We start from the raw sequence: 107,767 nt of genomic DNA on the forward strand, positions 1-107,767 counted from the left end.
AGATCCTGTGGTGATCCATATTTTACATGCATTAGTTTTTATGATTCCCAATTTATATGAACAAAATGATAACTGTCATGGTATGATCTAAACCAGTGGTTCTCAAACTTTTTTGGCTGAAGTACCCCTTTTTATGATTTTTTCAAGCCAAGTACCCCTTAACCAGTCAACAACATTTGATTTTGAGATACAGCGAAATGAGAGTGAGACAGTTATTATATCTGATGCCCCAGAGCAGGTTTATTGCTTATTAGTATTCATCACGAAACTGGTGGTATTTTTGAGGCTCTGGTTTGTTTTTTCTTTTTAGCATCCTCTTTTAAGAAGCCACCTCTCATAACTTTTATTATTTCGCGCAGACCCTGCTCCTGATTTTGGATTCAGGTCTCAATAAGTACTGTTAATAATCTCAGTACCGAACATATATCAGGGGTCTCCAACCTTTTTTTATTGGAGAGCTACTTTCTAAAAAATAAAAGTGGTCGAGAGCTACTTGTGTCACCTTATACCTAAATTAGTGAGTTCATAGACACCTGTCTATTAACTCACTGTGATTTGAACTCTTTCCCCGCCAGCATTTAAAAAAAAAGTTGCCAGCCAGTGCCAGCATTTTTTTTATTTTTCACAAAATTGTAATACCTTCCAGAAAATGCTTTTCTTTAAACATAAACATACAATACATCAAATGAAAGAACAGATCCTTTTAAACAACAAAAAAACTTTCATGTTGTCTTTATTTATACTTTTTTATCACCTCTTATATGGGTAGGATTCGTCCAAAAACACCACATTTTGAATAAAAAAACATAAATTATTAAAGATCAGATTTAGAAAGATGATCCAAACATTGAGTATTTACTGCTTTTGGATTCATAATAGGGATGTGCATGTATGTCACGTATGGCTCTCTGGTATCTCTTGACATTTGATGTTTAAATATGAGATGATATTGAACTTGTGACGACGACTTTATTTTCATTTTATCAAAAATGAATCCGAAAATGACGGCATCCATTTTAACCATAGTGCCTCGACTCGAGATGTGCGAGGATCGTCCGGTTGCCGCGGCCCGGGCTTCACAGCGTTGCGCGGATCGTCCGGTTGCCGCGCCGCGGGCTTCACAGCGTTGCGCTGATCGTCCGGTTGCCGCGCCGCGGGCTTCACAGCGTTGCGCGGATCGTCCGGTTGCCGCGCCGCGGTAATTAAATTACTGATGTCATATGATACACCGGTCTACACAGCTCAACGCGACGTCAAACACGTACCCAGTCTTTCCCACAGGCGCTTAACCAGACATCCAAATGCGCCATAACCACAGAAAATAAACCTACGAGCGAGGTACCTGTAGGAATTTGTGTGTAATACAGCCGTTTCTCAATATGCGTTCTTGTCTGTACTTGTGTTCTTGTGGACTTGTGAAACGTCATCAGTCGCGGCCCAAGTAGCTACTGTTCCAATTCAAAGTTCGCATCAAGCCCAAGTTCACATAAAATCCCCGGATGTGTTCTTGATCCGCCCATTTTATCGAGGATGCATCAGAGGAGACTTGTGTGGACTTATGAGAGCGAAGTTTCCCAGAATGCATTTCGCGTCACGAGTTCGTTCTTCCGAGTCTGAACTTGCAAGTTCGAACTACGAAGGACACAAGTCCGAGTTCGGCGTACTTGGTTTTGAGAAACGGCTCTGCTTTCCCAAGGTTATTATGGAAGATTTAATGAGGTACATTTAAATAAAACTCCAACATATTTACAACACTGACAGATGTCACTTACTTATATATATACGCACAGCAACACCACAAAAGAAAGTAAACTTTAAGTATGAAATGATAACAGGAGCAGACTCCGTGTATCTCCGTTGCTGAAGCTGCTGAACTGAAACCTTGTGCATGCGCCAGACAAGGTCAACAGGTTGAACTCGCACATGCATTTTGTACAATGTGCTTTAAATTTATGATTTTTTTAATGCATCTTTGTGTAGTCCTAATGTCATATAAAATACTATCATCATGAATTACTGATTTTATTAATTTATTCCTAAATGTCAGTTTCCACTTTCTCTCACGTACCCCCTGCAGTACCCCAAAGTACCCCTAGGGGTACGCGTACCCCCATTTGAGAACCACTGATCTAAACCATTCTGATGCCTGTTCCTGAATACCAGGAATTGTTCCTGAATGCAGGAACTGTTTCTGAATGCAGCACTAAGATCTAGTAGGACTAGGATTGAGATACATGACCTTGGTCCGATGCTAGAAGTAAGTCATTTGTTATTTTAATCAGAGCAAAGAGAATAAATCTGACTGTCATCTCTGTAAAAATTATACAAAATGTTATGTTTCCTAAGGATAGAACAAAAAAACAGAATGGGACCCAACACGTCCCCTTGAGGTACCCCACATATTATCGATGCAGAGGGAGAAGAGGATTTTCTTGTGGTGACTCTTACTATCCGGTCTGCAAGGTATGATGAAAAAAAGTCGAAGTAGTGCCCTTAATGCCAACCTTGTCCCTTTAAGAAATGTAAGAGAATAGTGTTGTCAACTAAATCAAAAGCAGCACTGATATCAAGCAACATTAAAACTGAGAGTTTCCAGGAATCCAATGTTAGTAATATATCATTCGATACCTTGAGTAACACAATCTCAGTGCTGTGGAGCAATCTTAATCCGAACTGAAATTTGTTCTTAAACTTCATAGACAGTTTTAGTTGTTTTATTACAGAATAATATGATGGTAAACCGTTGATGTACCCAATGACTTTCAAAGTAGGAAGGTACCTTTATCTTTATCTATCAATAATTATAAAACTGTGTTAAACAGAATTAAAAAACTCATACAGGTTTAAAACAACATGAGGGCTAGTAAATGATGACAGAATTTTCATTCTTGGGTGAATTATACTAAACACACATTTTTTTCATGTTTGGCAGAGTTATGTTTTTGAAGCAGGACTTTCCTTATTTCATGAATGTGTCTACTGCAATGAGATCAGTGCAGGCATAGCTATGACTGAAGCAGGCTAAAGTTTCAGTTTTAGTTTCTAGTCTGCACTTTTTATAGTTACTCAAGCACAGACTTTATTTGATTTTCTTAACTCTGTCATATATGTTATTTGAAATTTGAAATCATGTTTTTTGTACCAAAGTAGTGACACATAATTTTTTCATTTCTTAAATTTATTTCGAGCTTAAAATAGCAAGCGCCTTTATACTTTGACATGCCTAACTGCAACTGCTATGCATGTATCTAAAATACGGATTCATCCCTGCACTTCGTTTATTTAGAGAGTTAGTTTTCATTCATTTAGGTTTAGTTTCCTGTAGTAAGAATAACATGTTTATGTTTATAACCAATTGAGGGGGGGCTGGGGTGGTACTGGACCTCCTATAAGCATTGAGGGACCCCCTATAAAGCACAAAAATAATAAATTGGGAGGGTCCCCTGGTGTTTATTCAAATTAAAATACTACATAAATTCAACATTCTCGTGCTGCTCTGCCACAAAGCGATACCTATACAGCAAAAAAAAAATATATATATATTTTTAATTTTTTTTTAAAATAGCAAAAAAATATATTTGCTGAAATATATTTTGGAATATGTTTACAAAAATATATTTTTCACCGATATATTTTTTGGCCATTTTTTGTATATTTTGAAATACATTTTTTGAAAATAAATTAATTTTAAAGCATTAAAAAAAGTATACAGTAGTGCCCCTCCATATATTTTAATCCAAGGAAATATATTCCCGTCGCATTGGAAGAAAAACTTTGTTTATGTTACGGACCTGTAAACATTACAGTTTTAAAAATTTTCAAATTAAATATATTTTCAACTTCAAAAATATACTTTATTAAATTAACTTATATTAAGCATATATTTAAAATAAAACAAAAAAAACAATTTGCCATATGGGATGTAAAATTAGAAATGTATTGGCTTGCCCTTGAAATACATTCTGAAATATATGTTGATATATGAAGGTTAAAACTAATTGGCTATATTTCCAAATTCCAAGAATATATTCAATTGGGCATTACATTCTACAAAATGTTTGCGCATATATAATTTTGGCCAGAGAAATTATTTTATATTTTTTTGCCGTATGGGTACTTGTCCCAATTTCACAATAAACTAATCCAAAAGATTTCTGTCTAAAATAAATGTAAACTCTCAAGTGTGAGAGTAAAACGTTGATCCAGGATTACATTTGTAAAATCACAATCACCCTATAATGACGGGGGGGGGGGACTTAGAGGACCACCCAAAATCTTTGACATAATTCGAACACTGTTTATAACATGTACCTGAAAGTGGAAATGAAGCAGTGAGACAAGTTTTTATAGGAAATTGACTTTGTCCATGGGTTTTGTTATAGTTTTTAATGCATGGGTGCCCCATTTTGCAATACCAGAGCATACCTGTGAAGTCACATGATGGGTTGTCCTGAATGAGCTTGATATAGATGGTAAAGAGATGGATAAAAACAGACAGTAGGAGGATAGATAATAAAAGATGAAACTAAAAGCAACAGGGTGCCAGTACATATGAAGTGTAAATCCCTCACAAACCAAAACAAAGAAAATATGAACTGGAACGGTTCAAGATGTGTCATGCTTTGAGTAGGACGAATAACAAGGTTTGTCTGAACAGAATATCCTTCAATTCTGAATGTAATACAGTCACACCCACGTCACTCAAGTGCCTATAACCATAACTCCAGTTTAAAGGTGCATTGTGTAACTTTTAGGGGTGTATAACAAACTTACAAAATGAATTGTATTGTTTTAATCACCTTAGAATGAGCCATTTTTTCTACATACACCACAGGTCCCCTTTCATGGAAGTCGCCATTTTGCACCACTATATTCCTACAGTAGGCTAGTCTCTATAGAGTGCGTTTTGCATGTTGTGCTTGTCCTGTGGCGGCTACCGTAGCTTCACTGTCATTTTAAAAGGGAGGGGTGAGCTGTGGACTGAGCCCTTGGTTACAATTCGCAATCTCACCACTAAATGCTGCTAAAAAATCTATACAATGGACATTTAACAGGAATCAAACATCAATAAGCAGTGTCCCCATAAAACTGTGCATAGATATACAAAACATCAAGTAATGTGGGACTGAACTCTTAACAACATCAATAACATAATGACACTGTTGAAAAAAGAAATTTCCTGACCTCCATTATTGACCTCAATCAATAACGACTGTATGATTTCGAATCAACCCTCATTGAGGATAAATCTGACTGCCTCTGGACACATTTCCAAAAGAAAGTAAGACCTAACCGTTTGCAATGTTAAAGCTTCCTGAATAAGCCAGTTGAGCATGCCGAAGGTAGCATGTTAAGACAAACTCAAAGCCATGAACAGTCCTCTCCAAACCAACGTTTGTTCTCACATATTTAGCGTCATAGCTGCTTTGGTCTTCAAAGTTTAATTCAAGTGGTTCAAGTTTGTAAACATGTTTAAACAGAGTAAAGGTTGAATGGGGTTTGTCCTAAGAGAAACTCTCCAACACCAATGAAGTAAACCACTTGAGCAATTCCGAAGAGCGGAGCGATGATCAGCGCCCTACAGCCGGCCCCCTTCAGGAACGCTGTTGGCCCCTCCTTCCGCATTATCTTTCTGTGTGAAGAAAAAAGTCAGTGTTAAACTGTAACTTTTGTCTCTCTACTGCTGCCATCTCTGTTTGAAACATAAAATTGCAAGTGACATACAGATTCATTTTCTCTACATGTGGGTTGAAGTCAAATGAAGTCATACTGACATTACCCATAAAAAATGTTTACGTACTTGTTCAATGACTAATTTTTTATTATTTGCAATCAGCCTTTTAAAAGGAAAACCCCACCGTTTTTTTATATTTTACTATTTTCTTACCTCAACTTTGATTTAATTACATCCCTATCTTTTTTCAATGCGTGCACTTAATTTTTGTACATCGCGTCGTGAATGTGTTAGCATTTAGCCTAGACCCATTCATTCATTAGGATCCAAACAGGGATGAATTTGCAATAAGATGACCAGATTTTTTAAATGAAAATCGGGGACATTTCCTAAATGGTCAAAATATCATTCAAATCTCCTTTTTTGTTATCTATGAATTAAAAAATAGGGACAAACGTTTTTTTGAAAGTTTTCTTCTTTTTATTGTTGTGGGGTTCACTGCAAAAAAAATTGACTTTTACTAATGTACTAATATCTAAAAATTCTTAAATCAAAATGCATTTTCTTGATATCCTCTAAGAAAAATCTAGCTTTAAGACAAAAAAATTTAATTGAAGTGAATTTGTGCTTAAACATGCAAAAATTATTTTTTCTTGAATTTTTTTCTTGAATTAAGTGTTGGGTTTTTTGCTTGTTTTAAGTACAAATTTGATATTTTGGTCTAGAAACTAGACTTATTTTTTTAGGTCATTTTGCCCATCAAGAAAATGCAACTTGATTTAAGATTTTTTGATATTTGTACTGAAAACAAGAGAAAAATACTAAAAAGAAAGTCATTTTTTGCAGTGTTTCAATTAATTGAACGATTTATGTAGCCTAAATCTAATTTTTTTACACAAGAGAAACATCTCATCAAAAATGACTTCTAAGGTACTATTTCAGCTGATTTCATAGCATTGTAAACATGAAGAACAGAAGGAATAATGCAAAATGTAAACATATTTAGCCTACACTGCAAAAAATAATTTTCAAGAAAAAAAATTCTTAGTATTTTTGTCTTGTTTTCAGTAAAACAAATCTAAAAATTCTTAAATTAAGATGCTTTTTCTTGATGAGGAAAATGACCCAAGAAAACAAGTCTAGTTTTTAGAACAAAAATATAAAATTTAAGTGATTTTGTGAATAAAACAAGCAAAAAAATCTGCCCGTTGGGTAAGCAAAAAATTATTGAGCATTTTTCTTAAACACTAAATTCAAGAACAATTTGCTTACCCCATTGGCAGATTTTTTTGCTTGTTTTATGCACAAAATCACTTAAATTTGATATTTTTGGTCTAGAAACTAGACTTATTTTCTTGGGTAGTTTTGTGCATCAAGAAAAAGCATCTTAATTTAAGAAATTTTTTGATATTTATACTGAAAACAAGACCAAAATACTAAGAATTTTTTTTCTTGAAAATCCTTTTTTCCAGTCTACACAAAACAAATGCTCAGTACCACACTGTGATCAGTTCACTTCATTGGTTTATTACTTTAATTTAAGATGAGCAGTTAGTACCTTAACCCCCGATAACTTTCACTGTTTTCATATCTTATGATAACTTGATTGATGATAATCTCTCGTAGGAATTTCTTCAACGCTAAATCAGTGGCATGCGCAAGTAATTAGTAGCTCGCGGCCCCCTCTGCTGGTGAAAATAATCATTACATGATTGCTCCCGTCTGGTACTACAAACGCTATGTTGATCGGGTTTTTCAGTGTATTTGCTGGTTGTTTTGGACATGTTGTATAACGGGGACATTTCCGGGGACAGCTCCAGTCGGGGACAGAACACACAAAAAAAGGAACTGTGCCCGGAAAACGTGGACGTCTGGTCATCTTAATTTAGAAGCCACCAAACACTTCCATGTTTTCCCTATTTAAAGACTGTTACATGAGTAGTTACGCGAGTAAGTGTGGTGGCACAAAATTAAACGTGCCGATTTTTTTAAGCGGAAAAAAATGAGAACTATATTGTATGGCGGAAGGGCACTTAGTTTGCAGCACTTCAACCTCGGCGTGCAGTAACATCATCACTCCTGACTCCTCCCCCTTTCGCTCAAACTTCCATCAATATTACTGCTCGCCGAGGTCGAAGTGCCGAAACTAAGTGCTCTTCCGCCATCACCACGTTTTATTTTGTGGCACCATACTTACTCGTGTAACTACTCATGTAACAGTCTTTAAAAAGGGAAAACATGGAAGTGTTTGGTAGCTTCTAAATTCATCCCTGTTTGGATCCTAAGGAATGAATGGGGCTAGGCTAAATGCTAACAAATTCACAACGTGCTGTACAAAGATTAAGTGCACGCATTGAACAAAGATAGGGATGTATTAATCATCTAAGTTGAGGTAAGAACATAGTAAAATATTGAAAAACTGTGGTGTTTTCCTCTAAGTTATGGACAGTGGCTTTAATATTACAGGGGAGGGATTAAAAGTAAAGAACTTCTGTTTTCCAGGTTACGACTGTATACTGTACCTGATACAGTCTGTCACACCATTGTAAGAGTCTTCATTTGCACTTTTATTGAGCGACTGCAGTCTTGTTTTCACCACTGGGTAGAAACAGGATAAGCTTTAGTCATTGTTCATATCTGCTTGTACACAAAACAGTTTGGTTTCGACACTCACCATCACAAGGGTTGACTGCCACAGCTGCTGTACATCCAGCTATGCAGCCGGAAATAAAGGACCAATAAAATGGCGCATTCTCATCCTCCGATGTTTTGCCCAGCTGGTTAACATGGGCAAACAGTGGAAAGTAAACCATAGAGAAAGGGATGTCCCTGTAGGAAGACCCATAAGGACATTGTTAGTATTAGGTGAGCTTAATTTGAGCTTAAAGTAAGACAAGTCCTAACCCAGCCCTAAGTCAAAGGGAAAGGTTAGCAAGAACCCTTAGCCCAGCCCACCCTAGCCCTAAACATAACATTCAAATCTGAGATTGACAGCAGTATTGTTTCAGAAGCAGCCCAAGAGCATGTCATGCTTCGACATGTTACGTAAATACAATTTCCAAGAATTTAAAGTCCTCCTGTTTTATTGTTGTTATATGTCTATGTTTTTTATGCTTTCTGACAAACCATGTGCAAAACACCATTGCTGAGTATTCTGTTTCTTGTTATTGGACTGCATCAAAACCACAATTATGAAATCGTATTTTTGCATCACAAATATAACCAATCACATCATCACAGTTGAACGACTGGATCAGTAGTTTGATCCATAGATATTATTTGTTGATGCCGCAAAGACTCAACGCTGACATGATCGCAGCACAGCTGCTTCGGTTCTGTTTCTGTGATGTTCACGGATCTAGTGTGAATGCTAATATCACTGCTAAAAAAAATGGTGCTCTATTGTGCATTGTGTGAAACTGGACTTAGCAGATTATGTGTCTGAAACCGCCAAATCGGCATTTATCGACTACAGGGGTTTTACTAGTTTATGCCTACAGAATTATACTCATATTCAGGCCACCTCCCCTCAAGTATTTGTGTTTGTAAGAGTTTTGTTTGCACCAAGTGACCACTGCAGTTTGGTATAAGAAAACTACACTAAGTTGGAAAGGAATAACCATGCATGCCACAGTGTTCACATTTGCATCCCAAGATGAAATCCTACCTCATGAGGGTTGCTCCCAGACCTTTGTAAAGTCCCTGAATGCCCTTCGTGCGAAGCAGCTCTTGGGTAATCTGAACTGCAGACACTTTCCTGATCGAAGACACAGGACCCATGTTGTACGAGCAGTTTAATACTGGACCAGCCGCTCCCAACTTTACAGTGTGAAGCATAGCCAGCTGCCTTTGCTGGGCCACTAAGACAAAATTAGACAACCTACTGTAAGAAAACCGCGCGAACCAAGGCTTTCAGGATAGAAAACTACTTAAAGGAGTAAACAAAAGAAAGGAAGAGTAAACTGCGCTTCTGTAATCCAAGACAATGCGGTGCGACCAGAGAAGGACGGAACAATATAGACAAAAAAGGGATCGCCGGTGCAGCACAGATGTCTGTATAAAAATATTTTAATAAAGGTGCACAACAGTGACTAACGTTTCGATGCACAATTACATCTTCATCAGAGTCCTGCTGTAATTGTGCATCGAAACGTTAGTCACTGTTGTGCACCTTTATTAAAATATTTCTATACAGCCATCTGTGCTGCACCGGCGATCCCTTTTTTGTCTACTTAAAGGAGTATTTGCTCACCCACATGCTAGGGATGCACCGTTACCACTTTTTTGGAATACGAGTACGAGTACTTGCATTTCAGTACTTGCCGATACCGAGTACTTAATAAAAAACATGATTTAAATTTACAGGTAACAGCTTTAGTCATATAATTTAACAAAAAAACAAGGGACTAGTTTTCCAGTTTGTTGTAAACTCTGCCTCTTTGGACAACACAAGAGGCATTAACCCCTTACACGCCACTAAAACATAGACATTTCTCAGACCGTGGTATCGATCCCTGGTATCGGGGGACTTTTAACGAGTACGAGTACTTTAGAAAATGTGGTATCGAGGCCGATACCCGATACCAGTATCGGTATCGGTGCATCCCTACCACATGCCATCCGAGATGGTTATGTCTTTCTTTTTTCAGAGTTACAGTGAAGGGGACTTTTCACAAAACCTTTTTTAAGATGTCAAATATTTTGTGTCCACAGAGTACATATGTGAAGTTTTAGCTCAGGTAATTTATTATAGCATGTTAAAACTGCCACTTTGTACGTGTGAGCAAAAAATTGCCGTTTTGGGGTGTGTCCTTTAAAATGCAAATCAGCTGATCTCTGCACTAAATGGCAGTGTCGTGGTTGGATAGTGCAGATTAAGGGGCTGTATTATCCCCTTCTGACATCACAGAGGGAGACAAATATCAATGAGCTATTTTTTTCACATGCTTGCACAGAATGGTTTACCAAAACTAAGTTACTGGGTTGATCTTTTTACATTTTCTATGTTGATAGAAGCAGTGGGAACCCAATTATAGCACTTAAACATGAAAATATTTATGATATGTCTGCTTTAACTTAGAGAATCAATGCAATTTCATATGCTGCCATATTTGAATCTAGAGTTGTTATTGTCTGTTTACATTACATATGCATATTGCTTAAAGCTCAAAATATGAATCGTTTTTTTTTCTCCACAAACCTTTAGTTTTGCTTCAGAAGACGTTTATTAACCCACTGGTTATATATATGGATTACTTTAATAATAGATGCACTTCTGGAGCTTTGAAATGATCCCCATTTACAATGCCATTATAAGGCAAGGATATCCTCCTGAGACCCAGTCTGTTATTTTTACCCACTGTAGTGGATGTTACATTTTCTCTTATATATCTCGTGTTATGCATGTCATTCTGTTAAATCCTGTTGTTCCTGAAAGTGGACACTTGGCATTCCAGGTGACAAAGAAATACACTTCCATAATGTACTTAAAGTGCTCTATTTTAACACACTATTTTTGTACTTAATATACTTACATTTTAAGACAACATAAATATCATCTCAAATGTGCTTTTACCATACTTTCTTTGTAATAAAAAATGTATTAAGCTAACACTTGTAGTAAACTTGGTAAAAAGTGGTTGCTAGATACATTTGTAAAATACATTTCAGCACATTTTAATTTATATCCATGATGTCTAAAATAGCACAAATAAGTACACTAGTAGTTTTAAAAGGGAAAGTTATCCCAAAAATGAAAATCATTAATTTCTTTGTTCTGATGAATACAAAGAATAATATTTTGAAGAATGTTTGTAACCAAACTGATCATGAGCCCCATTCACTTCCTTAGTAGGAAAAATAATACTATGTAAGTGAACGGGGCTTATAAACGGTTTGGTTTCAAACAGTATTCAAAATATCTTTCTTCTTGTTGATGAGAAAAAATTAATTTATACAGGTTTGTAACAAAATGAGGGAATTTTCATTTTTTGGGGGGGGTGAACTATCCCTTTAAGATTATCTTAAAAAAAATAATAAGAATAATTTTTAGTGTGCGAAAATAGAGCACTTTAAAGGTGGGGTGCCTGATTTTTGAAAAACACTTTGGAAAAAGGAGTCGGGCCGAGTATCAAAACACACTTGTAGCCAATCAGCAAAAAGGGGCGTGTCTACTAACCAACATTGTTGCCTGGGTTGTGTATGTGTAGGTGGGGCGGGTCTATCCATAGGTGTCATTTACACTGGGGACGCTGGGGACATGTCCCCACCACTTTTTGAAATGGCTGATTTTGTCCCCACCACTTTTTGAAAGCATTTGGTTAAAATTTTCGGAAAAAAACAAGCAATACATGTGCGACTTACACTGCAAAAAGACTTTCTTATTTAGTATTTTTGTCTTGTTTTCAGTAGAAATATCAAAAAACGTCTAGATCAAGATGCTTTTTCTTGATGGGCAAAATGACCTAAGCAAATAAGTCCAGTTTTTAGACAAAAATATACAATTTAAGTACATTTGTGATTAAAACAAGCAAAAATATCTGCCAATGGGGTGAGAAAAAAATCTAAAAATAAAATTTCTTTTTTCTTAAACACTTAGTTTAAGCAAAATTTTCTCACTTCATTGGCAGATTTTTTTTTTTTTTGCTTGTTTTAGGCACAAATTCACTTAGATTGTATAGTTTTTGTATAAAAACTAGACATATTTTCTTACGTCATTTTGCTCATCAAGAAGATACATCTTGATTTAAGAATTTTTAGACATTTCTACTGAAAACAACACAAAAATACTAAGTAAGCAAAAAAACTTGAAAATTTCTCTTAAACACTAAATTCAAGAAAAATTTGCTTACCCCATTGACAGATTTTCTTGCTTGTTTTATGCACAAAATCACTTAAATTTGATATTTTTGGTCTAAAAACTCGATTTTTGCTAATAAAGAAAAAGCATTTTAAGAATTTTTAGACATTTTTACTGAAAACGAGACAAAAATACTAAGAATTTTTTTCTTGAAAATCTGACTTTCTTACTTAGTATTTTTGTGTTGTTTTCAGTAGAAATGTCAAAAAATTCTTAAATCAAAATGTATCTTCTTGATGAGCAAAATGACGTTAGACAAAAACTATACAATCTAAGTGAATTTGTGCTTAAAACAAGCAAAAAAAATTCTGCCAATGGAGTGAGAAAATTTTGCTTAAACTGAGTGTTTAAAAAAAAGAAATGTTAATTTAAGAAGTTTTAGATATTTTTACTGAAAACAAAACAAAAATACTAAGAATTTTTTTTCTTGAAAAATAATTTTTTGCAGTGTACGACTGGTTTTGTGGTCCAGGGTCACATATGTTGCGTTGTATGATTATGGTGTGTTTTCTTTTACATATGTAATGAAATTCATTGTAATCATTGACTAAACGCGCTGCTGTTTTTTTACAGTATGGTGCTTTGGCACTGTTCGGTTGAGCTGGTGTTGCAGGGACTGTTACATGTGTGCAGTCAACATTGTTGAGGGTTTTATTTCGTATAATTATTTAAATATTGAGTATTTTTGTGTTGTTGACCGGCCTACACTATGCCCATTTTTGATGCGCCGTTATTCAATATTTTTCCCATCCTGCTGTAATGTTTTTCATCTGATCTTTTGTCCCCACCACTTTTCAACACAAACTGACGCCCCTGGGTCTATCAAAAGAAGATCCAGATTCTATTGAGGTTTGTTTCAAGTGTCAACATTGGCTTTCAGACATCATGCACCCTGCATTTAAGTACTGTTCATTATGGACTTATATTTTCTTTATTTTCACCTGGGATCACATATGAGGGGATGTGACCTTGCCAACTTACTTATTTTGCCTTTTAAAAATTATTGCCATTTCAACGAGCACATTTAATCAAAGAAAGTAGATGTAAGAGTGAAATTTATAAGTAAAAATTACTGTTTTCCACTAGTGTACAAATTTAAATAAGTAGTTTTTTTTATTCTCTGCAATGTGTTTGTTACAACCCCAAAACTTGATTTTTAAAAGAAAAACTAAATTCTAAAACTTTTTTCATGGATCTCAGGAATATGGATATAATTTAATATAACTCTGATTGTGTTCGGCTAAAGAAAAAAAGACATAAACATATTGGATGACATGGGGTGAGTAAATAATCAGTACATTTTCATTTAGGGGTTGAATCACTCCTTTAAGATTGATTAAATCTTGGTTCATTATTTAAAGAGCTAATACTGTATGACAGCATAATTGGAAAATTCAAAACTCTTCATCCCTTACCAAGTCGACCTGCATCCTGAAGCTGGATTTTGAGCATTTCCATAGGGGTTGTGATGATAACCTGACACATCCCTGCCCCACATCCAGCCATCATCTCCTGAAACACGGTTAACTTCAGCCTGAAACACATATGTGTGTGTTATTAACCTTCTTTTAACCTTCTCAGGGTTATAATGATAATGATTTTTGGTAACAAAGGGGTTAAGGGAACGTACTGTCCCCTGCTTAGCTGCTGACGGAAGAAATCATTGGCGGCCAGTTTGATGGCTTTCTCAGGGGTCACCAGTGTCAGGTTGACTGCTGCACCTTTTATGAAACATGGGAACGAGGGTTCGTTTAAAAAAGATTATAACTCTTAGCTGTTAGATATTCCGTTTTTGCCAACAGTTTTGGGGGGACTTTGTGCTTTTGGCCCTCATTGCTTTTGATTACTACACTGTTAGAAAAAATGTGTCAAAATATGTACCCTTTAAAGCAGGGGTCTCCAACCTTTTTGTGAGCAAGGGCTACCAAAATGGATAAAACAATCCAGAGGGCTTCTTTCTGATATAGCCTACTCAAAACATATTTATTTTGCTTGTTGATATGTTTTTTTTAACATACATAAAATAAGCTAAGCCAATATAAAGATACTTAATGAATAAATATTACAATTGAAAAAAAATATATATATATTAAAATTAAGGTTTTTAATAGAATGTGCTTTGGTGGGCAACTCACAGACTCTGTGCATGTAACCTGGTGCCCACGGGCCACATGTTAAAGACCACTGCTTTAAAGAAAAGGTCCTAAAATGTACACTGCTAGCATAAAGGTACACTCTTAACCCAGAAATTGTCTTTACTTAAACAATCCAATAAATATCACTTAATATTTTCTGTTTTAAAGCTTAAAAAGTTTAGTTGATTTAACTTTTAAGCTTACAAAATCCATTAAACTAAAACATTCAAGTAAAATGAACTTAAAATTATTAGTTCATGTTTTGAGGAATACCCATAATCCTTTGTGCTTGAATATTTTGATTATTTTCTGCTTTTTCACAGAATAAAAACTGATAAGAACTTTCTCTATTCAAATATTTGTTAATAAAATGTGATATAGGTTCAAGCTCTTATATTATTTATGTTGTTTTGTTGTAAATTATAATTTTGTAAAGTCACCGTTCAGGTGATCAGTGTTTCCATACATGAACCCTGTTCAGGGCTGCATTCTCCGAAACTACCTTAGAGCTACGTCGTTCTTAAGTTGTACCTTAAGCTGTACCTTATGGCTAATACGTGTTTGCCGAAACGTTCTTAGTTACGTATACCTTCTGTAAGTTATACGTTCGTAAGGTTGGTCTGGAGCACTCTTAGCTATACCTTATCCCACATGACTCCACTAGGGTCCATCACTTTCATAAAAGCTTACATTGCAGTCTATGTAATACGACTAAATATGTGTAAAAAAAAGTTGCAATACACTTCGTGTTTAATTAGGCAAATATTTTTATATTTAAAGAATAAAACATTTAAATAATTAGACATCATTACATTGGTGGTTGTTAGATTTTTCATTATGTTTTCCAAAGGGACGTCATCAGCTGCGAACTATTAAATGCTACAGGATTAAGAAACTATTTAAAAAAATATATTTTGGGTGATGGAGTTGGTGATACTGGCAGCTATACAGCGAATCCTACTATTTCATTTGTGCATTTCATATCCTTTAAATCTTAGTCTACCGGCTAGTATTTTAGCTGCATAAATAAATCGGGAAAAATTACAAAAAAACTAATTATGATTATTAATGTTAATTCGACTTTGCATCGAAGTTTTTTAATGTTTTATAACTTTGAGGCAACTGCATGCCATATTCTTTATAAACATTCAAAATAAACTGCTCCACTTGATTACTGCTTGTATAGTCTCCTAAGGTCAACAAAATTTCCACATTAAAACTAATCAAAGCTAAAATCTACAGCAATCATACTATATATTTATATAGGCTATTATATAATATTTGATATGTTATATTTAGACAGACAGGCTCCAGAAATGCGTCCATTAAGCTTTATCCGCGTTGTAACCACGCTGCTTGCGCATCCAGTGTCCAAGCACAATAAACGCGTGAACTAATGAACAACAGCAGTTTGTACTTTATATTTTAAGTGTAATGCAGAGCCAAGTACCTGCACGACCCACTTTATTCCCCTGTGCAACGCACTGGGAACCCCTAAAATAAATGATCCTTTCAAGGCATAGCGGATGAATTGGAGCAGTTTAAACATGATACGTTTGGAAATAAAGTTGCGGGTTTTGCACGGGTTTGATATAAAATTTAGAAGGTTGAATTTATAGTTGTTTGCAATTTGAAATATTTTTTACCAGATATTCCTAATAAATGTAACTTGAACTATTTCTAAAATGTTTCTTTAATAAATAACACAGCTATCTCACAACGCAGCAAAACCTATTACATGAAGTGAATAATTGATGGTCGAGCGATCGATATCAACCTATTCAGCACCTCCACCATCGACAGCACCCGCTAAGGTCGAACTTAAGAAGGTTTACCTTAAGCAACATCCTAAGGTATAGTTCGGAGAACACACGTAGGAAAGGTATACCTGTAGTTAAGGTTTACCTTAAGAGTCTTCGTAGCCCGCTAAGAGACAACGTTATCGGAGAACGCAGCCCTGAACATTTTAGTGTATTTCCATCCACAGTACTGACAATGTATGTCAAAAACACAGTTTTGTGTGTGTTTCTCTGGAGAATCACGTTTATTCAATGATTGACTTAAAGTCAGTCATTATTTTTGTGTTATAATACCATTAACATCAAAAGTAATATAAAGTGATAAAAACTGAAGTTATATGCAACGGGGTTCCTCACAAATTTCTAGTAATGTCAACTAATCTGGGTTAAGAGTGCAGGAATATTGGAAGAAATTAAAACATTAAGTCTATTCAACTTAAAATTGTTGTTAGAACAACTTATATGTCTAAGTAAACTTCACTTAAAGTTTTTAAGTAATCATAACTTAATTTTTTAAGGCAACAAGATACCTTCATTTTTTTAAGTAAACTCAACTTATCCGGGCTTACAGTGTACAAAACTGTACCTTTTCTGTCAGTGGGGCTGTGCCCTCATAGGTTCATCTAAATATATACCTTAAAAATATTAAAGGAAAAATATTAAGGACCTATTGTATACCTTAAGGAAAAATCTTGTACAGTTAAATTTTAGGGGTAGAAAACAGTTAACTGTATCCTTAAAAGGTGCACACTACACTCTCCGAAATAAAGGTACAAAAGCTGTCATTTGGACTGTACCCTTTGAAAAGGACCATTTAGGTACAGATATGTATACATTTGATACAAAATGTACCTTTAAGGTACTAATAAACTTCTTTTAGGAACATAGTTGTAGTTTTTGAAAGGGTACAGCACCAGTGACAGCTTTTGGACTTTTATTTCTGAGGGTGTACCATAAGGTAGATGTGATATGTGCCTTTCAGATTAACTAATATGTTTATAAGGGAAAAGTAAAGGCATGGTCCCAAAACCTGCACCCATGACTCAGGTTACCTTGGATAAATTTAATTTGTGTAAATGATGTTGTCCTCAGGGACTATACATGTCAGATGGATAAGAGTAAAGTTTTTTTATTGTATCTACTTAAAATGCTTACCTCTGTACATTCCAAAGTATCCCTCAGAACGAACAGTCTTTATCAAACAGTCCATCCTAAACAAAATGACAAGGATAAATCCCTCATGGACTGAAATGACCTTTTATTCTAAGAAAGATTAGCTTTCTGGCATCAGTCCGTGACAGGTAATTACCTGACTTTAAGAGCTGTCTATCAAACCCGCTTTGTCATATTTGTTAAACGTTTTTTGACAGCTTGAGTAGGTGAGGGTTCAAGGTAGGATTTACTTACATATTTTTGTAGACCCGTTGGTTTGCTCTTTGGTTTTGGAGCCTTGTCTTGGCCAGATCTATGGGAAACACACAGGTAACGCCCACCAGTCCAGCAACTCCGCCATTGATTAACTTTGCAGGGAGGCTAATAGAAAAAGAAGAGATCAACTAAATCAATACCCCTTTATAAAGCCTAATGTCTTTGATTATGTCCAACAATTTCGCAAAACACTGAAGCAGGGCCGGCCCCGGCCAATTTGCTGCCCTAGGCAAGATTTCACCTGCTGCCCTTTAGAATCACAGAATCACAATTGTGTTCCAATCATTTTGCTCATAAACTTATACAGAAACACAAACTGCACAGCTTTGTCTTTTTTCTTTATTTTGAAAATATTTTGGAAACAAACACAAACAAACACGCACGCACGCATACTGTGGCTATACTGCACTGAAGCGGCAGTTTAAAATACAAACCTTATGCACAGATATTGCATAATCTATTGGAAAGCGGACGAGTCATTAGTTGGGTTAGTAAAATAATGAAACTATAGATTTGAAATATAAGAAAAAAATTTTTTGGTAAAGAGATATTTTTTTTTTAAGTTTAAAAATGCACAACTCTTTTCAAGTGGAAGAAAGCTATACTTTTCCCCTTACGTGCAACCTATCGGAAAGCGCAGATGAGTTCGTTGGGTTAGTAACGAAATTATAGATTTAAGTACAAAATAGAATTTATATAAAGAGAAATGTTGAAATAAAAAGTGCAGAACTCTTCTTAAGTGAAAGTAATAAAGTTAAATAACGAATAATAATTATATAATAACGAATAATAGTTTCCAATGGCTTGCACGTAAATATCTGTGCATGTGCCACCAGTACTCCGTCCCAGCGCGTCTTCAGCACCGCGGCCAGCACTTATTAATACCAAACAAAGTGAACAAGTTGGTATTTCTGTCCAGAAACATTGAAATTTAAACATGGTCTGTGTAACATTATGTAAATTCTGCATCTCGGTCTGATTGTTGTTTCCGTTTTCTTTGTCTTGACGTTCGCTGAATTCTGGGTTTATATTTTAAACTGCCGCTTCAGTCCAGTATAGAGCTATTTAACAAGCACGATCTTCCGAGATACTATGCTACTAATAATTCATTAATAACTGCTGTTTTCTTGTGCAGAATTAAATATTTATAGTAAAATGTTTATATACATATATTTAAAAAAAAAAAAATTTGGGCGCACGGACGCCCCAAGGGGTCGGCGGCGCCCTTAGCATTTGCCTATTCCGCCTATGCCCAGGGCCGGCCCTGCACTGAAGTACACACATTGTAAAAAAAATTCTTGTTGTTTAATTATTTACTAGAGATGACTTGTTATATAACTTTTATAAGTTGTGGAACCACATCTCTTGTCAAAATAAATATTAGTAAGTTGAAATTAGGTATGGAGTTGAATTGTAAATCTGAGTTGATTAAACAAAAAAATTAAGGCAGCAAATATTTTTTACAGTGCAATTTTAAATGTAATTTGCAAATGTAAATGTATTTTTTTAATTTAGCACACAGTGAAAAAGACACAGTATGAACATTGTAAAAATCAACTTGGTTTTGCAAATCAATTCAACCTACTATTTTAAATTTTGACCTAAAAAATTAAGATGACTTATAATAACAAGTTGACTGAATTTATTAAGTTAAAGTAACATAAAAAAAATGCTGCATTTTATTACAGTGAAGTGAGAATAAATAATGCATTAAAACCATAAAATATTAGTGCTCCATTTTAATATCAGTACTATTCAATATTAATCGACTACTTTGAATGTGATGTTTTAAAAAGATATGAAAAATATGAAAACATTTATGCCAAAACATGCAAAAATTGCTGATGTAAATACATGAAGCGTCAGCCTGATTTTTTTTTATTGCAACCGTTCCCCAATTTAATAAACTCCCACCATGTATAAAACTTCATATAATATGAAAACATTTAAACAAAGAGTTAATTAATGTTTAATTTGCTATATAACTTTATTTATTTAGATTTATTTAACTTAAATATAACTTTTATAAGTTGTAGCACCTCATCTTTTGTCAAGATAAATATTAGTAAGTTGAAATGAGATATGGAGTTGAATTGGAGTTGAATTGTAAACCTGAGTTGATTAAACAAAAAAAATTAAGGCAGAAAATATTTTTTACAGTGCAATTTTAAATGTAATTTGCAAATGTAAATGTATATTTTTAATTTAGCACACAGAAAAAAGACAAAATATGAACATTGTAAAAAGTTTTAAACAACTTGGTTTTGCAAATCAATTCAGCCTACTATTTTAAATTTTGACCTAAAAAAGTTGACATAACTTATAAATACAAGTTGACTAAATTTGTTAAGTTAAAGTAACATTAAATTTTTTTTTTATTTAACAATGCTGCATTTTATTACAGTGAAGTGAGAATAAATAATGCATTAAAACCATAAAATATTAGTGCTCCATTACTATTCAATATTAATCGACTACTTTGAATGTGATATTTTAAAAATATATGAAAAAATATGAAAAAATTTATGCCAAAACATGCAAAAATTGCTGATGTAAATACATGAAGCGTCAGCCTGATACATTTTTTACTGCAACCGTTCCCCAATTTAATAAACTCCCAGCATGTATAAAACTTAGCATAATATGAAAACATTTAAACTCTTTATTACGAAGAGGTTTTAGTGAATACATTCCACAACATTGGTGTTAGTTTCATACCTGATTGGTTGTTGAGTCATGGTGAGAGGTTTCTAGGTCTACAGGACTAAAGAAGACAGAGGTGCAGTCACTGAGCAAAGAAATGGAGAGGGTTTATATACACGTACCCCTCCCTGAAGCTTCGGGCAACACGGTCTTTCAATCTGTTAGTGTGTGCAGAGAGTGACTGCACAGCCAATCAGAAGTGAAGGATCTTCTTACAGCAAGCATGCACACAGAGACATACACTTCTCCACATTTCTACTGTACATGCAGAGTTTGGACGCCAGTCAAAGAGATTTTAGTAAAAAATATTTTTTTGTGTGTCGTTGCAAAATTTTTCCCAATAATTTGCTATTTAAATTCTCTGTAAATAATTTGGTTAATATGCAGTTTTGTAAAATATTTCCATTAATCTGAGAGGGTGTAAATCACAGATGAGCAGGCACGTGCACAGATAGGGCTCAACCTGTGCAGAACACATGCCTTTTTGTCCTTACACTCCGAAGTGCCCTTTTTTGGAGGTGTTTTATTATTTTTTTAAATATATAAATTAATGCTATTGTTAAACATTTACGTCTGTCTGTGTGTTTTACAAATATATTTATCAAATAAAATTATTAAAAAACTAAATATTTTTGGATCCGCTCAAACTGTCTGTCAAACCTCTTAACTCCGCCCCCTGAGTGCAGCGAGCTGAAGTTCCACAGCAGTCAGAGGCAGCTGAACGTCTTGCAACGGTAAATAAGTATCTTGTTGTTTGAGTACAATGCTGTGTCATTACGAAAGAAACACTAGTATGTATATAACGGCGCATGTTTTATAAATTTGAGCAGAGCCGAATTATCCATAGACGGGATTGGTCGAGTGGGCAATCAGGGGGCACTAAGGGCTCCAAACTGCAGCAAGGGCTGGCACAAAATGCGACCAAATTGAGTTTTTGACAAAGCGCGAGCAGTTTTTAAACAAGTGTTCACCCATGTGAAGGGCACCCGTGACAACAATACGGAATGCACGGTCGGGTTTTTACCGGTTTTTTTGCATGACGCGTATTAATCGTTTAACTAAAGTCAACACATCTCACGCGAGAAGACGCGCCCGCGCAGGTAAATGTTTAGCCTACATTAACACCAAAAACATATCAGATTAGAAAGGTCTTAGACATCAGATGCCCAGTTGGGAAAACTGGATAGAGACGAAAAACGTGTAAAGGATACAAGTATGTACATTATATTGCCCTGTCACTCATTATAGTATGCAATCTGGATATAATTTATTGTATATGCATGTATCTTATGCCTTGAATTAGTCAAGGGAGTTGTATGATTATTTGGTTCATAACTTTTTATTCTGAAATTAACTGCATAGAGTTAAGTCTATTTAGTATTTAGTATATTTTTTTAGTAATGCAGTTATTTGCACCTTCAAAAGACCAAGGTTCCTGGTCCTCAGCACCAGGTAGGCAGATACATGTTGAATATGCTTATGGTATGGCTATAGTATAGTATAATCTCCTATTTTGATCTTTAATATCCTATTTCCCCCTCTTCTCAATCACATGCATAAACATGTTAACCAAATAATACAAATTAGCTTATAAAACCAAACAGAATACCTTTTTTTCTTCAAACATATTTTTATGTAACTTTATGTATGTAAGCAGAGGAAAAAATTTTAATTAATATATTCTACAATTAAATAAGAGCGAGCACTTCACAAACACATGACTACAAATAGGCCTAATACAGACAAACACCCAGGATGTAAATTGTTAAAGCCAACTTACAAGGGCAGATATCCTTTGCACTGTATAATGCCAAGCTATCATAAAATGTCATTTTTCATTCATTAATAGTGATTTTTTTCAATCATTAATAGTGAATAAATATAAAGCTATTAAGATGATTATTAAGTGATATTTATTTGGAGGGGGTGCCCTTTTTCAGTTTCAGCACATGCCCCTCAAAAGGTCTGTGCACGGCCCTGCAGATGAGTACCTTTTTGTACAATTACTGTAAACCTTTTTGGGTGCAAATTCTGTAGAGATTCATTACATTATAAAAAGCGATAACTTGCAAAATCCAAAAGCTATCTCAACCTGAAATAACCAATAACTTTCACTATTCAGTGATGATAAATAATCAGGGGCGTCAGTTTGTTTTGAAAAGTGGTGGGGACAAAAGATCAGATGAAAAAACATTACAGCAGGATGGGAAAAATATTGAATAACGGCCCATCAAAAATGGGCATAGCGTAGTAGGCCAGTCAACAACACAAAAATACTCAGCATAAAACCCTCAACAATGTTGACTGTACATGTAACAGTTCCCTACAACACCAGCTCAACCAAACAGTGCCAAAGCACCATACTGTAGAAAACAGCAGCGCGTAAAGTCACTGATTACAATGAATTTCATTATTATGTAAAAGAAAACACACTATACAACACAACATATGTGACCCTGGACCACAAAACCAATCGTACACTGCAAAAAAATTATTTATGAAAAATAATTCTTAGTATTTTTGTCTTGTTTTCAGTAAAAATATCTTAAAACTCTTAAATTAAGATGCATTTTCTTGATGAGCAAAATGACCTAAGAAAATAAGTCTAGTTTTTAGACCAAAAATACTAAATGTAAGTGATTCTGTGCATAAACAAGCAAAAAAATCTGCCAATGGGGTAAGCAAAACATCGTGAACATTTTTCTTAAACACTAAATTCAAGAAAAATTCAAGAAAAAATTGCTTACCCCATTGGCAGATATTTTTGCTTGTTTTATGCACAAAATCACTTAAATTTGATATTTTTGGTCTAAAAACTTGATTTTTTTGCTCATCAAGAAAAAGCATCTAAAATGTAAGAATTTTTAGATATTTTTACTGAAAACAAGGCAAAAATACTAAGATTTTTTTCTTGAAAATCTGACTTTCTTACTTAGTATTTTTGTCTTGATTTCAGTAGAAATATCTTAAAATTCTTAAATCAAGATGTATTTTCTTGATGAGCAAAATGACGTAATTAGATAAAAACTATACAATTTAAGTGAATTTGTGCTTAAAACAAGCAAAAATATCTGCCAATGGGGTGAGAAAATTTTGCTTAAATTAAGTGTTTAAGAAAAAAATAAATCTTATTTTTAGATTTTTTTTCTCACCCTATTGACAGATATTTTTGCTTGTTTTAATCACAAATTCACTCAAATTGTTTATTTTTGTCTAAAAACTAGACTTATTTTCTTTGGTCATTTTGCTTATCAAGAAAATACATCTTGATTTAAGAATTTTTTGATATTTCTACTGAAAACAAGACAAAAATACTAAGTAAGAAAGTCATTTTTGCAGTGTAAGTCGCACAGGTATTGTTTTATTTTTCAGAACATTTTTACCAAATGCTTTCAAAAAGTGGTGGGGACAAAATCAGCCATTTCAAAAAGTGGTGGGGACATGTCCCCAGCGTCCCCAGTGTAAATGACACCTATGTAAATAATATATTGCCTCAAATAAGATTGTTTATTTAATTGTTTCCAGCAGATTCTGTGCAGTCGATGTGGGCTTATAGCAGATCAAGTATTAATGGTTTGGCAAGCTTAAAGATACAGTCTTTGATAGCATAACGTCTCTAGAATGTGTAATTAATTTGGTTTTCTAGCTTCATTGGTAACACTTTACAATAAGGTTCATTAGTTAACATTAGTTAATGTATTAACTAACATGAAAAAACCATGAGCAATACATTTGTTATTTATTATTTTTTGTTGATGTTAGTTAAAAGAAATACAATTTTAGAAAAAAAAAATTTTCATGTTAGTTCACAGTGCATTAACTAACGTTAACAATATTTTAAGTATAAGTAATTGTTGAAAGTAACATTAACAAAGATTAATAAATGCCGTATAAGTGCAGTTCATTATTAGTTCATGTTAACGAATGTAGTTAACTAATGAACCTTATTGTAAAGTGTTACCACTTTATTTATCAATTCAATCTGTGTTTTAAAAAGTCTCTGGGGCAGTTCCCCATACAGGGTTTAGATTAATCCCATGCAGGCCTTATTATATCAGGACATTTAAATAGTTTTTTCAAACATACTATACAAAAGAAATCACTGGCGTGCATCTTGAGACAAAACAATGGCACAGATATATGTTAAGATATGCAAGATGTTTTTAAATTAAGGCAGATCAAACATGCATTGTCTGGGACTATAAATCTCTATTACATTTATGAGCTTTATACTGTATATGTACCTGTTAAAAATATATTTTTAAATAAGTTAATATGAATGTAATTGTTTAATGTTTGTCCAAAAAAAAATTGTTGAAAAACGTAAAATTTTTCTAATCTTTTGATTTTAGTCTTATCAGTGTTTACAGAAATACTGTTACCGGCATGAGAAATCATTCATCTTTATATAAATTTGAAACTTATGTTACAACCTGTGCTTTATTTGTTGTTTCTTTTGATTCGTTATAATGTAAAGATATTAAATATATTACAGCCCTGAACATAAACATAACTCGTATTAAGTATGCATTATTAATGTTTTGATTATAATCTTAATATCCTTAATACAATAAGTCAAAATGTTAAAGATATTTAAATATTTTTAATATTTAAACAATTGTGACACTGTGTTAACACATATTAGTATTATTAAATACTTTTTTAAATTTTTACTAGTACTAATTATTAAAAATTTTAGCTTATTTATTATTATTTTATTAGGAATAACAAGTATATAATAAAGCAACAGTATGCTTTTTTAATTATATCATGAAAGTGGATCATTAGTATTTTGTTTTGTTTTTCTTAATCAGCTCAATAAAAATACATGAAATCTTTATATTATATTTTAAGGATTTACAACTTCTATCTTATAACTAGTTTTAGAATTGCCCTCAAACTAAAAATATAAAATATCTTGTACAATTGTACAAAAGCATTTTTATGCATATTCATTATTGTGGAAAGAAATACAATGTGTTCAACAGGGTCCATGCTTACCATTGCAAACACTGATCACCAGATCATTTACAAAAAACAACATCAGTAAAATTAGCCTTAATTTATAGCCTAAACCTCTTTCTGCCTCTTATTGACAACTACTGTATTTAAATGCCCTATCAGTCCTATTTGTTTGAATAAACACAAACAATCAAAATATTCCGTGCATATAGGCTTATGGGTATTCTTTACAACATTTTTACTGCTAAATTTAAGTTCATTACACTTAAAATGTATGTAACATTTACTGTAACAACTTATATTTTTCCATTCACTTTATTCATACTCTTGAATTTACCTTGTCATTTCTTTTGCATGAACAATGCATTTTAAGTATTGTTCAAATTAATGTTTTTTAAGTAGTAGCTACTTATGTACTTATACGTCATGGTTGTTAAGAAAATTTTCATTGTGTGAAAACATCAAAACAAGCATAATTTAACAAAACAGGCATGTCATTTAACTACACACTAAGGAAATAGTGACCAATAACATAACAGGAATAGTAAACATTTATAATGATTTAAATTGAATTATAATATAAACCATTTATTGAAATAAACAAAATTACTGAAACATTTTATGAAAAAAATATAAATATGCCTTATATGTTCCTTTTAAATGTGCAAAAAGAAATAAAACATTTAAACCAATGAGACAATTGATACAATGTAGTTTGGAGCTGTAAAATTAAAAAAGGAAAAATTGGTAAGTGGGTAATAATTTGGGTAAATTTGATGAGAAACGTTCATATTGAAATCTTCAATCATATAAATATCGTGTCATAAAAGTTTGTGTCATTGTTGAGATCTCTTCTGAAACTCTGAGGAGACATTTGTGAGTTTTCTATGGCTTTTTATATGTTTTACATTTTCTTTTGACAATGCATTTTTTGTTTGTTTACCTTGGTTTGATCAGTTCTGGTTTTGATCAACTTTATTTATGTAGCACTTTATCCAATACAGATTATTTCAAAGCAGCTTGACATTAAAGTTCATTTGAAATCAGTTCAAGCTTTGGTTAACAGTATGTACTGTAAGCTGATGAATTAATACATTCTTAGATGTGGTATTGTTCAAAATGAATTAAATAACACAAATCACAAATTTACATGTCAAATATGCAGTTATTCAACAACTGATTTTTTTTTCAACTTGTTTTTATCACTGAATATTTTCTAGCATTGTATCAGCACAGTGTTTTAAGACTGAACGTTTTCATGTGAAGGGTTCGATATGTCCACAAAGATTTTTTTTCATTTGTAAGCAAACTAAAGCCCTTAACATACAACATCTAAAATTAACAACAATTTACAACAAGATATTTTTTATCTTTAAGATCTAAAGGTGCTTTAAAGTTTTTTGCAAGTGATGCCATAGATAAACTATTTTTGGTTCCCCAAAGAACCTTCAGGTTGATTATTTTTAAAAGAGTTTGTATCTTAAAAATTGATATACTCTATAAACCTTTTTCACAAATATGCTTTTGTGCAACAGAAAGGTTTGTGAATGTGAAATCTTTTTTGTGGAACCATATAGCCTAACAACAAACCTTTTAGGACCCTTTATTTAAAAAAAAAAGTGTAATTGTAGTTCAGAACTTAACTAACAATAATCTTCAAAATTATGATTTATATCAACTAAAAATGCTGAGATAAAATGTCAATAAAGTTTTGAAAACAAGAGATACATTTTCCAAACTATAATAATGACCTTATTGCAAACTTTTTTACCTTTACATTTTTATTAGAAAACTCTCTAAAGGATAGCTGAAGTTGATTTCTGTGATGCTTTATAATAATATTATGACAATAAATCTAGTTTGATCTTTTTTCTTTTTGTTTAAGGTAAAGGCTGCATAAAACACAATTTTAAAGTAGTTTTAAAAAAAATCACACAGTTTCAAAAATTGTGTTCAATTTGCATAAAATAAACGTCAGAACAATTTTATTTTTCATTTTAAATAACACAGCAGGTACAGCCAGAAGACCTAGAAACAATCAAAACAAACACATTCCTAGCACAACTAGGACACTTTCTCCTGAAGGTAACTTTTATGTAAATAATTAAAGTTATATCATCATATCTTTATATATATAGCATTTTATAAAACCATCCAGTCCTACTTTTCTTGCTTTTAAACAGAGAAACAAAGTTAGCAAAAAAGTTTATCAAAACTAAATCTTAATGAGAGAAGAGAAATCTTTCATCCTTTAGATTTAAACTGCACGCAGGGGCTTGGAGCATTTGTTGTGCATCCTCTTGGGCTTATGCTCACACTCATTTTTGGCCGTGTTGCATTTCATGCAGCGACATCGACGGGCCACGGGATAGAAGAAGACTGGGTCGATGTGAAGAGGACAGCCGGGCATCTTAGCAGCATGATACACCAAAGAACGGTGCATACATCCCTTCTGAATCAGGAAACGCTTGCCCACAAATCCTGCCACATTTGTGTCCTGCCACATATAATAAGACAGCATAGTGCACTGACAGGACAATCATTTGACTCCTTTTGATATTGTGCGTGCGTGCGTGCGTGTGTGTTTACTTGGATACAAATATACACGCTCATGCACGCACACAACAAGAAAAAGTGTAGCCTAATATCTTATTTAAAAATTATAAATGTTTTAAATGCTTTCGACTTTATTATATTTTGAGGTTAAGAGTAATCACAGCTTCATTTTCAAAAAATGTCTCCAAATGTAACACAGAAAATGTTATATCAAAAGCATATTGGCAGCTAAATAAAATATGCTTATTTTTTTCCAGTCTCATCATCTAATAATGAGATAAGAAGCAGAAAAGATAGATTTTACTCAGTGATTTTATACAGATTTCAATCTTTGACATGGCCTTATTTAATAATAAAGATATTATTAAGACTATATTTTCACATAATGTTCTTTATGTAGGATGATTTTAAATAGAAAATCCCAAAGCATATCATGGGAAAGATAAATTCCCACAATATTACATGTCAGAAAACAGCATTCATATTTTTAGTGATAAACTTTTAATTTTACTAACATGATGAAAGCATAATAAGAAAATAGGAGTTTTGACATCCTTACTTTGGGTTCCCTCATTCTTAACTTTGGCACAATATAGAGATTCACACACACACAATTGAACAAAAATAACAGCTAACCATCATACGAGAGAGCGATTGTCAGGTCTTACCTGTGTGAAACACATTCCGCTGCATATGGTTGTGTTGATGGCCATGCAGTGACCGCACTCGTGCCGATTCACGTACAGTGTGTAGTTTTCCAGGGAACAGGCCATGAGGGCATCTGCACTCAACACAATGAGCAGGCTCCAAAACAGCATCCCCATTTTCAGCCAGCACCTATCCAAACTCCAAAAGCAACACAAAATGTTACTATATTGCTGACGTAAGCATTGCGTTAGTGTGTTCTGAATATATATCATACAAATGTACAAAATTCTCTTTTTACCCAATTCTGAGTAGGTTCCTGATTGCTTTTGGACTCACACTAATAGCAAATGATCCTCGTTCCTCTTATCTTGCTTGGAAGGGAGGGAGGGTCTTCAGGCTGATCCTCCACAATAGAAATCAACAGTGTCACTAACAACGTGACACCACGACAAATGGCCACATGCAGCCTCGTTCCAACATCTCTTTATGTAACACAAAGTGTACAGTGGAATTGAAAATTATGCATCGCTATTTATAATTTTAAGCAAAGATTTGTTCATCAAAATCAAGCAAAATCCTCCAGCATTTATTTTGGGGTATTTTTTAGGTACAAGCTATTTGTTTACACGTAATTATAGCATTCACTTTAAAAGATTGAGGTGCTACACCATGCCATAGAAGAACCATTTATATAAGATACACTTACGTCTGCAGAACCTTTAGTTCACGTAAAATTATTTTGAAAAGATAAGATTGAAATGGTTTGTTGACTGAAAGGTTCTTTGGAGAACCAAAAATGGTTCGTCTGTGGGATCGCTGCATGTGAGAAACCTTTTGTAGCCATGTTAGTGTGAATCTTACACGAGATTTGAATGAATTACACCAAATTCTTCATCACTATCCTGCTGTACACTGTCAAAAAATAAAGGTACAAAACTGTACCTTTTCTGTCACTGTACCCTAAGTTTTCATTTGATACCTTTACAGGAATACAAAACAGAATACAAGTGTTTGGTAGATTACCGTACCTTAAGGACCTACATTGTTAGAAAAAAGTCAAAATATCTACCTTAGTTGTGAGTGGGGCAGCACCCTTTAAAAAGGTAATTGTATGGACCATTAGGTACAGATATGTAAATATTTAGTACTAATATGTACCTTTGAAATACTAATATGTATTTTTGGTCCCAGTATTACTTCTGAGGTACTAAAATGAAATCCTTAGGTGCAAAGCTGTACTTTTTGAAAGGGTACAGCCCCAGTGACAGAAAAGGTACAGTTTTGTACCTTTATTTTGTGTTTAATAATACATCGTAGGTGTTACATTCCCAACTGGTGTAAATTTTTCATACAATATCTGTTTACACACAATTGTGTTTTTCTATCTGTGTGACTTTGTTGGAATTTTTTATAATGATTATCAGTAAATCGTAATCATCATCAGTATGCATCATCCTTTTTTTTAATCTATTTACATTTTAAGACAAAAATAAAGACAACCAATTAATTCAAAAAAAGACACAAAGAAATTTCTGTCCTTCTGGAATATGCTTCTGCAGAAAAGTTGACAGACAAATTGATAAAAAAAACTGAAATTGACAGACAATAATTCATTTTAAAAAATTGACTAAGATTTGATTTTGAATAAGACTACTGTAACTAAAGTACTTTTAAATGATTCATCTGTTGGAAATACATTTTTAAATGTCTTCTGCACATTTGCATGTGTCTGTTTTAAACCGATGGATGCTCTGCTGTTTGTAAGTAAACTTGGCTGTACAGAGACGTCAACCATGTTTCACGTGTATCGTTGTCCACCTGGACAATATTTTCTGTCTAATCCCCACTAATGCTTCCCTCTCCGCCTCTGGGACATGTGCCTGCTCCAGCATGCTTCCAAACTGCAGCTATGACAACCATCACCCCGAGTTACAGAAAAATATATTTTAATACAGTGATGATTTATTATGACTCTCGAGTTATTAACAAACATTAACCAGCATTGTTGGTTTATTTACTGTAAATACACACAAACATTTTAACTTATTAAATATACAGTAACTAAGGCACTTCAGCTTGGTATAAAATATGTTAAAGTTTAAATTATTAGTATTAAACCATTAATGTGTTTTTTTTTAAATAAACTTGGCTAAATAAATTAAAACATTTGAAAGTATAAATACAGGTTTTTACCTAAAAGACATAGATGGATATTCTCATTTTTATATGAATGTAAATGTGTTAATTTACATTTACTGTATATGTATACAACATATAGATAAAAAGAAATAAATATAACAAATAAAATAAATACTGGTCACACTTTACATTACAGTGTTAATGCTAATGAGTATTCACTTAAGAATATATATATATATATATATATATATATATATATATATATATATATATATATATATATATATATATATATATGTATATATATATATTTAAAATGTATTATGTATGTAAGTTTGTATTTATTTATTTATTTATATGTTTATTATTGTTTCTTTTTACCTTTATGGAATAGTTTGTAATTAATAGCTCAGTGGGTTTTAAAAAACTAGAATAAAAATAGACATTTAAAGTATTAAGTTACATTGTGATATTAATTTTTTAAAAGAATAAAAAATACAAAAGTTATTTTTTGCTAAATATTTATATAATTTTGCATGTGCGCAAGAGCAAATTATTCAAATATATTTCTAATTAAGACATTTAAGAAAAGACTGAAGATCACATGTATTTTGATTCATTTAGGATTACCAAATAATATCTATAAAACCCATTTATTTCATGTTACAGTTCCACATTAAGCACAATTTTTCACACAACATTTTATAGGCAACATCATCCGCCTGTTTGAACAAAAACACCCAATATTAATAATTGTACCATTTATTGTACCAAGATTTAACTAAACTGTTAATAAAAATGTATCAATCAAACCTAGTCTCATACTTCTAAAGTGGTAAATGGTCAAAATATGCTAAATAAAATGAGTTCTCAGCTCAAATGCTGATGTAGATTCAGCCACATATACATTATGATGGACAAAATTACATTTTTTTAAAGACTGGGATGAGATGTAGGTCTTATACTTGACTCCAAGTAAATGTAGCTGAATCATGTCAGTATGTCTGCTTCCCGGCCAGCTATAACCACAGGGTTTGGGTTAGAAGAGTTTATATAATAAGGATGTTACCTGAGACCTCAATAAATTCTCTGTGGCATACAGAGCATGCCATGAAGACATAATGTATGGTTGTGCAATCGGTTACATTCACTGTAACAAACCAAGTCAGCTTGGTCACGTTGAGCTGGAGACATGGAAGTTTTGCCGAAGGGCAACGTGATACATGCTGGTTACTTCAGAAAACTAGGTCATAAGGATATTTGACCCATCCCTATTTTTTATGATGAGTGTCTCCTCAAACAAACACTTACAGTAGAAGGAGATCTGAGGCCCACCAGCCAAAAAGTGCAGCGGTAATGTAAACACAAAGATGAAAAGCGTATAATACTAAGTTTAGGTTATGGGATGGGATTCATCCTAGCAACGTAATTACAGAGAACCTGCAGTTATTTTAGGTTTACATTAGTGGAATTGTTATGTTTGCAGAAAACATGTCCACTCATATACAAGGGGGACATGCTGGTTAATGTTATAAATAATGTTATTTTGGTAACGTAAGAACTAAAACATTAATATGTATTTGTATTCTGCACATGTTTGTAATTTGAAGTTCAATCCAACAAGTATGTTAATAACATGATTTATATTCAAAGTTATTGTCACACAATATATGCAACCCAAGTCATTTTGGTAAATAATAAGTTTCTGATATAAACAGTTTATATTACAGTGAATGCAACTAAGCTTTAAACAAATATACAGTGCATATCAAAACATACAAGTTCATTAAAAAATAAAGAGTTAAAGAAGGTACAAGTATTATTTGTATTTACTATTCTGCAGAGACTTGTACTTTAAAGCCTTTACCTCTAGGGGGCAGCAAGTTCCTTACAAATGCTCCCCCTTGTATGGCTTGTGCATCTTTGTGTTGACTTAATTCTTAAAGGGACAGTAAAATACTGTCATCATTTACTCACTCTCATGTTGTAACAAACCTGTATCAATTTAGGAAGATATTTTGAGAAATGTTTGTAAACCTTTTGTGAGCCCCATTCACTTCCATAGTAGGATAACATAATACTATGAAAGTGAATGGGGCTCACCAACGGTTTGATTACAAACATTCCTCCAAATAGCTTTTCATTCATGCTCATCAGAACAAAGACATTTATACAGGTGTGTAACAACATGAAAGAGAGTAAATGATGACATCATTATCATTTTTGGGTGAACTATCCCTTTAATATTAACGTTTCCACATTTCAAAACAATAAACCCCCTCCCCCAGGCCCTGCCTCATGAAACCTGTCGCTTATTCTGTTAAATAAAATATATCGCCTGACAGTGAACTTTGAGCTTTATCATTTTACAGATAATATTTATGCTATTATAGCAACATTGCACAATAACTAAAGTTTGAAAAAGGGGATCAGAAAGTACGTTATCTTTAATTTACTGGCATCACCCATCAATATTTGGTTAAGGCCATCCTGAAGACTTCTAAGTGGCGAAAATGCCCCTGTCCCAAGTAAGTGGTTCTCAAACATTTTCCCGTGCACCCCTAGTTTGAGAACCAATGCCTTAACTGATAAAGATCAATATTATGACTATGTTTACATGTATACCAATAATGCGATTATTTCAAACAATCAGAGTAAGGACTTAATCACCGTAAGACTGGAGCTATAACCTCTTCACTCCTGTTTACATGCAGTTTTTATTTTCTGATTATTCACACATAGCCCAATACAGAGCACAAATGATGACCTCACACATATACTGTTTTAATTTACTTACATTAAACGACAAACACGTTCTTAAGGACATATTTCACTGCCAGGAATGAGTTATTTAGCCTTCACTGGATGAAGTAGGGATAGGACGAAAACTGGTTTCACGGTTAACCACGATAAAATGTCCTGACGGTTAGTATTATTGTTTAAAATGTAATTATCATTACAACCGTGTTTGATTACCGTGATTTTGAAAACTCGCGGTAAATCCTGTACAGCCAGAATCAGTTTGACACAGGTGCCCACATGCAACATAGTTTTTTGCACAAGAAGGCTTTTAAGGGATAATGTATTGGATTCATTCACTGTAAACTTATTAGACAGATTTATTTCTTTTTTACCACAGAAATAATTTCAGGGATATGAAATATTAAAGGGGACAGAGAATGAAAAACCATTTTGACCTTGTCTTTGTTGAATAATGGTAGTCTACCTGCATTCACAAACATACAAAAAGTGCTAAACATGCTAAACATCTCAGTCTCATAGAAATTCCTCTTTTAGAAATGTCAGCCAGAAAACGGCCCAATCTGAAAAACTGATGCTTATGACATCACAGGCATCTAACTCCCCCTCCACTTTAAAACAATTGGCTACATTTTTTGAGTTGCAGCAAAGTCAGCCAATCAGTAATGAGATTGCAAGTTAAGCCAGTAGTAGGGGGGGCCAAATAGGTGCAAAACCACTTGTTTAAAATCCTCCACCCTATAGAGCTATCTGAGAGAGGTTTTTAGGAAGCTTCTAAGGCATTACAGACCCAAAAAAAAAAAAATTGTCTACATGTCACATCACAGAACAAGGATAAATACCCCGTTCAATCATTCTATGTCACCTTTAAATTGTGATTTTCAAAAATGAAACTTTTGAAAAAAAATTTTTTTGAACATTTCCATCTCATTTTAACAAAACCATGATAATATTGATAACCATGATAACTTGGTCACTATAATCATGAGATGAAATTTTCAGACCGTCCCATCCCTAGGATGAAGGCAGACTGAGTCATGTTGACAAAGTTAAAAAAAAAAACTTTGTGCGCACGCTTCATTTAGTGCGGTTTAAAGGCATTTAAAATGTTTAAATGGCCGCATACTGCGATTAAAAATTGCTTATGCCACCTCTTTTAATACGATTATGTTTGCTGCAATTATGAGCTTAATCCCATTACTTTTATTGAAGTATTGTGTTTACAAGAGGTAAAGCATAATGACAATATAGGCCAAATCCCATAATAATCACATTATGAGGGTGTGTGTAAACGTTGTCAATGTGACACACTTTGAAAAGCCGCAGGCATTGCCGATTTAGCTGTGGGTTTCTCGTGAAAACAGGAAGGGCGAGAGATTACAGTGAAACATGAGAGATTCCCAGGAAAAACAGGAGTGTTGACAGGTATGACTAGCATACATTTACATTTATGCATTTAGAAGAAACTTTTATCCAAAGCTACTTACTGTGCATTATAAAGCAAACCTACACATTTTTACCAGTATGTGTGTTTCCTGAGTCTGAACCCGCAACCTTTTGCTCTACCCACGATGCAAGGCTCTACCACTGAGCTATAAAGCTATTTATGGCATATCAAAAATATATAAGTTACATTGTGCTTATAAATCCGTTTTCATTCTCAAAGGTTTTGTATAAACATGTTTTTAAAAAATGATAAAAAAAGTATTCTTTGTTTGGTAGATAAAGGTTGTTGGTTTGGTTAACACATAACACAGTAACCAATGACCTGGATACCTTGAAGTAGCTTTGGATAAAGTTGACTGTCAAATGCATCAAAATGATCATACACAGAAAATGGTCACAGTTTGACTTTTCTCAGAATGGTGGACCATCAGCTGTGTCATTAAAGTATAATCTTTGCATACTTGCACACAGATTACCAAGAGATGTACATTTTGGTCCGCTATGGTGAGGCATTCATTTGTGCAATCAAAAAGATTTTTATGTTGCAGTATTTTTATCGGCTTTATAAGTTCAGTCAATCTTAAATGTCCAGACCTGAAAGTAGTTTATAATGACCCAGTTTGATTGTTCGGCTGTGACTTGGATTCGTACACACGAAACGGATGCGTTCCCAAGTTTTTCAATACCTGACATATCAAACTGTCCTTGTTTCAGAGAACCAAGTGTTTCAAACCCTGAGCATTCCCACGTAGTCTCTTTCTCCACCAGAGTTCTCCCAAGCTCCACTGAAGCAGAGGTCAGCTCATCTTTTCCATCCAGTCCAGTTTGTATCCGCACGCGAGAGATCATCATAGGTTTGTGAAAGGTCACAGTGAAGTAGCTTTCTGGGCCAATAGGGGACATGCCCCAGAAATAGTCCGAATCTTGGTTATACGCCTTGTCGGGCGTGTTGGTCGAGAAATACTCGATGTTCGTACTAATGTGTGCCGGAGGGTTATCGCCGAGCTCTTCGACAAAGTCCTCGTCCTTTAGGCGATTGAACGTGCCTTGAAAAGACGAGTAAGTGCCCACATGCTGAAACAGCGATGGGCGAAACCGAATCGTTTTATCCTGCATCAACAAAGTGCGGAAATGCGTCAGCAGGAAGTCACAGGGCATCTCCTGGTAGAAGTTATACAAAAACCGAGCCAAAGTGGGCAGGTCACTGGATTTGTACAGTTTCCCTATGTAGCCCAGTTTGGAAAATTCCAGGGTGACCCACTTTGAGGACCTCATCGAGCGAACGTGCTCACGTAATTTCGAGAGGAAGTTCTTGGCACAGGCCACGTCGTCTTCCAACATGATATAGTACTGGGAGAGGTTACTGCTGAAATGGATCAAAAAGGCGTAGTCCACGTTCTGCTTCGAACGGAAGGTCACACGGTCAGGAGCATCATTGAAGTTCCTCTTTAGGCCTGTAAGCGGAGGATAGCTCTCTTGGTTGGCATGGATGACCAGCAACCGACCCTGGGACAGCTGATTGAAGAAATTTTCCTTAATCATCTGAACGGTCTGCTGGACCCAGTTCAGGTCAAAGTCCGCAAGGAGGACAACTACAACCATTTCAGCCAGTTCTTCCTCAGAGGATTGAGAGAAGATTGACTGAAGGGTGCTTTGTAGATAATTGTCCTTTTTCCTCCTCACAGATGCAAGCCCCAGAGTTAGATACTCTGCAAATGATAAAAACCACAGGACATTACAGGAAGTGGGTTGAGATGTGTTTTTTTGTATATATTTCACACCTACACCATTCAAAAGAGGCTTCTTTACAGCGATGCCGTAGAAGAACCATTTTTGGTTCCTCAAAGGTTCCTAGAAGCATTCTTTATGTCATATATTTTATAATGTAAGGAACCTCTTTTTACTACAAATAACCTTTTGTAAAACAGAGCCGTTGTTGAAGGATCTTTAAAACCATTAAGCCAAAAATGTTTTTTCTGTGGCATTGTAAAGCACTTTTATTTGGATTGTTTCAACCCATAGTTGGGTAAAATATGGACACACTTAACCATTGGTTTAAATTAATGTTTTCCAATCCTGGTCCTCAATTACCCTGTCCTAGAAAGTTTAATAAGTCTCCTTTTTTAAGGAACAGTATGTAGAATTGTGGCCAAAACTGGTACTGAAATCACACAACTGTTGGCCAATACACAACGCTTACTTAACTTTTCCATCGTTGAGCATCACGTCTCAAATTCACGCGTGCAGTTGTTGTTTAAAGGCTTGTTCGACTTCATGCGGCAATGCAAGAACCGACAGCCGGATGACGAGAATGATCCGAAGTTTAATTTAGTCTCGCTCTTGCGGCACTTTGACTTCATCCGTCTGTCGGTTCTAACGGCGCCGCACGAAGTCGAACAAGCCTAACGTGTGTGACGTCGTTGCTGTAAAGCAAGTCGTGATTCTCGCGAGATTTGCCGGGACGCTCCTCTCAAGCTTGCATTGATGGGTTTTCTAGCGGAGTCCTCCCCGAGCTTCAACAGGAGGATAATTCGCCCTACTATGACTGTCATATTAAGGTAAAATAACTGCATAGTGTGTCTCTAATTTCAGGGCCATTTTATGATTAATTGGTATAAATTTCTTACATACTGTTCCTTTAACACACCTGATTCAACTCATCAGCTTGTTAGGGAGACATGTTAACCATTCTGGAAGGAAGCTGATGAGTTGAATCAGGTGTGTTTGATAAAGAGACATCTAAAACTTTCTGGAAGGGGGTACTTGAGGACCAGGATTGGGAAACACTGGTTTAAATGAACCAAGAAAATGTCCATTGACCCAACCATGGGTTGAAACAACCCAGAATGATTTAGAAAATATTTAAAAAGAAATTATATCACTAAATAACCAGTAAACATTTGGGTGTTGTCTATATCTGCAGTATTGTACCAAAACATTTGTAAATGTAAATTCACTGATGATTATAAATGAACTCACTCTTGGGCTGCTGAAGGTTTCCTGCCAGAACTTTAATGGAGGTGTTGAAACGCAGGTAATAGCCCTCAATCTTTTCAGGCCAAGTCTCTTTATCCCAGATCCAGGTCACTGACTGGGTCTAAATCAATCAATAAAACAATACTATTGCTCTGAAGTTCCAACAAGCTGACTGATATACAAAATGCTATTCACAGAATGGATTTCTAAATGTCTTTGCACTTAAAATATAACAAACCAAGAGGGAAGTGATGTTTTTTTTTATTGTGGGTTAATTTCATCAGCTAGCTGTTGGTGCTCAGTGTATATAGAGTACTTTGAAAAAGTCTTAGCCCACCACCTCCAGACTTGTTGTTTTAGAAGTTTTAATGTCCATCCATATTTATTTTTTCAATCTATTTTAACAGAAAATACAGGAAATATGTACAAAATAAATTAAAATTTTAACTTTTCAGGACTAAATGTCTTCTTTAGGCATTGTCAGTATTTAGTGTGACATCTCTTGGCACGAAACACATCTTAAGCGTTTTTAGGCAGAATGAAGTAAAAATTATTTAATTTAATTTAGGTTTAAGTCAAGAGATACTGCAGTTTCATGCTATTCACTCTAAAAATGGCTGGGTTATTTTTTAACTCAAAATGCTGGGTTGAGTCTGTTGGGTTGTTTTGCTGGGTTATTTTTTTACATTTTAAACACTTTTTGGGTAGTTTCAGTTTTCTAGGTGTTGGGTTAAAACTGCTGGGTTATTATGTTGGGTTGTTTGAAGAGGCTCATGTGCTTCGCGCCCTTGATGTTTGAATGTGCTCAGCAACAGTCGTCGTGAAAGGACAGGGTCACTGGAAGCAGTTGTTTCAAGGTAAGTTTATATGTTTTTGTGAATATTTCATGAATATAAACAAGATTATAACATTTTGCGAGACAGCAACGTGTTAATTTATACAGACTAAGACGACGGGTGTAATTTGGAGGAATGACGACTGTTACCTCAGATCGCCATTTACACAAATTGACTTGAATAATCGTTCTAAGATGTTTGATATGGCATATTAATAAAATCGGTGTTACAAAATCCCCATCACACGGTTGATTACGTGTTGGGTTTTCTCAACAACCCAACCTGCTGGGTTAAAATGTGTTACCCAACGTGCTGGGTTACTTTAACCCAGCATGTGTTCCGTCCAATATTTACCCAGCGCTGGGTTCCCAATTGGGTTGTTTTTAACCCAACCATTTTTAGAGTGTTGCTTAAGTGGAAGGGGAGTTTACCCTAAATACACTTCATTTTTATACAGTTTTTAATACTACATACACATTTCTTGTTTTTTCTGGTTGTATATACACTAGGATCACTTTAACACTGCAAAAACAGCTAATTCTGGCATGGTGCCCTAAGACTTTTGCACAGTACTGTATGTAAAAGTGTGGCTTTAAAGCAGGATGCGGTTTGTGAAAAAAAGGTTTCATGAAAAAAAATTCATGAATAACCACAACCATGAAGCACATTTGCTACTTCCGCAGCAATCTCCTTACCGCCGGAACAGGTATGCTTTCTATTGTTATCTAAGTGTTACTGATGTGAACAGTCTACTCAGTCTACACCTGTCCCAGCTACTCTAAAAGCAAGTGACCCGGAGGCTTACTCAGGACCTGACCTGACCCAAACTAAACCGTGGGGTACTGTGCAATGAAAAAGCGCCAGAAGAGGCACCCTTTTGTAGGGATTCCCAATTCGTCAGTCATTGATATGACATTGAAGTGACCGACTCAAAGGGGGAAGGTCTTGGTTACGAATGTAATAACCCGCATGATAGCAAAGGTGGACAATACTTAGTTAGCTTTATTAGGGGGTTTGTCTTGGGGAAAATGTTACTTCACTACATTCTAAAGCATAGAATCATACTGTGTATTGCATATTAACATTTATTTAAAGGGCACATGGCATGAAAATTTCACTTTATGAGGTTTTCTAACATTAATATGAGTTCCCCAGCCTGTTTATGTTCCCCAATTAGTTAAAAACGGTGATAGGTGTAAACTGAGCCCTATGTATTCTGCTCTGCCTTTGAAAAAAAGTCAGCTCAGATGAGCCGTTCAGGAATGTGCCTTGTTATGTCATCAGAAGGAGCGAGATTACCCCGCCTTTCACTGCTTTGCCTGCTTAGAGCATTTAGGCCCCTCCCATTAGGAGGGTAGAGCCACCATACCATAAAGGGGGTCGCACAATGGGCTCAGCGCTGTTCGGGAAAAAAACCCATTGTTTTTTTAATAGTATACGCACACCTGCGCCGACAGGTGGCGCCTGTCCGAGGCGCCCAGCTACAACTCAGGAAGTTGGGCAAATCCCTGTCGCGCCATAGAGCGCCACTCACATAGTTTAACATTAAATAACATCATATTTGTCCCAAATCATTAACGATTAACATTAGCTGCTAACGTATATTTAGTATTTTGAAGTAGACGCTATTTGACTAAGCTCATGCTATTTAATGTGCACTTCCGGTGTACAAAACCTCAAAGTTGTCCTGGACGCGACTCTACGTGGCACGGCGCTGAGCTGCGCGTCCGGTGTGCGACCCCCTTAAACATGCCATTGTTTTTGATCGAGAGACATTGAGGGAAGCATAACATTTGCTCCGTGTTTGCTGAATAAAACTCTGAGGAACAAGCTACGGGTCGACGCTGGCTTTGCAGAGAGACTACATTTAAAAGCAATGCGTTCCATCAATATTGGATTCGAGCAGAATGGTGCAGCAAACTTCTGTGAGTAAAACACTTTAGTAACTACTATCAGTGGCTGGCGGTGACTTCGCTTCCGAAAGTCCAAATATGTTTTCGGAGTGTAGTGTGTTGCTTGTGAGTCCAAAATATGTGTTTGTGTGTGTGTGTTGTACACGCATCAAAGGGTTTATGATAAAATAGATGCTCATGTTAACAAAATACTCGCAAGACACTCACTTAACAGTAAACTCTGATTACACATGAGATTGAGTATTAAAAGCTAGTTTGACTACATAAAACTGTTATCCAATCATAGCAGTGGACGTTTACTTCCAAGCAGTGCCGCTGCAAGCCATTTTGGTGCCCTAAGCATAACTCCTTTATAATGCCCCCCACCCCGACCCTGAGAAAAACAACGTTTGTTTTTGCCATTTAAATTTTTTATTGCCAAACATATAACTTAATAGCAGAAAGTAAAATCTTCACAGCTTTAGCCAACACACACTACATTTGAAAGTGCAAACTTTTATAGAATAGCAAAACAGAAAAAATTACCAAACTTAAATTATCAAAATAATCCAGACATGGTTTTCCCAAGTACAATGTCACTTTAAATAAATTACATTAAATAAACATTAATAAGTAAACAAGAATACTCAATATTCTTAAATAAAACAAAGATTCAGAGAACTAAGTGTCACAGTAATGTTTGCTTCATATCATGACGTTTTATATTTATATATATTTAAAGTGATGAATTGTAACATGTGCACTGACTGCTAACGTTAACTTTTACTGAGAAAGTATTAACCACCGTCACGTCAAAATAAACCACAAAATAAACTGCTGCTCAATATCTAAAGAAACGTAGTAAAGAAAGTAACAGCTGCGTCAGTTATTTGTAAAATGCATATGCATAGGTAATAGGGTTGTGACAATTAATCGGGCAAATGCGCATTTTCTCAATGAATGAATTTGAATGAATTACGGTGAAATGCAGGCACATCCAAAAGCCAGGGGGCGCTCTCGCTTAGAAACACCATTTGTGCCACAGAAGAAGTAGTATACCAAACACTATTCCAGGAAATGTCTAAAGGAATATTTATATCGCTGTTCTTCAGATTGTTTCAGGTATTTTCATGATAATAAAGAATATTTTAAATGATTGTGTTTGACGAGTGTTGCTTTTTTAAATGCACGTTATAAACGAGTCAAACTTGTAGTGATTTTAGATTGATAAGGACTTCCTACTGATCACGGAGCCGTAATACATGCACAAGCTGTGCATGAAACACTGAATCGGAGCCTTACGATTCAGAATCGATTTCAGACAGGTCTTTTTAATGGGAGCGCGATGCATCGATGCATGTTTTACAGTAATGTTTCTCAATTTAGCTTGCACTGAAGTTATAAATTATAACAACATAGTTTGCTAAACATTAATATCAGCACAGCAAGCTCGAGGCGCATTAAATTAGCAGCAGCTGCAGCCCATGCGCATTTCCCTGATTTAAGAGTGATTAAACATGATGGACTTACCTGCAAGTGATGCACGGGCATCATCCCGCAGTTTCTTCCTTTTCCTTTTTTCCGATCCTGACTCCTGCTGTCTTTTCGGGACCATTTCCAAAAGTTGCCTTCTGACTGGCCGTTTCTCAATCCGAAAGCTGCAGCCTGCGCGAGGTCGCATATGCAGTCTGCATACGTCATCAAGCCTGGTTTATTTCAGTTAACTGAACATTACATTAGCAAGTCATAAGCATATTACAACAATTTACGATTAACTAAGAATAATAGTTCACTTTATAATCGTTAATATTACGAAATAAGAAAGTTTTGATGACGTATGCAGCCTATAAATGCGACCTCTGGAGGCTGCAGCCTTCGGATTGAGAAACGGCCTCTGTCAAACTTCGTCAGGCGCCCGCGCGATCAACCGGCACGGACCATCAAAGGCTGGGGGCATACTTTCTAGACTAGAGCCATTAAATTATCTCGTTCCCCCTTTTTTGTAACATATACATGGATATAAAGGGCCTAATAATATTTCTATAGACTAATGAAATAATTTCAGCATTATAATTTTTTTTCATTAGGCTATTATTTTTGGTGCCCCCTCAGCACGTGATGCCCTACGCACAGCGCGTGATGCGCGTTATGGGAGCGGCGGGGCTGCTTCCAAGTCATCAATGGGGCCCACCCATCAAATCTGAGCATTTCTCAAGTCAGCCTATAAACCCGGGTACAAAATAGCCGATGACTTACGGCTTTTGATGTTTTTGGATGTAAAATCATGTGAATGTCATAAGTAGACCTAAGACAATAGTATAAAACAATAAAATATGACTGAGTCATGTGCCCGTTTAAAATTGTTTACTTTTACTTTTAAGTTAAAGTATGTTTATGTGCTAAAATATTAAAGGGGGGTTCAGTGGTATTTCAAGCATTCTGACTTATAAACACAGTTATAGAGTTGTTTCCTTATGCTAAACGTAAGTGTCAAAAAAGCAGTTGGACGTGTTACAGAGTATTTCTGTGCCGAATGCACTTCGCCAGGGTTCGTACAAGTTTCGGAAAGTTTTTTCGATTACAGGTCCAACTGACGTTTCAGGGGTTTTCTATACGTATCACTTCTTTATATGGGCACTTCCCCCAGAAAACCCCGCCCACCCGTCAATCAGCGGGAGATGCTAGAACTTACAAACATTCACATCACGCAACAGCTCTGCTTAATTTCAAAACTCAACAATGGCACGAAAGAAGAAGTGTGTTTTTGGATGCAAGGAGAAGAAATACAGCTTTATGAAAACAATGGATATAGTTTATTATCCGGGGTAGCAGCGGAGTTTTGCGTGTGTGTTTGATGCACTGGATTTTCCCAACCGGGTTACAAGTTGCATGCGGTAAGTAAGACTTCTGTCTTATGTTGGAAATATGCGCGTGCATATTATATAAATGACACAAACATGTAGTGAATCATAAGTTATAAGTGTTGTATAGTGTTGCATGACTCGTACTCCCTCCACCCGCGGTAGTAACTCCTTCTTCATTTTTTCGTACGTTATCGGAAAGATTCTGTAAAGCTAATCTTTCTTTTATAAATCTGATTAAACTAAAGACTCTTCGGAGATATAAAGGATGTCATACTACACTATAGGTACTCCAGATTAACATCAGAAATGCAGAAACAGCATGTGTTACGTGAGCTTTAAATGTAAAACAAAAACTTGTATTTATGAAATGTAATAAAGTAAAGACTAATATGCCTTGGAATATGTTTTCCAAAGAAAAACACGGATAAAATACAAATACTTGAAAAAATACTTTTAAGTAGAAAGTAAAATCATTGCTTGATACTAGTGACCCTACAACTGTGAACCCACCTGTGGTCTGTGGACGTTGGAATGAACTTCTCCTTTCAATGTTTTTTTTTTTTTTTTGCTGTCTGTAATACGATAGCTCCGCATTTTTTGTTAAATCTGTTAGTAGTTCCCAATTCGAGACGTTTCGAATAGCCAAATGAGGAAAGGAAACCTTGGTTTCTAACTCTGTACCTCTTGGGTAACTCTGTATCACAGGAAAATAGTCACGATGGATGCATCCCTCACAGGCTGTACATAATTTTATTGTCCTCATAAATTTTTTTATAACTTAACACAGTGGTTTACTTTAATTGCTATGCTAAGATAAGCTTATGGCAGCAGTCTCCCAGTAAGCAAGCCAACAGTACAGCAATGGCAAGGAACGAAAACTTTACTGTAAGCATGGAGAATAACCTTGTGTGAGAAACCAAATTTAGCCGAGAGTGCCAGATCTCCTACAGCTCCAATGGTTTTTTTTGTTGAAATATATTTATTTTTATATATATATATATTTATTTATATATTTAAAATTTATATAAATTTTGCTTATATTAAATATAATGCTTATATTTTTGGTTGAGGCTTATAACAGCAATTATTAATTCTATATTGGTTTAAAACTGCTTTTGTGTCAGATGTATGCAAAATCAAGATGCTTTTTTGGTTAAATTAATTTTGGTATTTTATATGGTCTATTGAATAAGTAGCATTATGGGGTGGGGACAGGATACATTTTCTATCACCGGGGTTAAAAATAATTTAGCAGAGGTGTTAAAATCATCGCATTTTGATTAAAAGTCACTATATTGTAAAAAGTCAGGCTATATTGTGGTTCTCTTCAATGTGTTTATTTCTATTCTGAATTATATTTAATATTCTGTATTAAAACACTTTTGAAGATAACAGATGTCACCTGGGAAATAAACTTAATGTTGATTAAAAAAACATCATCAAGCTTTTGGATATCATTTATTTTGACACTTGCAAATCAAATGATGTGTCTTCAACTTGTGGTGAGATTTTTGGGTGCAATCTTTTGAGCAGAGAAAGTTGTCATTGTTAGTCAGTGTATGCGTTACCTTTAAGTTTCCTGACTGTGTCCGTATGTAGAAGTAGATGCTGGCACAAATGAAAAGACCAGCCGCTAAGCGAATGGATGTTTTTAGATGGCATCTCATCTCCCACCTTTTTCTGTCAACAAACACATGAGGACATGAAAGCATATAATATACTTTGTAGCCACCTGTAGCTATAATCTCCCAATATGTTTGGTTATATTTAATCAGCAGCTGCATTGTTCAATTATTCACATGTCCATGTTTAAATAATTCATTGTCATTTATGAATCATTTAGGCAATACATTCAACAAAACATTCAGTGATATGATAATATGTCTATTGGTTTAACATATTTTGAATGTCATTTTTTACCTGATTTGTAGTATTATGAATCAATTTGACCTCAAAATACATTTTGATATACTGAAGTTAACTATGAAAAATGTAAACAAAAAAGTTTGCAAAGATGAACATGAAAACACAGACTACAGGTATGGCAGGGGTTTTCCAAATATGGGTGGTGACTCACTTGAGGGTCTCGCAAAGCCTCTTTGCTGTTGTGGTCAATAATGGCACACAAAAAAAAACTGTTTATTCCAGTTAATGACCAGCAATGACAATAATTTTTATATGATTTACCATAAAATGTTTTGATATTTCAAATAAATTTACCTTACCATTAATAAAGTGACAAGGAAAATAAAAACTACTCAGTTATAAAAAGGGTCAAATGTGTATTTTTCTCATATTTCCATTTAAAAATATGTTGGTGGGTCCTGAAATAGATACAGTAATACCTATTTAGGTAAAAAAATTTGAGAACCACTGCACTATGGGGTAAGTTGTCAAAAAGAGAATACATTTACATGCTTTTAGCAGATGCTTTTATCCAAAGCAACCTTCAGTGCATTCAATCCAACACTTTCTTATGACAATTCGTACATATTTTACAAAGTGACTTAATTTGTACAACCACAATTGTAAATTTTTGTACAATTTGCCTTTGCCCCGTGACGTTGGGGTTTGGTGCAGGGTTTAGGGGTGGGGTTTCCTTATTTTTTTTTAATGATAATCGTACATTTTTGCACAATTAACTTTGTATGAATCTATATGATTTCCCCAACTAGTAAATATGTAAGAATTCTTGTAGGATCAGGCTATTCAATCTTCACTTTTTTTCAGTACAGTTTATTGTATGCCCCAACTGACACTGATTTGAGGAAAATGCCCATTTTTACATAACAAATGTTATTTAAATTCACAACTTTAAAACATGTGACAACTTGTATCAATATGACATTTATGAAAAGTCCTGAGAACACAGTTTCATTTGCAGAGCCGGCCCAAGGCATGAGCGAACTAAACGGCTGGTGGGGCCCCCTTTTTTACAATTAAATAACTTAAAGCAGGGATTCCCAAAGTGTGGTACGCGCACCCCCAGGGGTACGCGAGCTGCCACCAGGGGGTGCGCGAGAGGAAAAATGTAATGGCGGTCTGTTTCTTTAAGTGGGATTTTTCCATACAATAAATAAATAAAAAAATGAACAGTAAACATTTCCTTTGTAATCGCTTTTATTTTAAATAAAAAAACTATAATTTATTAGTTTTTGATAGAAACGTAGAAGACAGCTGCTGTCTTTTTCTACGCACTGCTCTTCTGTTATGCACTGCAGCCGCTATATGCGTGCCAACTCGTTTCATTCATTCCATATATATTATAAATATGCTTAACTGACTGAAATCAGGGAAACTGTCATATGTGGGACGTCTTATGATAAAGTTGTTAGCCACGAAGGAGGAGAGGGACCGAGAGAGAGAGACTTTTATGGCAAAAATAGAAATAATGAAATGTGACGAGACATGGGCACAGGATACGCGAGCAATGTGTTTTCATGCATGGTAAAGAGACCGCCAATGAATTATATAATAAAATACATAAATACTTACTGTAGAGAACTTATTAAAAGCTTTCATTTAATTTTGTTTGAAACTTGAGCTGTTATAATGAATCTGCAAACTATTATACACCTTTTGTGCGAACAGTAAAGGCTTTCGTTAATGTGTTTGATGGGTCTGCACGTGACGCACTGGTAAACATGAGGAAACCTCTCATATGTCATCTATTAGCTGACGGCAGTAAGTGTACGTTTTTACCATAGTAAACTCGAATGGCGTCTAAATATCACAGTGGTTAAACGCATACACGGGGTGCGCATCATCTACGCTGAGCGTAGTTTCAGATGGTGCAATAGGCGTAAATATTTTTCACAATGTTGGACGTAGCTAAGCCCGACGTAGGACTATTACACCCAACTTCTTAACGTCCGGCTAGTGCAACCGGCCCTTGGTTATTTGCGCATGATTAAACATGAGTATTTATGGTGAGAAAATAAAGCTTTTTTGGATTTTTTTTAAATGGGGATTGGGGGTGCGCCAACCCGGTTGGGACATAGAAGGGGGTGCGCAGGAAAAAAAGTTTGGGAACCCCTGACTTAAAGGGAAACTTCACCCATTTGCATTAAGCTTTGTACCGTTAGAACCCCAGTCATGTTTTTGAATGGTCGTGCATCATTCCCTCAGTTTCTCCTGAGACGGGAGAAATACTGATTTCAGTGAGGCACTTCCTTCTTTCAATGATGTAAAAATCGTCATTTTGCGTCATTGAAAGAAGGAAATCCTGTATCTCTGTTCAGTGTGAAAGACTACAGACACTCATTCCTCATTTTTCCAAGGTGGGGGCTATGGGTGGGACCCACTCACGCTTCAGACCAATTGCAGATCAGTGGGTGGGACTTACGAAAATATACGAACACAGACGGAAAAAAACGATCAGCCGCCATCTTTATGCTAAGCTAAGCTAAACAGAAGTTGTGGAGCGAGGCAGAATTCATGTTACAATAACAGTGGAAGTTAATCAATATTACATGGAAGAGGGTGATTTCGCAAGCGTGATGCTCTAATCCGCTGTTCATTGCACCTTTATGAGCCACAATACTGCAAAGAGCTGAGGCAGATGTAGGAAAAGAAGCCCGAGGAGTAGCCCGGAGCCTGGGCTTCGGCTGGGTAGAGGAGCCCGTGGAAGACACCGCAACCATCGACCTCTGCTGCGTAGAGAAGCTTGGACAGACTACTGCCTGTTTTCTCGCTGTGTGCTTGCTTTATTATATTTCTGCATCAGATAAGGATATGGACGTTTGTTTGGTGAAGGTTTCTAGGCAAGTGAGGAACTTTGCGCGCGTTTGGACATGTTTATTTCACGGACATGTTTCGGTTTACGAGCAGACGCGCTGCGGAGTATATAAGCTTGGACGGACTCGCGCTATTTGCTTTCGGTTTAACATTTCTGGATCAGATAAGGATATGAACGTTTGTTTTGTGAATGTTTCTGGTCGCGTGCTTATTTCAAAGACGCGTTTCGGTTTACGAGCACAAGCTCCAAGAGCTGAGGCAGCGCGTCTGTGGAGATATTATGCAGGGGACGCGTTTGTGTGGAGGATGCAGGGATAAACGGACGTCTGACTAAAGTGAGTGTTTCTATTTTCTTTGTTAAACTAACGTGGCATTTATGTACACAATAGCATATCTGAGAGGTGTTTTATATGTCTATATTGTGAGAGCAGTGAGGCCAATAATAACACAAACGTAATTACAGTAAACAAGAGACAAAAAGAAAATTGGTAAAACTAAATAAACATTTAAAATGCATACCCTTTTTTAAATACTTGAAAAGACATTTGTACTGCGGATCTGAAACAGCACGTTACTGTTTGAATAAGACTTTGCTACACACCAGACCAGAGTTTAAAAGTAAATCATGATTGGTGTCTGTCAGACACAGTGGTGATGGCTATTTTCTTTGTTTTACTAACGTGGCATTTATGTACATAATAGCATGTCTTAGCCGTGTTCTGATTAATGGGAGTGGCTTGCAGAGCTGTGCATTGTGGTGCATAGTGGGAGTTGTAGTTTTTCATACAAATGTGCTCTAAAGTCACGTTCTGTCTTTTCTCGGTCAAATAGACACACAATTCTAAATTTATGTTACATTTTGACTACAAATATGACACACTTTCCATAAAGATTAATGCTCTTATCGGTGAAATGGCCCTTTAAACAAGTAATATAAATGAATAAATGAATAATTCAAGACAAGAACATTCTGATTTGCAGACAACTGCTGTTTGTCTGCAGTGCTAGTGTTGCGTTTGAGTCATGCGCAATTTAATGTTAAACTATGTGAGTGGCGCTCTGAGGGATTTGGGCAACTTCCTGAGTCATAGCTGGGTGCCGCAGACAGGCGCCACCTGTTGGCGCCGGTGTGCGTACACTCATAGATAACAATGTGTTTGATTTTTTTAGAAGGGCGTGGCGCTGAGCTGCGGGTCCGGTGGGCAACTGCCTTTACGCTACTGTGTGTCTAGAGCTGAAGATCTTTGGGCTTCATTTCTATAACTTTACACGGGGTTGGTCCGGGCTCGGTCCGAACTGAAGCACTGAAGCCATTTACAGTGGATTTAATAATTTTCCTCAACAAAAACATGTAGCCTAATCTTGGTGAGTAAAGGTTTTTCAATTTATAACTAAATATTGAGTCTTAAATACATAATTTAGACAGAGGATATAGACTAATGTTGGCATTAATGGAGAAAAGTGCCGAAGCAAATCCCGCGGAGCCTTTATCTTAATTTCGTTTTTCCCAAATACAATTCTTAATTCAGAATGTATTATCTTAATTTAATTCGTTAAGAAAAAAAAAATGTATTGGCATGTTGGCCTATTTATAGTCTATTGCATAGGCCTATTTAGAGTGAGATGTTACGATGTTACAGATGACTTCTTTTATTTCTTTGTTTCAACTTCCAAGTGGCATGTAGCCTAGTTAGTCATGAATAAATAATGTTAAAACCTATGTAAATTACTCATTCTTGACAAAAGCTGTGTACGTGCACACATTTAAATAATGTCGGGCTGTAAACGGGTTTAGGCTTTTAAAAAGCTGTCAATCAAAATGTACTTTCGGCTTGGGGCCGAATTCTGTCGGGCTCCGGTCATTTCGGGCCTAACTTTTAAGGCCCGATTATAGCTCTACTGTTGTCCATTAACATACATTTGAGGATTAGAGCACTGAAAAACAACATAAGGTTTTTATTCTGCGCCGTTTGTAATTCGTCCTCTGTCTATGTGTGCACGCGGGTTTAAGTGCACTCAGTAGTGCAGACATGAAAAGACGAGTTTCAGAAAGCAAGCAAACATAAAATCTTTCTGTTCTTGACAGGGCACATACAAACAAATGATTTCCACAGTACTCTTCTTCCAATAAAAACATTTGTTTATCTCTCCTCCTTGTCCATGCTCCTCTTAAAAGGACAGTAACCTCAATTAACCTACTTAAGTCTGTGTCATAAATGTTCGTCAAACAATCCAAGACAAAGAGAAAATCACTTCTGTAGCTATAAAATATGATAATTATATTTAATTCATATAATAAAGACTATAATTCATTTGATTTGATTTCTGTTCCTAATGCTAATTTTAGCCTTTACTTAATGTGAAACTTTGTTCTTTTTATAAATGTTTGTAATTTCTTTATTTAAAAAAAAAAAACATTGGTGGGTGGGGGGCCCCCAAGCAAATTCTGCTTAGGGCCCCCAGGAGGCTCGGCGTCACTGTTCATTTGTTTAGCATTTAAGTTGATTTTATAATTGGATGATTGCACCATATAACTTTCACAACCTCTTTTTTTAAGGATTTTGAACTAGGCTTCTGAAACCAGCATACAAAACAACTAAACAATGTGTGAAAGTCATGTGTGGAGCCTGATAGTAGGTAGAGGCTTTCCAAACAAATAAACAAATGAAAAGCTAGCCTTAAACAAACAAAGAGCTCCAGTTGTGTGTTCAAAAAGAATTTGTTCAGCAGTTGAAAAGGTTGATTACTATAGGTATAGCATCACTGCTGCATTTTCTAAGATGGAAAACACTTCTTTTTAAAGGGTTTTTGTGGTTTACAATAGCCTTGTTTCCATATCAGCAAAGCTGGACTTTATCCCCATGCGTTGGCCATTATGTACTATATTTACACAGGATGAAAGCACACCTAGGCACACAGACACCAAAACATCTTTCATTTGTAGGAAGTATGCAAATACCTAAAGAAACAGAGTAGCATATGCTAAACCAGGCAAACTGGTTTCAGTGAATTATATGTTTCTGTCATTCTCTTCCACTGTTTATCTAGTTATATCCCCTTTAACAACTCAAACGAGTTTAGGCAGTTGTGACTGAATCCTAAACACACTCTATATCTGCTGTATACGGGCATAAATAAAATGACAGGTGACAAGTCCTGGATTATACTATCATTATCTCTTTGGAATGTGTAAATGGTTAAAAGATAACCAAATGTCCTTGTTGTTCAGTTTTCCATCACGGATCCAGCAAAGCAAATGTTTGATTTCCAGGTACTACGAGTAGTGTTAAAACAGAATAGATTGAATTCATTGAAAGTTGGTAAGGCGTCAAAATGCGTAAATATGAGTTCAAATGTCCCCGTTTAATAAACTGGAGGTCCGGTGCGCATTTACTGATGTTTAAATTGAAGCGTTGCGGACCCGCACATGATGCCCAAATATAGCAGCTGTAAACCGCTTCTGACACATTGATATAATTAAAGAAAAAGATACGGATTTTAAACAAAGTTTCAAATCATCCAGAGAGTAAACTAAAATTGTATCCACTTACCTTTTATTATAACCTTTACGATTATAACACCTTCATAAAGCAGTTAAATTTTCAAGAGAAAACTTTACATACAGAGAGCAACTCCCACGAGTCTTTCGCACTTCCTATTGTTCTTCAGTCGTTAAACATGCTCATCTAGACGGCGACATAGCAAGGACTCTTTTGGGGAGTGATGAAACCTCAGGTATGAAATAAAACCGGTCAAAGGTTGGGAGAAATAACCTGTCAGATTAGTTTCGAGGTAAATCTCCTCTAAAAACAGAAACAGATCGCAGCGACTATAAGCGGGGAGTCAAGAATCCAAAGCAGGACCAACGAGTTCAATACTAACAGTTATTCATAAATTGTAGTCTACTAAATGTGTTAATGAATATACATAAATAAAAAATATTCACCGAAATACATTTAATTGTGTCATCCATTGAAGCTAATTTAAATGATGATATATTATGGTATAATATATAATATACTATACACACAATTGAGTACTTTAAATGTTAAAATATGTACGAGGTTGTTTTTGTAATTGCAGGTACATAACCAAAGTTTCTTTCTGCTTTTTTAAATGGTTATTTTTGTAATTATTTTAATAATTTGGTCACGTTACGGGCCATAACATTATAATCTTTTTTTCTAGAAATCATTATTTCCTGTTCTCCGAATTAGTCACTGTTGACAATGTGTCAAACTGTTACCAAGCTGGGGGCGTATTTCAGAAAGTATGTTGTGCCTTAAATGGGTACGTTTAGCAAGTGGATAACCAGCCAATGGACGTTAAGTTCCATAAACGGTGGTAAATTTCGGGTAATGTAAGTAACCATAGCAACTGAATCTCTGAAGATGTTTTAGCGGTAGTTCATTTTAGTTAATGACACCAAGCTTCGGATGATGTCTGCGCATGCGTGCACTTATGATGAGCGTGCAGCAGCTGTGGAAGCACATATTTTGCGAAAAATTGCAATTTAAATTATTTGTTTATTACATTTACGGTTTACAATTTTGATTGCTGTATATTTCTGTCTTAGAATATATATATTTTCTTTTTAAAAATAAGAATACTTTTTTAATAAAAAAATTGTTATTTGTTAATGAACTTAAATACTACACATTTAATTATGTTCATTATTAATATTTATACCACGGGTCTGTTGAATGCTGTATTCTGATTGGCTGAAAAATGTTCTGTGGGTATGAATTAATTTCTGATAACCGCACTCCTTACTTGTCAAATGTCTTTAAAATAGGCACCAGAGGAATGTTTGTGGTAACCATGGTATAAGAGGAATAATTGACTCCGGCCCTTTGAATTATTTGAAAACAATGCACACCCGCGTTGTAACGGCACTCCGCTTCAAGCCGCATTGCACCTTGGGTGTTCAGTTTTTTCTTATATTTCAATGGCCCGTTGTCAATTATTCCTTACATATCCACATATAAGTGGATGTATAAATGAAACACATGTTACAATTGCATCAGTTAGTTAATGTTACAATACAGTAAATTTCCATATCAATTGTGTCAATTCATCTTTAAACTCACTAATGCTGTGTTTATGCTGCGTTTACACCAGCCGCGGCAGAGGCGGCAAGCGTGGCTGATTTACATGTTAAGTCAATGCAAAGACCCGATTAGGCATCCCGCAGCGGTGCACGCAGTAAGCGCGGCGCAAATGGCGCCGAACGCACGGAAGGTCCGGATGCTGCGTTCCACGCAAATTGAGCATTGGCACGGGAAACACGCAAGTTGAAAAAACTGAACTTGTGAGGATTTCCGCGCCGCGATTGTTACCAATCAGGACCTTGCTGTAGTAGTGACGTGATTACAGGAAGCGAGCGGAGTCTCAGCGGAGTTGCAGAAGCCCCTCCCAAGACGCAAATTTCCGCGTAAATGTCTCGAATGACTAGAATTTCACGCACAGCTTTCACACGCGAATGAAGCGAGTAGGGGTGTTACAATTAAGCGTGCAAATGCGCGTTTTCTCAATTAATGAATTTGAATGAATTACGGTGAAATCCAGGCACATCCAACGCCAGGGGGCTCTCTTGTGCAGAAAACTCCTTTTGTGCCACAGAAGAAGTAGCATTAAAAATGCTATTCCAGGAAATGTCTACAGGAATATTTATATCACTGTTCTTCAGATTGTTTCAGGTATTTTCATGATAATAAAGAATATTTTGAATGATTTGGTTTAACGAGTGTTGCTTTTTTAAATGCAGGTTATAAACGACTCCAACTCGTTATGATTTTAGATTGATAAGGACTTCCTACTGACCAAATGCCGTAGTACTGTATACGCACAAGTGCATTAAACAAAGAATCGCAGCCTTGCAATTCAGAATCAATTTCAGACAGGCATTTTTAATGGGACACACGGTTGAATCGTTACATCCCTAGAAGCGAGTGAACTCAAATGTGCAAGCGTCCAACTACGTGCGAATAACGCGTTTTTGACGCCTCTATTGCGGCTGGTGGGAATGCACCAGTAGGCTACTAGATAACACGTTTATGATAAATGATACGCTCATATTCACAAAATACACACAAGACACTCACTTAACAGTAAACTTTGATTACGCATGAGATTATACGAGTATCTGGCAAACGTGAGCGTCTTTTTTTATCATAAACCATTGCGTCTGCAGAAGGCACTTATTTTGACAAACACGTGATGCACATAGGTTCACTCGACGCGCCGAACACATTTTTGAAATTACGAACCACACACATGACGGGCTACATACATGTTGTGACGAACTTCGCATCGTGCACCCTCGAAAAAAGAAGTCACCAGCCACCACTGCTAGATAATATGAGATGAATCTCAATTCACATAATAAATGTGTGTGTAAATACATGATCATTATTGAGCCAGAAATTTTAACATATTTTTCTTAAATGACAATGTGCAAATTCTACAGTAAATGAGTATAATAAATAAAAACACATGATGCCATTCCTGTGCTTAATTGATTTACTGGGGGACAGAAGTTACCCCTGCCTGCAGTCTTTGATAGGCCGTTAATCATCATACATTTGTCAAGCGTTGCGATAGCTTATCTGCAATTTAAGATTAGACTTGGTACAGTTTTGCAAGCTCTATGACAAAAAGCTACATGCATTTTCAATTCAATTTTCCTCAAACTTCCAGAGTAAACAAAACATTTTGATTCAACCACCCTGTATGTTTGGACTAAATATTATTGGTGAATCTGATATCATGCTAATACAGTGTGACACATTCCATATATTTTACATGTTTTTTACAAACATGTTTTATTATAACATTTTCCAGGATGGTTTGGCTAAATTTTCTATTTGATCAGTTTAGATAAAAGCTTTAGTTGTTAAATTTTAAATGACTTTAGTGATAAATATTTACAATTTATGGGCTGTCAACAGTAAGAGGCGGCAACACGCTACAGAGGATCGAAACAAATCCTCTTATAGCATGTTGGTTCGGGGGCTGCTGTTTGACAGAGACCACTAATTTTCCTTCACTCTCCGGGGTCTTTGAGTCCTCCTGCAACAGTTCAGCGAGGATCAGGGTCCCAGTCCCCCTTGTGTAAAGGTAGGCCTTCCAAGGCAGAGTTTCCCCCGGTGTAAAAGCCAAAGTCTGGATCTTCACCAGCTGTAAAGCAGCCTGTAAATCAGGCATTGTTCTGGGTCGACAGTAACCTAAAGTTTGTCTGTGGAGAACCTCCAAGTCTAGCCACATTCTCTCAAAAGTCTCATGGGATAGAGGAGGACCCAGATATAGACTCAATTCCTCTTGGTCAACATTTGGACTTGAGGGGGCCACATCTTTGCCTGCTGTCAATCAGAGAAATACTGAGATTTATTCATTTATACATAACAATAAAATATACTATTGCTTAATGCTATAACAGTATTAATAGCAAAGAGTATAGAAGAACAAATGACGAAACTCTGATGCGTTTTTGGAAATAGCCACTAGGTGGCGCTTCGGTAGCACAGCCGCCATTTTGGAATGAGAATGCCCTTTGCTGGAGTTATGTATGGTGATTGTGAGTGAGTGCAGGGGAGTAGTGTGTGACACAGAGAAGTGCAAAAAGTCACTCATCTACATGGTTAGCGAACCTCACAGCCAAATCAGAAGCGCAATAAGAAATTTCTTAAATTAAGCCATCGGTAAATTTTGTTCACTTTCTACACCTACAGTAAATGCTGTATTGTCTCGTGTTGTTGTTGTTATCAGTTGTGGAATCCAATCATTGAATAGATACACATTTGAGGTAGTTTTTTATGGTACTTTACTGCTATTATTAGTCACCAACTCCACTAGGTATGAAATATATTTTGTACATATTAATCCCCTGGATTCTGCTACAAACATGATAATCTTATAGAAAATAATGCATTGCTATGTCTGTTATTCTATAATTGCCACTTTTGGACAGTGGCAGTTTTTTTGTTTAGCTTAATCCATTTCGAGCAATTCCTATGTATATGTGTGTATATGTGTATGTATATGGAGCCTATATGTTATGTGTGGATATATGAGTTTATGTGTTGGTATGCATGAAGGTATGTACTGTATATGGGAGATGTGTTCTATGTTTTTATATTGTGTTAGTGTGGATATACAGTGAGGAAAATAAGTATTTGAACGCCCTGGTATTTTGCAAGTTTTCCCACTTCGAAATCAGACAGGGGTCTGAAATTGTCATCGCAGGTGCATGTCCACTGTGAAAGACATAATCTAAAAAAAAATCCGAAATCACAATGTATGATTTTTTAACTATTGATTTGTATGATACAGCTGCAAATAAGTATTTGAACACCTTTAAACACCTGTCTATCAGCTAAAATTCTGACCCTCAAAGACCTGTTAGTCTGCCTTTAAAATGTCCACCTCCACTCCATTTATTATCCTAAATTAGATGCACCTGTTTGAGGTGGTTAGCTGCCTAAAGACACCTGTCCACCCCATACAATCAGTAAGAATCCAACTACTAACATGGCCAAGACCAAAGAGCTGTCCAAAGACACTAGAGACAAAATTATACACCTCCACAAGGCTGGAATGGGCTACGGGGAAATTGCCAAGCAGCTTGGTGAAAAAAGGTCCACTGTTGGAGCAATCATTAGAAAATGGAAGAAGCTAAACATGACGGTCAATCTCCCTTGGACTGGGGCTCCATGCAAGATCTCACCTCGTGAGGTCTCAATGATCCTAAGAAAGGTGAGAAATCAGCCCAGAACTACACGGGAGGAGCTGGTCAATGACCTGAAAAGAGGTGGGACCACCGTTTACTGTTGGTAATACACTAAGACTTCATGGTTTGAAATCATGCATGGCACGGAAGGTTCCCCTGCTTAAACCAGCACATGTCCAGGCCCGTCTTAAGTTTGCCAATGACCATTTGGATGATCCAGAGGAGTCATGAGAGAAAGTCATGTGGTCAGATGAGACCAAAATATAACTTTTTGATCATAATTCCACTAAAAGTGTTTGGAGGAAGAAGAATGATGAGCACCATCCCAAGAACACCATCCCTACTGTGAAGCATGGAGGTGGAAGCATCATGCTTTGGGGGTGTTTTTCTGCACATGGGACAGGGCGACTGCGCTGTATTAAGGAGAGGATGACCAGGGCCATGTATTGCGAGATTTTGGGGAACAACCTCCTTCCCTCAGTTAGAGCATTGAAGATGGGTCGAGGCTTCCAACATGACAATGACCCGAAGCACACAGCCAGGATAACCAAGGAGTGGCTCTGTAAGAAGCATATTAAGGTTCTGGCGTGGCCATGCCAGTCTACAGACCTAAACCCAATAGAGAATCTTTGGAGGGAGCTCAAACTCCGTGTTTCTCAGCGACAGGCCAGAAACCTGACTGATCTAGAGAAGATCTGTGTGAAGGAGTGGGACAAAATCCCTCCTGCAGTGTGTGCAAACCTGGTGAAAAACTACAGGAAACGTTTGACCTCTATAATTGCAAACAAAGGCTACTGTACCAAATATTAACACTGATTTTCTCAGGTGTTCAAATACGTATTTGCAGCTGTATCATACAAATAAATAGTAAAAAATAGTTTTTTTTTATTATGTCTCTCACAGTGGACATGCACCTACGATGACAATTTCAGACCCCTCCATGATTCCTAAGTGGGAGAACTTTCAAATAGTGTTCAAATACTTATTTTCCTCACTGTATGTATAATAGAGATGTGTTCTATGTTTTTATATTGTGTTAGTGTGGATATATATATATATATATATGTGTATATTCTTTCTATTTATTGCTCGAAATAAACTTCAATCAAATCAAATTTCATGTTGTTGGTAATGATTCAGTGTTTGTACTGGTAATACTTAAACTTCAAAGCATTTTAAACTAAACTGAAGGTTTTGTGGGGGAAATAGTGAAAGACTTGTCTAAATATCTGAAAATAAGCTTATGTTAGAACTTAAATGTCGTTCCCCCACACCCCACATTTATATATTTTACATCTTTTCATAGAACCTTGTATATTCTTTATTCTTATCCTCGTATGATTAATGAAGCAATGATAACTTTCATTTGTCTTGCATTTACTAAGTTGAGATTGAGTTGTGACATTTCCCTTGGCTATGGACAAAAGATCGACATGGGCTGATCAGTCGAGGTCATGAAATTCAACCAGACTTCCCTCTTCCAATTTCCCCTTCCTCGTTTGCAACTGTCTTAACAAACATGATTATTTATTTATCCGTATCCAGACATTCTTGCGTACAGACCGATTATGCGATTGTTCTCCAGACATGTTTGCTCAATAGCTGCTCACGCAATTCTTCTAGACATTATCTAACGTCTGTCAGGTGCCTAATGCTTCCTTTTTATACCCTAGAAATTACAATTGATAAACTATAAATAAATAAACCAAAAGTAATTCTATAAATCAACCTAAATAAAATAAAAACATGTGGTCTGCTACCTGGCAACAGCTCCTCTTCTGCAGCGCCTGATGGGCGTTCAGAGGCTGATATAAGGGAAGTTTGAAGGCATAAATCTTGTGCAGACAGGGGGCCAAGAGTGTTGAAGTTTGAGACCCACTGACTAACTGCCTCCTGCTGATGTCCAGTGAGAACACTCATGGATGGATCGGATTTGGGTCCTGTCACAACTTTCCTTGTCTGTTCAGCTCCACGCTGAAGAAGCCTGTAGTACAGCAAAGCCCGGTCACGCACGCACACGTCACTCTCTTCCTCTGAAGTTGTCCCCGAAAGAAAGAAAAAACACTTAAAAAGCATAAAATGTGATTAAAAGCTAAATGGCATGTGGTGGTTTCTCACAATTTACTGAAAAGGAAACTGAACAGCATAGCTGTGTCTATTACCAGAGGACTAACAGACTGTCCAGGTTTCACTTAAAATAAATTATTTTAATTAAAGATAAAATGTTATATAAAGATTTTATGCCAATATGCCCACATTACACAGTAATTAGAATGGCAAATCTAAGTAATTGTCATTAAAAATTATTAATTTTATCTTATGCATTAAAGCAAGAGTTCAAAAATCAAATCAAACACCTGGGTAAGCATAAAGTTGAGTAAATTAATTTTTTTGTTTTTGGTTAAACTAGTCATTTAAATAATACATGTAATATGCTTGACTTATTAACACTATATTAAAATGCATCAGCCTGACTAGTAGCCTAATGGTTAGAGTCCGGCTTGTAACCCGAGAGTTGCCGGTTTGAGCCGGCAGGTTGCAACTAACCTAATTGGTGTGTGTGTGTGTTTACGACTTTTGTGTGTGTTCACGACCTCTAGGGCGTGTGTTCACACTCACTGGGATGGGTTAAATGCAAAAGTCACATTTCGAGTATGTGTTGCATACTTGACAAGCTTGTCACTTTCACCTTTTTTCACTTTCGCAAGACAGGAATTAACAAGATGATTTTTTTCATATTTGGTTTTAGTCAGTCAGCACAATTTTTGAATAGTTCTACACACCAACACAGTGATGTAAAAGTCGCCCCAGCATGTCCTGTGTCTCAGCGGGACGACAGAGGAACATCTTCAGTGCAGCTGTCAGTAGCTCCATTTTCACTGTTGATGAGAGTTCTGTCTTCAGCCCGTCTATGTAGCCCTCCAGCACATAGGGGGCACTACTGATCTGTTCAGCATGTTCTCCTAACAGCCATAATAAAGCCTGTTTCCCCTAAAAAAAAGTGATATGATTTCATTTGGTTTGTTTTTGATTTGAAGACTTAACATGGTCTCTGAAGACTTCATTTTTGTACATGGATCAGTTTCCTTGTTCAGTAATCAGGGAACTGATCCAGCAGTCTGCCAATGTTAAAGGCTGACACAATTGCAAAAAAATGCTAACTATGTTTCCTTATCAAAAAGCAGGGCTGCGTCTGAAATCTTTGACTTGTTGCCTCACTGCTTTATCAGTTAAGAGACTTTGCAGGCAGCACGAAGGCACCTCGGTACAAATTACCCTTTTGAAATGTCATCGAAAATTGCTGAGAATTAAAATAAAACATAAATTATCAGAATTATTGTCTGCTTTCTCGGTGGTCAGTTTAATTTTTCGATCTGAAATCTGCACGATCAATCACCCTCACCGCGGACGCACAGGATTGTGGGATATCAAAGGCAGTAAGGATCTGTTGTGCCTTTGAGTTCCATCAGATTAAGTTATCTCAGGAAATAGGGAGTGCAGCAAACATTGGATTCCGATGTGCCTTGTTACCTTCTTAAACTGTAATAAAAATCCTTGTTGCACTTAGGGCTGCATAACAATTAATCGTGACTAATCGTTTTTGTTTACATTACATATGTGTGTGTGTACTGTGTATAATAATTATGTAGATATAAACACACACACATGCATGTATTTAAGATTATTATCATGTAATATTTAAGAAATATTTACATGTGTATATACATTTTTATATTTATATATCATTTATATCATAAATACTTAAAATTATTAAAATTATGCATACATGTGTGTGTATTTATATGTACACTACACACACACACTCATACGCACACGCACGCACGCACGCACGCACGCACGCACGCACAAACACACACACACAAAGTAAACAAAAACTTTAATTCTGCAAACGATTAGTTGTGATTAATCGTTATGCAGCCAAATTTTTAAGTTTAATCAACTTGAATTTAAAATTAATTTCAATTTTTCTAAAATTTCTTGACTAGTAAGAAGTTGTTTATTTTTATTATAAAAATTAATTTGAATTAGTTAAAGTTGTTTTAAGTTAATTTTATAATTATAGCAACTCCTTAGTAAAAAACGTAAAAGTGCAACTTGGACTTTTTAACAGTAAGCATCCTCAGAGGCAGCATTTTACAGCTTTTGGAAGCAGCCCATGTCCCATTCTCTCTATAATATTGAAATCGCATCATCAACCAACATAATGAAGTGCGACAGAGCTTGTAAAAACAAACCGGAAATAATTTAATACAAGGTTATATTAGTAAACATTAGTAAATGCATTAACTAACATGAACAATATATTTTTTCAGCATGTATTAATTCTTGTTAATGTTAGTAAATAGTCAATAGATTTATTATTTTTTGTTCATGGTGCATTAAAGTTAAAAGTTACAATGCTTGATTTTATAAATGTTTTAAGAAATGCTAAAATTAACATGAAGATTTATAAATGCTTTAGAAAAATTGTTCATTGTTAGTTCATGTTAGCTAATGCATAAACTAATTGTTAACACTTATTGTAAAGTGTTACCGACAAACATATATATTAACATTAGTAAAAACACAATGCTAGACAGACAGGTAACACAATCTAGTTAGCTTAAAATGTTGATAGTAATATGTTGCATGTATATGTAACAAAAATTTAAGAATAAACAATGTCGTCTAACTAAGAGAACATAACTAAATGAAGAGTTTGGTTCCAAAACGCAATAAATCCATTTTGACTAATTTCGGTAAAAACGTGTTTTCTATACCAAGACAGTGACAAGATGAAACCACTTTTTCCTGTTACAAACTTTCACATAGCAACTTTAGGTTATAAAAACATAAAAAATTCAAATCCATAATTTGATTTTCAAAGATTTATTATAAAAACTGATTCTTTTTCCCCAAAAAGCAATAAATCGAAAAAGTTTATTTTTTCAAAATCTATTGAATCAATATATAAATGTGCATTCATTTTTGTCATGTTATATTCATTTAGTTGACTAGTGGTATACACTGATTAAAAATATAAACATTAATGGCATTAATCAAAACACTTACTTTGTCATATTAAGAACACTGTCATTGCTGCTGTCATCCTTGAACTTTATTGACAGCGATCAGCTGTAAAATGTTTTGGTTCTGCACAATTTTTGTTGACTTTGAGAAAAATAATGTAAAGTTTTTCATAAGATCCCCTGGGGTCAATGTGTTAGCATAACAGAAGCTTAATGCTGTCGTGTGAGAACAAACCACAGCCGACATTTTTCCTTCGCCCGAGTGCCTCTCACGTAAATTATTCGATTTTGATGGCTTACGTTTCTTTCCCTTCATCAAAAGTATTATTTTGTTTTGTTTGTTTGTTGATGACGAAGTACAAATTAGATGAGGAAAACTAGGATTCTGTGTGTATTCAAAGCGCCACCATTATTGTTTACAATGCATGGAATGGTGCGCTGTGATTGGTTAAGCAGATTTATTGCATTCTGCAGAGAAGGAGGACTGGCGTTTATCGCGTTTTTGAAAAAAAGAAGAAAAGATGACAGAATAACATGGCGGATATCGAATTTTTGCGTAAAATGAAGAATTTACTTTTTAATACTAACCTGATACAATACTGTTTTGGCGGTAACATTTTTTTAAAAATGGCATTAATCGCGTTTTAGAACCAAACTCTTCCAAGTCTTCGGAGACTTCTGACCTTCAAATGACCTGCATGAAGCAGCTTTATTGTAGATGGTCAAATTAAAACAGCAGGTGAATCGTCTCACCTCACTATCTAGAGGACAGTGAAGACAGGCCTCAACCGTCTGACACACAGCGGTTGTACTCTGAGGACAGAACCACGCCAAATCCCTGAACGTTTGTATTACAGCTAAACAGGGAAACAAAAAAGTGCTGGATTAAACATACAGCAGGAGAACCTGCCTGAAAAATGTTTATGCTGGTTGGGGAAGGTGTTGCTAAGAAGGTTTGTTGACAGTAAACAATATCAGCCATAATCTCACACCCATGTACTTATTAGTAGTGCCTTAGGATAAACATTGTTTGTTTTAATGTATTTTAATCTAAAGGCATTTGTGCTGAACAGATATATGCAGGTGTGGCTTAGCATTGTCTTTTACCTGATGTGATATGCTCTTGTTTCAATGCAAGGAGGCCGGTTAGGATATTCAGACATTTCTCACTGTATGTTCGCGCAATACGACCTTGAAAAGCACAGTTAAATACAAATGTTACATTTTTATACACCACTGAAAATATGAAAACTATGAAATACATGTATTTTAGACTAGATTACCTTACATTATCAAACTATTGACAGTCATACCTATAGCAGCAATGGCTGCCTGGGCCAGTTCAGGAGACACATCAGTGCAGTAACTTCTCAGCTCCTCTAAAACTAAAGCCACATTTTCATCGTTCACCAGCTCCACCAAGATCTCCATCTTGCGAAACTTAATATAACTCGGCTCCGAGTAACCGCAAAAGAAGCGTTTGTAATGCAGGCCAAAAAGGCCGGGCTGACTTCGCATGACCTGCTGTACGTGACAGAGACCCGCAAACCGAAGTTCGCGTGACGTAGAACCACACGTGGCCAGCAGGGGGGCGCTTGTGTTCAGGAGGGCGTCAGCCTGGACTGCAGGGTGAGCGGCAGCTAAATGAAGGAAGAGGCGGAGTGTGGCAACAGCAACGTGCGCATGGGCGCTATGGAGAAAACCATCCAGTAAGCTAAGGATGTCAAACAACTCGTCATCGCTGCGGGGACGGTAGCGTAGCAGGAAGGTGAGAACTTCACTCTGCGCCCAGCTATCCAAGTCCTTCATTCTGATGGCAAAAAAACAGAAACGTTACAAAAAGGAAAATCACTGGCATAACCAAACATACTTGAAAACCACATAAAAGACAGAAAATGTATTTCTAAAGGTTCACTAAACAAATTGGGATATTCAATTTTAGTTAATGTTACTTATTAAGTATTTTGAAAGAAAAGTATATACCGTTTTATTACATCATGATCTATTTATCAGGACAATAACATTTGCAAAAATACTATTCCATCTCTTTACTAAATATTTGATCATTTTTCTGTGGTTTCGTTTCTTTGTCTTTTATGTAAAGTTGCTTTGAAACACTGCAACCTAAATTGTTCTTTGATAATTACATAGAGGGTATGTAACTTAATTAGGTGCAAAAAATATCTAAAAATTTTTTTTCATGTCCATTTACAACCCTAGGATTTGTTCTATTTTTGCCCTATTTGAAAGGGTCATGAATAATAATGTTGAGCTCTGCTCTGCGGCTCATGTCAGTAGCTCACATTAGTAAACAGATCTTGTATGTAACACACAAAAATACAGATTTTAAGAAACAACTTATTGTTTGGAGATTACGTTTCTGAGTGGTAAGTTTGTATTTTTTATCAGTATGGACCTGCAAAACATAAATGTAACGTCAATAGTAGAATTTCAGCATAAATGCTAGCATATAGCATTAACTAGCATGTAGCGCTAACTTTGTAGCAGACACAACTTTGTCTTTAGCATTTTAACAACTTTGTAATTCATTTAATGTGTAACAAAAGAAGCACTTTTAAACTTCTCGTCTTGCAGCGCCAGCGCAAACTCACATAATGCGAAAGCATTACGTATGTGAAACTACCGGCCCAGTGTTTACAAGTTTGGAGAAAGAGGACCGTTCTGACATTGTTGTATGTGGAATGATACTAATTAATGTCTTTGTGTCAGTTTCCTGTTTAAAATGGTCTGCAAATATGCGTTTCACATTTGTAACTCATGACTTTTCGTTGACATTTCGCATTACGTGAGGTCGCGCTGGCGCGTCAAACGGCTAGTGCAAGATGAGAAGTTGTGGCTTTAAAGTGCATTTTTTTGTCTAAAATGACAATTTTTTTGATAGATAAGACCCTTATGCATCATTTGGGATTATTTAGAGCCCTTTAAAGCTGCGCTGAAACTGCAACTTTAAACTGCATTTAAACTGTTAGGGTCCAATAAAGTCTATTAACCACCCTGAAGCTATTTTGGGGATTTTCGCCTGGATTTGGCCTACCCAATTTCAAAAGCTTCCCATACCCACATGCAGAGGTTTACACACAAAAGTTTGGTATCATTTTACAGGAAACCCTTTGAAATTACATAAAACACTGTTGAAAGTGCTAAACATTGTGATGTGATGTCAGGCCTCTAATAAACACAAAAATAAATAGGCGCTTTTTATGTTTTTTTTCTAAAGTTTTTATTTGAAAGTATATAACTCTGGCCCTGGGTATCTCAGGTCCCTGCAGACAGTTTTGTTTGATTCCAGCTATTGTCAGCTTACAGAGGGAAAAGGAATTTTTTCTTTATCATAATATATGCAAAAGTTATTTTACTCCAACTGATGGGAGGAATAATACGCTTATGGTGTACAATTTCTGCCAAAAAACATTTGAAGTGCTACCATAACCACATACAGTGGAATAAATGCAATTTCTTTATATCATTTTAAAGAAAACCCTTTGAAGTTACATAAAAAGCTGCTGTTTGTGACAAATATTGTTATTTATGTTGTTTTTCATATGATGAAACACCAAATTTTATTTTTTATGTTGTAAACACTGTCTTTGATAGTGTATAACTCTGGTTCTGGGTGCTCTAGCAGACTGCAGACAGTTCTGGTTGTTAGCAGCAGCAGACAGTAAACACCCAAAAAAAGAATGAACTCTTTATCATGTTGCATTCAAAAGATATTCTTATTTTACTGAAGGGTGCGGAAATACATTTTTCATAAAAATATTAATTTTTTGTTTTGCACATATAATAAAAAGCTAGGGATTAATTATGCAAACAACCAAAGAAAATGCTGTGAATGGACTCATTGTTTAGAGTAGGACCTAAGATAAAAGATGGTGTATCATTTGTGGCTATATGTGCTATCTGAGGCAGTTCACACTCAAGTTTCACATATGTTTACAAAAGACCATTTTTTACCTTATTATTCATTCGATGATTGTTGGATATGTGTTGATATTAGAACAAAAATAATGTTGTAGCCTTATTCCTGAGAGTGAGAGCTTTCATTTGATATAAGACTTGCCCATGTTTGTCATTTTTGAAAAATATAAAATATGTGAATATTATATGATATCAAAAAATATTGGGGGGGTGATAGTGTAAATTAAGTGTAAATAACTTTCTTACAGTAAAAGATATGTCAAAGTGATGCATATCTGCAGAAAGTAGAGACTCCAAGCTTTCAAACAGTATCTCATATGTGTTACTGGGGTCCATGACGGAGCATTAAAGATTAAAAGAATCTTTTATATTAAGTCAAAATACGAAATACGAAAGGGTCCTCAGGGTTGAAGAGGTTTTAAATTGAGCAAAATCCTGTAATGTTTTTCTTCTCAAATGAACAAAGAAAGACATCAACATTTTGGGTGACATGGGTGTAGGGGTGTAACGGTTCAGATTACTCACGTTTCGGTGCGAATCACGGTTTTAGGCTACGGTTTTGGTATGTTTCGGTACACTTTGGTCACAACAGGCTTCTTTACAAAAATAAAAACCTAAGCTATTTTAACCTCTGCCAAAATCAACATTTTCACTTAACTCTTTCGCCGCCATTGACGAGATATCTCGTCAATCAAGAGAAAACGCTTCCCTGCCAATGACGAGATTTTCCGTCTTTCCGCGATACCGCTATTATCCACCAGGTGGCGCCCTTCCGCAACTTTTTAAACCCGGAAGTATTGCCCTATGGCAAGCGGCTGCATGTCCGTGTCTGTTTTAAAGATCGCTCTGAATGGGATCTCTATGAAAAGTCCGTCACAAAAATGGAATTATCTTTTTGCTCAAAATGTGGTGTTTTTGCAGAAACCTACCCATATTCAAAAGCTGATTACAAAAGAACTACTGAAGGTAGGATGAAACTTTTTTTGTTTGAAAGCAGAGGGTCTGTTCTTTCATTTGGTATATTGTATGTTTATATATTTAAAGAAGAACATTTTCTGAAGGGCATTAAACTTTGGTGAAAATAATGAAAAACGCTGGCGCTGGCTGGCAACTTTTTTAAAAAAACGCTGGCGGTGAAAGAGTTAAGAGTACTTGCATTATTACCACACGTACCAACATACATTGTACTTTAAAATGAAAATAAAATAGCTAAGAACACTGGGTTTTTTATATTCTATGCGACTATCTTCAAGTTTTTTCGCATGAAGATTAGTTTGTTAACATTTAAACACAGAATTGTTTAAATTGCTGTTTTTTCACCAAACTATATTAGAAATGCGTGGTTGAATCAAACACGGTGCACCGTGGTGCACGTGCGTCCCGAAACTGTGGGAGGATAATAGGACATTCGATTCTTTACCGAAAACCGTTTCACCCCTACATGGGGGTGAGTGAATTATCAGATTATCAGACAACACACCTGTTTAGAAGGTGATGAGCAATGGGTTTGTTAATAACCACCCCACCCTCATCTTTTAGGATTTCCTCCAGGGCACGTAGACAGTTCACCACAACTACAGGGTCTGGGTCTCTTAGAAGAGCGTACAGCTCATTCACTATACTGGCAGCTAGAGAACACAAATCCAACAAGAAGTCACAAAACATACCCTACAGTAAGACTCACTGACACATGCAAAACCAATCAGGGTGTTTACAATCTGCACAGAAGACTGGAAATACAGGAAATACAACTGCTTTACCTCAATCGCCATTGATTTGTTTACTAAACAAAAACAGTCAACTATGCAATCTAAGTTATGCATCTGTGGCATGCTTTAACCTGTGAGTGGGACACTTCAACATTTATTTTTATCTAATCCTGACAAACTATATATCATTGGAAAGGTCTAAGAGTCTAGAATACATATTTCAAGTCTTCAGTGTTTTATAAAATAAATTATGTAAGGATAGTAATCGATTCATTTATGAAAAGAGTGCGCCTCAAAACATTTATATTCTACTAAATGTCACTGTCCTGTCAGCGGGATGCTTACATTTACTTGTTCTTTTGAAACATTACAAACATAGTGAGAGTCATTTTCTAAAATGTCACGGGCCCACAGGTGGGCCCAAGTTGTTATTTCAAATTTGTAAAACAAATTCCCTATTCTAAACCTAAACAATTTTGACAAACTATATATATCATTGTAAAGCTCTAAGAGTGCAGTTTTCAAATTTCATGGCCATCTTATGATAGAAATTATGTAGCGACAGTCATTTTGTTACATGACCCCCCCACACACTCATAGAAACGCATATTAATTATTATATGCTCATAACACTATATCCTATTATACATTTTCACATTGTTTGTCAAAGTATATATCAATGGAAAGTTCTAAGAACGTAGTTATCATATTTCAAAACCAATAGAAAAGTGAGAGTAATTTTTCCATTTGTGACAGGAGTATGCAGCAAACTGCTGACACCTAGTGGCCTTTGTTTGTAAAACCACTAAATGTGCAACACTAACCTTTTTTTTGGATCACAGCTAATTTATAGACTTATTTCTTTAATATTTTAGCATTTTTGTCATGAAACATTTTTATTTTTATAATTTTGTGTATACACTATATACTTTATTGCATTATTTTTATTTATTAGTAAAAGACCAAAATTAAGAGGTTAACTGTAGTAGTCTGGCCTGTTTCTTTTTTTTTTTGGGGGGGGGGGGGGGTTGAAAATTCAATCTGCATTAGGTGTGTGACACATATCATTTTGCCAATACTGATTTCAAGTTTATCTGACGGGTTTTCATATTAACGGGGCATTTAATCCAAATATGAAAATGTCTGTAAAGGTCTTAACTTGCTTTAGATTCCACCACAACAGATTTTTTTTAAACACTATGCAGTACCTATCCCAATGTCGGGTTGAAGACTGTGCAGTTTAGCACAGCCAAGCACAGCCACCCTTCTTACGTAACTGGCCTTATCACGCAGACCAGCAACAATGGGCTGGTCAATGTACTCTGTTATACCCGGCATTCTGAAAAACAAAACAAAAAACAGTGAATTAATTTGGGCATCTGAGAAGCATAGTATGTGTTCATGTTTTCAATTACAGTAGGAATAGTTGACCAGAAAATAACAACTCTGTTACTTCTTATGCCATCCTAGATGTATATGGCTTCCTTTCTTCAGATGAACTCAGTTATATTAAATACTGGCTCCAAAAAGCTCTTATATCCATCATAAATGTAATTTATGACTCCAGTGGGTTAATAGATGCCTCATGAAGTGAAACAAAACAATTCATCAAAAGAAATTGAGCTTATTGTTACATTGTGTATGTAAACACAAAGATCAGTGAAGTCTCATTGGTTCTAAATTGACTTCACTGTTTTATTTGTTTACATTAATGCCCAATGTATTAAATATTGCTAATACTAATTGTTTTATCTCACAAACATGAGAAGGACCTATTTCACATGCCAGTGTATCTTCTGTTAGTAATGTTTTAGCATCTAGTGTTTCATAAAAATGTACTTCCGATGAAACATAGCAAAATGAAAGTTTTTTTACAATAACTTTATAATGCAGAAAATCCGCATTATTCACACATGAAGAAATGATGCCTGATACACAAACCTGAAGTTGCACATGTTCCTCAGGGCCAATCCTCGTACCATGGGATTAGGATCAGCACAATCCTTGCGTAGAGTGTTGATGGCCAGTAGCGCAAGGTCAGGCTTATCGCTGGCATATGTGCACATGTACAAATACACCAGCTTCTTCTGAACAATATCAACTGTGGCACTGGCTTTAACCATGTCCATAAATAAAGGTGAGACATCCAAACCCTGTGTCATATACCTGCAAAGAACCAAACAGCAAGGTCTGAAAAATCACCTTTAAATTATTTTCTAACAAATAACAAAATTATATCTATTTCCAACACATTTGTGTTGAAGGAGTGTTCCAGATATATCTATGGATATTTCTCTAACTCCAAAACATTGTCTTAAGTAACATTAAAAGTATTTAGTAACGCTAAAACATTTAGTGTTTACTGTTTAGTAACATTTCAAGAGTGCCAGTTTCAGACATTACTTCAGGGTTGAGGTGGGAAATATCCTAAATCCAAGTTGTCTGGAATGCAGCATTAGTCCTAAAATGTCAAATCTGAACATTTTAAAGCTAGTGGAAGTAATGACTTGTCTTAAGTTAGCAAATAGCTTAGAAAATGTTGTACCCTAATGAAAAACAGCTAAAACCAGTAAAACTGGCGAGCTGGTTTTTGCTATTCTCCCAACTTGGTATTAGCTGGTTTTACTGGTGTAGCAAGCTAGTCTAACTGTGTTATGGTCACTTCTTAAGATGGTATAGCTGGACTTAGCTGGTCAGGCTGGAAGACCAGCTGATCCACCAGCTTTACCAAGCTGGGAGGACTAGCTCAAAATAGCTACCATCTTAAAACAGCTACCATCTTAAAATTGTCTAAGATGGATTTTTCAGTAGGGTGTACTTAATGGTTTTATATGGCATTTAAAGGGACATTTCACAAGACTCTTTTAAGATGTAAAATAAATCTTTGGTGTCCCCAGAGTACATATGTCAAGTTTTAGCTCAAAATACCATATTGATAATTTATTATAACATGTAAAAATTGACACTTTTTATGTGTGAACAAAAATTTGCTGTTTTGGGTGTGTGTGTTGTTTTAAATGCAAATGAGCTGATCTCTGCACTAAATGGCAGTGCTGTGGTTGGATAGTGCAGATTAAGGGGCGGTATTATCCCCTTCTGACATCACAAGGGGAGCCAAATTTCAATTACCTATTTTTTCACATGCTTGCAGAGAGTGGTTTACCAAAACTAAGTTACTGGGTTGTTCTCTTTCACATTTTCCGGATTAACAAAAGCATAGCAGAGCCAATTATAGCACTTTAACATGAAAAAAATCAGCTTTTCATGATATGTCCCCTTTAAGAGACCTTGTACCAAATACCTGCGAAAATAATTGAGTCAATGTCGAAATAAATTTTTTGAGTTTCTGATGAACTCTTACCCTACTGCAAAAGGAGTGTTTTTCATTACAAAAGTTGAACACATTACAAACCTGATGACTCTGGTGATGTAGCTCTTGTACCGGAGACGATCTGCTTGGACATTGGGATTGGACAGAGCTCTCTTAAGTTCCTTTACTGTTTCCTCAGAGCCAAAATACGGCATTGTGCTTTCCTTCAAGTGTCTGCCAAAAAAGTAAAGGGTAAACTTCATCTCTATTATTTAGGGATCTCACAGACATGTTGCAAACGTATGGGTAGACTTTAAAACAGTCCTATTATTATTTGTTGTGAAATAATCTGACGGTATGTTAATGTCTTCGGGGTTTAATCTGATCATAATTCATCATAAACAAGCCTGACTGTCAATCTGACAGCACAGATAAAGTGATCAGACGGATCAGACAGATGATTTGACAGCTTTCAAATCGAAATGATGTACAAATAAAGCAGACTTTCACGCGCGCAAGGGATGCACAGCCAAATAAAGGGAAAAATACCTTCCACGTTAATTCCTAATCAAAAATACAGTCAACTATGGAAAACAACACTGATGAACATGTTTATGTTATGTAGGAAGTGTGAAACCAAAAACAATGACAGAATCTGTTTGTTTCCGCTCAAATCAGTATATGTATGTCAAAATAAAAGCTTTGCAGTCGTTCACAAATGTTTACCCAGTGTTTTATATTTGTTTATCACGAACGTGTGTAACTGTTTTTCAAAAATGCACATGTATGGGGCACCTGGAAAGGACTGCATCAATGGTTTAGATTAGTTTTTACGTTTCATTCAACAGCATTTTCTTAATCTGTTATATCTGCCAAACTGCATACACACGATATATGTATATTGAATATAATACCTTCCTAAACATTTACTTTTAGTTTACTTAATGTTATTTTATTTCGGTGTTTACAATGTTAAAAAATCGCTTGTATAGTTTTCTTGCGTTCATTTTTATTATTTAAACTCCATTCAATTTAATTTAATAAATTTGTGTTATTATGCAAACCGCAGAAACCCCAGAGAAAGAGCTTTTATTTTGACAGTGAAGTGGATTGGGATATTCGTTTTTTCTGTCGCAAGGGGCGCTGCTGGAGTCGTGACAGGCCGCAGCAGCACCGGTATGTGTGTTTGTGTTCGTATGACAGCGAAAGATTTCTGGGGATGCAAGAGAGGTAGCCGTGTCTGACGGGATGGCAGGGATTATAAAAAAGCAGATTTTGAAGCATTTGTCCAGGTAAGATCATGTCTACGCGTAATGTTTTTATTCATAATTCTCTAAGCAATATATTATTGTTGACAGCAACACACCGTTGCACTACTGCTGCTAATAAATAAATCACGCACCTCCCATCCACTGTGCATGTGCTCAGTGTGTCCGGACCTGTAGTTAATGTATTTAAATGTACTACTTATGTAAATGTACATGCTAATCTCAGTCATGTTCGCTTACATGGGAATAAACTGCAGTTGCACTGCTGCTCTTGTTTTGATGAAATAATACAATTGATCTGATATACAGAAGGTTTCACACAGAGACATAATCACACGTACTGGACCTGTTTGTCGTGGATAACGTTAAACTTGTCTTTTAAGTAAGCCTTTAAAACAGGACACTGCGTAAACAATTTGCTTTAAACAAAAGGAAAATGCATCATTCTAGCTGTTTACTCCCACTTTTGCTTTTGGGCTGGAGTTAGTTCCTTCTCTAGGGGTAGATAGTTTAGAGTTTGATTTAGTATTTAGGGGTATTGTTCTACCTTGCACGTCAAGGGGATCCTGAACATCCACTTTGTTGTACTTCCCGCACAACAAGAGAATACTTTTCCAATGTTAAAGTTACTCTGTAATTGTAGTAATTTTCCAGAAACCATCACTCAACACAGCATTGTAACCTTGATCAAGACTCTTCACCTCAGGTTCCTCCATTGTGTTCGTCCCTGGTATAAGTTCAACTTATTCCTTCCCCTTTACTCCATTGTGTTGAGTCTGAATACCCAGCAGCTTTTTAGTGGGTGTTAAAGCACATGCTTATTCCTGCTGCTGTCCTTATTCATGGCCAAAACTCTCCAAGCTCTCTACAATCTCTCATTTGGCTCAGCTTCCTCTCAGTTTACCGTGTCAGCTAGTCATCTTGTTGTTGTCAGCTTCACACAACACACAAAGCTGAACCTGTTCCTTTGAGAACCAGCAGCAGACTAGGCAAGGGCATTTTCTTCAATTTTTCTGATTAAAGTTCACATAACCCACACTCTTTTTGCTAATCTCATGTTAATCTTGAGTACCAATAGAGTGGTATTGCATCCTTCATTTCTCAAAAGAGAAAAAGACGAATGCCTGGAGTTGTACCGTGGGTGGAGCGAGTCACGAACACGCAACACACACAAAACATTATCCCACAATATTTGGATGACCTATGAATGATTACATGTTTGCAGGACTGTCAGGATAACTTCTTTTCACGAGTCGGTTAAAGGTGCAGTGTGTAATTTTTAGAAGGATCTCTTGACAGAAATGCACAATAAAATACAAAATTATATTTTATCTGGGGTGTATAAAGACCTTTTTTAATGAACTGTTATGTTTTTATTACCTAAGAATGAGACGTTTTTATCTACATACACGGAGGGTCCCCTTTCGTGGAAGTCGCCATTTTGTGCCGCCATGTTTCTACAGAAACCCTTAACGGACAATATTTTTTTACTAAGTTGTAACTAACTCTGTCAATTACATGTTTTTCCAGAGGCGTGTACCATAGCTTCTTTATGCGTTTCAAAACGAGGGGTGAGCAGTGGAATGAGCCGTTGGTTGCATTTCGCAACCTCACCACTGGATGCCGCTAAAATTTACACACTGCACCTTTAATTGCCCAAAAAATAATTAAACGCCTATTAAACGTGTGCCCGAGAGAGAGCATGCACGTGCCTAATTCTTTTCTTTGCTCTGTTTACAAGTTCCTGTCAGCATGTTTACCGTGTCTTCGCGGTTCATGACTTGTGCCAGGGCTAGCATCGCTAATCAAAGCTTACATCAACTTTTACTAGCAGTGATTTTAAATGGATTTCTACAAATAGCATGACAAACTTTACCTGTCGAGTAGAAACTTTGCGTGGGAAGCCCAACCTGTGCTTTTAGCGCACGCCAGTGTGTGAAATAGTCTCCCAAAAACACTCTGGTCTTGTTTCTTTCTTTAGAGGCCTTTCTCTTCTTGTCATACAATTCGTAGACACTTTTTCTCTTGTGACCCGCAGACATTTTGAAAAAACACGGTGAGAATGCGAGCTTCAATGAATGGCTGAAACCGTAGCCCACCACACATATACACCTGAAAGTGGGCATGTGCAGAAGGTGAACCTAGGGACGAGCATGTACGACGGCCTTACGGTCAACATATCACCAGAATGATTGACAACTGGATGGTCTTGATTATCCATCTGGAAAAAGAAAATCTTCCGCTATACCTTTAACATTATATCATATTATAAATATTTAAAACATTGCATTGACACTGCATTTCACCCTGTCATTGTCGTTAAGCCTCATCATTGGTTGATTTGATATACACATTCAGACGCACTTACACCTGGAGGCGTCCCCAAAGTGTCACCGCAGTGACGCAGCACGAGTTCCTTCAAAAGTGAACTGTAACAATGTATCTTAAAAGGTAACCCGATGTAACCTTGCTCTCACTTGAAATGTGTCCCCACATTTAGTCCTTGAATTTAAGGGTATTGGACCTGGAAAGTCCTTGAAAGGTCCTTGCATTTGAAGTTAACTAAGGTGTGGGAACACTGTCTAAAATAAGAATTCCTCTCTCACCTGATACCACTCTGGCTAAAGGTTAAGATTAATTAATTATTAGAGGATCATCAAACTGTCAAAAGATGTGCAAGTCAGATCAAGTCTTATTAAGCTGCAATCTGTAACTTGAGCCCTGCCCTAACAGCAAAGAAAACCGAACCATGGCTTAAAAACCGTCATGTGAACCGAACCATGGCATTGGTGTATTATTACACCCCTTTTATACATCGACCTGACAATTAGAAGTACATCCTCCAAATCATATATCTGAGAAATGTTGAACAAATAATATATTTGTTGTGTTTGTTATATTTAAATGACAGCGTAGGCTAAATGTTTACAAATCACGTTTCTGATGTCTGACCTGTTAAAATCCATTAAACACTTGTGAGTCTGTGACCCTGCTGTATTATTATTATTATTATAGCTGTGGTGCATTAATATTAGATGTGGTTAAGTGTGGGATGATCGCAGGTTTTAAGGGCAGGGGTTAGTAACACTCCCGTGGGTTTACTGCAGGCCTCTTGTAATCTTATTAGTAACAGTTAGTCAGTGACTGAGTGCGTTTACATTCTTACGTTCATGCTAAATAATAGGGCTGGGTGATATGTTGTATGGGATTGTCATGCGCATCTCATTAGTAAAGCCGGTTCCTTCATTAAAGGGGTGGTTCAATGGTATTTCAAGCATTCTGACTTATAAACACAGTTATAGAGTTGTTTCCTCATGCTAAACATAGGCAAAGTGTCAAAAAAGCAGTTGGTCGTCTTACAAAGTATTTCTGTGCCGAATGCACTTCGCCAGGGTTCGTATACTATTTTCTTCGATTACGTGTCCAGCTGATGTTTCAGGGGTTTCTATACGTATCACTTCTTTATATGGGCACTTCCCCTGGAAAACCTCACCCACCCGCCAATCAGCAGGAGACAAACATCACATCACGCGACATGCTTAGTTTAATTTCAAAAGTCAACAATGGCACGAAAGAAGAAGTGTGTTTTTGGGTGTAAGGAGAAGAAAGCCAGCCTTATGAAAACAATGTATATAGTTTATTATCCAGGATAGCAGCTTGTGTGTTTGATGCGCTGGATTTCATTGAAAAGTCCCAACCGGGTCATGAGTTGCATGAGGTAAGTGATACGTCTGTCTTATGTTGGAAATAGATGCGTGCATATTTTATAAATGACACGAACATGTGGTGAATCATAAGTTATAAGTGTTGTATTGTTGCATGACTCATACTAGCTCCTCCTGCGGTAGTAACTCCTCCTTCTTCATTTTTTCGTACGTTATCGGAAAAAAGCAGTAAAGCTGATTTAACTAAAGACTCTTTGGATATATAAAGGATTTTATACTACTCTATAGGTACTCCAGATTAACATCAGAAATGCAGAAACAGCGTGTGTTATGTGAGCTTTAATAGTAAATCACCATCCCTTGCTTTCAGATGGATCGGCATTTACTACATAAAGCTGTAGTTCACTGACATGCTAGGCAATATCGCATTCATTATCACAAGAGGTTGGAATGGAATGAAACATTGCATGTAAAATAGGATGTGCTTACTGTTATTAAAGGGCACCTATTTCATAGCTAAAAAAAAAAAAACATTATTTTGTGTATTTGGTATAATACAATGTGTTTGCGTGGTTTATGGTTCAAAATACACATTCTTTTCCCCTTACCGTACATTTTTGTAGCTCCAGATTTCCCTCTCTTTCTGAAACACACTGATTTTGTACAAAACTCATTGATTTGAAAAGCACTCTTTCCCTGATTGGCCAGCTAATCTGTACGTTATGATTGGCCTGAATGACGTCAGCTGGAAATGTGACGCTCCTTACCATGTTTGAAAGATTTGGTCACACTGCACAGTCACAATGAATAACCCTTATGTGGCGTACACACCAAAAGTGAATTTGACGATTTGCGCAAGTAAATTACATACAAAGAAATAGACATGAACTCATACGGGCCAATGCAAATGAAGCTAATTGGGTGGTGTGATTGCCCCGAAAACACACTCTTTTTGCGTCTTTGCACAAGTTAAAAAATAGCATGACACAAAGTTACATCCCGCGAGTAATCTAAAGCGAGGAACGTGATGCTTCGCGTTTGGTGTGTAGTACGGAGCATTACGCCACAAAGTACAATTATTGGCTGGTTTTAGTTGTTAAGTCTGTATTAAAGTTCATTTGTGTTGTGCTCAAACTGAATAGCATTATACTAAGCTCACAAATTAGAAGGCATGGGTTATAAAGCTTTTACAATGATATAATTTGAAATATAGTCTAACAGCATTTGCTTTTGCTATGTTCAGGTTTACTAAGAACCTCTCCCCGGATAAGATAAACCTGAGCACGCTGAAGGGAGAGGGCCAGCTGTCCAACCTGGAACTGGATGAGGAAGTCCTTCAGAACATGCTGGATCTGCCCACCTGGCTGGCCGTCACACGCGTCTACTGCAATAAAGCTGCTATACGGGTAGGGTGGAAGGAGCCCCGGGGCCTTTTCATTGTTATGCACCAACAGAGCATTGTATTTTATTCTATTATAAAAAAAACATGATGCTTGCCATTTGGTCCCAGGCACAATGGCATAATGTTATAATGTTAGGTAAGTAGCTTAATGTGTTCGAGTCAATCTGATGATTCAATTTTGCAAAGTAAAAAGAGTTTGAAAGAAGAGGGGGCAATTTTACCAAATGTATGAACTAATTTGAATTAGTTTTGATTACATTTTTCCCCTCTGCTCGCACCTGTCCTCTGTCCTCCTTACTCGGTTGCACTCTCACTTCCCCATAGAAGGGAGAAATCACAACCCAAAACTTACTTGGTACTCTTTTTTTTTTTGCATCTTTGCATTAAGCAGCAGCTGAAAGTAACTAAATTAACTAAAGTGATAACTGGTGGTGCCCTATGGTGGCAGGGTATGTTTCCTAAATGCATATGAATAAGAATTTATGAGGATTTGAGGGTCACAGATTTAAGGAAACTGAATATATCTTTGATTTGTCTCTTTCTTTCCCCACCAGATACAGTGGACAAAATTGAAGACCAGCCCAATATGTTTGGTAAGAATCTTCCCATTAATGTCCCCTTTTTCATCATGTCCCATCAGTCTCTCTATTTCAATGAAGACATCTGCCTGCCTTCACTTCTGCAAACATACCCTTTAATTTACAACTTTTTTGTTATTGTGGTTTTCTATGGGATGAATGATTTGCAAAAAGGACTGCATTATTTTGAGCACCCTAGTTTTAAAAATGTTCCAAATAGTTTTCTCAATTTTAGTTCCAAAATATTAACCAATCCAATGCATTAAATCTTATTAAAATACAATGAACTTGAAAACTTTTTATATTCTTATCTGAAAAAACTGCTGTAATTTGTTTACTAATGCTTCAACTTACCTATTAACTAGTGATGCACCGATGTATCGGCCGCCGATATTTTAGGCTGATTTTTGATGAATTTGAAACCATCGGCATATCGGCAATAGCACGAGAAAGGCCGATACCGATTGTTTATTAATTAACTGCATAAAGAAATCCATTATATGTAAAAAAAAAAAATGAGTTAATGTTGTTAATAAAATAAATGCTGAATAGCAAAAACCACCTTTGAAGGTTGTCATGCTGTCTTATTATATTTGTTTTAGCTTAATTTGTGCCTCTCTTATTATGTTGGTCAGTTGAATGTTAATCAGATCCAATCCATGTTCAGTAAAAATAATTTGATGCAGAAATATACTAGCTAATAGACCAACTGTATAGTATTGTATACAAGTGTTTAATATCGGTATCGGCCAGAAGTTGTCTGTTTAAATTGGTATCGGCCCAAAAAAAACTATCGGTGCATCCCTACTATTAACGTGTATTAGGTGGGTAACCTGCTAATGTAATCTAACATTAATTGGCTAGCTGCAGTTAAAGGTGGGGTGCACGATTTTTGAGAAACGCTTTGGAAAAGGGAGTCGGGCCGGGTACCAAAACACACTTGTAGCCAATCATCAATAAGGGGCGTGTCTACTAACTGACATTGTTGCCGGCGTATGTGTGGGATGGGTCTTTCTAAAGAAGGTCCAGATTCGATTGGGGTAGAAGCGTGTTTGTTTAGGTGATTTCAAATGTCAACATTGGCTTTCAGAGATCGTGCACCCCACCTTTAACCTATAGAAACACCTTTTTGAACCTTGTTATAAACTGTATCTTATTTTTAAGTGATGTAACTTCTGTTTCTTTTTTTCTTTGAAGTTCCTGGACAAAGTAGAAGTTGAAATGATGACCTGTGAGGAACCCCGTCCCCCTAATGGTCCCTCCCCTATTGCTATAACTGCAGGTCAAAGGTCAGAATTATCTTCCTTTTATAAGCTGTGTCCCAATTCAAAGGCTGAATTTTAGGCTGAAAGGACGCAGTCTTTGAAGTTCATGAAGCAAACTGAAATGACGTGGTCCAGCCTACAGCAGAGACGTTTTTGACTTATTAAAATACATTTGGAACCAGGCAAAATTAAATTTTATTTCAGTAAATATTGATATAGATGAAATTAACCAACAGTGTATCAAATTAACCATTTTTAGAAACATAAAATTGGTAAAAAACTGCCACGTCACAGCCTTAATTGGGCCCTAATAACGGCCTTACTTGCATTCAGTCACGCCTTTGATTTGGGACACAGAAGTGAATTTTCTATTTAAGTGAGGAAATATAGGAGCTTGTTGAACAGAAACCTAATGTACACATAAATCATCCTCTCCTTCACGTAGTTTAACAATGCATCTTGCTTTATGTAGATGAAAAAAACATTGGCATTGCTACATTTAGTTACAACATATTGGCATATTTTTAGCACAGTCATATAACACAGTAGAGTTACAACATCCGATGCACTGCACTCTCCATTTTGGACATTAGTCACTCAAGCAACCACCCATAAACACGTAACAACCAGCCAGTGTTTTCTTACCAAACATATTGGGAAAAAACTCCAATCAACAACTCAGAAAGCCACCTGCATAGCTACACCCATCTAGATAAACCTAGCATTGGACTTTGACCTGAAAGACCGAACCATAATGTCTGGTCCTGTTGTTTATTAAAGTCTTTCTGATGGATGTTCCTGTTGTGTTTGTTATCTTTGCAGTGAGTATGGCTTTGCCGAGAAAGTCGTAGAGGGAATGTCTGTAATCATCAACTCCATTATTATTAAAGTGCAAGCCCGAGCTTTCCATGCCTCATTTGAGCTCTGGCAGCTCCAGGGCTGCAGTCTCAATCCCAAGTGGCAGAAGACTGACCTACGTAACACCCGCATCACACATCCCAAAAGAGGAGAGGTACAGAAATAGACCCATATCACAAATATTAGTACCTGGTTTCAGTTAGCTTAACTATAGATAAAGCTGGTGTAAATTGTGAGTCAAAAGAGTAATTGAAAACTCATTAGACTATAAAAAATACAAAGGTATAAAATTAACTTTATTCTCTCTTAACTTAATTTTCTCTCTTTATTAAACTCTTAAGATTATTTTCATTTTCTAAATCTACTATATAGCTGTATGCATTTAAGTAAGACTATAATTTTTGTTTCTTTCTGTTATCTACCGACAACATTTCTGCCAAATTCCTAATAAAAAAATAATGCTTTTATTTGCACTGATTTGGGGAGGGGGCGCAACAAACTATAAGTTTTACATTTACAAACTGAACATATTTTTGCCAGACGTTTAGTGTCCTTACACAAATTAGCTTAAGGGTGGCGCTGTAGGCAAAAATTATATATAGAAAGCTCTCTTATACACATCATAATGTACAACCCCAAAACAGAAAAAGTTGTGAGTAAAAAAGGAATGGAATAATTTACAAATCTCATAAACTTATATTTTATTCACAGTAGAATATAGATAACATATCAAATGTAGAAAGTAAGATATTTTGAAATGTCATGCCAAATATTGGCTCATTTTGGATTTCATGAGAGCTACACATTCCAAAAAAAAGTTGGGACAGGTAGCAATAAGAGGCCAGAAAAGTTAAATGTAGATAAAAGGAACAGCTGGAGGAGGACCAATGTTTAGGAATAGGAATGTTGTCCCATTCTTGTCTAAAACAGACTTCTAGTTGTTCAACTGTCTTAGGTCTTCTTTGTCGCATCTTCCGCTTTATGATTCACCAAATCTTTTCTTTGGGTGAAAGATCTGGACTGCAGGCTGGCCATTTCAGTACTCAGATCCTTCTTCTATGCAGTCTTGATGTTGTAATTGATGCACTATGTGGTCTGGCATTGTCATGTTGGAAAATGCAAGGTCTTCCCTGAAAGAGACGACGTCTGAATGGGATCATATGTATCTAGAACTTGGATAAACCTTTCAGCATTGATGGTGCCTTTCCAGATGTGTAAGCTGACCATGCCACACGCACTCATGCAACCCCATACCATCAGAGATGCAGGTTTCTAAAAAGAGCTCTAATAACAACTTGGGTTGTCATTGTCCTCTTTAGTCCGGATGAAATGGCGTCCCAGTTTTACAAAAAGAACTTCAAATTTTGATTCGTTGGACCACAGAACAGTTTCCCACTTTACCAAAGTCCATTTTAAATGAGCGTTGCCCAGGGAAAACACCTGCGCTTCTGGGTCATGCTTAGATATGGCTTCTTTTTTGACCTACAGAGTTTTAGCTGGCAACGGCGAATGACACAGTGGATTGTGTTCACTGACAGTGTTTTCTGGAAGTATTCCTGAGCCCATGTTATGATTTCCATTACAGTAGCATTCCTGTATGTGATGCAGTGCTGTCTTAGGGCCTGAAGATCACGGGCATCCAGTATGGTTTTCCGGTCTTGACCCTTACGCACAGAGATTGTTCCAGATTCTCTGAATCTTTGGATGATATTATGCACTGTAGATGATGATAACTTCAATCTCATTGCATTTTTTCTCTGAGAAACTCAGAAAACTATTTTTTCGCAGCAGCATTGGGGGAATTGGTGATTCTCTGCCCATCTTGACCTCTGAGAGACACTGCCACTCTAAGAGGCTCTTTTTATACCCAATCATGTTGCCAATTGACTTAATAAGTTGCAAATTGGTCTTTCAACTGTTCCTTATATGTACATTAAAATTTTCTGGCCTCTTATTGCTACCTGTCCCAACTTTTTTTGGAATGTGTAGCTCTCATGAAATGCAAAATGTGCCAACATTTGGCATGACATTTCAAAATATCTTACTTTCAACATTTGATATGTTATTTATATTCTACTGTGAATAAAATATAAGTTTATGAGATTTGTAAATTATTCCATTCCTTTTTTACTCACAATTTCTACTGTGTCCCAACTTTTTCTGTTTTGGGGTTGTAGTATTATTGCATTTGAAATAAGGCTGGCAATCAGTTAAAATATTAAATCTAGATTAATCATGTGATTGTCATGAGTTAAAGGCAGGATAGGCAGGAATTATCTAAAAAACATTTTTACAAATTTGTTTAAACTGTCTTTATATACCAATACATAAGTAAAATGTAATTACTCTGAAAAAGAGAGTATAAAAATCGAGTGTCTGTAGACCTCTCACGACTGTTTTAAACACAGCTCATTATTCCATTCACTCCACCCCCTCCCTTCTGGGTTTCTTCTAAAGCCACGCCCCCAAAACACATGAACGTGCAACGCCGACCGGCTCTGCTGGGAGAAGCATTTACCTCAGACGAGCAGGGAGGCGCAGTGCATGTAGTAACATCATCTCACAATCACATGTAATAATACACCTAACTTTATCACTATGAATATGAACAAATAGGATGGCTTTTAGTACTCACTATCAAGCTAGCATATCGATACTGGTGAAGTTTAAAATATATTTTGTTTGATTCGGTAACAAATGAGCTAGTTATATTTATAAGACAAAGCTAAGATTGCATTGAAGTTTTTTTTCATTACCATCAGTTACACTGTGATGAAGGTGAATTTCGTGAAAGATTCATAACATATACGGTGTCGTTCTGCATGTAAGAGTTTCAGTGATGAAAGCATTGTTGACTCTGATGAGGACTACACTACGGAGACAATACCGCTACCGCATCGTCGACTCGAGGAAAAGCCATGCGATATTTACTCTCGTTTGATTTTTTTCGTTTATCCCTTTTTTTGCCCCGTTTGCCTTCGCTGTCTGCATATGCAGGTACTGTGATTTCTGAATGCTCTTTCTCTGTCGTACTTTTGCTCTTCCTAAAGTGCCTCATGTACGTTCAAATCAATTGGGTGTGCACATGTGTGGCCAGATCCCATAGCAACAGGGGTGGTGCCATTGTCACGAGAGAGAGTGATAGTCGCGCAAGCCAATCATTTGTTTCGTCCCGAATGGAAATAATTAGCTGTCTCGAGTTTTATACCCTCTTTTTCAGAGTATTTACATTTTAATTATGTATTGGTATATAAAGACAGTTTAAACAAATTTGTAACGTTTTTTTTTAGATAATTCCTGCCTATCCTGCCTTTAACTTGAAGTTGAATTACAACTTAATCGCATAAAATTTTCCTCTGTTCTATATTTATATAAATTGAACACTTTTTACGTTTTTAATACTCTAATCAACATGGCCGTAGACAAATATGGGTCATATACGCAAATGTATGTTTATTATTAGTTAAAACTGTACTTTAAAACTGTAATTCTGTCTGTGTGTTCTTATATCAGGGTCACGCCCCTGTGTGCATGCTTTAGATGTGTCAGCAAGTCCTGCACTTTATTTTCTAATTCCTGCATGTTTTAAAACCAAAATCTTAGTGGATGGAAATTCATCTTTTGTATTGGTTGAGCATTTAGGATGGTACACCTCTGAGAAAGAGTACAAATTAAGATAATTTTCACTATTTTGAGAATTAGGATCGCTAGATGAGGGCTTAATTTTCTTATTTTTGTGAAAACCTATATTTCAACCAAAATAATATTGCCTCAAAAGTAGATCATAATTATATTGTGCGCATTCCGACTTATTTAGACAGGTCACATTTACTGTCTAAGGCTGCGTCTCAATTTATCCAACAACGGGCTAAGCCAAGGGTCGAACAGAATTGCATTAATTGCACGTCAATAAAATGTGTGACTTTAAAATTAATTTTAATGTTAATGCGTTATAAACAAAAATTTATTAATTAAATATTATTTTAAAAGTTAAGAGTTTTGGAAAATTCAGGAGGGTTAAACAAAGTTACACAGGGAACTGGTATATTTAACAAAAACACTATATCAATAATAGAAAAATATTTTCATATTTATCTTTAATTAATTGGTTTGCAGTTGTTTCTGATTATGAAATGAGTAATTTGTATATTCCTATTTATTTACAAGTTATCACAAGAGCATATGGTTTATGATTTTACTTATTTCATATTAGAATTTATTTAGCATTTGTCCGATGATGTTTCATATTAGAACTTCTTTTGAGTACTGATTTTTGTTAAATTCGGGCATCTCGTGTGAGAAAATGCACATTTTATACTAAAATGCTTTAAACTGCCATGATTTTACTAAGGTAAAAGTGTAGTAACATGTTTTAAGGTGGATTGATTACTATTTGTATAACCACAGTTTTACTACTGTAGCAAAAATAGATTTAAGGTTTTATTTGTAGTAAAACTATAGTCGTAGTAAAATATTTAAGGATCCACGTGTACACAACCCCTTGTTTAAGAAGAACGGTAGAGAACCATAAGCATTGGGAACGGTCAAATTGATCTAGATCCAGCTCTTACCTTGAGTTTTTTTGCCAAAATTCTCTTCCCAAACAGACATTGAAGGAGATTTCCTGGAATACGGCTGCGTCACGTAGTAAAAAAATATGTGCTCCTATCATTCACTCCTGAATTTAGCAGTTTGGGGCAAAAGAAAACTTGCCCATCTCCGATCAGATTTAAGAATGCTGATTGGGTAAATTTGATGTCATATTTACTTTCGTTTATTTCATTATTACATTTATATAATTTACAAAATAATAATAGTTTTACTATTTTTTGTGTGAGGCAGCAAGGGTAACGGCCTCTATTGACCAGCCGCCACTGGTATTGAGGTTGCCAGATCATCTAACTGAGGGCCCTCTCAGACCATAATTCAGTTAGATTACAGATAAATTACACTAAAGATTAAATCTCCTGCTCTCTAATGTACAGCACTACTTGCCTCAGACACCAAGGGTTAAGCTGTCCAGTGACACAAAACATTGCCCTGACAAAAGTGACGTCAGTGCAGTTTATATTTATTCAGTCTGTTTTTCTTCAGTCAATCAGAATTACCCCATTTATTTGCATCTTATAAAACATGTTCTAGATTTTTATATGCATGCTTCAAAGTTTTTTACTTTTATGCTTTTAGATTTTCATGTTTGTTCATGAATGTTATAGAGCCAAAAAAAAAACCAAGCTAAAGTCTTTTCCAATAAGCCAGTTTTTCAGCAGGTGCTATATCTCCCTCTTAAACTGTCTTTGGTTGTCTGCAGGTCTTAACATTTAAAGAGATCAACTGGCAGAGTCTGCGCATTGAGGCAGATGCAATAGAGAGTGAGGAGCAGGATCTGGGCAGCATGCCACTCCGTCTCATTACCAATCAAGGCCGAATACGGATTGCTCTTAAACGCAGGGTAGGTGTTTGTTCTATCTGCACTTCCATGATACTCCAAGCAGTATTTTATCATATTCCACAATAGGGCTCAATTACATAACTTTCCAGAGTGTCAGCGTCAGATCCATTTATCCACTACTTAATAGGAGTGAAAATGGAGTGGATACTCCTTTATTAGGCTGTTGATAACTTGAGCACATGACAACTTGCCCCAAACTGGCATGTGTGCTAATGTTGGCTAAATCTCAGGGTTAGCTCAACATAGCACGTCAGCTAAAGTTTCAAAAAACACATTATTGTCTCCTCTCTTTTGTGCAAAATAATAATTTTTAATATTCATACCTGACAAAGTTGTACTGCATAAAATTTTAAGTGCAAATTTTTTTTCTTTTTAAGCCAAAAAAATAAGTCAATTGTGCTAACGTCAGATTAGAGCAAAGTTGACTATAGAAGAAGTCTTCACACAAAGTGGCTATTTGATTTTTGAGATAGAGCCTCTAGTGTGGAAGTTATGAACAGTGTGACAACTTACCCCGCTCTGCCCTATGCGATAAACAAATGCAACCACCGGAGGACGCAGCATTTAAAATGAGATGCAGTTATTGAGACCGGATAAGATGCAAAAACACCTTGACCTCTTTTGTAGTGTGTTCTCATTGATTTGTCATACCAATTTGATGTTTTAACATTTGATATTGTGTGTTAGTGAATTTAAGCACATACATACATCTGTTGTAGTAGTTTATAAGTTTTCTACTTTTTTAGTAGCATCACAACAGAAGGAACCTTAAGGAATGAATCATGTGCTGATCTATTTTCAATTCAGGTGAAGGACTGTAATGTATTGGCGTCCAAGCTGATGTTCATATTGGATGACCTGTTGTGGGTTCTGACAGACTCCCAGCTTAAAGCCATCATCCATTACGCCAAGTCTTTAAGTGAAGCCATGGAGAAATCTGCCCAGCAGAGGAAGAGCATGGCTGCTGAGACACTACAGGTGCCACATTCTCCATTCAACTCTTTCCTAAAAGCACATTCAAACTTAAAATGAAATTTCAGAATGATGATGAATGATTTTGATTTGTCTTGCATGATTGTCCATATATTTTTTATTTACTTTTGTAATAATTGGTTTCCTTATGTTTATTTGGTATTTATCTGTCCAAAAAACATCAACAATGTAAACATAGCAGTTTTAAAAATGTTCCCACAAATTTGGAGCCCTGGTGCTCAGACAGAAAATGCAAGTTAAAATCCTGCTTGCAAAAAGTCTATTTTCCATTTTTTTCATCATTTCAGTTTTAATTGTAAAAAGGCTTTTTAAAAACGTCCTGCTGCTTATCAAGTTCTTGCTGTCTCTGAGCTAGATATACTCAGTAACATTTCCGTGCTGTAAATTTGCAGCTCCATGTTGCATGACTCAGCCTTTAAGCAAACATCCTAAAGATTTTCAGTTCATTGTGACCTTTAGACCAAATTGTCTTAAAGTAAATACGTTATAAGCCCTTTATAAAATATTACATCTCAAGAATTATCAAGCCCAAGGTCAACCCATTCTATTTCAATTGCTGGTCATCAGTTATTTGGTCTTGAACGTTAAGCCTGTTGTTCTCATTGACCTTATTTCATGACCAGATCTTATTGACCTACTGTAACCCCATTCATACAGCACTTTGGTCCCAGAAAATTTATTTTTGTGTTAACACAAACACGTCCCATAAAAGTTCTGGGATCCTGTGAAAAAACCTACGAAGTGCAGGACTTTAATTACATGTCTTTATGGGATCTTTACGGTATATGATTTTGGAAAATCATTTGCAGTGTGAATGAACCAAAAATCAAATGATCCTTGACAAATACCGGATGCATTTCCATGTAATTTTCATAATCTCTGTGTAAAAAAGGCTTACATGTCTCATTGTGTTTGTGCATCAGACTGCCCCTCCCTCTCCTGGAGTTCACTCTCTGTTGACTGAAGCTCCTCCCTCCCCTGCCGCCGGCACCCCCAGCACACCGGCCCAGTATTTTGACCTCCATGATGTCAAAGAATCCTCCTACCACACTTTCATTTCCCGTCTTGATCTGCATATCTGCAATGATAGCTCTTCAGATCCTGGTAAGGAACTTGATTCAGTCACCATTAAGACTTTTGCATTTCAGTTTGCTCCAAACTGAAGCTTTTGTTATCATTTACTCGACCACACGTAGTTTCAAACAAAATTCAGTTTGCACCCTAGCAACAAGGGTGTAACGATTAATCGTGTGTCCCATTTAAAATGCCTGTCTGAAACCGAATCTGAATTGCAAGGCTGCGATTCTTTGTTTCATGCACAGCTTTTGCGTTTACTACGGCATTTGGTCAGTAGGAAGTCCTTATCAATCTAAAGTCATTATGAGTCGGAGTCGTTTATAACGTGCATTTAAAAAAGCAACACTCGTTAAACAAAATAATTTAAAATATTCTTTACAGCGATATAAATATTCATGTAGACATTTCCTGTAATAGCGTTTGTAATGGTACTTCTTCAGTGGCACAAAGGGAGTTTCTGCACGAGAGCGCCCCCTGGCGTTCGGATGTGCCTGGATTTCACCGTAATTCATTCAAATTCATTCAATGAGAAAACGCGCATTTGCACGGTTAATCGTTACATCCCTACTAGCAACAGAATAAAAAAGTCTTATATCTCTGCATCAGAACATCGTAGAGACACGGGGTTAGACCGTTTTACTTGTGGCTTGGAGCATAATCAATAGTGGATGCCAATTTTCTCCATCAACCTGCAAAAACAGTTTATAAGTAACCCAATTCAGAACTTCACCAAAAGGCAGAGGACCTGGCAACGCTGCCTTGCTTTTAACCAAGTTGGTTGCGTGGTGAGAAGAAGAAGCGCCCGATAAACGTGCAGCTGTAAACTGTGCCTGATTTTGCACAGGCAGCTCGCTGACTTTAATTATAAGCGTATAGCTCAAGTGTGGCCGCCCTGTCCGACGTTGCTGCGAGAGCATGTGACGTCTCAGACCAACTGATTTCAATTATTTTTATCGATTTTATCAATTTGTTGTTGTAGAGGTTTAGAACGATATGAGGGTGAGTAAATGGTGTCAAAATTTTGGGTCCGTTTTTTTAACCTCATTACCATTAGCATTATCATCATACTGTAAAAATGACACATTCATGTGATCTGACCTCCACACATAGATGATACTCCGCCTCCAGGCACCCTGGGTGCAATGCAACTGACTTTCCGGAAGTTAGGCTTTGATTACTACCCTTTCCACAGACCAGGTAAGGAACCAGGACATTCCTCATAGCATACTTCCAATTAAAAATATACTTCCTGATATATCCTTTGATATTCTGCTTGATGTTTTGAAAGGCAGATATGCAGGTGTGTTGTTTAGTTATGTGGTGCTTACTGTACAGGTGATGACTGTCGGCACTGGGAGCGTCACTGTGGGGCGATGGAGTCTCGTGCGCAGTGGGTGGCCAAACTATTACAGGAGTTTCAGAGGAGAGTGGAGGATTCGGGTATCCCTGGACCTTATTCAGAAACACCGTTATCTGCTAAAAATTCTTCAGCCAAAAAAGTCAACAAAGGTAAACTTGACTGCAATATTTTACTCATCCAATTATAGCTCTGTATTCAAGTTATTTTCAAGGCTATTTTGAACATGTTACTGAAAAATGAGTAGGTTCTTTTATATTTTGTTTAAGCAGATGTGGAACACTTGTCAAATTTTAGCCCTGAACGAGGTCAGACCTCACGGCGGGGTTCAGCAGCCGTATCCCCCCTGAAGAGACTCCGCTCCAGCTGTATGGTGCTCCGTGTCGATGATATGGACATCCATCAGGTCTCATACCTCTTTTCACAAGTATACGCATGCTATAGGACAAATACACTACGCAACAATCCTTGACCATCTCTACGAATATGATATATCAGTACAGTTTTGCAGAGATAAAATGGGCATGCAATATTTCAGTACACAGATCATTTTTAGTGCTTAATCATGTTCTGTACACACACACTTCTGTAATTTACGGGACTGACAACCACATTCTACAACCGAATTAACTCCCGCAAAATGCAGGTAGTAACAATCCCATTTAAAGAAACTCTGCATAGTGTGTACATGACCAAAATGAACAAATCAGTTGTTAATGAAATATTTCAATGTGTATCATGGACATGACAGGTCTCTCTTTTGAAAAAATAAATGCCTAGAATGGGGAGAAAGTCTTTTGTTGATGCAGTGCAGAAAATAGACAGAGGCACGAGCGTTTGCTTACTAATGTTGCCAGATCTTGCACAAAAAAATACAATGAACAAGAAAAATCCAATGATAAACCGAAATAAATCCAAATGCTTTACCCCAAAGATCAAAATATTGGGACCGGCACCTTCACACTTTATTAACACCAAAAACTTGATCGCTTCATGAGCCAAAAGCCATAAATGGTTAAGCGCCACAACGGTATATAAGTAGTAAAAAGACGAGGACCTTGCAACACTGCAAGACAGCGCTCTGTGGAGCAGCCTCACGAATACATACAACACACAACAGCAAGATGGTGGTTTATTGCAAAAAATAATGCTGTAATATTATTTTGGTCAAAACTGTGAATGATAACCATGCAAGATGGCAAAACATTGCTATCTGTGTCAATCACCACAGTTTCCGAAGTCTTGTTCCGTACACATATGGAATGATCATTTAGGGGATTAACTCCCGCATTTAAATGCGGTTGTCACTCCCGAAAGTTTGCAGTGTGTACGAGGCCGACAAGAGTGTAAAAATAAACATTGTTAAGTTTCTGTTAATGACAAGGGAAAGCAATTGCATCAATGCATTTAACGTGACTAATGCTCACCGAAGTGACAAAATAAAGAGATTTATAGGGCACAAGCATCTATGTCTTTACAAGTTTTTTGTATGCTTAAAGGTGACATAGCATGATTGAACAGAGTATTTATCCTTGTTCTGTGATGTGACATGTAGACAAAATTTTTTTGTTTGGGTCTGTAATGCCTTAGAAGCTTCCTAAAAACCTCTCTCAGATAGCTCTATTAGGGTGGGGGATTTTAAACAAGTGGTTTTGCACCTATTTGGCTCCCCCTACTGGCTTAACTTGCAATCTCATTACTGATTGGCTGACTTGGTGCAACTCAAAAAATGTAGCCAATTATTTTAAAGTGGAGGGGCAGTTAGATGCCTGTGATGTCATAAGCATCAGTTTTTCAGATTGGGCCGTTTTCTGGTTGACATTTCTAAAAGAGCAATTTCTATGATACTGAGATGTTTAGCATGTTTAGCACTTTTTGTATGTTTGTGAATGTGGGTAGACTACCATTATTCAACAAAGACAAGGTAAAAATGTTTTTTCAATTCTCTGTCCCCTTTAATATCTCTTATGTTATCATAGGTGTCAACTGGGGGGCGTCACAGCAAGAGAACGCAGTCTCTTCTATCATGTAACCGCAAGTCTTTGCATCTGCCAGATAACTCGCCTGCTATTCACCTGCAGTTCACAGAATACTATTTTCCTGATAACCCTGGACTTCCTGGTTTGTTAGCAACATTTTTCATGACATTCATTAATCACAATGGTTAAAACATATCATTTATTGAAACACACATCCTCGTGTTATATATAACAAGATGAAATTGTATGCTTCTCTGTGCCGGCAAACAAATCTCACTCTTTATCTGTCTGCACTTAATTCAACAAGCACCCTGCTCTAACCTGTATGGCCAGCTGAATGGTCTACAACTGTGTTTGGATGCTCCAAGTGTACTTTGGATGACTCTGTTCTCACGAGGACTACACAGGACATTGGATCAGGTCAAAGCTTTTTACCATCTCCAGGACAGCAGCAAAAGTGATGAACATATCGATATTCGCCTAGATGCAACACAGCTTAAGGTAAACTGAGAGATCTGACATGCTTTAAAAAGGATTTTACGTTATTCATGAATATCAGCTGACGTCACTCACATCTTAAACTTGTCTTCCGCCATTTTGAGTACCTGAAGTGGTCGCAAAAGAACTAGAAGCTATGCCTTCAATATGTTGTGAGCATCAAAATCGCTATTTTTACAACACTAAGAAGGCTTGACACAACATGATACTTTGCTCGAAGTAGCACCTGGGTCTCTACACATGAAGCATTGAGAACATTGTTTGTGTACACAGAGTTTACTATAAAAAAGTTTTTGAAGTTTCATGTTGCGTCGTGCCTTCTTAGTGTTGAAAAATCGTGGTAGTTCGGTAGCAGCGGACAGTGGCTGGAAGAACGCATCAGGGTTTGAGTAGGCATCACATTTGACGTCCGTCTGAGGCAAAATCTGCTTCTTGTGGGACGGGCAAGTGCTATGCGTTTGTCTGTTTCCAGGATGGCTGATGTTGATTGTGCATTTATCGAGAGAGTTACCGGTTTGTATTCAGTCATCTTACTATAGGGGGAAAATAAACTGCGCAGGTTGATAAACGTCACGTGACTCAAAAGTGAAATGTGAATTACAACTTACCAGGTTGCCCAATGTCCTCACTGACACTCTTCCAAGCGAGGTCCTTTTTATTCCTGTCTCCTCTATAGAAATAAGAACTTGTGTCGTATAGCTCCGGGTGACTGCTCACGGACAATATCAAGCCTTCATGCTGAATGAGTGACTCCGGACGGGGCTGCCGCCACAGTAGCAAGCAGGCTCCTGATTGGTTAACGTGGCGCGAAAATCTGCCAATGTTCAAATTTTCCAACTCGGGCGTCAGATGCAAATTTGCGTGAAATGCAAAATGCACAAAAAACACCATTTGCGTGTGCCGCGCTCAATTCGCGCCATTCCCGCGAACTGGACGCGCGAATAAGGTGGAAACGGGTCTACCCCGCCGTGCTACACACCTCATCCACGCCGCAGGACCTCCAGACGCACATCAACTCGTCTTCACATTGACTTAAAGGTGTAGCGGAAGTTTTCTCGAATTTTAGAAAAGAACCGCCTTCTCCACTTTTTAAAAAAATGCAATTGCGCAACATTCCTGATTGACACCTAGAAGGACCAATAGTCTTGATGATCCACCCGGATAAAGAAAATCTTCCGCAATACCTTTAACATTAAATTCACTTGCGCTTGCCCCTCTACCGCGGTTGGTGTAAACGCAGCATAACGATCTTTTGGGGCTAGTTACCCTTTTAACTAGAACTAAATTTTTTTGTGATTAAAGCGGTGTAGCATGTGAGTAATTTCTGCACCAATAGAGTCACCAAATCGAAATGCTAAAGATCATTTTGTGTTTTGTAAATAAGTTTCTGTTTTTCTGTAGGTGATCGTTCCTCTGGAGTCTTCCATTTTGGATCACCCAGACCGCCCTCAGTCACTGAGCATCAGTCTGCCTCACATCGTCCTAAGCAACACACGTCACTGTCCTCACGGTTCCCGCTCTGACCTCAACAGCACCTACAGTTGTTTTTCTAGCTCTCCCTTCTTTCAGTCCACTTTGTGCCAACCTTTCCCCCGTGATCAGAGCATCCTCCATCCCCTTCCATTGGCATTTCTTCAACACTCTTTGGAAAACGACCACCTATCTCTAATTGACAGCCGTCCCTCTCGCTCACAGGACATTTGGTCAATCAGTCTGTCCCGAGTGGCTCTGGGATTTGAAGGGGCTCGTCGAGGGCTCAAGGGAAAACCTCTCCCCTTTGTGGAGCCCTTTGCCTTGTCTTTGTGGATGTGTCGCCCTACTGCCTTCAGAAAAGACTCTTGCGAACAGAGAGACCTAAAATTCTCCTCAATTTCTATTAAAGACCCTCTCCCAGTCTCATCAACGGGTATTAAGGAAAAACTATCTGATCAAGTAGTCCAGACAGAAGAACTAGTTAGGCCTCCTATGGCCTCCATCCATATCTTGGCCCAGTCTATCACTCCTTTCAAAATGTGGCTCAACCACTACCAGTTTGTAGCGCTTTTAAGGATGAAAGACTACCTCTCCCAACTGGCCCGAGACTTGAGCAAGGATGGCCAGAGTTTGGGCCATTTGGAATGTTCACATGCAGACTCCCCTGCAGTATGCGTCTCATTCTTGATGGAGGCCATGGAACTGACTCTGCTGCTTCCTCCTGCAGTATGTGAGCCAGAAGAGGAAGTCCTGTCTCCAGATGAAACGGATACTCCCAGTCTGACAGACTCCGATCTCTCATTGCACCACCCCGGTGAGGAGGACAGTGGTCTGGGTCGGAGCGGGGCAGCGATGGTTCAGGAGGAGGATGAAGAGCAAGAGGGTTCAGTTGAGGAGGCTTGTGAAGCCATTGAAGAGGGAATGGATGGAAAGACGTTTCAGGGTGACGAAGCTCAGCTCTCTGCCCAATCTTCTCCACTTTCTCCCAGGAACCCTGCATTACTCTCTCGGCAACCTTCTACTTTCAGCCTGGAAGGGGAGCTGTCCAGTGCCCTAAATGCCACCAAGGGTGTTACTAAAGATGCGCTCAATGCCTCCCTGGATCTCACCAAGGGGGCGCTGTCCATCACAAAAGATGCTTTTAGCATCCTTAGCCGAGGATCTGCAATGTCTAAGCTCTTCACGCCTCAAAACAGGTAAGCATTTGTGAGCCATCTGCAATCTTTGATCTATTAAAGTTTTATTCCAAAATCTATTCAAGTTAAGCTCAATTAGTAGCATCTGTGGACAAAAAATCACAGCTTTTTAAACACAAATAATTGCATTAACAAAGCGCATCCACTTACAGTGGAATTCTTGAGGAGGTAAATGACTTGTTTCTAGTTGGGTTTTGCTTTGTTGAAAGTTCTCTGCAGTTTCTCTGCAACATTAATACTCCATGTATGCCATTTTAAAAGGTAGGGTAGGAATTTCTGCTTTTAGCTATTTCTTGATCCAGACATCTTTTATAACCGTTTCTAAGATTCTTTATTTATTGTGTCCTTTTCTTGTACCATATTTTTGTCAGTTGAGGAGGAAAGTAAGTTTCTGTTTGCCGTCTACTCTCGCTTGATCTTCATGGCGTAATGGAACTGGTTGCCAGATCTGCCTAATAGAAATCATCCCAATGGCCAATCAAAACTAGTCCAATGATTCTAGTCCAAAACCAAACCTTTTCTTAATTTAGGATTGACCTTTTGATGAACAGCGGACATTTAACCTGTGGATAAAACAACCAAATGAAATGTAGTCTTATTTCACAGAAAACAACTTGAACTTGACCACATCACGCAATGTGCTTATAATTTCTATCTATAGCAAGTTAATAGTAAACAAAACTAAGTGCCAATTGATGGCATGAGGAAAAAATATCTCAACTGAATCTCTCACTATCTATATTCTGGAGAAATTATCACAGTCAAAGGGTTTACCTTCAGGGCAGTCTTGAAACTGTGTCTCTATTATGTCCAACTTTAAATGAGCTCACATGCAGTGCACACAGGACATAACTAAAAGACTGCTTGCGGCCATTCTCGTAAATATGTCTATTTCATTTAGCAGGCCAGAAGAGTCTAGCCCCACCTTCATGGGGAATCTGCGGCTACAGTCCATAAAACAGTCACCATCCCAGAATTCCTACGACAGTGCCATTCTAGAAGGGAGCCTGGCAGACGACGGCTTATCCATTGACAGTGACATCAGTGAAAACTTTGTCATCCTCATGGACTCCGGTACAGCAGCACTGTACTTGTAATTGGTCTTCTTGTGGTATTCATAATGAAGTTTTGGCTATAATTTAGGTATTGACAATTTAGAGGTTTACGTTGACAGAGGCTTTACTTCTCTGTTCAGAGTCAGGTGTGGACTCTTTGCGTCCGAATGGTATGGCGGTCAACCCTGGCAGCTGTGTTAGTCCTGCACCTGGAACAGAAGGTGGATCATCAGCAGACCTTAGCAGTTCGCTCTCCCAGAGCACCGAAGACATTGCCCAAGATACAGTAAGTGTTACCCAGTCCACTGTTGCTTTCCTAGAGAGAAAAACATTTGTCCCACTCACCCACTACATGCACAATATATTTTGTCGATATTAACTACAGAAAATAATAAAAAAAGTATTTCTTTATTCTGCCATTGTTAATGAACATTGACTAAAATACATGGGTAGACAGGTGCTTTATTGTTCCTTAATCTGTTTAAATTAGTGAGTTAATGATTGTAGGGAACTAGAATTCAACGAATAGTTCTTCCAAAAGTGAAAATCCTGCCATATTTTACTCACCCTCAAGCCATCCCAGGTGTGTATCAATTCTTCTTTCGGTGGCACACAATCAGAGTTGTATTAAATAATATTTTGGCCCTTTCTAGCCTTGTTATGGCTGAAGCTCGTCCATCATCAAAAAAGAAATCCATGTTAACATGTTTAAGTGAAATAATACATTTGTATAATCTAAAATGGCAGTACACCAGCTTCACTTCGGTATGTAAGATGATCATTGGTTCTCATGATTAGTTGTCATATGCATTGTGATGAAACACGCCGTCACAAGACACACGAGAATAGGACTGCAACTACGGTAATGATAATTTTCATAAACGATTAATGGTTATTTTTATTATTTTTATTATTAATTGACTAATCAGATAAAAACCTAAATATTTACTCAATTTGATGTTTTCCTTATTATTTATTAGGACCGTGTGACATCACAGTACTTTATCGCTGCCAAAATACGTTTCCTTTCACAAATGTATTGTTTTGCTTCAAAAGATATATATATATATGAAGTTTGGTTCCAAAACAAATAAACGCCATTTAAAAAAAAAGTTTCCGCCAAAATCAGTACTGTATCAGGTCAGTATTAAAAAGTAAATAGTTCATTTTACGCAAAATCCAATATCCACCGTGTTATTCTGTCATCTTTTGTCCTTTTTTTCCAAACCGCGATAAACGCCAGTCCTCCTTCTCTGCAGAATGCAATAAATCCACTAAACCAATCACAGCGCACCATTCCACGCATTGTAAACAATACTGGCGGTCCTTTAATACACACAGAATCCTAGTTTTCTCATCTAATTTGTACTTCGTGATCAACAAACAAAAACAAAATAATGCATTTGATGGCATTGATAAACCTATGGTGGTTTTCTGTGGCGGGGAAGAAATGTAAGCCATCAAATTCAAATAACTTGCGTGAGAGGAATTCGGCGAAGAAAAATGCCGGCTGTTGCTTGTTCTCCCGACAGCATTAAGCTTCTGTCATGCTAAAACATTGACCCCAGGAGATCTTATGAAAAACTTTACATTATTTTACTCTAAGTCAACGAAAATCGAGCAGGACCAAAACATTTTACAGCTGATCGCTGTCAAAAAAGTTCAGCGACGACGTCCCAAGGATGACAGCAGCAATGACAGTGTTCTTAATATGACAAAGTAAGTGTTTTGATTAATGCCATTAATGTTTATTTTTTTAATCATTGTATACCACTAGTCAACTAAATGAATATAACATGGCAAAGATACATGCACATTTATGTATTGATTCAATATTTATAGCATTTTGGGGGGGGGGAACTTGTCATGGATTTATTGCATTTTGTGAAAAAAAAATCTGTTTTTATAATAAATCTTTGAAAATCAAATTATGGATTTGAATTTTTAATGTTATTATAACCTAAAGATGCTATGTGAACGTTTGTAACAGAAAATTGTGGTTTTCATCTTGTCACTTTCTTGGTATAGAAAACACATTTTTACCCAAATTAATCAAAATGGATTTATTGCGTTTTGAAACCAAACTCTTCATATTAGCCCACTTGAGTCATTTGGATTCCTTTATCAAATGATGGATGGGTTTCAAGCAAGTGGCCACTTTTCAGTGCCATTACAAGGTTAAGAAGAGCCAGGACATAATTTAATATAACTCTAAATGTCTTCGGCTCAATAAAGTCATAAATTATGAATTAAGGTGAGTAAATTATGGGCTAATTTTAATTTTGGAATAAACTATTCCTTTAACAGTTTGTACAACTTCTGATATTTGATTAAGGTTCTGATGTTGTTTTCAGTATTCAGTGTTAGTTCTGTGTCTAAGCCGAATGGGTTGCCTGGCAGAGAAGCGTGGAGAAGACATCATAGTGGCGCTGGAGGCCAGAGAACTTGTGCCTAAACAACTTGGCAACCATAAAGTCACAGAGCTGCTGACAGGACAGACGCTGATGCAGGGTAAGGACACCTAATGTTTACCTTGTTTAAATCACACTCATCCGTTCTACTACTCTTAGCAGTATGCTGCTAAAAGAAACGGCAAAGAGTAGTTTATCTGTCAACTGGTAAAGAATGCTGCTCGAAATGCATAGATTTGATTCCCAGGGATGCACATATTGATATAATGTAAAGCTTGTCAGGCGCTTTGGATAAAACCATCTACAGTACCAAATGCATAAATAGAAATGCTAAATAAAATACACAGTAGGGCTCGGCGATACTGACCCAAATTCATATCTTGGTAACTTTTGGATTAATGGCCATATACAAGAAATATTTCAATATTTTTTACACAATAAAAAAAGTTTACATGCAAGTCAAAGCCTCATGTTGATTAAAACAGCATGTTGATGAAAATAATATTAAAAGCAAGGTTTTCCTCCCAGAATATGCAGCTGCACAACATGCATGGTGGTTGGAAGCTTACGTCTGACCTCAGTTTACATTTCTGCCAAAGCTTCTTTTGCAAAGAAGGGGTTATATCTCCACCAAATACACCAAATGCAAATAGATATCGACTGTTTTGTTTACATACTGCATATAAAGTGGTTACGAGGAACTGGCTTAGCTCTCCAAACCATCTGATCCAATTATTTATGACTCACAGGATACAATCTGCATCTCAAATCCATCCCAGCAATCACCACACACATTTGTCCCTCATATTAACTCTGTTCCTATGGTATCTGAATCTAAACAGATGCTGAACATATTATTTGTTGGCATAATTAATTTCAGCTGCCAGCTTTATCAAATACATTTTTTGAAAAGTAGATAAATTATTGTCTTTATCTCTTCAATCTCTCATAGCTGGTTCTGCATCTCCCAGCGCTCCGCTGTCCCCGGGCCCCCGAGCTCTTTCCTGCCCCCCAGCAGCATCTCTCAGATTGGAAATGGGGCCCTGCGCGAGCAGACATTCCCCTCTATCGGAGAGCTTGGGGTTTATGGAGATGTGTTTGACGGGATGCAGAGCAGAGCTTTTGGCTTCTACATTAAACACTTTGGGTCCCTTCCTGGAGGATGAGCTTAAGGCAGACATACAGCCAATGAGATTATGGCTGCAAGAAACTGCTATTACACTTAAGGTGAGAATGAGCCGCTGCCACTTCCAAGTAATAAAAAGTCAATAAATGTATTTAGGAAAACAATATCACAAATGCAAGATGGTTATTAGACTTTAAATCAGCATGGCTGTCATTGACTGTAGCCTTGTGTCTATTACAGCTTATACTACGGGCCTGTTGAATGTTTTACTCTGATTGGCTGAAAATGTTTCATGGGTGTTGATTATTTTTCTGTAAAATGTACACCTGACCTGTCAAATGTCTTAAAATGGGCACCAGAGCAATGTTTGTGGTAACCGTTGTATAAGAGGAATAATTGACTCCAATCCTTTAAATTATTTGAAAATAATGCACACCCGCTTCGCGTCGTGCTGCATTACCACTTTGGGTGTCCTTTAATTTTGAATAATTCAACAGCCTGCTGTCAATTATTCCAATGCAAGTTGTGTTGAAATATTTAAAAAAAAAATTGTTTATCTCGTCTGTCAGGATGATGGTCCTCGTGTTTACCCGACTGCTCCTCAGCCAGTTCCCGTACTCTTTTCTCTGGATGGAATTGTGCTGGAGCGTTTAGATGATGGAATTCTCAGATTGCGACGTAAGTCTTACCTGATGCCTGAATTTGAATGTTCATTTAAAATGAGGTAGTAAAGATGTTTTGTTATTCAAATATGTGACCCGAGCTGGCAAAATGCGCACAGTCTAATTTTGAGCAAGAGGCAAAAGAAAGTATAAATGTCAATTTTGGTCAAAAAAGCCCTCATCTAGTGATCCCAACTGCTCTAAATAGTCAGTAAACATCTAAAATTATTTGTAGGTTTTCTGACAGCTGTACCATCTTAAATTCTTAATCTAATACAAAGATGCATGTTCATCCACATGCGCGTGACATTTTGTTTTGTTTTTTAAACATGCAGGAATACTTGCTTGATGAATTATTAAGAGAGATGAAATTCGGAACCTAATTGATGTTAAAAGAGTTATTAAGAATGAAATGACTCGAAAACTATCTTCCTTGCGCGAGCACGCTGTCTTGATACAGTGAGGAAAATAAGTATTTGAACACCCTGCTATTTTGCAAGTTTTTCCACTTAGAAATCATGGAAGGGTCTGAAATTGTCATCGTAGGTATATGTTCACTGTTAGAGACATAATCCAGAAATCACAATGTATGATTTTTTTAAATATTTATTTGTATGATACAGATGCAAATAAGTATTTGAACACCTGTCTATCAGCTAGAATTCTGATCCTCAAAGACCTGCTAGTCTGCCTTTAAAATGTCCACCTCCACTCCATTTATTATCCTAAATTAGATGCGCCCGTTCACAGACACCTGTCCACCCCATACAATCAGTAAGAATCCAACTAGTAACATGGCCCAGACCACAGAGCTGTCCAAAGACACTAGAGACGAAATTGTACACCTCCACATGTCTGGAAAGGGCTATGGGGAAATTGCCAAGAAACTTGGTGAAAAAAGGTCCACTGTTGGAGCAATCATTAGAAATTGGAAGAAGCTAAACATGACTGTCAATTTCCCTCGAACTGGGGCTCCATGCAAGATCTCACCTCGTGGGGTCTCAATGATCCTAAGAAAGGTGAGAAATCAGCCCAGAACTTCACGGGAGAAGCTGGTCAATGACCTGAAAAGAGCTGGGACCACCGTTTCCAAGGTTACTGATGGTAATACACTAAGACGTCATGGTTTGAAATCATGCATGGCATGGAAGGTTCCCCTGCTTAAACCAGCACATGTCCAGGCCCGTCTTAAGTTTGCCAATGACCATTTGGATGATCCAGAGGAGTCATGGGAAAAAGTCATGTGGTCAGATGAGACCAAAATAAAACGTTTTGATCATAATTCCACTAAACGTGTTTTTAAAGAAGAAAAATGATGAGTACATCCCAAGAACACCATTCCTACTGTGAAGCATGGAGGTGGAAGCATCATGCTATGGGGGTGTTTTTCTGCACATGGGACAGGGCAACTGCACTGTATTAAGGAGAGGATGACCCTGGCCATGTATTGCGAGATTTTGGGGAACAACAACCTGACTGATCTGGAGAAGATCTGTGTGGAGGAGTAGATCAATATCCCTCCTGCAGTGTGTGCAAACCTGGTGAAAAACTACAGGAAACGTTTGACCGCTGTAATTGCAAACAAAGGCTACTGTACCAAATATTAACATTAACAAATACACAGAATTACAGTTTTGAAAATATCTGTTTTGAGAAGAATTCATACAGAACTCTTATGTCTAAAGTTCAATGTTTGGTGAAAAAGCACTATTGTCAGATTCATGTTTTTACATTTCCTTTGGTGTGTAAGTGTGTATTAGTACATGTTAACAATATGCAAAAGGTACAAACCACAAAGTAAACGATGACGTGATAATTTAAGTTTATTATTTTGTTGTTTATACTTCTATTAATATGACTATTTCTCTGGGTTATTGCAGCTCAGATTACATGACACTTTTGACCTTACCCTTTCTTTTTCTTTCTTTCACACAAGCGGCTACTCCGAGTCAGTCAGGGATGGCTGACCAATCCTGTTCTAAAGTTCATGAGAAAAACAAGGTAAGGCACAAAATATGTATACACTTACACATATTTTATATTTTTTATGTTTTCACATAGGGCTGGGCAAAAAAATCGATTTTTCGATTAATCGTTTTTTAAAACGTGGCGATTCAGAAATCGATTCTCAAAGAGCAGAATCGATTTTTTTCTTTCATATTTATTTATGCAAACATTGAACGAAAGATTAACATTAATCGAATTACTAGTCTTCTTCACTAGATGTCACCCTCTTTTTTTGCCTAGCGCATGTTACCAAGGAGCAAGAGGCAAGCCTGTCATTCATTCATTCAGTGCTTTAAATGGCGGTTTCAGGTGCTTCGTCGATTTTATTAATTACTCACTTGTAACCTGCTGTTCACTGTTCTTTTTATTAATAGAATAATTATATTAAATCTATATTCATTGAGTTGAATAGAATATAAAAACCGGTCCGAGAACCAGAATCGAAAATTGAATCGAGAATCGAAATCGAATCGATTTGGTAGCTTGTGAATCGAAATCGAATCGATCTGGAAAATCTGAATCGATACCCAGCCCTATTTTCACACATACATTACTCTCTTTTTAAGCACATGTACTCATGCCTATACTCTTTTTCTTTTTAAAAGAGGAGGGCATTTAAGCTATGAAGCTTGCAAGATGTATTATTGATGCAAAGATTATGTCATCACCCGTTTAGTTAAGCTGTTCAAATTTAAAATAAAGAAATAATGTTATTTAATATCTGAAAACAGATTTGCTAATATTTGCGCTTTTTCTGTTGGTGCAGTCTCTGGAGTCCAAACTCGCCGATGTCCAGTCTGCTCTCCAGAACGCTCTCTCTGAGCGCGAGCGCCTGCTACAGGAAATCAGAAAACACAACCCCTCTTTCACCTTATGATGGAGAAATAACCAGACCTCAATTCAAGCAAGGCACCAGATGTTTTCAAGATGAACCATAAGAGGTTTCTTTACCTTCATTGACTCAAAATTCTCCTCCATCGTTTTCTGAAATCTCAATCATGTCTTAGTGTAAGATCAGATATCATCTCTAGTTTATCTTTGACTATTCTTTACAAGTCTTCCTGTACAGTGACATTTCTCTGTTTTTGATGAACTACATCAGTGCTAAGATTGAACACAGAGACTCTTTCACTGCCAGAAACCTCTCCCTCCTCCACTATTTCCCCACCTTTGTTCAGCATAGTTCTTGCACATGATTGTTTGTTGCGAGTTTCACCACAGGGCCGTAAAACATTATAGGTACTACAGATGTGTCCGAGAAAGTGTGTGGTACCACGGCTGGGCTGATAGATAATAGTTTTTTTTTATTTGTGTGCCGCCTACCTCGATGGCAATTCAATACATCATAACCATGAAAATTGACGTCATACACATTGACAGCAAAATTATTATTTTCATGATACCTCAACCTATGCTGATGAGAGGCTTGCATTTGAAAAACACAAATTTGAAAGAGTACAAAGACATTTGTTCCTTTGTATGTCAAGAAATCACCAAGCATAATTTATTCACCATAATGCCATTGTATGTGTATATGACTTTATTTATTCAGCCGTACACTTTTAAAGTTAGATTTATGAAATAATATCTTGGCTCTTCCTAGCTTTGTAATGGCATTGAACAGCACACCAAAACGTTTGTGATAGGAAATGCTTTTTATTTTGAGCATATTTAGTGTTTAATTAAAAACACGCTGGATCCGCGTCGATACGTAAGACGATCAATGGTTCTCGTAATTCTTGTGACAAGTCGTCTTATGCTCCATACACACCAATCGCAAAGTATCTTGTTCCTCGCTCTATATTACTCGCGGGATTAAACTTCATGCTAATTTTTCGTTTGAGTTTAATATTTAGATCTCGTCAATTGCGCCGCCCAATTCACGTCATTCTCATTGGCCTACAAAGACGCTCTTGAAGTGAATAGCGCATGTTTTTGCGCCAATTGCGGCGCCAAATTCACATCATCGCATTGCCCCACGCGAGTTTGCGTCTATTCACATCTTTACATTGACCTTTTATGTAATCTACTCGTGCAAGTTGAATTCGCATTTGGTGTGTACGCCCATTATGTGTGCCACGGGACACGTTTCAACCAATAACGGATCGAAAAGTTGATCAAGTATAAATACTTAAACTGCTAATTATTTAATTACGTAGTTCACTGTAATGTAGATATTTGTGTGTACTATGTATAGCACATATCATAGGGTTAGTTTAATATGTTAACCTCAAACAAACTAAAATCAGCGATGAGCATTCGCATGATGCACACTATTTGTATAAGGTTAATGTCATGCTGCCTTTGAGTAGAAAGTTGACAGTGAGGCAACTCGGTAGTTTTTAAAACCAAACCTGTAAAGATGTTTCATTGTTTATTGATTGTAACAGTGTATTGTACAGTGAATTACTTATGCTGCTGTTTATCAGCATTAATGCAGTATGTCAGAATTTGCTGATGTTTGTTTGTGTGATTCAAGAGTGGATTTAAAGACAAAAGCACTTTGATATCAAGTCACTGTATCATCAGTATATATTGACCTTCATCTGAGGTTCCTTGTACAACAGACAGTACTTTTGAAAACTAAAAGGTTAACGTCATTGAGCCGAGATCACCTCTGATTCTAATACGATACTGGAGTGAAGCATTTGTGCCAAGGCTAATGTTGTACACATGAATTTTGTAGCCTTATTTCAACAGCTTTTATTTGAATTGACCTATGGCTAAACGCGATGAGCCAATCACAGTGCACATAGCAACTCAATACACTCGGACATTCTTTACTTCCACGTCCATTGAAACGCATTGCAGTTAGTCAGTTTCATATGTTTTTCTTGTCATTTTAAGTTTAAAATGGTCAAACGGTGTGCATGGGGGACATGCAACTCCGACACTAGGTATGGGCGACGGTGTGTATTTTTAACCCTTTCCTGAGCCACATCTTGACAGAGATAAGTGTACGCTTAATCCAGATTAAGTTGTGCGGTAAACCACAACACCAACTAAACGTGGATAAATTAAACAAGGATTTCTACATCTGTTCTAAGCTAAGTCAACAACGTATTTGACATTATCTCTAACGTAATGTTAGCCTAACATTAGAAAATGTTAACGTTAGCTTCTAGCTGCGCTGTACGTCATGTCACTTAGCTTCATTAACGTATCTGTAAATAATTGAGATAAGAAATGTTATTTTTAATAGCAATGTTGTGCTGAATGATTCATGTAAATACTGTAGCACCAAACTAACGGAGAGGTACTCTTGGTAAAGAAACGTATGCTGAAGCTTTTCATCGAACTTCTCAACAATAAAATTATTAATAATATAACCCTCCAATGCATAGTTAAGGCCCTTTTGGTGACTTTGAGATGATATATATAGTCTTTCTGTCTCCAAAAATCATCAATTGCCTCCTGTGAAATGTCTCCTACTGTGACAGCTGCCATAGCGCCTTTCACCGAATGTTGATTGTTTGTCTGAGTGAGTGGAAGGGGCGTGGCTTAGCCATAGGTCAATTATGGAGTCTGAAGTTTATCCAGTATTACAAGGGTCACGTGGCACTATTAGGAGAGTTATTTGTAACTGCAATTTATTTAATGAAAACCGTTTGTTTAATTAGATTTTGTTTTTTAAGGATGACACATCATAAAAATCTTTTTTCATGTTTAAGTGCTTTAATTGGGTCCCCAGTGCTTCTATCAACAAAAAAATGTGAAAAAGATCAACCCAGTAACTTAGTTTTTGTTAACCATTCTCTGCAAGCATGTGAAGAAATAGGTCATTAAAATTTGGCTCCCCTTGTGATGTCAAAAGGGGATCTTATTATAATAACACCGCCCCTTAATCTGCACTATCCAACCACAGCACTAAAGTTTAATGCAGAGAGAGAAAAAATAATTGACAGCACAATTGAGTTTCAATTCAACCACCATCATTGTGACAGTGTTTGCACTTCATCAGCTCATTTGCATTTTAAAGGACACACCCATAATGGCACATTTTTGCTCACACCTACAAAGTGTCAATTTTAACATGTTATAATAAATTATCAAGATGATATTTTGAGCTATAGGTACGCTGGGGACACCAAATATTTATTTAACATCTTTAAAAGTCTTGTGAAATGTCCACTTTAATACTCCAGATAAATTTCTTTGAGGTACTTTAATAATCTTTAGTTGAACTTTTGAACAAAACATTACGGGGTGGTTTCCCAAACAGGGTTTAGATTAATCCAGGACTAGGCCTTAGTTGTATTAGGACATTGAAGTAGTTTTTACAAACAAATCTTACAAATAAACAATACTGGTGTGCTTCTTGTGACAAAACAATGTCACTGATATATGTTAAGATGGGTCATTACAAGGTGTTTTTAAAATTAAGGCAGCTCAAACATGAATTTTAGTCTAAGACTAGGATAAGACCTGTCTGGGAAACCGTGCCTATATATAATGTATATACATATTAACGTGGATTTATTCGATTACTTATCAAAAAAATGCCCATCTTATAGTACCGAGTTTAGCGTTGTAAAGATAATGCATTTATTTTTTTGTACTTTAAACGTTTAATGTTCAAATGAGCTAAAATGTTGGCATGAAAATCTGTAAAATGTCCTGTATGAACAAATGTTTAAACTACAGGTGCTAAATTGTACACTATTTGTGCAAATGTGACAGAATTTTTGAGGTTAAATCAGTATTATGGACTCTTTATTATGATTAGAATAGAAAAGAGAAACATCAGGTTTGTCCTAAATGATCAGAATGTCTGGTTATAACACAATTATAACACAACCTACGTTGGTAGTAGTGTCCGATAGCTTCAGTGTTATTGTTTCCTCGTTTTTATTTAAATTCTTTTGTGAAATATGTAGCATTTTATGCACTTAAACAGTTACCATGTTGGTGTATTCAATATTTCTGTCTTCCAAAGAGCATTGATGAAGAAACCGATGGTTAAAATGACATTGTACAGATGTTTTCTGTATACAGTATTATTCTTACAATCATTCAGTGCATGGAAACCTTTTTGTTTAGCTATTTAATGCATGGCTTTACTTGAAAACTTGCACAGATGCAACATGAAGATCACAGACCTCATTGAGGGTTGTTTTTATTTTCTGATTTTTTGGCAAAGCATGTTTAGCAACACTTGGTCATCGATGCCTTAATTTGCTGTGGGTTAAATATGTCTTTGACACTACAGTACCAGGGTCATCCTTATTTTATTGGTCGTTTTAGCGTGTGGTTGGTACTAGTTTAACTTCTCTGTGTGGTTAAATCAGAATATTCTGTTTAAATGCTCTAATTTGTTTGTTTCACTTAGATGTCAGACACTGTTGTTACAGTATATACAAAAGTTTTTAAGAACAAAATCCAACTTATTTCTTTCTGGGTCCTGACTGGAAATTGGCCTTGTAAATGGTGTTGATAAGAAACAAAAAATCATTTTAAAAACACTGATTTGGTTAATATGTGATGATTTTAACCTAGTAAGATCAAATAAATGGTGTTCGCTCGAGAGTTCCTAATAGGTTTCGATGTCCCACACTGTGCTCATATTTAGTAAGACACCAAAGTTAGATTTAAATAATCAAACATAAAACTACTAGTTTATGACTTTTCATCAGAATAGGTTTATTTTATTTAATAAAACTAGATTGTGTCTCTGTGTGTGTGTATATATATATTATACTGTATGTATTGATGACAGTTGTGTGTGTTGAGTTTTTTTTATTGTTGAAGTGTTTTAATTTTCTAGTGTCTGTATTTGGTTAAATTTATGGCATGTGTTCATCACACTGCTCATGAGGTTTTTGTTTTTTGCTAATAGCGTTTAATTTTTTATTTATTTTTATTTATAGTCATTGTCAGTTTTTATTTGATGCCACCACAATGAAATTAAAACAAAAAAAATATTTTGTTTGGTTCTGTGAACCATTACACTATTATGATCAATAAAATGTTTAAAATTGTATAAAAATAAAATTGTACTTTTTTCCCTGCTGTTCAAATGTAACAATGTAAATTCTCAAACCCAGCATCCATATTACAGCATCTACATGGCCTTCTATTGTTTGAATACATGTTTTATTGAGTCATCTTTATTAGAACTTGACATGTGTTCAAATATCTAGCAATTAAAAACTGTATGCCCAACATATAAAACAGACTTAATAAGGTTATTACAATCTTAATGAATCAGTTAAAGAAACAGTTTTTCTTGCATGTAAGAGGTCAATGTACTATAAAAACATTACATTTCAGAATGCAAGGCTTCCTTATTACTCTTAAAACAGCTTTTATTGATGC

At 36.4% G+C, this 107,767-nt stretch overlaps 5 protein-coding genes across 8 annotated transcripts; 1 reads left to right on the forward strand and 4 right to left on the reverse strand.

Annotated features, from left to right (window-relative positions):
- Window positions 1-4,343: 4,343 nt before the first annotated feature.
- Window positions 4,344-20,737, reverse strand: slc25a55b (solute carrier family 25 member 55b). The gene is made up of 9 exons (XM_065286409.2): window positions 20,614-20,737; window positions 17,875-18,000; window positions 17,623-17,678; window positions 14,164-14,254; window positions 13,949-14,067; window positions 9,342-9,534; window positions 8,349-8,503; window positions 8,197-8,272; window positions 4,344-5,632 (listed from the first exon to the last, which is right to left on the reverse strand). The coding sequence occupies exons 1-9, from the start codon at window positions 20,631-20,633 to the stop codon at window positions 5,473-5,475; spliced, it is 996 nt and encodes a 331-aa protein (XP_065142481.1). The 5' UTR covers window positions 20,634-20,737; the 3' UTR covers window positions 4,344-5,472.
- A 6,982-nt stretch (window positions 20,738-27,719) lies between these two features.
- On the reverse strand, window positions 27,720-29,067 carry LOC135775157 (thyrotropin subunit beta). The gene is made up of 2 exons (XM_065285177.2): window positions 28,785-29,067; window positions 27,720-28,057 (listed from the first exon to the last, which is right to left on the reverse strand). Exons 1-2 carry the CDS (start codon window positions 29,034-29,036, stop codon window positions 27,818-27,820), a joined length of 492 nt encoding a protein of 163 aa, XP_065141249.1. The 5' UTR covers window positions 29,037-29,067; the 3' UTR covers window positions 27,720-27,817.
- Window positions 29,068-33,972: 4,905 nt separating this feature from the next.
- On the reverse strand, window positions 33,973-52,241 carry LOC135775860 (alpha-1,3-mannosyl-glycoprotein 4-beta-N-acetylglucosaminyltransferase C). The gene is made up of 4 exons (XM_065286410.2): window positions 51,966-52,241; window positions 45,246-45,357; window positions 38,089-38,206; window positions 33,973-36,818 (listed from the first exon to the last, which is right to left on the reverse strand). The coding sequence occupies exons 2-4, from the start codon at window positions 45,342-45,344 to the stop codon at window positions 35,680-35,682; spliced, it is 1,356 nt and encodes a 451-aa protein (XP_065142482.1). The 5' UTR covers window positions 45,345-45,357; window positions 51,966-52,241; the 3' UTR covers window positions 33,973-35,679.
- A 2,681-nt stretch (window positions 52,242-54,922) lies between these two features.
- Window positions 54,923-71,785, reverse strand: ap4b1 (adaptor related protein complex 4 subunit beta 1). 2 transcript variants are annotated; one of them, XM_065286412.2, is made up of 11 exons: window positions 71,680-71,785; window positions 71,233-71,364; window positions 69,762-69,986; window positions 69,029-69,159; window positions 67,592-67,739; window positions 63,486-63,982; window positions 63,280-63,363; window positions 62,926-63,029; window positions 59,926-60,133; window positions 58,903-59,175; window positions 54,923-55,772 (listed from the first exon to the last, which is right to left on the reverse strand). In XM_065286412.2, exons 2-11 carry the CDS (start codon window positions 71,343-71,345, stop codon window positions 55,348-55,350), a joined length of 2,208 nt encoding a protein of 735 aa, XP_065142484.1. In that variant the 5' UTR covers window positions 71,346-71,364; window positions 71,680-71,785; the 3' UTR covers window positions 54,923-55,347. The 2 variants fall into 2 exon arrangements, with proteins under 2 accessions (XP_065142484.1, XP_065142483.1); XM_065286411.2 differs by having other exon boundaries at window positions 54,923-55,775.
- Window positions 71,786-72,287: 502 nt separating this feature from the next.
- bltp3a (bridge-like lipid transfer protein family member 3A) lies at window positions 72,288-107,443 on the forward strand. 3 transcript variants are annotated; one of them, XM_065286413.2, is made up of 21 exons: window positions 72,288-72,422; window positions 77,307-77,469; window positions 78,020-78,058; window positions 79,241-79,332; window positions 80,131-80,320; window positions 85,478-85,618; window positions 86,426-86,596; window positions 87,535-87,715; window positions 88,799-88,885; window positions 89,024-89,197; window positions 89,318-89,451; window positions 91,025-91,166; window positions 91,332-91,525; window positions 92,924-94,191; window positions 95,093-95,265; window positions 95,387-95,532; window positions 97,601-97,757; window positions 98,610-98,884; window positions 99,353-99,461; window positions 101,382-101,446; window positions 102,219-107,443. In XM_065286413.2, exons 1-21 carry the CDS (start codon window positions 72,379-72,381, stop codon window positions 102,327-102,329), a joined length of 4,056 nt encoding a protein of 1,351 aa, XP_065142485.1. In that variant the 5' UTR covers window positions 72,288-72,378; the 3' UTR covers window positions 102,330-107,443. The 3 variants fall into 3 exon arrangements, 2 of the variants coding, with proteins under 2 accessions (XP_065142485.1, XP_065142486.1); XM_065286414.2 differs by having other exon boundaries at window positions 95,096-95,265; XR_012335587.1 differs by lacking the exons at window positions 98,610-98,884; window positions 99,353-99,461; window positions 101,382-101,446; window positions 102,219-107,443 and having other exon boundaries at window positions 95,093-95,284; window positions 97,601-97,741.
- The last annotated feature ends 324 nt before the right edge of the window (window positions 107,444-107,767 follow it).

The sequence above is a fragment of the Paramisgurnus dabryanus genome, chromosome 21 (assembly GCF_030506205.2).
Source record: "Paramisgurnus dabryanus chromosome 21, PD_genome_1.1, whole genome shotgun sequence".
NCBI lineage: Eukaryota > Metazoa > Chordata > Actinopteri > Cypriniformes > Cobitidae > Paramisgurnus > Paramisgurnus dabryanus.

Coding starts and splice junctions, on each gene's coding strand:
- LOC135775157 (XM_065285177.2), bottom strand. CDS start 29,036: ATGATATATATTCAGAACACACTAACGCAATGCTTACGTCAGCAATAT. Junction 28,058..28,784: donor GCGGAATGTGTTTCACACAG/GTAAGACCTGAC, acceptor TATATGTGGCAG/GACACAAATGTGGCAGGATT.
- bltp3a (XM_065286413.2), top strand. CDS start 72,379: ATGGCAGGGATTATAAAAAAGCAGATTTTGAAGCATTTGTCCAG. Junction 89,198..89,317: donor AGCCAAAAAAGTCAACAAAG/GTAAACTTGACT, acceptor TTGTTTAAGCAG/ATGTGGAACACTTGTCAAAT. Junction 89,452..91,024: donor ATGATATGGACATCCATCAG/GTCTCATACCTC, acceptor ATGTTATCATAG/GTGTCAACTGGGGGGCGTCA.
- slc25a55b (XM_065286409.2), bottom strand. CDS start 20,633: ATGACTCAACAACCAATCAG. Junction 14,068..14,163: donor CAGCAGCTAAGCAGGGGACA/GTACGTTCCCTT, acceptor TATGTGTTTCAG/GCTGAAGTTAACCGTGTTTC. Junction 8,273..8,348: donor GGCAGTCAACCCTTGTGATG/GTGAGTGTCGAA, acceptor GTTTCTACCCAG/TGGTGAAAACAAGACTGCAG.
- ap4b1 (XM_065286411.2), bottom strand. CDS start 71,345: ATGCCGTATTTTGGCTCTGAGGAAACAGTAAAGGAACTTAAGAGAGCT. Junction 69,160..69,761: donor AGGAACATGTGCAACTTCAG/GTTTGTGTATCA, acceptor TTTGTTTTTCAG/AATGCCGGGTATAACAGAGT. Junction 60,134..62,925: donor ACTGTCCTCTAGATAGTGAG/GTGAGACGATTC, acceptor ACTTTTTTTTAG/GGGAAACAGGCTTTATTATG.
- LOC135775860 (XM_065286410.2), bottom strand. CDS start 45,344: ATGAGATGCCATCTAAAAACATCCATTCGCTTAGCGGCTGGTCTTTTC. Junction 38,207..45,245: donor CACAGTCAGGAAACTTAAAG/GTAACGCATACA, acceptor TGATTGATTTAG/ACCCAGTCAGTGACCTGGAT. Junction 36,819..38,088: donor AAACCTTCAGCAGCCCAAGA/GTGAGTTCATTT, acceptor TATCATTTGCAG/AGTATCTAACTCTGGGGCTT.